The sequence below is a fragment of the Gigantopelta aegis genome, chromosome 7 (assembly GCF_016097555.1).
Source record: "Gigantopelta aegis isolate Gae_Host chromosome 7, Gae_host_genome, whole genome shotgun sequence".
Lineage (NCBI taxonomy): Eukaryota > Metazoa > Mollusca > Gastropoda > Neomphalida > Peltospiridae > Gigantopelta > Gigantopelta aegis.
In genome coordinates this window covers 8,691,199-8,835,377 of record NC_054705.1, presented here as the reverse complement: position 1 = coordinate 8,835,377, position 144,179 = coordinate 8,691,199, and the positions used below count along the sequence as shown (strand labels likewise).

The following is a 144,179-nucleotide window of genomic DNA, read 5'->3' as shown; positions in this document are numbered from 1 at the left end:
GTATTATTCGTGCGGTTATTGGGGGTCAAGTCGAGAATATCTACGCCCACTTTCTGACATTTACTTCGTGACGTCACTTCGTGGCGTAGTGCCAAAGCCCCTTGGGGAGGGTGAGCCTGGGTCATATGTTCGTAGATGTTTGTTAATCGTGTTAATAAATGTGAAATTATTTCCACTGAGGTGAAATAATACGCGTTAAATTACTGCAGGTGAACGAAATTCGTATTGAAAGAAATATCCGAACAGTCGACCGTCCTAACACATGTCAACACAAGCTGGGGCTTGGAAGGGATTTGAGGGAGAAGTTATTGTTGTAAAAGTGAGCAAGCGCTTGCTATGTTTTTTCGTTGTTTTGTTTTTAAAATGTTTTTGTTTTCAAGCAATAAGAAAATAATTGATTACAAATGCCATTACAATTTTAATTTTAATTTAAATTCATATACCACACATTCATATGTAAAATAATTTTTAAATGTTTAAACAGTGTTGATATTTTTTATATTCTAAATTTTGATTTCATATTTGGCCTATACAGCTTAAGCCATGAACACTCAAATTTTTAAGGGACTATCATGAGTTTGTAGTCATTCTAAAAGGTTTTCATAAAATAAAATATTTTTACATTATTAAAATGTACTTTTTTCTTGCTTAGAATATGAATATATCTCAATAACCAATGCATTTCTGGGCATGATAATATGTAATATTGATTTTTGTCTAAAGTAATTTTGTATGTACAAATTTATAATTTCTTCCAATAGCAAAATAAAATTTGTAATAATTCGGCTATAGGTTAGTCGTGATGCATTTATATGTATAGGGGGCAGAGTTTAGCTCAGTCGGTTGAGTGATAGCCTGAGGTTCTTGCGTCACAGGATCGAACCACCTCAGGGGATCTATTAAACTAGTTGGCGTTTTTTCTCGTTCCAAGCAGTGCACCACAACTGGTTAAAGGCTGTGGTATGTGCTATCCTGTCTGTGGAAAGGTGCATATAAAAGATTCCTTGCTACTAATGGAAAAATGTTGCGGGTTTCCTCTCTAGGACTATTATAGTCTGCTGGAAATGCACGTACTTGTAAGACAGCACGGGGTAAGGGGGGTGTAGGAAAATGTGTGAGAAATTAGGATCTCTCAGTTGTAAGAATTCTACACGTACAGGGTTTATGTCCTACAAGTGTATATATATATATATCTGTCTAGTGATTTCACTAGAAATTAGGATCTCTCAGTTGTAAGAATCCTACACGTACAGGGTTTATGTCCTACACGTGTATATATATATATATCTGTCTAGTGATTTCACTAGAAATTAGGATCTCTCAGTTGTAAGAATCCTACTCGTACAGGGTTTATGTCCAACACGTGTGTATATATATATATCTGTCTAGTGATTTCACTAGAAATTAGGATCTCTCAGTTGTAAGAATCCTACACGTACAGGGTTTATGTCCTACACGTGTATATATATATATATATCTGTCTAGTGATTTCACTAGAAATTAGGATCTCTCAGTTGTAAGAATCCTACACGTACAGGGTTTATGTCCTACACGTGTATATATATATATATATATATCTGTCTAGTGATTTCACTAGAAATTAGGATCTCTCAGTTGTAAGAATCCTACACGTACAGGGTTTATTTCCTACACGTGTATATATATATATATATCTGTCTAGTGATTTCACTAGAAATTAGGATCTCTCAGTTGTAAGAATCCTACACGTACAGGGTTTATTTCCTACACGTGTATATATATATATATCTGTCTAGTGATTTCACTAGAAATTAGGATCTCTCAGTTGTAAGAATCCTACACGTACAGGGTTTATGTCCTACACGTGTATATATATATATATCTGTCTAGTGATTTCACTAGAAATTAGGCAAGGCATGGTAGACCAAACACTTTTGGGGCATTTTCACCATTTTCGGGGTACTTGTTTTTCATTTCAAATACCAAAAAAATTAATTAAAATAAACATTAATGTAATTTATGTGCTTGCTTTAATAAATGAATGGCAAAAGATATAAAAGGCATATTTTATTAATTAATAATACCTTTTTGGGTGTTTTATAAAGGCAATTTAAGAATTAATTACAAAAAAAAGGCTTGTTTAATCTCAGGGCAGCATGGCACTGCACCATACCAAAACAAGCTAGGGAAAATGACCTGCGATTTGTTTTGTGTTTTACCTGGTGAATTTCTATTTCACCTGCTAGGTGTAAAAAAGTTAAAGTTTTGGGGGATTTTAACAACACCACTAGAACACATTAATTATTTAATCATTGGCTATAAAAAATGTCAGACATTTGGTAATTCTGACTCGTCATTAGAGGAAACTCGCTTTATTTTTTCCATTAGCAGCAAGAGATCTTTTATATGCACCATCCCAAAGACAGGATAGCACATACCACAGCCTTTGATACATCAGTAATGATGGATTTTGATCCAAACCGACTGTGCTTTACCACTTGGCTACGTCCTGCCCCTAACTTCTATTTTACCTGCTACGTCTAAAAATTAATTGTATTTGTTTCTCGCAGGCCGCAGTTTTTTTCGAGCCCTGAGTTCTATAGGTGTAGCACCTAATAAAGATTCTCACTTTGGTCATAGGATCGAAACCCCTTGTGGGACATATCCTCGGATTGATTTTTTTCCTGTTCCAACCAATGCCACCATGACTGGTATATCAAAGGCAGGGATCAAAATGGGAAGTAAAATATGACTTTCTGGGTTCTTGGGGTTTTTTAGGTAAAAAAAATAATTCTGCTAATAAAAAAATATTGTCATGAAGGGATGAGGGGAATGTTTGGGATAGTGTGTGGAAGATGTGACCTACAAGATGTATTGTAGAACATTATGGACTTAAAATACAACAGAAGCACAAGCTAAATAGCAGATGATATAACTGTATGTTCATACATCGGTTTCTTAAGGAACCAGATTTAGCTCAGTTGATAGAGCACTTGCCTAAGGAGCTTGCATCCTAGGATCAAACCACCTAAGTGGACCCATTTTCTGATTGAATTCCCCCCCCCCCCCCATCTCATCCCATTCAGTGCACCACAACTGATGAATCTGATCAGAGACGCTGGTAAGTGCTGTCCTGTCTGTGGGGAAGTGCACATAAACAATCCCTTGCTGCTAATGGATAAATGCAGCAGGTTTCCTCTAAGACTGAGTAACACAATTAACATGATTATGGGAAAGGAAGAAAGAAATGTTTTATTTAACGACGCACTCATCACATTTTACGGTTATATGGCGTCAGGCATATGGTTAAGGACCACACAGATTTTTCAGAGGAAACCCGCTGTCGTCACTACATGGGCTACTCTTTCCAATTAGCAGCAAGGGATCTTTTATTTGCGCTTCTCACAGGCAGGATAGCACAAACCATGGCCTTTGTTGAACCAGTCATGGATCACTGGTCGATGCAAGTGGTTTACACCTACCCATTGAGCCTTGTGGAGCACTCACTCAGGGTTTGGAGTCGGTATCTGGATTAAAAATTCCATGCCTCGACTGGGATCCGAACCCAATACCTACCAGCTTGTAGACCGATGGCCTAACCACAATGCCACCGAGGCCGGTAAATTATGGGAAAGCAGTCACAACGTGAATAAAACATCCTTACGACTGAGGAACAGGACGTAGCCCAGTGGTAAAGCGCTCGCTTGATGTGCGGTCGGTCTGGGATTGATCTCCGTTGGTGGGCCCATTGGGCTATTTCTTGCTCCAGCCAGTGCACCACGACTGGTATATCAAAGGCCATGGTATGTGTTGTCCTGTTTGTGGGATGTTACATATAAAAGATCCCATGCTGTTAATCGAAAAAGAGTAGCCAATGGAGTGGCGACAGTGGGTTTCCTCTCTCAGTATCTGTGTGGTCCGTAACCATATGTCTGACGCCATATAACCGTGAATAAAATGTGTTGAGTGCGTCGTTAAATAACATATTACCTTCCTTGCGACTGACTGCCTTATGCAGTGATGTTATGTTGATAATGTAACAGGTTTTATAGTTCACATTATTTACTGATACAAATTTTGGCTTAAGTTCCCACAAATATATCCAGGGCTAGCTCTGGATAAGTAAAAATATTCGTCAAATTATTTATTAAACTTTAGCAAGTGTGAAAACCTAGTTACATGTATTTCCTAACAATATAGCAATAAGTGCAAGAGCTTATTTCGCCAAATTAAAATAAAATTTGCCAACTGGTTTTAAAATCACAATTGGTGAATTTGACAAGTCCAGAGGTAGCCCTGATTTTTGACTGAAGGCGTTAGTCTGAGGTAAAAATTGAAACATTTGCGGGCATCAAAAAGACAGTAACACCCGCAAATCTAAAAACACCATATGGTTATGTCCATTGTAAACTGAATTGGGTTTTTTACGGAACAAACTGTATATTTGGTATTTCTTGAAAAAAATACTTGGCAACAATCTAACTGTAGACCCTTGAATCGTCAACTTCGCCTGCTTCAGTTGCTTGGTACTCGAGTAATTTCTTATTCTACCAATTCATACTCTGCCCGTAACTAATTAGGAATTAAAAAAAAAAATAATAATTCTTATTAAAACTTTGAAAATTCAATTCTAACCCAATAGGTTACATGTAAGCAGTATCACATAACCTACTAATAGGCTACGTGTAAGCAGTATCACATAACCTACTAATAGGCTACGTGTAAGCAGTATCACTTAACCTACTAATAGGCTACGTGTAAGCAGTATCACATAACCTACTAATAGGTTACATGTAAGCAGTATCACTTAACCTACTAATAGGCTACGTGTAAGCAGTATCACATAACCTACTAATAGGCTACGTGTAAGCAGTATCACATAACCTACTAATAGGCTACGTGTAAGCAGTATCACATAACCTACTAATAGGCTACGTGTAAGCAGTATCACTTAACCTACTAATAGGCTACGTGTAAGCAGTATCACATAACCTACTAATAGGCTACGTGTAAGCAGTATCACTTAACCTACTAATAGGCTACGTGTAAGCAGTATCACATAACCTACTAATAGGCTACGTGTAAGCAGTATCACATAACCTACTAATAGGTTACATGTAAGCAGTATCACATAACCTACTAATAGGCTACGTGTAAGCAGTATCACTTAACCTACTAATAGGCTACGTGTAAGCAGTATCACATAACCTACTAATAGGCTACGTGTAAGCAGTATCACATAACCTACTAATAGGCTACGTGTAAGCAGTATCACTTAACCTACTAATAGGTTACATGTAAGCAGTATCACATAACCTACTAATAGGCTACGTGTAAGCAGTATCACATAACCTACTAATAGGCTACGTGTAAGCAGTATCACATAACCTACTAATAGGCTACGTGTAAGCAGTATCACTTAACCTACTAATAGGTTACATGTAAGCAGTATCACATAACCTACTAATAGGCTACGTGTAAGCAGTATCACTTAACCTACTAATAGGCTACGTGTAAGCAGTATCACATAACCTACTAATAGGCTACGTGTAAGCAGTATCACATAACCTACTAATAGGTTACATGTAAGCAGTATCACATAACCTACTAATAGGCTACGTGTAAGCAGTATCACATAACCTACTAATAGGTTACATGTAAGCAGTATCACATAACCTACTAATAGGCTACGTGTAAGCAGTATCACATAACCTACTAATAGGTTACATGTAAGCAGTATCACATAACCTACTAATAGGCTACGTGTAAGCAGTATCACATAACCTACTAATAGGTTACATGTAAGCAGTATCACATAACCTACTAATAGGCTACGTGTAAGCAGTATCACATAACCTACTAATAGGTTACATGTAAGCAGTATCACATAACCTACTAATAGGCTACGTGTAAGCAGTATCACATAACCTACTAATACTAGTAATAGGCTACGTGTAAGCAGTATCACTTAACCTACTAATAGGCTACGTGTAAGCAGTATCACATAACCTACTAATAGGCTACGTGTAAGCAGTATCACATAACCTACTAATAGGCTACGTGTAAGCAGTATCACATAACCTACTAATAGGCTACGTGTAAGCAGTATCACATAACCTACTAATAGGCTACGTGTAAGCAGTATCACATAACCTACTAATAGGCTACGTGTAAGCAGTATCACATAACCTACTAATAGGCTACGTGTAAGCAGTATCACATAACCTACTAATAGGCTACGTGTAAGCAGTATCACTTAACCTACTAATAGGCTACGTGTAAGCAGTATCACATAACCTACTAATAGGCTACGTGTAAGCAGTATCACATAACCTACTAATAGGCTACGTGTAAGCAGTATCACATAACCTACTAATACTAGTAATAGGCTACGTGTAAGCAGTATCACTTAACCTACTAATAGGCTACGTGTAAGCAGTATCACATAACCTACTAATAGGCTACGTGTAAGCAGTATCACATAACCTACTAATAGGCTACGTGTAAGCAGTATCACATAACCTACTAATAGGCTACGTGTAAGCAGTATCACATAACCTACTAATAGGCTACGTGTAAGCAGTATCACATAACCTACTAATAGGCTACGTGTAAGCAGTATCACATAACCTACTAATAGGCTACGTGTAAGCAGTATCACATAACCTACTAATAGGCTACGTGTAAGCAATATCACATAACCTACTAATAGGCTACGTGTAAGCAATATCACATAACCTACTAATAGGTTATGCTAATGGCTACTTATTATGATGGCTGTATGATGTTTAACATATTTATATTGTACTGTATTCATTTTTCTCAAATTTTAAAAATATTTCCGTTTCAGATAAAAATACAGTGTAGTCGAAACCACAGTACCAAGATGTTTAACATTTTCACATTGTTCCATGCTGAATTCATATGTTTCTTTCTTTTCTTTCAGATAAAAATACAAAGCACTCGGATGTACAATGCCATGATATTCAGGGGCGTAGGCTAAGGGGGTGAACCCCCTGCTGAAGCAAATGGTCCGCTTTCAGAACTAAAACATACAGGTTTATACATATTGAGTTTCTGGCGGTGCAAAAACTAAATAGAAAAAGGTCCACTTGGTTCATATTCGAACCCCTCCACCCCCAGGTCCAGATCGCGCTACGCCCCTGATATTTAACATTTTCAGATTGTACTGATTTCATTTTTCTCTCTCTTCTTTTTCTTTCAGATAAAGATATGAAGGAACATTTGGTTCAGTATCATGTCACGATTCGCTACGCAAGTTTCATAGAATGCTGCATAATTTTAAAACATCAAACAGTAGCTGCTATTCAGTTTTCAAATGAAAAGAAATATCGCTAATTAAGAATTTGAAGAAAAAAAGTTGCTTGAATACAATGCACTCGAACCTACAAATACTTTGATGTTTAACATTTTCATACTGTACTGAATTAATTTTGTTTCTTTCTTTTTTTTCTTTCAGATAGAAATACAAATGTACATGTACAATGCATTCGAACTTACAATACCATGATATTTAACATTTTGAGATTGTTTTGAATTCATTTGTCTCTCTCTTCTTGTTTTCATATAAAAATACAATGCACTCGAACCTATTTTACCACAATATTTACATTTTCAGATTGTACTTAATTAAAAATACCCACAATGCACTTGAACCTACAATACCTGATATTTAACATCTTCAGATTGTACTTCTTTAATGTTTCTCTCTTTTTTTTTCTTTCAGATAAAAATACTCACAATGCACTCAAACCTTCACTTACATGTGCGTTACTATGACGTTTAACACGGCCCGAGCACGCACCGGACACCAACAACTCGAGCAGCATAAACTGTGACGATGAGGCCGGGACTGAAAGCGGATGACAAGCAGGCGGTTCAGATCATCACACGCTACATGTGTCGGTTCTGCGGGCGTCAGTTCGACAGCATGGGCGACATGCAGAACCACACGCAGATGCACTTCAGCGAGAAGCCCCCGCACAGCTGCTACGTGTGTGGGCGCACCTACCGCACACCGTCCAAACTCCAGCGCCATGTGCGTGTGCACAGCGGCGAGCGGCCGTACTCCTGCCAGATCTGTGGGAAGCGGTTCACACGCTCCGACCACGTCAAACAGCACATGAAGGTCCACCTGCCGCAGTGCCAGAAGAACGTGTGTCGTCTATGCGGGATGCGATTCATGCGCAGACAGACGCTGCAGGCCCACCTGCGTAGCCACGGCTACCACCAGGTTTTCTCGTGCAACCGGTGCGGCGAGGCCTTTGAGTCGGCCATGATGCTGCACCAGCACAAGACGACGCACGAACCGGACGCGGAGCCAGCCACGGCGGTCGACGGGGTGATCAAGCAGGAGCCTGAATCGCCGGATGATACGAAGCCCATCGTCGGGCTGGCGAAGTTTGGTTTGGGACCGCAACCGGATGTGAAGGAGACGATCGACGGGCATTACACGTCGCAGAGCAGTAGAAGCACGACGTCGAAGCTGAAGAAGATGCTGTCGGCGCGTGACACGGGGAAGTTTGCCGCCGCGATGACGCACGAACTGGACAACGATATCGAGGCCATGGCCAGGTCCAGTATGATGATGCAGCAGGAAAACGGCGACATCGATGACATACTGAAAACTGCAACAGCGATGACAGGAAACGGCGGCCTTGACCTCGCACAAGATGCCTTCAAAGAGACACGCGAGTATCTCGTAGCCGAAATGAAGAAAAGGGAGATAACTGACGAAACGGAAAACAGTCAAGTGCCGTCAATATCAATTTCTGATTGCTATTCCCTAGCCACCGAGGACAGTAAGAGTGGAGATGCTACTAACGAGGAGGATGTCAATGTCACTGGTTCGACTCTCACCGACGGAAACCGGATGATACTGGTTCCTCCCTCTGATATGATGGATAATAACGATTTTAATTCGGACCATTCTGGAGAAACAAACAAACGTAACGGCTCAAATGAGAAACATGGTACCCAGAATGGAATGGACGATCAGGATGAAAATAACGACGAAAGGAAAAGTAAGAGTCCGGGAGAAATGGACGCAGATGACGATGACAATGATGACGACATCATCGTGAAAATCCTACCAAAATCCAAGAACAACCGCAGCGCAACCACGTCGGGTAGCTCGACCTCAAAGCTTACCATCAGTTGTCTCCCCTCCGTGCCTCGCCTCATGAAGCCTCCCCGACTTTCATCATCGTCGGCGACGTCAACATCAAACCCACACATGTCAACCTTCTTACCAACCCTCACCAAAGCGACACCACCTTTAACATCGGCGCCAGCATTCGATCTTCTTAACCAGCGTTCTGTGCCGCAGGTTTCCACTTCGGCCTCGCCCCACCTCTCCTCCGCTTACCTCCCCTCTTCGATCAGTGCCCTCGACGCCCCGATCACCGGCCGTAGCTCGGCGTACCTGTTCGGAAAGAAGATGCTGCGATGCGACCACTGCTCCATCTGGTTCGAGGACCAGTCGATGAGCATGCTACACATGAGTCTGCACTCGGCTGACGAATCGGACCCGTTCACCTGCAAGAAGTGTCTGAAGCGCCTTGGTAACAGGCTTGAGTTCATGGCGCACATCGTCTGGCATCTCGACCCGCACATGGACGACAAGCTGCAAGTCAGCTATAATTATATATAGGTCGGTATGTGTGTGTGTCGTGTCAGGTTTTATAATTATATACATACATACATGTAGGTCGGTATGTGTGTGTCATGTCAGGTTTTAGAATTATATACATACATACATTAGGTCTGTATGTGTAATGTTAATGTTTTGGGGTTTTTTTTATTTATCTTGACTAACAACTGACCACTCATATCTCAAGAGTCGTGCAAGCGCGACTCATGTGATATGATTGCAAACTTCACTCGATGAGACATAAATCATATTTGACAAAAAGCATGAAATATCCTCTATATATGGCTGACTTGAGGTACACATCACTATGAAGCTGCAATCTCTTGTATATTTTTAATATTTAAACATTTTAGATTAGATAATTGATTTTTGTTTTCTTTGCATGAATGAATGAATGAATGAATGTTTAACGACACCCCAGCACGAAAAATACATCGGCTATTGGGTGTCAAACTATTGTAATGCAAATAAATAAAGTGATGATCAACATCAATATAAAAATTCAAGACATAAACAAAAACAGTGTAAAGAACTGTGCAAAAACACAAATATCACAGACTCTTACGAATACTGAATCTTACTCAAAACTTCAATTTTGTGCTGTATTGGCCATTCTCAAAGAGAATGTTACACCCCTGCACCACGGTGAGGTTACAGCACACGCAGGGGATTCTTTGCATGATGCATCTTTCTTAAATTGTCTGTTATTTGCAATGTATGCCACATTCAAGGCGGATTTCAGTTCTTCCCAAATTGCTATGTTAGATGTACATTTCTTACACACCCGTTGGTGAGAACATCATGCGTTATTTTTTATAACACATGGGTTGTTTACATACATATGTGTGTTGAACAATTTCAAGACATACGACTGACTGCTCCTAGGTGATGACCAGGTCACCAATGTCATACATCCAATAAAAAACAGCATGATTGAAATCGATTACACTGTGACGTATAGTTAACCTGACAATCATTTGTCTGTGATGTGTAAGTTAACTACAAGTACAATAGCTGTAAATAACTTTTAGTCGAAATGTTTTTTAAAATTTGCTTAAAACCTGTTTTTTTGAGGATATGTAAGAAATAGAATAATATATTTGTGTCTGTTAGATACCATTTATCTCACAACTCGTTTAAAAACATATCAAACTCGCTTTTTCTCGTTAGATACATTTTAAAACAATACATTGTGAGATAAATGATATCTAATGGCCACTCATGTATTATTCTTTATGTCTGTATAGAATACTGCATGAGTGCCAGTTCTAGAGCTACATGTATGGGAAATGTTTTGTCAACTTGCCTCCTCAATTTTCTTACCAAATCGTCTACAGCAGTTTGAAATAATACACAAATATCATGTAAAACGTCCATATTGTAACAAAGTAAGGTTTACTACTTAATAATCATTATTACACATTGTCATGATCTGGTCATGTTTTATAGACATACACAGTAGAAGAGAAACCAGTGCAGGGGATGAGACGACTGAAAGCTAAATCACTCCACATACACACATGCACGCATGCATGCACGCATGCATGCACCCATGCAAACACACATATACATGCAGGTGCGCACACATGCACACACACACACACACACATGCACGCACACACACATGCACGTGCACACGCATACACACACAGAGGTGTACACACACACACACACACACACACCTCATACACACACAAACACACACACACAGGTGCACACACCTCATACACACACAAACACATGCCCACACATACATACATGCATGTACACAAACACATGCATGCGCACACATACACGCATACACACGCACATGTACACCATTACAAATTAAAACAATTATTCTGATAGTGAGAGCCCACAAATAAAACAACAAAACAAACACAAGAACAAATCCCCAAGAAAAAAAACCCCAGTCATTCTAACAGTCTGTAACACTAGATATAAGCTTGATATTGAGATGTGTATGTTTGACCTTTATCTATTTTTCATTTCTGTTTATTTGTGCTTACTAATATAGTACATTTGTATATATTAAGGTAGAGCATACTATTCTAGATATACCTTTGTCTACCTGGCCGGTCTGTGTAGGACAGATGTTACAGGTTAGTGCTTAGTGAGAGACAAGACCACTATCAGGGGTGGGAATTCTCCTCGGATCAGCTGTTTCCTCTCATGAAACATTGCGTTTCCTTGCATTTTAATCGTCCTTTCCTCCAAAATGTGTCAGATGGCACCCTAATTTCTGGAACAACACTTGCAGCCCTTTTTTTCTTTTTTTTAATAAATAAATATATTTAGTATTCTTATTCTTATTATTATTATTCTTTTTCTTTTTTTTATATATAAATATATTTCCGGTACAATACTTACTGCTTTTTCTTTTTTCTTAAAAAAAAAAAATATATATATATATATATATACACACACATATATATTAAAGACAGCCTGGTATGTCTGGATTTATAGATATTATTATTATTTATAAATATATTTATTGCCAGTCAACACTGACTAATCTACCATTACTAGCTATTTGTATTTTGTTATGATCGTAAAAATATGTAATTGTATTGTTACGTAAATGTAACGTGGTATTGCAGATCACGCTTGTGTATGTAAGTCAGTTTGATGACAAAGGAAATATTGTTACCACCCTAGTTATAGGTACCCTGCCCCCTGGGGATTGAGCCCGTGTTAATTTTCTGGTAACCCTTTCGCCAAAGTTAAAGGTTTTTATTTGTTGTTTTGTATACCATAACCATCATGTAAATGTAAACTGTAAGAAAGGTTCTCTTGATAATATGATTTTTAAAAATTTATTTTTGTTTTTTAATTTGTTACCTTCCCCAGATGATGACCCATCCCCTTTCCACCCCCACCCACCCACCCCCCAAATTTCCATGGTACCGAATTCAAAATACTTTTGACTTTGATATTTCTAATGCATTGCGAAGTTTGAAGCTGTATGAAAAATGGTTTCTTACTTCAGTTGTTCCTTTACATTACACAAATTGTGTTATAGCTAGTTTCTGTTTTTAAGAAAATCAAAATGTATAATCATATGCATGAATTGTTTGTTTATATACTCTGTTGTTGTCATGTGTCATTCATTCTTTTAAAACCTATTTTAGTGGAAGATTGCAGGGCTATTTAAGGGCTGGTTCAATAATGATCACATGGGGTGGAGGTGGGGGTGGGGACGAAGACACTAAAACGTTTGAAATAATAATTATTATTATTTATTTTTTATTTTTTTAATTAAAGGAAATGCAAATAAGGACATATTTAATTTTTTTAATTAAAGGAAATGCAAATAAGGACATATTTAATTTTCTTAATTAAAGGAAATGCAAATAAGGACATATTTAATTTTTTTAATTAAAGGAAATGCAAATAAGGACATATTTAATTTTTTGTATGGGTTATGGTTTTGGGAAAATATTACCTCCCACTTTACACCACACACCCACCCCCACATCACCCCCCACCTCTACCACCACTTTCCATGTGATCTTTATTGTCACAGTTGTAAATAAATTGTTGCCTAATTTATTTTATTTTGCCCAGTATGTGATAAGCTACTGTTATATATAACTGATTATATATATATCTTGTTACCCTAGTGAGTGAGTGTTAGTCTTACCCTATTGCATGTTGTTCATTATATATATATATATATATTATATCACTGTTTTTTCTTTCTGAGTGGATAAAGGGGGAGGGGAAGGGAGAAGAGGGAGGGGATTAGGGAGATAGGAGGAGGAGCAGCTTGTACAGGGAAGATGATAGTAGTTTCCACTGGGGGCGGGTTGTAGCCCAGTGGTAAAGTGCTCGCTTGATGCACGGTCAGTTTGGGATCAATCCCTGTTGGTGGGCCCATTGGGCTGTTTCTCGCTCCAGCCAATGCACCACGACTGGTATATCAAAGGATGTGGTATGTGCCATCCTGTCTTTGGGATGGTGCATATAAAAGATCCCTTGCTACTAATGGAACAATGTAGTGGATTTCCTCTCTAAGACTACATGTCAAAATTACCAAATGTTTGACATCCAATAATTAATAGATCAATGTGCTCTAGTGGGATTTTTAAACAGTGGAGATAGAAAAGGAGAGAATGGAAAAAATGGTAAAAGGTGGTAAGGGAGTTGAGACTTGAACTAGCGAGGTGAATAATTTTAATGTGCACAAATAAAAAAACTGACAAGCAGAAACACAAAAGGCAGTGTACATTAAAGATTAAAAAAGAAAGAGGGCATTATCTCCCCTTATCCACTCTCCTTGTAATATAGTGCTAGTTTCTATCTTGGAACATCATGGCAGTCTGATTTTAAAGGTGAAAAGTTTCAACAATACACTTTTATACTTAAACAAAATTAGCTACAGGTTTTTAGTGCCAGATGTTTACAGTGTTACACGGGTCAATAAATAGAGGATTTTTTTTTTTTTTTTTTTTTTTTTTTTTTTTAACTTACAATTTTACCTTTATTCTTAAAAAACATACCACAAGTCTGTTGAGCTAATAGTGTAAATCATGTAACGACCAATAACTTCATTTGGACAAGTGTCGTTAACACACAATCCAATTTTATCTTGGATAATAAAAATGGTATTTAACAGAATGATATGACAGAATACTGAGAATACAGAACATATAATATAAAGTTCAATAAAATTTATTGCATATTACATCAGATATTTTAACTTACTTTTTTTTCAGCATGTTTCTAGGCGAGGTTGATATTTTACATATTAAAAGACACGAGTAGCGAATTCTATTTATTCTATAACATTTCTAAAATAACATTTTAATTCCATATTTAGTCAATAAAAGTTGTGAAGTCGCCTCGCCCAGTAATATGACGACACGCACTTTAAGTAAATCTCATCAAACTGTTACGCTCAGTATACAAGCTTTGTTGGCTGTAAGCAAATGACCCATTGACAGGAAAACATTAATTGAGTTAAAGAGACATAGCTTAGTTTTTAAACACTGAGACATATTTTTAACTATTATAGCCAGTTTTGATAACTGAAATCATACTTTACTTAGATTTTATGGTTCATGTTATCAGTTTCCGTACATTCAAAGTGTTTTTGGCCATCCTGGTGTTTTTAATATCACAAAATGTATTTCTCATATTTTTTTAAAATGCACGTCCGTCTGAGAAGTAACAGTTATGGAGTCAAGTTTTAGTCCGTTTTTAGAGGGTATTTCACCATTTTAAAATTAACAGACTCATGTTTCACTCCATTGTTACTTTATCCAAATGTTTTTCACGTTTTTAGATGAACTAAAATTTAGTGTTAATTTTCACGGGTTGAAACTAGGGTATGTCCCTTTAATAATGGTAAATATCAACTGGGTTTATCACATGGATATTATGGGTAAGTTATGGAATCAAATTTAATAACTACTCTCTTTTACTTTTACCACTCACAGATTTATTACTTGATTTCTATCAATCAATAAAAAATAAACGAATTTACTTTATATTAATTGAAGATATATCAGTAGAAAATTGTTTCAGACATTTTGACCTTGTGTGACAAATTGTAAAATCTGGCATTAAAACAATGATTAAACTGATCTATGTAATATACACTTTTTTATTTCTGGCATAGTTTTGGAGATTTCTGTAAAATTTAGATTTTCTATTACCTCATATTTATGAATGTAAAAATTGGCTAAAATCTTGCCACATTTTACTATAATTATGCTTGTTTGTTTTTCTTTCTTTTTTATATGTTGTTTGTTTTTTCGTTGGGTTTTTTTCCATCCCTCTATCTTGGACCATGGTTTGTAAAACTTAGTGCGCTAAATTTACGAAGTGTTTTTCTTAAACGCATGTATTTAAGCATTGTAAATGTACGTAGTTACACACGTGTAAGTCATAAACAGGCTTTGTAAATTTAGTCCAACAGCTGTCTTTTCATTAATATTTTAATATTAAGTCAAAATTTGACGTTTTAAAACTATTTTCTACAATTTGTTTAAAATCCGATTCTACTGTCTACTTCATTCATCCTTTTGTGTCCAGATGATCCAAACATTGTTAACAGTCATTTTTTATTTCAATTATTTCAATTTATTTTCATGGTTTCTCCAACTAAGGTTCAAGCATGCTGTCCTGGGTACATATCTCAATTGTCTGTCCAAGATGAGTGGTTAGTTGTTAGTGAGGGAGAAGTTAGCTATATGCCTCCCCATGGAGCCATTTATAACTTACTTTGGGTGGGAGCTGGTACTGGGATGGGAACCAAGTACCTACCAGCCTTAAGTTTGATGGTTTAGTCACTACACCGCCAAGGTTGGGGATCAGTCTTTCTTCTTGTTTAGATATACTGGTATGGTTATGCCAGTTGTATTTTGATTGACAGAAAGAAAGGTAATCTGGACATGTGGTTACATTGGCTTTATTCAGATCTCCTGACACAGAAGTAAGATATGATCTCATTTAGAATAATTGTTTTTTTTTTTGACAGTAACTAGGAGCAGGGATGAATTTTATTACACCAAAACAAACAAACCTTACTTTTTAAGACATATGGAGCCATTTATATTGATATGGCTATTGGTACTATTTATACTGGTATGGTTTTGCCAGTTGTGTTTTGATTGGCAGAAAGAGAGGTCATCTGGACATGTGGTTACATTGGCTTTATTCAGATCTGGTAACACTAACGGAGAGTTGTAAGTAATATCCACAGATTGTTGTTTTTCTTTGATAGTATGTAGGAGCAGGGATGACAAATTTCATAATTTTAGTACCACCTAAAAACCCTTACTTTGTAAGACTGCAAAGTTTTCTCTTTTCTTTCAAATGTTGATTTCATTTTTGTAGTAATGAAACAAACCATGTTGTTTGTTGTTGTTGGGATTTTTTTGCTTTGTTTTGTGTTTTTGTTTGTTTGTTTTTTTCATTAGTTGATTGGAATCAACTTACTATTTACTCATATAACAAGATATTTTAACTCATGAAAGTGGACATAATTATAATATGTACAGAACCTTTTTTTTGTTTGAAATAGTACACGTTTGCAACTGTTTGTTTTAGTCATCTTTGTTATGTTAATTGATTATGTGCATGTGTGTTGTAGTCAGTGTTATTACACCTCCATTGTGGGTATTTTTTTGCATGGTTTGCTTTGTGGTGTCTGTATCCACAATTTTCACAATTTCATGGGCATACGGTGAATACAACGCAGAATTAAATACATAGCTTTTGTCAGGTTCACTAACAAGTTGACAGTTCCTGCAGTGTCACATTATTTTAACATACAGAAGAGGTGGGACATAGCCCAGTGGTAAAGTTCTCACCTGATGCGTGGTCAGTCTAGGATCGATCCTTGTCAGTGGGCCCATAGGGCTATTTATCGTTGCAGCCAGTGTCCCAAAAACTGGTATGTCAAAGGTCATGGTATATCTCTACACAAGATTGATTCAAAAAGAACTTATGAAGCAATGACTCACCGTTTATTTTGAAGACTACGGTCACCTGCAGTATGTACTTTAATATATGCTCGTGTAAATAGTGACAATTGTGAATACTAGTACCCCTCCCTTATTAGTTGTTTAATGTTTGTTTTTTAATATTACTCAAGGGGCTTGTGGGGTTTTTTTTAATATTACACAAGGCACTTGTGTTATCCCGTGGGCTGCTACAAATGATTAGAAGAGCTCACCTATTCCGATACCTTCTACACACCCTAAAGAGCAAGAAACATGATGGCAATCTTGGAGGGGTTGTCAGTGGTGGCCATCTTGGATTTCAAAATGGCTGCCATTTACACAATTTTTCAACAATAACTGGACTCTGCCATCATGAATTTTGTTGTTTTGTCAGTGTGTGTAAAAAGGTATCAAGTAGGTAGTATGTTCTAATCATTTAGTTCCCTTTGGATGTTATATTACGATATAATGCATCTGACAATATTGTGTGATGGTCAACATGGTAAAAAGCTATTACAGCTAGTTACAAATTGTATTTAAAGTCAGCAAGCAATTATTAATCTGCAGCCTCTGTTTTAAGTGCTTTTTATCAGTAATTCCTGTGTGGCTTGACTTAAAAACAAAAGGAAAACTAATATGGAAATAACTAAAATGTTCTGTTGTTATGTGCTATTTGTAAAACATTTGCAAACATAAACAAAACAGCAATATTTGTCTATAGTGAAGGATGTCATCTGCTCATGGAGTTTGAACTATTATTTTTTTAAATTATTGTTAGTTTATCCTGGTAAACTCCAATTTGTTTATCTTCCATTAAAGGCTTTTGTATTGCTGGCACTATAATTTGCGATATTCTCCTAGGAGATATCGCTTATTTTTGTTACGGCACTGTGTGTGTTTCAGCACTAAACCTATCATTAGTGACGTCATGCCACTGTCGTTCTGCTAGTTAACAAGTCTGCTGCTGCCAAATACAGTGACATTCATCCCACATTACTGACATAGTTTACAATTGTCGCAAATGAAAAGAATGATAATGGATAATAAAAAGAATACCCCCCCCCCCCCCCCCCCCCCGTGTCTTGTGATATCATAATTTATTGGCACTCATGCTGATAAGTTATGATATCACAAGACACTCGAGGAGTATCCTCTGTTTATTCTTCTGTTAGTCTGTCGATACTAGTACGGTAGAGATCTGCTGGGGATTTTCAAAGTTATCATAGCACTACGGAATCGTAAAACCACCCTTATGATCACATTGGCATGTGCTATAGTGATGTCACAACATATGATGGTTTTACGATGTTGTAGCACTTATCTTAGCGCTACGGAATCGTAAAACCACCCTTATGGTCACAATGGCATGTGCTATAGTGATGTCATAACCTACAATGGTTTTACGATGTTGTAGCACTATGATAGTGTTGAGAAATATGGGCCGTGTTTTGTATAATATATGTAGGATAAAATTAACAAAAAAATACATTTTCAAACTCTGTGTGTAGACAATATATTTTTCTCTGTTGGCGAGTTTTACAGTTTCATTTATATCTTGACCTATGTTTTTGCAACCTGCACATAAAAATAGTTGACATGCAGTGTAAGTGTGTGAATATTTTTGGTTAAATGTTGTGCACAATTTGAAATTCTAATATAAAACAACTGTTTAACCCTAACTAACTACTGATAGATCAGAGCTGATCCAGAAATGTGAACACTTGTGGGGTAGTGAAAACAATTAGTTATTTATAATGCTAAATTATGTATTAGGAAGGTAGGGGTTAAGTATTGGGAGGAGAAAAACATCCCCTCTCCACATCCCCACTGGGTTCTGTCTAGAAATTTATGAGTGGTGAAAATAACATGCTGAAGTATAAAATTTATGATTTCATTACTTTCATGACGTAACATTACAATTGTTATCGATAGCACCCCCTGGACAGACCTTGCCACTCACTCCACTCCATTTGAGTTTTATTTCTGGCACTGCCCTTAGTTTAAGATAGCAGATTAATAAATGAAATACACAGGTGTCAAGGGGGGGGGGGAGGCAGGGAAACATTTCCCCCCCCCCCCCCCATCTAGTATTGTTTCCAGCGTCAGTTTAAAAGACAAATTAATATAATTGACACTTTTCGTTGCCGACATCTTCTGACACTTATGACATATGTGTAGTATATACCTAGTACAGTAACTGTTATCATATTATATTATACAAATGAGTTATTTATTTCAAGTGTTATATTTTTCTGCAAAATATTGTAGTCAAGGGTCCGATTGAAACTGAATCTTACTGACACTCCGACCTGCTCTCTGTTGTTTGATCTGACATAATCCATTGTCATTTAGTGTCCAGGTGCAAGGTGGAAAATAACCTGGGAGGGGTAGGGGGTTCAGTAACAAAACAAAACAAAACAACTAGGACACAATAATGTAGTATTCTTGCACTAGAGATCATGGGGGACAAGGGCTCTTTTTGTTGGGTGGCTGGGTGTGTTTGTTGGGGTTTTTTTGGAGGTGTGTGTGGGTGTGGGGGGGGGGGGTATGCAGTGATCAAAAAATATAATCTCCCCCCCCCCCTTTTCTCCAGTTAGATACAACTCTGCATTGATTTTTTTTTTTTTTTTTTTTAAATTGCTATCAAATTTATGCCAGTTATGTCTTGATTGTAAATTAACATCTGGGTGGAAAAGATAACATTGACTTTTGTCAGATCTCCTGACAGAGACCCACGTCGGAGCGGCCAGTAAGATCTGAATTCAGTTGGGACTGTGTAGTGGCCAACTCGTGTGTATGAGATTATAGTTTATTTCCCACTGTTGTTTTTACACTATTTAAACCTATTTAAGCCGTTTGATCCACTCTTCTAGTCATCACCTATTTATTCCCTCCCCTCGTGTGATATTCATCCCATGTGTACGTGTTTACATGTTCATCACAATAAAACTACATCATGTAAACAGGCAACAGTCTTTGGTCTTGTTTTTTTCTCCTTTTTGGGGGGGGGGGGGGGGGGAAGGACATAGCCCACTGGTAAAGCGCTCACTTGATGCGCAGTCGGTCTAGGATCGATCCCCGTCGGTGGACCCATTGGGCTATTTCTCGTTCCAGCCAGTGCACCACAACTGGTATATCAAAAGCTGTGGTATGTGCTATCCTGTCTGTGGGATGGTGCATATAAAAGATCCCTTTCTACTAATGGAGTGACCTAGAGAGCTATGCCAGCAGGAGCTTTGGCTTCGCACTCTAAATAGACCACAATACCATGCATCAACAGCTATTATGACTACATTTCTGGACAATAATGACATGATCAATGCTCACCCTGTGATGACTCACCAGGCAGGTGCATCGCCGGGCTCCTGTCTTCGAAGGGGACCATCCTCAGCCACTGGAAGACATTCCCCGACCATCTCGCAGAGCCAGGGAACGAGGAAGTAAAGCTACTGGCAAGACAAAAGCAACAAAAGAAAACACCCCTATCAACATAATGCACTGGAATGCTGAGGGAGTTTGAAACAAGAAGACAGAGCTTCAGCACTTTATGCATGAAAACCAGATCAACATCTGTTGCATCCAAGAATCCCATCTGAAAGAATCGATGAGCTTCACGGTCAGAGGTTACCAGACCTTCAGAAGTGATCGCAGTGGAAGAACCAAGGGTGGGGTAGTCACTTTCGTTAGAAACAACATCAGTGCCATTGAAACCAATAATATGGAGGAAACTGAATTCATAGGGGTCAAGGTCAAAACAAAAATGTCTGAGCTTCACATTGTAAATGGTAAAAATGTGGCGGGTTTCCTCTATGACTGTATCAAAAATGATCATGTTTGACATCCTATAGCCGATGATTAATAAATCAATGTGTTCTAGTGGTGTCATTAAACAAAACAAACTTTTTTCTTTCTTTTTTGTTCTTGTTTAGATTTTGTTTATAATTTTATGGGTTTTGGGGGTTTTTTCATCTCGCCACAAAGTGTCATACTGCATTAATTAAAAGTTATGAATATCGTATATATCCCAAATCACAAGTTGTGAAGAGTGTTTGTTTGGTAAAATAAGCCGTGAACACAACTTGTGAACTGGCGTAGGATTTTCTGTCTCCGTGTTCACAAAGACTCTACACTTGGTGAAGTTGTGTTCACAAGTTGGACCTTGTGAATTTACGATCACTAAATGAACGTAGCATACATTTTTTAACAGCTGCAGCATGCACGATGATGACAAGTGTGTAGTCAAGGGGAATAACTAGATCTAACCTGTGATCATTTAACACGGGAGAGTTTAGATGGGATGTGGTGGCCCGACACTGGGCTTTCCCCCAAAAATACAACCACCATGTAGACCGTCATCACCAAGTAGTCACGGCTATATACACGGCTCCCGTGTACATAACCACTTAAGTGACAAAGATGGCGGCTTCCATTGATGTTGTATTTATGGAATTCAAATTATGGAATTTAGCACGCTTACAGATGTTGATGACTAATATAAATATATATATGGTCGATATATTTAGTTTGTATGCAATATTTAGCACGGTGTGTGTTACACAAAGATCTTTGCGGATTGCAGCATTGGGTAAGTACCCAAAAAAATGCTGTCAGCAGTACAAATTAAGAGACATTGTTAGAACAATCAGAAACGGTTAAAGTGGTCTTGTGTAATATGTTATAGATAACTAAATTGATATTCATGCTGTATTAAGAGAGTCTGCATGTCCACCTGGCTTTTGTAAATGTCACCGATTCTTGTAATTTTCACATAAACTGAGTTTACAGAGTTTTAATGGTCACCTTTCCTCCCCAAGAACTTGTTACTTGACTACTTAAGAAAACCAAGACAACAAAAAGCAAAAACATGATGGACAATCTTATTTTATATATCCAGTTCAGCAGTACAGTATAGCATGTTCGATGATCAACAAGTAAATATTACATGCACATTTTGTAAAGCAAAATATTTTTACAGTATGTACATGGACAGACAAGGAGATCCACTATCTCCTTTTATGTTTATAATAAATGCAAAAATACATGCAATTTTAACAATGAATGAAAATAAAGGGACATACCCTAGTTTTTAAACACTGAGGCATATTTTGTACTATTAGAGCCGTTTTTTGACAACTGTAATCATACTTTACTTAGATTTTATTGTTTAGATTATCCATTTCTGTACATTTGAAGTCATACTGGTGTTTTTAATATCACAAAATGAATTTCTCATATTTTTAAAAACGCACGTGCATCCGAGAGGTAATAGTTATGTAGTAGAATTTTAGTCTATTTTTAGAGTGTATTTCACCATTTCAAAGTCACAGACTCATGTTTCACTGAATTGTAACTTTATCCAAATGTGTTACAGGTTTGTAGATTAACTAAACTTAGTGTTAATTTTCACGGGCTGAAAGTAGGATCTGTCCCTTTAAGGATATGAGCATTGATGGAGAAGAATTCCTAACTTCTCAATATATAAATTATTTTTCTTCTTTTTTAACACACATTCTTATACAACTTTACAATATTGTGCAGACTCAGGCATGTTCGATGTCTTTTATTAAACTGGTATTTGTGTCCAACTTGAACTGAATGTGTTATGAAAAAAGACCATGGTACCAGTCAAATTATTAATGAGCACTAATTCAGATTCTGAACACCAGACTCGCCTGAACACCTGTCACTTTAAATCAGACAATTAAAATTGGTTTATTACTCCAGCATGCAGGTAACAGAACAATATTCACTTTCAAACATCTAGAATTCCTAAATTCACTGAAAATATTTACATATGAAGAGTTCAGGTGCAACAACTAACAAACGCCATTTTATCCCAAAACCAACTTCTACTATCATTACTCAGTTTAAGTCATTAAAGTTCTGATTTTCATACTCGGTTTTTTTAAATTGTGTACTTTATTTACTTTACTTATTTCAGCTTAAGATCGCCCATTGTGGTCTTGATATGTTTTACATATGCATAACAAAAAACCCTCTCTTGCAGAAAATTACTACAATAGATTTATTGGTTTTTACATCTGAACTCTTCATATTCGTACAATATAATACAATCTTTCTGTACAAATTGTGCTCCTTATGCCAGGTTAAGTAATGTAACCCTGGTCATCTCCGAAGTGACTGCTATTCACGATAAACTACAACCTCAAAGATAACTATATTTTACTATTACAGCTCGACACAAAATGCCCCATAATCGTACTAAGCTGCCATTCTACCTGTGATTGGTGGTATGTGTAATGTGACTTGTCGTAAAGAGTTGGAAGTATCTTGGTGCACATTCAACACGTGTGTTATGTTTTACAATAATGCGAAGGATGAGCATACATGTAGTTTACCTTTTTATTTTCTAAAAATCATTTTTTTTTTTTTTTTTAAAGCTCTCCCTGCACCAACAAGCCTGTTGATTAAAAATAAAATTAAAATAATAATAATAATAATTCCACATAACCATCATGCATGATATTGTTTAAACAAACTGTATAATTTAACGTTAAATTGTCAAAAATTACACCAAAATGAAAAAATGAAAAGTTTTTAATTGCATGCAGAGCCCAAAATAACAAGGGATCAAGACATGGCAATAGTATCTTCTCCATAAAGACAGTTAAAATGGTACATGGGAGGGGGTTGATAGCAGCCCCCTTCTACATATGGTCCTGACATAAAAACCAAACAATAACCAAACAATGAAATAATACAAACTGAACAGCACTTGCTTAATAATAGGTTAAATTTGTCAAATACAGATACAAACTGAACAGCACTTGCTTAATAATAGGTTAAATTTGTCAAATACAGATACAAACTGAACAGCACTTGCTTAATAATAGGTTAAACTGGTCAAACAACAGATACAGTAAACAATATTAAATTTTTAATTTGTTCATTTATGCTATGACTAGAATGAGAATTAAAATATTGTAAAATTAACATAATATAAATAAAAATGTATATAATATGCTAGGTGTCAAACACAAAATATATGGCACAAATGATTTTGATTTATTAATTAACAAAATGATACTAAGCAACAAAAGAAGTGTGAATATATACAAAAACATTGTACATAATCCCCGTTCTTTTAAATGTCTGTTCTGTTAAATTTCATTGTTCTTTTGATATTTCACATTGTCATCTAAAACAATCTATTATCCACATAGTTCAAGATATTCAGGGAAATATAACCAGTATGACCCACGTGTGTCATAATGATTTCATGTGCACCATGAATTACGTCATTTGTGAAGCGACGTCATAACTTAATGCGGCTTCCCCAGTGTAAATGCTTATCAAAATGACGTCATTTCAGAAAATGACGTCATTACGTTTGAAACGTTTTGACATGGTACAAGCTTGCTATTCACAAAAATAATATTTTGGATAATGTGGATAATAAAGAAATTATTACACTCGTGTGTGAACCGTACTTATTTTACGAAACTCGTGTCAGGATTCATGTATTACCCGAGTGAGAGCGAATTTTGGAAGTAATTCTGTGCAATTTTTGGTAAACGATGTGCAGTTTAATAAATAAAATACTATACTCGTTCCAGTGTGAGACGGTTTATATTATAACTTGTGTGTTATTAATCGTACATCACTCCCTTTCACTCGTGATGTACGATTGAAAACGCAGGAACTCGTTCAGTATTCTCGTTGTATCCTATTGTTTTACACATCACATTTCTTTTGTTGCTTAGTATGTAACAAATTGAACATAATGGGCTTAATTTCTGAAGTCTGTTTTTACTTCTTCTTAAATACAGGTGTTTAATAAACGTGTGTTTAAGCACTTCAAATGTATGTCGTTACACACAAATAAGTCAAAAACAGGCTTCGTCATTTTCACCCAATATGCCAGTCAACAAAAAATACCAAAGTAAAACAACTTTGATTTCTCAGTTAATACCAAAACAACTTTTCACTAAAATACAACAAAAAATTAACATAATATGCAAGCAAGCAAATGCACAAAAAGGTATACATATTGCACAAAATATATATGTGTGCTAATACTAAGATAAACTAAAACTTGGCAAATAAACAGCAAATTAAGCTACAAATATTACATATTACACACAGCAGTTAGATCTGCAGATGGGTACAGTATGAAATGTATGGTGAAAAAAAAAATTATCGCCCTAAAATAGAAGAAAATTAAGTTAATCGGTGATTGTGGTATTACATAAGTTACATTTTGAGTTATCACAAATAACAAGATGGCCTGAAACACATTGGACTGATTAAAACATGATACGTTAAGCAAGGATAGTTGAAGATGTATTACACTCACTAGTTAACTCGCCTGTCTATAGAACTATGTAATAAAATACATTTGAAAAAAAAATCACTGCATTAAGAGTGTAATGGCTGCTTGTACTTCAATCTCAATCTAAATTTAAATTTATTCCAAATAGAAAATCTATTCACATATTTATACACATTCCAATGCAGGCTTTCTGCCAGAGGGTAAAATTAGTATGGCACCATACTCAAATGTTTGCAGATTTTTTTATTTTTTTTTTAAGTTAACCTTATAACAAAATTAATGACTCTTATTATTACTGTATGATTTTCTTAACCCTAACCCTAAACTTAACCCATTTTCTTTCTGGGGGAGGCCCCCCATACCCACTGTTGACTGTGGTTGCATTCAATTCCATAGTGCCATACCCAAAAATGTATTACTAGCAGAAACACTGCAATGAAATTGTTTACTATATCTACAAAGACATAGTCCTTGGTGCACCTGTGGAGAGGTGGTTCAATATGACGAAGAAGGGTACTTTTAAACTATTCCGCTGTAGGGTTAAGCTGGAGTTTGTAACTAACAGTAACATAACTTATGCAAAATGTCCACAACTGTTAATTATGGTATTCAAATTGATAAATCACAGATGAAAGTTGGTTATGAAAAAAAGAAAAAAGAAAGAAAGCAAATTATAATATTGGTGCTTGAGTACCGAGATTAGCCTACGGGTTAGGTCGGCACAGTGGTTTAAAAAGGCAGACCCTATTCAGAATGTATGCAAAGAAGTAACCATATTGTAAGTTTTCAAAAAGAGAATATAGATTTTTTTTTTCTTTTGACAAACAGCGGAAAAGCCGGCAATATTTATACGAACCATTAAATATAAAAAAATCCAGACAAAATTTGGAAACCGTTAATCTGTGATAAATATATCAAACACTATTACATGTATGTTATATATATTCATTTCATTTCAACTTATTTTCGTGCTTATATCCAAATAAGGTTCAAGCACGCTGTCGTGGACACACACATCTCAGCTATCTGGGCTGTCTGTCCAGGACAGTGGGTTAGTTGTTACTTGTAAGTGGGCAAGTTATTAGTTGTAAGTGGGCAAGTTGTTAGTTGTTAGTGGTTAGCATACTATTCTAGCCTATGGATTTTCAGGAGGGAGGATAACTCTTCATAGTACCGTTTAGGATATAAAATATGAAATGTATTATTAAAACAAATTAAATAAAAGTTACACAAGTACATGTGCAATTCAACTATTTCTGGCGGATTGTATGGAATTTTTAATCTTGTTGTATAGACAGGGATTTTAATCACCAACACTATATAGGGAATACAACTACTCTCGGAATGGCTGTACAGAATTTCAGTAGTTGAGCAGAAAATCTCTTTAGGATCAGTCGGGATTTACCGATAAGCAAAGGAATCATAAAAAGCCAGTAACAAGAGCACCCAGTTATATATTAATCTTTACAATTACTGATTTTTGAGACATTATGCTATGTAAAGAGGACAACCATGGACCTCATCGGCAAAGGTGTGGTAAAATTCAAACCCTGATCTTAGTGGATGGCATCCAGTAGTGGATCATGGAGGCAATCACGACTTCCTATAACGTCCTTTTAACTCCACTTTGTACAGATACGATTTTGATAATGGAATATGGTTTTGTCATACATTGTACCGGGTACTCAATTCTGACAAAAATCAGAGATTGTATCTTTTGGCTGAAATAGGTCAATTGGCTCGAATAGTACAACAGGCATATTTTGGCTGTAATAGGTCGATTGGCTCAAATCGGACAACAGTCATATTTTAGCTGTAATAGGTCAGTTGGCTCAAATCGGACAACAGTCATATTTTGGCTGTAATAGGTCGATTGGCTCAAATCGGCTGACAGTCATATTTTAGCTGTAATAGGTCAGTTGGCTCAAATCGGACAACAGTCATATTTTGGCTGTAATAGATCAATTGGCTCGAATCGGCTAACAGTCATATTTTGGCTGTAATATTAACTGGATGGGATCAGCAACAGACAAAAATCTACATCACGAAAATACCACAAGTAAAGTGAAAAAGGTTTTTTCAACACTAGTTTGCATAATATTATGCAGCATGTAAAATAGTTCAATCAAAAATGCAGGAGTTGTAGAACTCAGATTATTATATCCAACAATGCAATAGTTCACTTGATATGTCAGTAAAAATGAAAGAAAAAACAGTACATATAATACGACACAAAACATTTTGTTCGATATATTCATAAAGTCACAATATCTGTTTTTTAATTAATGTGTATTAAAAATAATTATTACAATAAAAAAGATTTGACATGAGTAAATTTACTTTTTTTTACAAATGCTTACAGTACATAAACCAACAAGTCAACTAGACATGGGTGGTCAGTTAGATGGTTTCCAGTCTGTTTCACTGACTGTATACATACAATACACAAACCAACAATAAAGTCAACTAGACATGGGTGGTCAGCTAGATGGTTTCCAGTCTGTTTCACTGACTGTATACATACAGTACACAAAGCAACAATAAAGTCCAGCAGACATGGGTGGTCAGCTAGATGGTTTCTAGTTTGTTTCACCGACTGTATACATACAGTACACAAACCAACAATAAAGTCAGCTAGACATGGGTGGGTGGGTTAGCTAAATGGTTTCCGGTCTGTTTCACCGACTGTATACATACAGTACACTAACAAACAATAAAGTCAACTAGATATGGGTGGTCAGCTAGATGGTTTCCAGTCTGTTTCAATGACTGTATACATACATGTTTGACATCCAATAGCCAAAGATTAATAAATCAATGTATTATAATGATGTCGTTAAACATAACAAACTTTAACTTTTTAATCAAACCAATAACTGATGGTTCTGTGAGTTGCTGGGCAATTACTACTATGTTAGTGTGTTTAGCTGTGAGTATATTTACAAACTTTCAGAAATCAACTATGCGTAGCTGGTTGATTTTATTGTTGTGGTGTGTTCTGTATTCTGCAATCTCAGATCACGATCTAGCAGACATATCTACCAACAATATAATAACATATACAATAATATTATGGTAAATGTATATAATAATGAACTGTACTTTGATATACAAGTATGTAATATATGTAACAAATAACAAAAATAGTGCCATAATTAGCAGTACAAAAGTCGTAAGCGGGCAGCCATCTCAGATTTTAAAATTAAAACGCTAATTCAGCAGAATATGCGACATAAATGAAAAAAGCTGATGATAATACAATCGACTTGTAAAATGTAAAAATAGCCATACAGGATGTATACAGTTTAATTATAAATATTAATATTAATTAACACCTTGAAAACAGAAACATGTGAATGTAATAAGATGCCCATGACTCGATGGAAGGAAGGAAGGAAATGGTTTATTTAATGTCGCACTTAACACATTTTATTTATGGTTATACGGCATCAGACATACAGTTAAGGACCACACAGACATTGAGAATGGAAACCTGCTGTCGCCACTTTATGGGCTACTCTTTTCGATTAGCAGCAAGGGATCTTTTATATGCACCATCCCACAGGCAGGACAGCACATACCATGGCCTGTGATACACCAGTTGTGGTGCACTGGCTGGAGTACAACTCGATGGACGATTAAAGCCATTTAATAGGCTGTTGGGATGTCCAGGCCAGTCCAAGTCCGAGTAATTGTATTTACTGGGCCTATATCCAAGTCCGAGTAATTGTATTTACTGCGCTAATGTCCAAGTCTGAGTAATTGTATTTACTAGGCCTATGTCCAAATCCGAGTAATTGTATTTACTGGGCCTACGTCCAAGTCTGAGTAATTGTATTTACTGGGCCTATGTCCAAGTCCGAGTAATTGTATTTACTGGGCCTACGTCCAAGTCTGAGTAATTGTATTTACTGGGATTATGTCCAATCAAGGTTCAGGCATGTCCATCCCACATCCAGTTTCAAGTAAGGTCAGTGGTTGGGCATCAGGCCAGTCCATGGTACTTAGTGGAGGGGGGGGGGGGGAGGGGGGCAGAGAGAGAATGCCATAGGTTCAGGTCAAATTAAGTATATAAATAATACTGCTTAAACAACAAGCCTGACACCAACCTTGAAAAACTTTCGAGGACTTTGAACAAATTTATACTGAGTGGTATGTGAGCATGAGGGGTCAGGGTAGGGGTGGATTTGTGTGTGTGAATGTGTGATTGTGTGTGTGCACGTCTGTGTTGGTGGACATATCTATGTGTGCGTGCATATATGTGTGTGTGTGTGCGCACATGCAAGTGTCTGTGTGTACATGTGCATGTTTATGTGCGTGTGTGTGCGCTTGTGTGTGCATGTTTGTGTGTGCGTGCATGTTTGTGTGTGCGTGTTTGTGTGTGTGTGCATGTTTGTGTGGATGTGTGCATGTTTGTGTGGATGTGTGTATGTGTATTTGTGTGAGTGTGCGAATGTGCATGTACACGTGTGTGTTTGTGTGCACACATGCATGTATGTTTGTGTACATGTATGTGTATTTTATGTACGTCTTTATGTATGTATGTATGTATGCCTTTATTTGTTATTTAGAATGGAGACGGGATGGGGCTTTATGCCAAAGTATTGAGACTATTCCAAGTTATTGGAAGACAGTATTCTAAATTATTGAAGATTAAGTCCCATGTTTAGAATAATTTTATATAAATTGCATAAACAACAAAAGGATTGGACTTAAATTCAACAAAGTTTGACATTTTATCGCCATGGTAAGAACATACAAATTGCATACAACTGTTTAAACTTTAATCAATGAATGAATAAATTAATGTTTAACAACACCACAGCACAAAAAAACACACACAAAAAAAACCCATCAGCTGTTGGGTGTAAACTTGATTAAAGTCTGGATTTTAAAAGTTTTGTTAACGAAGGCCGATATCTCAAACTAGTAGAGAATGGGATTTCACATTCAAGCAAAATAATATTCACAAATTACAAGGGTGTCTGTATTCTACATTATCGTGACATTGTATTTTACATCAAACATATTTTAAAATGAAATACTTCATTAAAAAAAAAGATAAAATAAAATAAAAATCCTGTGATGGAATGTCATCAGTCTTTTTTTTTTCGATTGTCTTTGTTTTTCAGAAATTAAAACCATGATTTTTCTATGTTAAACATCCATCTACGTTAACTTTTCCATCCAGAAGCCAGATGGCGCCTACTTCTGTTTTTTTATATAGATAGAATGAAATGTTTTAGTTGCCAATTAAAAAACAATTTTCCAAATCGGACACAATACAGAGGGCTGTTAAATTACATGGCAAAAAAACCACGTACTATAAACCTTTTTTTCTTTTTCTTCTTTAAGTCTTAATCAAATTGTAAAATAAAAAACAATCACAAACATAACAATGGGAGTGAGCTATGTACATAATGTAGATGATTATGATGTCATGCATCCCTGAACCAGATCATGAATCGAACTGTTACAATAACTCGCTTACCATTAACGTGATTATTCAGTATGCTGAAAAAACATTTATCAATGAGCGATTTTTCCACGTGCAAGTTTTTCGTCATGTTAAGCATTTAATTTTGGCTTAAAGTACTCTTGACAAACGTTAAATTTTGTATAGTAATCCGCTTGCGAAAACGCATATATGGAAAAGCACATTTTCACGCGTGGAAACGCAGACGATAAAACAAGCGCAGAATCACGTTAATGAAAAAACGAGTCTTATGAAGAGAATTTGTAATTGAAGTAATTTAACTTTCAAGCTGCTGGAACTAGAATCTATCAGTCAAGTATGACTGTCCCAAAATATCAGTGACAGCTATGTCAAAAAATATTACAAACGCAATTTGTAATTCATGATTATACCATTATATTAGCAACGTTATCAGTAAGTCATTTACGACTGCCAATATATGTTAGAAATAAAATGCTGGAAATAGAATATGCAATTCAATTATGACTGTGCCAAAACAATACTGAAAATACAATTTACAATTCAATTATGATTGTAGCAAAATTTCACTATTAAAATATGGTCAAAATGCTGGAAATAAAATCTGTAATTTAATTATGACCGTGCCAAAATACTGAAAATACAATTTACAACTAAATTATGACTGTAGCAAAACACTATTAAAATGGTCTATAAAAAACAGAAGAAGAAGAAACAGTTGATCCTGCAACTTAAATAGGTGTCAAAGTCCGTTTCAAATCTGCTGTCAATTCCGGGTGCCAGAAATCCACTATGAGGACCAGTCTAGTCTCATTCCCATCATGCCACACTTCATGCTCAAATGAATCATCAAAGATGATTACTTTTCCTTCTTTCCATTCCCTGAAAAACATAAAAGAAGGTTCATACACAATCCGGAATGCAAAATTCATGGACTTTTCACTGTAAAATAAAAAAATATGTGAGACCCTGTTTTACCAATTGAATATGGCGACTACAAAATCTGGAACATTTTTAAAATGTTTCAGATTTTGTAGTCACCATATTATACAATTGGTAAAACGTGGTCTCGCATATTTTCGTCAGTATTCGTAACAGAATATCCAACAATTTTCAATATTTCTAATAAAATGATGCAGACTTATAAAAATTGTCCATAATACCAGCTGACAAATTCTGAAATTACGAAAAAATAAACGTGAGGAAGGGTAATTTTAATATTTATCAGCGGAAATAATTTTCAATATGATTTTTACAAATTCAAGCACTTTTCGTGGGTTTTGACAAATTCTATAGCTTTTCATTATGACCAATCAAATTCAACCTTTTGAAATCTATATGAACCTTGTAAACTACAAAATCATAAACTTTAGACTAAAATGTTTTAATCACATTCAAACGTCGTTTCCTCATGTTACACTAAAAAGGGACCAAAATCAACAGCTTGAGACAATGGTAGATCAAAAGTAGAGTATTGGTTTGAACATTATTAAAAGGTGGCCAATTTAAATACAATTTTATTTACCAAATACAATTTTTTTTTAAGGTACTTTGAGGGGGTTACGAAAAAAAGAGAATTGAGAAATTTTAATACTGGTAGTCTGGTACTAACATTGCTTTGTACAACGGTCTAAAATGGCAGCTTTCCATTTAGATGGTATGCAAAACATATCGTAAGTTTTGTAAAGATAATATGGATTTTTTTTTTGGACAAACAGCAGAACACTCAGAAACACTGTTCGAGTGATTAAAAATTCCGGATAAAATTGGAAAACTTTTATCTCATAAAAACTTAGCAATAGGCTCATCTAGCAATGTAGCCGATTTTCTCTGATGTGTCAATATTACCAAATGTTTGACATCCAATAGCTGATGATTAATAAATCAATGTGCTCTGGTGGTGTCATTAAACAAAACACAATTTTTAACTCAGGTTAATTAATTTTAATTATAACAATCACCTTGTATCGTTGGTGACCCGTATCTTTGGTCCTGGAGGTATAACTAGACCGAGATGGGCTGGTATTGGACAGTATATTTATAACAATCACCTTGTATCGTCGGTGACCCGTATCTTTGGTCCCAGAGGTATAACTAGACCGAGATGGGCCCGTATTGGACAGTATAATTATAACAATCACCTTGTATCATTGGTGACCCGTATCTTTGGTCCTGGAGGTATAACTAGACCGAGATGGGCTGGTATTGGACAGTATATTTATAACAATCACCTTGTATCGTCGGTGACCCGTATCTTTGGTCCCAGAGGTATAACTAGACCGAGATGGGCCCGTATTGGACAGTATAATTATAACAATCACCTTGTATCGTTGGTGACCCGTATCTTTGGTCCTGGAGGTATAACTAGACCGAGATGGGCCCGTATTGGACAGTATAATTATAACAATCACCTTGTATCGTTGGTGACCCGTATCTTGGGTCCTGGAGGTATAACTAGACCGAGATGGGCCCGTATTGGACAGTATAATTATAACAATCACCTTGTATTGTTGGTGACCCGTATCTTTGGTCCCAGAGGTATAACTAGACCGAGATGGGCCCGGATTGGACAGTATAATTATAACAATCACCTTGTATCGTTGATAACCTGTATCTTTGGTCCTGGAGGTATAACTAGACCTAGATGGGCTCGTATTGGACAGTATAATTATAACAATCACCTTGTATCGTCGATGACCCGTATCTTTGGTCCCAGAGGTATAACTAGACCGAGATGGGCCCGTATTGGACAGTATAATTATAACAATCACCTTGTATCGTTGATGACCCATATCTTGGGTCCTGGAGGTATAACTAGACCGAGATGGGCCCGTATTGGACAGTATATTTATAACAATCACCTTGTATCGTTGGTGACCCGTATCTTTGGTCCTGGAGGTATAACTAGACCGAGATGGGCCCGTATTGGACAGTATAATTATAACAATCACCTTGTATCGTTGGTGACCCGTATCTTTGGTCCTGGAGGTATAACTAGACCAAGATGGGCTCGTATTCGACAGTTGGTCGGACCACAATGAGGCCAGACATGCACACCGGGTTTCATCACGGAGAATTTAGTCTGTAACCAAGAAAAGAAAACCCATACTATTAGGTATCAAAACGGACGTATAAAATGTAATGAAGTATCGCAAAAACAAACATTCCAATCTTTCAACAACGAAAAAAACAATCAAGGACTTCTGTGTCATAGTTCAAAGTCACCATGAGATCTTTATGGAGTAAAAACTGTTGTGGCTTTGATTGGTAGAAATAGGTAACACCACTCGTTTGTAATTAGTCATTTATTTATCAGGTTTAACTCTGGGCGAGCACAAAATTTCGCCAAATTATCTATTATACTTAAAAAATTGCAGAAACCTACAGATATTTTCCAATGAAATATCATTCATCGCATAAAATTATTTTGCCAACTTAAATTAATGTTTGCAATTTTTTTTTTTATTTGTCATTTAATAAATTTGTCAATAACAAAGCGAGTTATGTTTATGCTTATTATGTTTATGTAAGTTTATTTAATGTACAGTTGTTATGTGATGCAAACTGGGGGGGCAGGGACGGGACATAGTCTAGTGGTAAAGCCTCCACCTGATGTGCGGTCAGTCTAGAGATTTGAGTCTAGACTAAGTTTTATAAACACGTTCTCTGGTACAATAACAAAAGTGACAGTAACCTCCTGCAAATAAAAATGATTGTTAATTTTTTTTTTTTTTTAAACCCATATAATTTGATGTCTAATTTAATTAAACGTATGATACAGCAAATGTAAGATGCCACTCTTATGCGTTCTAAATGGCTAGGTACATTCACTGTTTGTATCAGTTTTATTAGAAAACAAAACATTAACATTGTCACCGAAAGGAATTTATTTGGTTTAAGGTAACCGTATACACACAGTAACCAAGATAGGTAACTCTATCTGACCTGGCCTCTGGTGCAGCTTTTAGCGTCTGGAATCTGGTCTATCAGCGCGCATGTCTTTGGTGCCTTCTCACATGCTTTGTGGTTCCTACGACCTGCAACACAACAATGTTGTAACATGTTAACACTTGTTCTCAATTTAAAAAACACAAAATATGCATACCACATTTTGTAACAGCACATATTGTAAGGACAAAGGAGCTGGCAAAAACAGCTGAAAAAGGTTGAGGTTTATTTTTTATCTTAAAGAAATTCATATGGGTATTTTATTAAATAATTTCAACTAAACCTTTGTAAAGCCAAAAATCCATTTTATATGGAGCCCTATACATTTTTAATGTTGGTGGGTTTTTTTTTGGTGAGTATAATGAGCACTGTTTCCACAATATACTGACCCTGTGAGTGTAGCGTAAACTGTTTCCACAATATACTGACCCTGTGAGTAGCATAAACTGTTTTCACAATATACTGACCCTGTGAGTATAGTAATAAGCACTGTTTCCACAATATACTGACCCTGTGAGTATAGTGAGCACTGTTTTCACAATATACTGACCCTGTGAGTATAGGTAAACTGTTTCCACAATATACTGACTCTGTGAATATAGTGAGCACTGTTTCCACAATATACTGACCCTGCTTATTTCGCATCTGGTTGGCAATGTCATTTGAATTGTCAGCGGCTAGCGTTTCTATCAGCACACCTGTCTTTGTGCGACCACTTCCATACTTTTTGGCGATCTCCGAATCGGGAAACAGCACAGAAGAGTGGGCCAGCATGATCGGCAACAGCGATTGGTAGATTGTGCTCAATCAAAAACTCTGTGAACAAGACTTCAGCTTGTATTGTTGTAGTGTCCTTTTGCTGTGTAAAATATCCAGATATTTGTTTATGAATTGTTTTATCGCTGGCCTCAACGATGTCCTGGTGTTTCTTCGTTTTGATGCGCCTTTGGCAATAATTTTTCCCGCCATGGGCAACAGAAAAATCAACACGACATAAAGTGCAAAATGCACTAGTATTACTAACAGAACTGGCCTTCAAAACAGGCCACTCATTGCTGTAGTCCTGTTTATACTTCTGTACTACTTGGCTTTTTCTGAGCTTTGCACAGTTCATATGGCTTTGATCGTTCGCGTTTTTTCGACATCTTTACAAAATGGCGTCGTTTTACAAGCTATGTCTATCCCGAAGTGCGTTGCACACGCAAAAAAACTTCTGTGCGCATTTGCGGCTAGCTGGGCGAATCCAATTTATGTGATTCGTAGGGGTGGTAGGTTATTTAAAAAAAACCCAGGAAAACACGGATTTGCCGTAATCTTTAAGATTACGGGCGTAATGGCGTAATAAGAGATGGAAAATCGTAATGATTCCGCATAAATCGTAAGGGTTGGCAGCCCTGTATACTGACCCTGTGAGTATAGTGAGCACTGTTTCCACAATATACTGACCCTGTGAGTATAGTGAGCACTGTTTCCACAATATACTGACCCTGTGAGTATAGTGAGCACTGTTTCCACAATATACTGACCCTGTGAGTAGTGAGCACTGTTTCCACAATATACTGACCCTGTGAGTATAGTTTAAACTGTTTCCACAATATACTGACCCTGCGAGTATAGCGTAAACTGATTCCACAATATACTGACCCTGCGAGTATAGTGTAAACTGATTCCACAATATACTGACCCTGTGAGTATAGCGTAAACTGTTTCCACAATATACTGACCCTGTGAGTATAGTGAGCACTGTTTCCACAATATACTGACTCTGCGAGTGTAGCGTAAACTGTTTCCACAATATACTGACCCTTTGAATATAGTAAGCACTGTTTCCACAATATACTGACCCTGTGAGTATAGTATAAACTGTTTCCACAATATACTGACCGCTGTGAGTGTAGCGTAAACTGTTTCCACAATATACTGACCCTGTGAGTATAGCATTAACTGTTTCCACAATATACTGACTGAGTATAGTGAGCATTGTTTCCACAATATACTGACCCTGTGAGTATAGTGAGCACTGTTTCCACAATATACTGACTGTGAGTATAGTGAGCACTGTTTCCACAATGTACTGACCATGTGAGTATAGTGAGTATAGTGAGCACTGTTTCCACTGACCCTGCGAGTATAGCATAAACTGTTTCCACAATACACTGACCCTGTGAGTATAGTGAGCACTGTTTCCACAAAATACTGACCTTGTGAGTACAGCGTAAACTGTTTCCATGTGCCCTTTTCACGCAGATTTTCATCTTCCGGTAGGAAAGCTCCTGTCGTAGCGTCGAGCTGTGCTAAACCCTCGTCTCGAATTATCTCCCAGTTGTCCTCCAGTAACTATAGCAACAACGAGAGGAAAGGAACATTTTCTTAATCCATTAAGAAAGGAAAGTGAAAAATATTGTTTAACTTTTATGATACTGCAAGCGAGATATCTCGCCAGATGCTACATGAATTGACACACTATAAATTGCATTCACTAATTAATATTTTCAGGGCTTCTAGAATTTTTATAAAATCCACTAGCCATGGGATCAGTGATTTTAGAAATTTACTAGCCACAATTAAAAATTCACTAGCCCTACTTTACTTTAAGTTAATATAATTTTACTAAATACTAGTAATAATCAAATGTTACTTAAAGAGAGAGATAGAGCTTAAAAACACTAACATTGGGGGGTTTGGGTGTGGACAGGATATTCATATTTACAAAATAGACTTCACTGCAACATTTGACCAAAAAAATTCACTAGCCGTCGGGCATGGCAATAGTAGTTATTTACTAGCCCAACACTGAATATCACTAGGCATGGGAGTGGGGCTACCATAATCTACAAGCCCTGATATTTTGCACCATTTTGCACATGACACGGGCCAGAAATAATTACAGAACCGGAAAGATAGAGACTATGGTTATTTTTTTTTTTTTTTCACTGTTTTTCTGAGCTGAAAAAGTGATATTTGGAGAGTATTTTCACTTAAGAACAATTGCAATCATCACTGCAGTCATTTAGAGGAATTGACAGCTGATTGTGACAGATAATTTTATTTTTTTATTTTTTATTTACTATTTTACAAAAGTCATAATACACAGTTTCAGATTAACAGCGTAGCAAGATGCAGCAAATACTACGGGTCCCACACTTTCAGGGCCCTGCGGATCAATTCATTTGATTTTTTTTATCCTGCAACCACTGTTTCTATTGACAGATTATGCTGACTGATTAAAGCAAAGTCATAAACGTATACTAGCAGATTACGACTTTTGACATCACTCATAAGACGTCACACACTTAGCTACATTACACAATTGCTCATTTGACATCTAGGTCATCGTACAATGTGGCAGAAATAACAGAAATAATAGCTTTTCCACTTAATTGTTATGGTCTGCAGGATAAAAATAATAACTAGTTACTCAAGAGTTGGATATCTGCTTTATCCTGTTCAGGCCGAATGAAAATCTTTTCATTCTTACCTTCAAAGGATAAAGCAGACCTCTGACGTCATTAACTAGTTATTATCTATACAAAGGCACATTATGCTTATTAGGTTTAATGACTGCAATTAAATGCTATTTCAATTTTGTCACTATGTAAGTCTATGATCAGGGATTTTCCGAGGATTTTTTTACCATAGTCAGTCCCATGTCTGATGGAGTTGGGATAATTAGTGCCAATAAATCATACTTGGGATATTTTTTCAGGCCAGTGAATGATGAGGTTAAATTAATTTATTACAAAAGACATGTTAATATATACTGGGATTTTTTAGGATAGAAATGGGGAATTTTCAGTGCCCCTTTCTTTTGAGAAGGGGCCTATCTTGCCTATCTTTGGACCCACAGAACCCCTGGATAAATCCCTGATGATAGTATGCTACGAAGAAATGACGTCCAAATCCCGTAACAGTAACTAAGATGTAGGCGAAAGTTTCCGTTACAATACCGTAACTAGGCAGGGGCATGTGTCACATTAGGTCTACTGGCTACAATTAGTGACCATTTTATATTTGTATCAATATGTAAGCCTATAGGAGTATTGGGCGGGGGCATGTGTCACATTAGGTCTATTGACTACAATTAGTGACTATTTTATTTTTGTCACAATGTAAGCCTATGGGAGTACTGGGTGGGGGCATGTGTCACAACAGTTCTATTGACTACCATTAGAGACTATTTTATTTGTCACTATGTAAGCCTATAGGAGTATTTGGTGGGGGCATGTGTCACAACAGTTCTACTGACTACAATTAGAGACTATTTTATATTTGTATCAAAAATGTACGCCTGTGGGAAGGAAGGAAATGTTTTATTTAACGACGCACTGAACACATTTTATTAACGGTTACATGGCGTCGGACATATGGTTAAGGACCACACAGATAATGAGCGAGGAAACCTGCTGTCGCCACGTCATGGGCTACTCTTTTCGATTAGCAGCAAGGGATCCTTTATATGCACCATCTCACAGAAAGGATAACACATACCACAGCCTTTGATATACCAGTCATGGTGCACTGGCTGGAGCAAGAAATAACCTAATGGGTCCACTGACAGGGATCAATCCCAGACCGACCTCGCATCGAGCGGGTGCTTTCCCACTGAGCTACATCCTGCCCCTACGCCTGTGGCAGTATTGGGTTGGGGCATGTGTTATGTGCTATCGTTCTGCTATGGGCCAGGTGGCTGCTTCATCAGGCACTGATAATAGAGACAATAGCTTATTTTCTGTGACTCAGTAATAAATACTCTTCAAGCCAAACAAAAATCTTCTAAGTTCTAACTGACCTTGTGACACTGACCTTTATATATTTATTATACCCTGTCTGGTCATTCGTCCACCATGGCCGGCCGGTCAAGTAGTTGACATTGTACAGTGACCGCTGGTACTCGGACAGGAAAATCTTCTTCGCTGCCCCATCTCGGTAATATCTGTACGCCTGTTGATGGAGAACAAGCATGTACAGGATGAAAGAAAGAGAGAAGGAAATGTTTTATTTAACGACACACTCAACACATTTTATTTACGGTTATATGGCATCAGACATATGGTTAAGGACCACACAGATATTGAGAGAGGAAACCCGCTGTTGCCATTTCATGGGCTACTCTTTTTTGATTAGCAGCAAGAGATCTTTTATATGCACCATCCCACAGACAGGATAGTACATACCACGGCCTTTGTTACACCAGTTGTGGAGCACTGGATGGACGAGAAATAGCCTAATGGGTCCACCGACGGGGATTAATCCCAGATCGACTGCGCATCAAGCGGACGCTTTACCACTGGGCTACATTCCGCCACTTGTACAGTATGTTACAATACAGTAATGTGGTCTAGAAATTCAGCGATAGAAATGAGCAGTTTTTCCACTAGTCCATCTTAGCTGAAGGTCTGTCAGACAGGAAAATTATGAACAGTACGCAGTTGAGATGAACATTTAAAAGTGTGGCAAGAACACTGTCAGGGTTTCTGCCAGAGGGTTAAAACGGGTATGGCACCAAATATTTTTGCAGATTTTTTTTTTTTTTTTGGTTAACCTTTTGACAAAATTAATTAATCTTATCATTACTGTATGATTTTCTTAACCCTAACCCTAACCTTAACCCATTTTCTTTCCAGCAGAAACACTGACTGTGTTTGCAAACATCATGTCAGGTCACAGGGCTTAGCGTGTACAAAGCAAGATGTCATAGCACACGCATGTCATGGACGCCGCACGTGTCAACTTACGCCAGCTCTTTCGTCTAGGACAGGAAAGTGTTGGGTAGGAGAAAGGACCGACCAGGGTCTAGGGTATTTGTAGCGCTGTTGAATTTTGAATATCCTGTAGAATTAAGTCCAAAAGGGCCACTTAGCCTCGAAACCCACAAAAATAAAATCGTACAAAAATGTTCGGTTGTACAAAAGTCAGTATTTGTATAACAAGGATTAGGATGGTGCATTGTTGTTTTTTAGAATGCTTAGCCTTACCACTAATGCAGTAGCATTATCAAATGAACATGCATTTTAGGGTTTTTAAACCAATCAAAATCAATTCCTATGGATTGAATCACAAATAGTTGATTTCTAATAAGCATGACGACAGAATGAAACAACTGTCGTCTTCATATGCCTCCAGTAACTTAAGTGGATCAGCTGGAGGAATTTACAATTAAAAACAAAACAAAATGACTGCTCTTTATCTACACAACTTAAAATAGTACATATTTTGTAGATTAAAATAATGAATTAAACACAAATATTTATCCCCAAACAGTGGCAGATCCAGGGGGCGAATAGGGTGGCTAGCCACCCCCTCCCTTCCTGAGCATTTTTTTTTTAATGTTCATTCCAAACATATACTGTTACTTTTTGTTCAGGAAGATGCAAATAAAGCCATTCTGTTAGCGAAAATAATATGCATCGCTCTGTTGTCAATCATGTGTACAACTGAACCGATATGGCTTGCATCGGTAAGGACAAAATTAAATCGTTTTCTACATATTTTGGTGTGAATCAGGAAAACGGCAAAAAATATATAAACGTTATGGAATTGTTAAGAATTAGATCCTCAGAAATCAGTGAAATAAGGCTCTAAAATGTCCAGAATGCCGAAACTTATGGGGACTTTGCCCCCGGAACCTTCACCATGGCTCAGCCCCCGCCGGTTCACTCCATCCCAATCCAGCCACCCTTCTTATTATTTTCTAGATCCACCACTGCGAATATTGAATGGAATGTTATTAGTACTTAAATGTTAACAATTCTAAATAGACTTATGAATACAAAATTATAATTTAAGGGAAGCCCTCTTCTATAAATAATGCTGCTTAATAATGCGACCCATGAATACGTACTTCTTCAGTGCGGTTCTTTCTCTGTAGAGCGTCGCCCAGGTGGAAGTAGAACCGGCCATCAGCAGTGCCGGGCTGGTTTGTCGCTATCCCATCAGCCAACAGCTGGATTCCAGTGTCAAGGTCATCTTTGATGGTCTTCACGATAAAGCCGAGGTGAACCATGGCAAAGCCATTTGACGGGTCGATTTTCAGAACCTGCAAGAACAGAATATGACATTACTTCTCCAGATAAAACACAAATTACAGGCGTAAATCCAGGGGTAAACTGAAGTGCCCTGAAAGTTCACTGTTTTTTATATTGGAAATGTAATATATTCACTGGGTGACTTTTGTCAACATTGTCAGATACATATATGTAATGCATATTGGTGCAATTTTAAACACTGTAGACGTACGGTATAACACTGTATAAACCACATTTTTTTGTGTACTTTAATTTTTGTTTTGTTTAATGACACCATTAAGAGTACAATGATTTATTAATCATCAGCTGCTGGATGTCCATTATATATAGTAATTTTGATGATTTCAGAGGAACCATACTACATTTTTCCATTAGTACAAGGGATCTTTTATATGCACTTGCCAAGAGACAGGACAGGACATACCCAGGCCTTTGATATAGCAGTTGTGGGGCACTGATTGGAACGGGAAAACCCTGAGTCCATTGAAGACTATCAGCCATAAACCTAGCCATCACATCTCTTGCGTGTGGTTTACCGCTAAGCTGCATCTGGCCGTGGGATTAAAAAACAATTATGAAAATAAAAATAAAAAATAAGTACAGACTCACATCCTCAAATATTGCCTGTGCCGGATCATTGCGTCCTATCATCAGATAGCTGACACCGAGGTCGTTCTTCAGCTGGATGTCGCCAGGAAACCTCTGGGTAAGTTTCAGCAGGGTCTTCGAAGCCTTGCCACCCCATCCTGAAATTTAAACACCACTTAAGGAATTTGTTGTGCTTATGTCAAAGCAAAAGTAGGAATAACACTTTTAAAATCATTATCAAAAATAGAAAGTATACAGTAAAATATATTTAAATAATATCATTGCTTTTTAAAATAATAATAATAACACCTGGCTATATTTAACTGTTCGTGAAACAGATTGGAAACCATCTAGTTGACCACTTACAGCGTTTCTGTCAGAGGGTAAAATGGGTATGGCGCCATACCCAAAACATTTTTACAGATTTTATTATTTTTTTGTTAACCTTTTGACAAAATTTATTTACTCTTATCTTAATTAACTGTATTTTTTTCTGTGGTTAATTCTATTCCCTAAACTTAACAAAATTTTCTTTCTGTGGCAGAATTCAATGACCTAGTGCCATACACAAAAATTGTTTTCTGGCAGAAACACTGACCTAGGTCTAGCCAACTTTATTGTTGATTTGTGTAGTGTATGTATACAGTCGGTGAAACAGACTGGAAACCATCTAGCTGACCACCCATGTCTAGTTGACTTTATTGTTAGTTTGTGTACTGTATGTATACAGTCCATGACAAAGACTGGAAACCAACTAACCAACCACCTATGTCTAGTTAACTTTATTGTTGGTTTGTGTACTGTACAAACCTCTGAACTGCTGTCTTTCTGAAAGTTTCCGTCCAGCCATTTTATAGAGCTCGTCCGGCACATCGCTGACATCGAGAAAGTCCGTCAAAATATTGATGCCTTTTTCGAGAATTTCATTGCTGCGGAACTGCTCGGCCAGTTCGTTCAAGGTCAAGGCTTTTCCATACAATGCCCGTGGACTTTTTGGATACTTCTTCAGAATGTCCTCAAACTTTTCTAAAGCAGTTTCATATTGTTTCTGCAACAAAGAAGGAAGGAAATGTTTTATTTAACAACGCACTCAACACATTTTATTTACGGTTATCTGGCGTCAGACATACAGTTAAGGACCACACAGATATTGAGAGAGGAAACCTGCTGTCGCCACTTCATGGGCTACTCTTTTCGACTAGCAGCATGGGATCTTATATATATGCACCATCCCACAAACAGGATAGACCACGCATCAAGTGAACACTTTACCACTAGTCTACGTCCCACCCCGTTTCTGCAACAAGTAAACATGCATTATATATTAAAAACAAGAGAACCGGTGAGATTGATTGAACACCATATGATATTCACGATATAAAATAATTATCTGATTTATTTGTATCACAGAGACAGAGTAATTGTATGTGACCTCACCACCATCCCAAGTTGTTCCTACATGTGAGGTGTGAAGGTCCTGTATGCATCTGTATGCAAGATATGGTCCGGACAAGGATTTACTGTTATGTGCAGTAGACCATGAAAGGTATGTCACAGTGACTTAGTAATAGTATGGACATACCACAGGGCTAGAAATGAAAAAAAAAATCTACATGCACCAGGTGCATGCTGAAAAAAAAGTTACATGCACCATTAAAATTCTGCATGCACCAAAAATAAGGCAACTTCGTTTTTTTTTTATACGAAGCTATTCAGATTTATTAGGCAATACCTATATTTATTTATTAACAGTACCGGAACGTTATACAACTGCGTTTATTACTGATTCTTGATCAAATTTTAAAATTTCACCCAACGTAAACGCCGTACAGAAATCTATAATAGGCCTATTACAAAAACATATGAATATTTGTGTTTTGTATTAAGCAAGTTATCAACTTTTTTAACTCGATAAGATCTGTTGGTATAATATAAATTAGCCTACGGAATTCGACGAGAAGTTGCGATTGAAATAATCACTGGCTGACTTCAAGTCAACTACGCGGGTAACGCACCTGCACGTTCGCAATCATCTGATCAAGTGCCCATTATCTGAGGTCGAAAATGTTCAAGACAGTTACGTTATTTGTATTGATCACAGATCTGGCGGAGTTCAATTTGTCAGTGACGACAACAATTGTGTTATGCGCGTGGATATCCCAGTCGGTCTCGACCACCTTCCCTAATACCGTTCACGGATATAGCCGAGATATTGCCGGCAATTTTCGCAAATATATTCCACGGAAATGACTGAAAGAGCGCCATTGTTGTAAGTAGGATTATGGGATACAAAATGAATGCGCCCATAAGATAAAAGTTATCGTTTTCATGTGGCGAACAGATTACGAAATAGACAACAGGATATAGTATACGCAATACACAGTACTTGAAAAATATTAGCATGCACTGCATGCACCCAGTTTTAAAAGTTACATGCACACGCAAAAATCAGTTTGCACCGGTGCATGTACTAACGCTGTATTTCGAGCCCTGTACCACCATCCCAAGTTGTTTCTACATGTCAGGTTTGAAGGTCCTGTATGCATCTGTATGCAAGATATGGTCCGGACAAGGATTTACTGTTATGTGCAGTAGACTATGAAAAGTAGGTCAAAGTGACCTAGTAATAGTACGTGACTCACCGCCATTCCATGTTGTTCCTACATGTGAGGTTTGATGGTCCTGTATGTATCTATATGCAAGATATGTTCCGGACAAGGATTTACTGTTATGTGCAGTAGACCGTGAAAAGTACGTCAAAGTGAAATAGTAATAGTACATGAGACACCGCCATCCCTGGCTGATCCTACATGTGAGGTTTGATGGTCCTGTATGCATCTGTATACAAGATATGGTCCGGACAAGGATTTACTATTATGTGCAGTAGACCATGAAAAGTAGGTCAAAGTGACCTAGTAATAGTATGTGACACACCGCCATCCCATGTTGTTTCTACATGTGTGGTTTGATGGTCCTGTATGCAAGATATGGTCTGGACAAGGATTTACTGTTATGTGCAGTAGACTATGAAAAGTAGGTCAAAGAGACCTAGTAATAGTACGCAACACACTACCATCCCAGGGCCCGTGCTTATAAAACTTAAATTCTAGACTTTAACGTAATGCTATTTGAATGGCATTGCCATGACGTTAAAGTCTGGACTTTATTAAAGTCTAGACTTTAAGGTTTATAAGCACGGGGCCTGATTGTTCCAACATGTAAGATTTGATAAGTCTGTATGTAAGATATAGTCTGGACAAGAAAAAGTTAACAGACAGATGTACGAACGGATGGACATACGGACAGACAACACCATACCATAATACGACCCATCATAGATGGACGTATGATAAATATTGAGTTTTTTGATAACAAGAATTCTGCAAAATTGAATGTCTAGGTTACTGTATACCTTTTCAGTACACTTTCAAGGCTCGACCTTAGCGGTAGCCCGATATGTTTTGGCTACCAATTTCTCACTCGGACTACCAGTTGTCTAACCCCGGTAGTCTGCCGGGCTACCAAATATTTTGACATGTCCAGTCATTCCACAGTCAACAAGACCTTTAATTCATCGGTGTCTGAAATTCCACCTTTCAAGTGCGCGCTCTCTGCTGCCAGGAGTCACTGCAACTGACAATTGCTCCCCTAGTCTGACCCACAGGTGGCCATTGCACAAATATGATTTAGTGAAATAGAGGAGTATATTTGCCAGTGGTAGGATTTTGTTTTAACATAGCAGTCTAATACAAATAATTTGATGTAATTCAGTGGCCAAATATACAGGATTCGTACGGGTCATGGAAATCTTGGAAAGTCATGGAATTTTCAAATGGGTCATGGGTTATCTATTCATAGTCATTTGTGACAATCGACAACACAGCCCATTGTTTTGACATCTACTTATAACTAACGCCTTGTATGATCAAGATTATTTGCTGCCAGCTGAAGTCTATCGCGGTTTATTTCCTTCTAGGCTACCTATGCTAATTATTGTTTACAAAATTAATATCTATTATTATGTTGAAGATTGACAAATGTTTTAAATGTTAAATATATTAATCTTTTATTACAAATTATTTTTGTATAAATCTCTCATTGTTTACTATTGTTTTGCGTGTAACCTCACTCAAAAACGACATCTGATCTTGTCATGTGATAACATGGTGATACACTGTCCAAGATAATTGGTTTACGGCATTTACAAGTTTATTGTCATCAATTAAAACCATTATTGTTTTGGAATAAATGCAAGTTTTGTTAAGATTCTTCAAAATAACACTTATTGAAGATAGTTACAGCCATTTTAAGTATTAAAATACGCAATATTGATCTTCAGAATCATACGATTAGCAAACAGTTCTACATGTGAAAACCGTATGAGGTGTTTCAATACTATTTTGTAAGCCTTCATTACGAGATTAAGCCTAAACAAATTTAATAATAATAATAAAACACTATTATGTGTTTCTGGAATCGTACCAAACAAGTTACTGTAGGTAGAATAGGTCGGGGGTTTTTGTGTGCCATGTGGTTGCTAGATTTGTTTTCCATATCATATTTACCCCTCCTTTGAGGCCATCCTTAAAATAGTTTGTTTTGTCCATTTCCGACCAGAAGTTTCAAATGTGGGTAGGTAGGTAGGGATTATTATAATTATTATTATTATTTATTTTTACTCCATATATATAATGCCACATATGAGACACTTCATTCTGTTACATATTAATGTTGTAATTTTGAATATTTCCCCCAGATTCTAAACTTTATTGTTCATTAAGTGCTATCATGTAGTTGTAATAAGTGTATATTTCACAGTACGCCTAAACTATGCTTTACAAAACCCACCCTAAAACATGTTTAAATAAAAATAAATGATTTTGTTATTTCCTCTCTCTTTTTTTTTTCTTTTTTTTAATAAAGTTATGGGGCTACCATTTTTTACTGAGGGCTACTGGATTTTATAATCTGGTACCACCGAAAAAACCTAAGGTCAAGGCCTGACTATGATGCATAGGTGCAACTATAAACCAAGTTTCACTGACCCAGCTAGGATGTAATCTGCAAGAAACTGATCTAAATATAAAACTTTAATGCAAAAGTTGATCCTGTTGTCACCGCCGTTGGGGGCAAATGATACCTACATGTATACCTCACAGTTCAACTTTATAAAGGTGAGTCAGCAAAACTGTACATACAGAATACTAGTCTTATAGGGTGTAAATCACCAAATCATATCCCATAGATGACAATAGTAACATATGTGGTTAAAATTCCTACCTGCAGTGTATCAATCGACAAATGCCACGGATATAAATACTACCACACCTCACCCTTAAAGTGAATCAGAAAAAATTGGGGGTCAAGCTGCTCATTTCTGAAATAACGTGTAGCATCTATGACTATCCTAGTTCCACACTAATTTTTACAGGTACCCCATACATGTTTCAAGCACAAGGCTACTTGACACAGTGGTACTAGATAAAATATAATTGCATATTTTTTTTACCCAGATGAAACTATTTTTTTTACCCAGATGAAACTATTTTTTTTACAACCGACACACTCACATTTATCACCAATCACAGGACTTGTGGTGTTTACTTCTCTATCAAAAGTTAGGTGCACCTTGAACTTTGACCCAGCCAGAATTTATCTGGTTTAGTACTACCTGTTTATGCTAAATATCATTTTTATGAAACGAGTGAACTTCACATGTTAGTATGTCAACAAACGAAAGTGACTTTGTAAAAATGTTATCTAGCGAAAACTAGTGTGGTATTTTATTTATTACCTACCTTCAAATAATGTCAAATCTGACACTTACTGCTAACATCATTCAATGATACATGCGAATGCACGCAGCTTAGACCAGGGAACATGACATCACTTACCGAAATAATGTCATTTAGCAACTAATACGGACTACCAGATGCATATGAAATTTGTACGACACAGGCATTCACTAGGTGGGTAATAAGACAAGACAGCACATACCACAGCATTTGATATCACAGTCAGGTGACAGTGGGCGTGATCAGGAAAAATGATCTGAAACTAGGTCCATCGAGGGGATTTGCTCCTATAACACACCAACCTGGCTAGATCCCACCTAGTGTTTCTGCCAGAAAGAAATTTTTGGGTATGCCACTATTGAATTGAATACAACCAGTCAATAGAGGGTACTGTGGACCTCCCCCAGAAAGAAAATGGGTTACATTTAGGTTTAGGGTTAAGAAATCACACAGTAATGATAAGAGTAATTAATTTTGTCAAAAAATAAAATCCACCAAAACATTTTGGTACGGCACCATACCCATTTTACCCTCTGGCAGAAACCCTGCCACCCTCTTTCCCAAGGAAAGGGACACAACCCCTGCAATTAAGAAAAGGTCCACGGCAAAAAAACATGCTGTGAGTGTGAACAAATGTTTTTAATATAGTCCACAGCAAAAAAAAGAATGAAAAACTCCACAGCAATTTCAACAGTATTGCCGATTGCCGTGGGCAATTACAGGGACTGAGGGACCACATACCCAATAATTATTTATGAGAACAACATAATTCAACCCCTGCAATCGCCCACGGCAATCGACAATAATTATTTATGATAACATAATTCAACCCCTGCAATCGCCCACGGCAATCGACAATAATTATTTATGATAACAACATAATTCAACCCCTGCAATCGCCCACGGCAATCGACAATAATTATTTATGATAACAACATAATTCAACCCCTGCAATCGCCCACGGTAAACGAAAATAATTATTTATGATAACAACATAATTCAACCCCTGCAATCGCCCACGGCAATCGACAATAATTATTTATGATAACAACATAATTCAACCCCTGCAATCGCCCACGGCAATCGACAATAATTATTTATGATAACAACATAATTCAACCCCTGCAATCGCCCACGGCAATCGACAATAATTATTTATGATAACAACATAATTCAACCCCTGCAATCGCCCACGGCAATCGAAAATAATTATTTATGATAACAACATAATTCAACCCCTGCAATCGCCCACGGCAATCGACAATAATAATTTATGATAACAACATAATTCAACCCCTGCAATCGCCCACGGCAATCGACAATAATTATTTATGATAACAACATAATTCAACCCCTGCAATCGCCAACGGCAATCGACAATAATTATTTATGATAACAACATAATTCAACCCCTGCAATCGCCCACGGCAATCGATAATGCTGTGCAGTTTTAAATTCTTCATGGCACTTTTTTGCCTTGGGACTATATTCAGCGTTTTTTTAATGGTATGTTTTATTTTGCCATGGACATTTTCTTAATTGCAGGGGTTGGAATTCTAAGGGCAGGGTTTAAGCTGTCATTCACCAAATCGCCAAATGCAAATTAATATTGAATTTGGCGAAAATATTTCATTATCAAATCATAAAAAAGCTAATTTGAAAATCCTGTTTCATTTTCTTCCGCTATTTGTTTTTGAGGAGTATTTGTTAATACATTAAAATGCATACAGGTCGGAAATAAGTTTACAAGTCGGAAATAACAACTTCAGAGTAAACGCTAACGCAGCATTAGTCTCGCTATTTGTTATTTGTACATCTACTTTGTGAATGCTTGTTTCGAGCCACTCCCGTCGGATTCCATAACCAGCTTTATTTTTGTCAATCAGAATAGCTCGCTCCTTTTCGCTTCCTCCATGTGGCCGATATCACGTGATTTCTTGCATGTGGAAAAAGCCGATACGTCTCAATGGACTGTTCATGGAATATCACTTACCGGGTATATCATAAAGGATCGTTAAAACTCTGATTAAACTGTTTAACTCTATCTTTATTTTTGCTGAATATTTAACCATGTACTGTCATTACAACTCCTAGTAATAGCAATAAATTGGGTGCAGTAAGCCTCAACAGACTATTGCGATTTAGTTGCATGTAATATTTTTTATCATTGCACATATACATGTATAATTAGTGGATTTTAAAACAGGGCAGAACTGATGGATACATTACAGTAGTAACTGGGTATGGACACCCATATTCATTCAGAAATTATGGGTTAGAAATAAATTACTTTAAAAAGAACCTTAATTTTGTCATAATTTTGGGGGGCTAATTGAAACATGAATTTGGCTACAGACTTTTGGGTCAAATTAGCCAAATTGCTAATAATGTTTTTTAAGTCCAGTTTAAACCGTGAAAATGTCGATTCAAATGAAATAATAGCTTTACATGTATGTCACTAAACTTTACCGTGATCTGCCATATAAAAAGAGAGGAAACAATTCACATGACTTGGGTTTTTTTAAAATTAGAATAATTACATTGTCAGTAAAATACTGGCTGGAACTAGAAATAGCCCAATGGGTCCACCGACAGGGATCGATCCAGGACCGACCGCGCATCAAGCGAACGCTTTACCACTGGGCTACATCCCACCACTCACCCACCCATTATCCCAAAGTGAAAACCAAATGGCAAGTGTATGACTGTTCGCTTATAAATCTGTACCTGTTCAAATATACTACATAAATCTGTACCTGTTCAAATGTACTATCTGCTTCATCCAACAACTTTCTGATCACATTGTCCGCACTGTTCGTGATGCTTGCTTTGGCGTACGTAGCTTTTGACTGTGTTTTGGAAGATTTCTTATCAGATTTATCAACACTAGTTTTCTTTTTCTGCTTTTCCTTTTCCTGCGAATCTGCAGTCTTGTCAGAATCAACTTGTTCAGGTTGTGAATCAGGTTGGCGGCCATCTTGTTTTTTTACAGATTCTCTTTTTTGTTCTTTATCATCTAGTTTGTTTTTAGTTTTTCGTTGTTCACCGGTTTTGTTATCAGGCACTTCTTTTGATTTTTGATGCTCTTGCCTTGATTTATCATCTGGTTTGGCCGTAGTTTCTGTTTTTTCAGGGTTTTTGCTGGTTTTAGTTTCAGGCATTTCTTTATCATCTGGTTTTAATTTATCATCTGGTTTGGCCTTAGTTTCTGGTTTTTTGCTGGTTTTAGTTTCAGGCATTTCTTTATTATCTGGTTTTAATTTATCATCTGGTTTGGCCGTAGTTTCTGGTTTCTCAGGTTTTTTGCTGGTTTTAGTTTCAGGCATTTCTTTATCATCTGGTTTTAATTTATCATCTGGTTTGGCCTTAGTTTCTGGTTTTTTGCTGGTTTTAGTTTCAGGCATTTCTTTATTATCTGGTTTTAATTTATCATCTGGTTTGGCCTTAGTTTCTGGTTTCTCAGGTTTTTTGCTGATTTTAGTTTCAGGCATTTCTTTATTATCTGGTTTTAATTTATCATCAGATTTGGCCTCAGTTTTTGGTTTTTGATTTGTTTTCGGATCACTTTCAGCTTTTAATTTTTTATCATCTTGTTTTGATTTCACATCCGATTTTTTAATTTCTGGCTTTTGGTCAGTTTTTGTAGGAGGCACATCTTTTGATTTTTTATCTTCTTGCTTTAAATTATCAGTAGGTTTAGTCTTAATTTCTGATTTTTTATCAGTTTTTGTAGGAGGCACATCTTTTGATTTTTTATCTTCTTGCTTCAATTCATCATTTGATTTAGTCTTAATATCAGGTTTTTTATCAGTTTTAGACTGAGGCACACCTTTTGATTTTTCATCCTCTTGTTTCAATTTATCATCTGGTTTAGTCTTAGGTTCTGGCGTTTCTGGTTTATGACTAGCTTTTGTATCATGTATTTCTTTAGATTTTTTATCTTCTCCGGCTAATTTATCATCTGGTTTGGCCTTACTCTGCTTTTGTTCCTGAGCAGTTTTCTTCTCTGATACAGAACCTTCCTGTTTATCTTTCTGCTCAGATTGTGTCTGCTCTTTCATAGGTTTCTTCTCTTTATGTTGTGGCTTTGTCTCTCTAGAATCTGTTTTCTCTGTATGCTTTGATTCAGTCTGTTCTGTAACAGATTTATCGCTTGGTTTTGTCTTAGATTCTGGTTTCTGTCCGGTTTTCTTCTCAGGTTCTTTTTCTTTCTGCTTTGGTTGAGTCTGTTCTGTGCTCGATTTTGGAATTTTTTCACTTCTGTCCACGTTTTCTTCCCTGTTTGATTTTCCTCCTTTATCTGCGGTCTGTGTTTTTGCACTAGAATCAGTTTCTGTGCTAGTTTTGGATGGAATGGCACTTTTTGTTGTCTCTATGAAACTATGAACGGCACTTAGAATATCTGGATGGAAATATTTCAACATCAGATCATCTGAAAAACAGAAAAGACATCTTAAAAATGCAGGGTGATGTTTAACCAGGGTGGTTAAAAGATATCTTAAAAATGCAGGGTGATGTTTTAATCAGGGTGGTCTTTTAACACGGATTATTTTAACCCAGGTTTAATCTGTGTTGCATTTACATGACATTACAATTTAACACAGGAATATAAAAGGTGGTTACAAGTTACTCGCTTGATGTGCGGTTGTTCCCAGTCAGTGGACTAAATAGGCTATTTTTCATTCCAGCCAGTGCACCATGTCTGATATAACAAAGGCCATGGTATGTGCTATCCTGTCTGTGGGATGGTGCATATAAAAGATACCTTGCTGGTAATGGAAAAATGTAGCGGGTTTCTTCTTTAAAATAACCAAATGTTTGACATCCAATAGCCGATGATTAACAAATCAATGTGCTATGTTTTTGTCATTAAACAAAAACAAACTTTTAATTATTTCTAAATAGAAAACAAAATCTTTTTTAAAAAGTATATTAATATGCAGTCTAGGTCAGTGTTTGCCATGAGTAAAATAGAAAACAAAATCTTTTTTAAAAAGTATATTAATATGCAGTCTAGGTCAGTGTTTGCCATGAGTAAAATAGAAAACAAAATCTTTTTTAAAAAGTATATTAATATGCAGTCTAGGTCAGTGTTTGCCATGAGTAAAATCAAGGCAAGCTGAAGATCACTCTCCTAAAATGATGTTAGGCAAGCAATTACACGAGGTTTCAATTAAAATTTAAAATGTTATTGCAAGGCTAGCAATTTGTCACTCGCCTAAAACATTCCAGGTGAGTGATGAGGTGAGCGAGAGTGATCATTCACCTTTCTTGGCAGATTTTTGTTTTGTTTATTGTTTAGATTTTTACTTTTCATGGGCTTTTGAACCTTTTATCGTACCTCAAATGGATACGTCACTAATTAATCGTTTGAAAACTTCAAGTTATAAATATGTTTTCATAATAATAATAATAATAAAATAAATAAATTAAGTGTAGGCCTACATCAGGGCTCGAACTTAATGGCGGCGATTGCCACCATTGAGATATAAATTGCTGTAGGTCGAGAGCATTACTAATGACACTTTTGTGCCATCAGTAAAACACATCAACAATGGCAAAATATATACACCAGGTGTACATAATTTGCCAATATTTAAAATTTTCACATTTGAAATATGTTTACATGCAACAAAATAACCTTTCAGTCATGTGTATTTTCTGCAAATGTCACTTTAAAAAAATAATTGCTCAAAATTGCCATCGGTGGGCTGTTTCACACATGGCAATTCTTTACAAAAATGCTGTGGGAGACAAATTCTTAAGTTCGATCCCAGCTACATCAACGGACTGTCACTGGTGATCCCAGGTAACAGTAATACATCACCTGAGTTTGTAAACAGACCACTTACCCACAGAGTACATTAACATTCCTGGTCAAAGGTCAACAACTCATGTAAGTAATTACTCACAGTACTGTATGCTAAAGCAAATGAATGCTGCACTACTTTAACAACATCCTAGTCTAATGTCAACAAGACATTGTGACACCATTGTTTTGGCTTCACAGCCAACCAGTAAGTGAGCGAGAGCGAGAGAGAGAGAGAGAGAGAGAGAGAGAGAGAGAGAGAGAGAGAGAGAGAGAGAGAGACATAGACAGAGAGAGAGAGAGAAAGAGGGACTGGGAGGGAGGCAGGGGAGACAGAGACAGACAGAGAACAGTGTTCGAGATTAACGGTATCCCAATATCCCGGGGATACCAGAATTTAATTTTGGATACCAGACTTCAATAACCCAGTACCCCACTGGGATACCTTATATTGTTTGGGGGTTTTTGTTTTTTAATCCTATGTTTTTATTTTTCGCTGAAACAATGTAAGTTGTCATTTACTGGTGAAGTTAAGTAACAGTGTCGCCCAAGTTTGTTACAATGTTATTTATGAATTTTATTTAAGTAGGATACTAAATTCTCAGGTGGAATACCAGATTTTGAAATGTTAGTATCCAACTGGGATACTGCCCAATTTTTTTTTATCTCAAACACTGGAGAAGGAGAGACTCACAGAGAGAGAGAGAGAGAGAGAGAGAGAGAGAGAGAGAGAGAGAGAGAGAGAGAGAGAGAGAGAGAGAGAGAGAGAAAGAGACACAGACAAACATGTCTGTCTGTGTGTGTGTGTCTGTGTCTGTCTGTGTCTCTGTCTGTCTGTGTCTGTCTCTCTCTCTCTCTGTCTCTGTCTCTCTCTCTCTCTCATATTCATATCTCTCTGTTTACTAACAAACTTGTTTCCTCTGTCTGTCTCTGTCTCTGTCTCTCTGTCTCTCTCTCTCTCTCTCTCTCTCTCTCTCATATTCATATCTCTCTGTTTACTAACAAACTTGTTTATTATCCACTGTGTTAAAGTTGTCACTAAGGATAAGCTGAGATTGCACTGATCACTGCATGTGCAATATCTGTGTCTGTAGTTCTGGCTTACCTACATCGTTGGGTTAACACATGATTCGTAGCTTTGAAAGGGTTAAAGATAAGCTGAGATTGCAGTGATCAACATATGCTCAATATCTGTGTGTGTAGTTCTGGCTTACCTACATCGTTGGGTTAACACATGATTCGTAGCTTTGAAAGGGTTAAAGATAAGCTGAGATTGCAGTGATCAACATATGCTCAATATCTGTGTGTGTAGTTCGGGCTTACCTGGCTTACCTGCATCGCTGGGTTAACATACAACAATCACTGTATTGATTTATCACAGCTAGCTGAAGCACGGACCTAAAAACAGAATTGATTTATAGGCCAACAATGCGGGCATTCCAGATTAGATTTAATGTCTGGAACAGACTAACAGTCCAGATCTATAAAAACACATGTACTTGAATACATTTCAGATTAGCTGGCAATTTTTACATATTAATACTGTATAGTGTAGATACCTGTCCAATATCAGTAATTATATACTCACGGAAAAGGGTACCTGTGTACAAAATAAAATTATCTCAAACAAACTGTAAAGTTTATAAATGGACAGCTATTGGTTAACATAGCCCAGTAGTAAAGTGCTCGCCTATGCGCAGTCGGTGTAGGATCAATCCCCGTCGTTGGGCCCATTGTGGTATTTCTTGTTCCAGCCAATGCACTACAACTGATATATCAAAGGTTGTGTTATTCTGTCTGTGGGATGGTGCATATAAAAGATCCCTTGCTACTAATGTAGCGGGTTTCCTCTTGAAGACTCTTATGTCAAAATTATCAGATGTTTAACATCCAATAGACAATGATAAATAAATCAATGTACTTTAGTGATGTCGTTAAACAAAACAAACTTAAATTTATGACTCATGTAAAAACATCATAATTTTATAAATCATCTCATGTTGTTTACGAATGACTAAAAAATAAATACCTTCCTTACCATTAAGCATGTACGTTATGCAATTATAAATAAAGTGTGTTTTGTTTAATGACACCACTAGAGCACATTGATTTGTTAATCATCGGCTATTGGATGTCAAACACGGTAATTTTGACACAGTCATAGAGGAAATCTGCTACATATTTTCCATTAGTAGCAAGGGATCTTTTATAAGCACCATCTCACAGACAAGACAGCACATATCACAACCTTTGATATACCAGTTGTGGAGCACCGGCTGGAACGAAAAATAGTCAAATGGGCCCACCGACGGGGATCGATCCTAAACTGACCGCGCATCAAGCGAGCCCTTTACCACTGAGCTACGTCCCACCCCTTGTGTAATTATATGCACAGGATCAGTTCTATGTGGGTGCATTACATTATGTCAGTGGGTTTTCTTTACACTGAATAAGTAGAAGAAGGATATTGGAATCTTATAATTGTATTATTATACTTTCAATTAATAAATAGAAGATACTCCTCTCATGTCTTGTGATATCATCATTTATCAGCACGAGTTGATAAAAGTATGAAATCCGAGTGCTAATAAATTATGATATCACAAGACATGAGTACTCCATTCTTTTTATCATCCATTATCATTCTTTTCATTTGCGACAACTGTAAACAATGTCAGTAATGTGGGTTAAATGTCACTATATTTGGCAGCGGTAGACTCGTTAACTAGCAGAACGACAGTGGTGTGATGTCACTAATGATAGGTTTAGCTTTGAAACATACACAGTGATGTAACAAAAGAAGCGATATCTCCTAAGAGAATATCGCAGGAAATATCACAAATTATAGTGCCAGCAATATATCCTACAAAAGCCTTTAATGGATGATAAACTGTTGTTATTTCACTATTTTGACATTTATTTGTCATGCAGTATTTTCCCTACAAATTTGGCATGGCATAGTAAACACGAACTGGGATATTTTCACCATATTCAAGGCACTGTGGGTTTTTTCATTAATCCAAAACATTTATAAAAATACAGTGAAACCTGTCAAAACCTGACCCTCTGTAAACCGGAATTCCCACAAAACCGGACATTTTTCACGGTCCTTTTTTTTAAATCATTAAAGAACTTAACCTCTCTAAACTGGATACCTCATAAAACCGGACATTTTACTTGGTGTCTAGGGTGTCCGGTTTAGAGGAGTTTCCCTGTAAAAGTAAATGTAATTAATGTGCTTGCTTTAATAAATCAATGGCAAAATATATAATAGGGATATTTTATAAATTAATTTTTTTTTTAGTATTTTATAAAGACAATTTTGGAATTAATTATTGAAAAAGGCTTGTTTACTCTCATGGTAGCATGGCACCGATCCAGGCAAAATGGCGCCAGACTTACTGAGGCATGCTAAAAAGCTGGGGAAAACACTTTCATATAAATAATTACAAATTAATTGATCCCTCAAAGGGGGCGGGACGTAGCCCACTTGTAAAACGTTGCTTGATGCACAGTATGTCCGGGATCGATCCCCGTCGGTGCACCATGACTGGTATATCAAAGGCTGTAGTATATGCTATCCTGTCTGGAAAAGTGCATATAAAAGATCCCTTTCTGCATTAGGAAAAATGTAGCGTGTTTTCTCTTGCCTGATACATTACAATTCCAGGGTTTAGGCTGCAGCCCCAAAAATATTCACAATTTGGCTAATTTGCTAAGAAAATCTGATGGCAAATTCAAGTTTCATTTAGCCAAACATAAAAAATGGCGGCATATCTGTAAACAAAGCGAATTAGTAATGAAATATATTTGCCAGATTCCAACTTTAATTCGCACTTGGTGATTTGGGGAGCTACAGCTTAAACCCTGGCAAAAAACCCCACTCTATCAAGAATTCTTACATTGAACTACATCCCACCCACCCTCTCCTTCTAAAGGACAATGAATGACCTCTCACCCTCTCCTTCTAAAGGACAATGAATGACCTCTCACCCTCTCCTTCTAAAGGACAATGAATGACCTCTCACCCTCTCTTCTAAAGGACAATGAATGACCTCTCAGCCTCTCCTTCTAAAGGACAATGAATGACCTCTCAGCCTCTCCTTCTAAAGGACAATGAATGACCTCTCACCCTCTCTTCTAAAGGACAATGAATGACCTCTCATCCTCTCCTTCTAAAGGACAATGAATGACCTCTCAGCCTCTCCTTCTAAAGGACAATGAATGACCTCTCACCCTCTCCTTCTAAAGGACAATGAATGACCTCTCACCCTCTCCTTCTAAAGGACAATGAATGACCTCTCACCCTCTCCTTCTAAAGGACAATGAATGACCTCTCACCCTCTCCTTCTAAAGGACAATGAATGACCTCTCACCCTCTCCTTCTAAAGGACAATGAATGACCTCTCACCGATTAGTTTTTGAGCTTCAGGACTTGTGTACAACACGGCACCTCCTGCCACCAAAGAACTTAACACGACAAACAGGATCCACTTTCCCGATGAGCTGCTACGAGATTTGGTCTTCTCCGACGGCTTCGTTCCCGATGTGTTGGTGCGACATTTAGACTTCTCTGACTGTTTTGATCCCGGTGAGCTCGAGTTCGGAGACTGTTTGCGGTGCTTCGTGCCATTCTTCTGCTGTTCATTTGACTGGCTCTGTTTGGGAGATTTTTCAGCTAAAACAGATAAATAAGAAAAGAATGTGTTTAGTGACCCCTTTTCTTGTCGTTTAATCAGTGGGCTATAAAGAAAAAAAGCAGGGCTAGTTATGGGTGAGCAAAACATTTCGCCAAATTATATTTAAAAAATTAAAAACCCAGAGTAATTTTCCAACAAAACACCAATTATTACATGGAATTTTTTCACAAAATGAAAATAAAATTTGCCAACTGATCCTAAAATCGCGGCGAATGTGGCGAGTGGCAGAGCTAGCCCTGAAAAGGGATGGCCAAATTTACAAAGCCTGTTTCAGACTTAAACGTGTGTAACTACATACATTTACAATGCTTAAACACCTGCAGGCTGGTAGGTACAGGGTTCGCAGCCCGGTACTGGCTCCAACCCAGAGCGAGTTTTTAAGGGCTCAATGGGTAGGTGTATGGCCACTACACCCTCTTCTCGCTCACTAACAAACTAACAATAACCCACTGTCCTGGACAGGCAGCCCAGATAGCTGAGGTGTGTGCCCATGTCAACGTGCTTGAACCTTAATTGGATATAAGCACGAAAATAAGTTGAAATCAATCCAATGAGGGGATTCAAACCAGCTACTGCCAGTAGGAGCATTTTATAACAACATTAGCAGGGGCCTAGTTTCCATATATCTATATGTACCACCTGAGATTACAAATATTTGGGGGGGGGGGGGGTAAAATATATGATATAAATGCGTGTATGCATTTTATTCCATTGCCGAAAAAGTCTGCATACCACCTGAAAATCCCAAGCTAGGCCCCTGACTAGTAAATACTGCCCCCTCAAGTGAAGCTATATCCTGGAGCTGGGGGCCATGGGCAGCTGAACTACTACAGGTCCTGACTGGGTTATATAGAGAATACTAAACCGTTTATATAACAACTGTGTTTTCAAATGTACATCACTAGTGAAAGCGAGTGATGTATGATTAAAAACACACGAGTTGTAATAGACATGTTAAGGATCTCTAACATGTGGTAATTGTGACACCACAAGAGCACAATGACGTATTAATCATCGGCCATTAGATTTATAACATTTTGTCATCAGGGCTTCTAGAATGTTTACAAAATCCACTAGCCATGGGATCAGTGATTTTAAAAATTTACTAGCCACGATTAAAAATCCACTAGCCATGGGATCAGTGATTTTAAAAATATACTAGCCACGATTAAAAATCCACTAGCCATGGGATCAGTGATTTTAAAAATATACTAGCCACGATTAAAAATCCACTAGCCATGGGATCAGTGATTTTAAAAATTTACTAGCCACGATTAAAAATCCACTAGCCATGGGATCAGTGATTTTAAAAATTTACTAGCCACGATTAAAAATCCACTAGCCCTACTTTACTTAATACAGTTTTACTAATAGTAGTAATCAAATATGTTACCTAAAGAGGAAGAGATTAAAAACACTAAGTGTGGGGTAGGATATTCACATTTACAAAACAGACTTAAATGCAGCATTTGACCCAAAAAATTTCACTAGCCGTCTGGTTTGGCAATAGTAGTTATTTACTAGCCCAACACTGAATATCACTAGCCATGGGAGTGGGGCTACCATAATGTAGAAGCCCTATCTGGCATGGCAATAGTAGTTATTTACTAGCCCAACACTGAATATCACTAGCCATGGGAGTGGGGCTACCATAATCTAGAAGCCCTATCTGGCATGGCAATAGTAGTTATTTACTAGCCCAACACTGAATACCACTAGCCATGGGAGTGGGGCTACCATAATCTAGAAGCCCTATCTGGCATGGCAATGGTAGTTATTTACTAGCCCAACACTGAATACCACTAGCCATGGGAGTGGGGCTACCATAATCTAGAAGCCCTATCCGGCATGGCAATAGTAGTTATTTACTAGCCCAACACTGAATACCACTAGCCATGGGAGTGGGGCTACCATAATCTAGAAGCCCTATCTGGCATGGCAATAGTAGTTATTTACTAGCCCAACACTGAATGTCACTAGCCATGGGAGTGGGGCTACCATAATCTAGAAGCCCTATCTGGCATGGCAATAGTAGTTATTTACTAGCCCAACACTGAATGTCACTAGCCATGGGAGTGGGGCTACCATAATTTAGAAGCCCTATCTGGCATGGCAATAGTAGTTATTTACTAGCCCAACACTGAATGTCACTAGCCATGGGAGTGGGGCTACCATAATCTAGAAGCCCTATCTGGCATGGCAATAGTAGTTATTTACTAGCCCAACACTGAATACCACTAGCCATGGGAGTGGGGCTACCATAATCTAGAAGCCCTATCTGGCATGGCAATAGTAGTTATTTACTAGCCCAACATTGAATGTCACTAGCCATGGGAGTGGGGCTACCATAATCTAGAAGCCCTATCTGGCATGGCAATAGTAGTTATTTACTAGCCCAACACTGAATGTCACTAGCCATGGGAGTGGGGCTACCATAATCTAGAAGCCCTATCTGGCATGGCAATAGTAGTTATTTACTAGCCCAACACTGAATGTCACTAGTCATGGGAGTGGGGCTACCATAATTTAGAAGCCCTATCTGGCATGGCAATAGTAGTTATTTACTAGCCCAACACTGAATGTCACTAGCCATGGGAGTGGGGCTACCATAATCTAGAAGCCCTATCTGGCATGGCAATAGTAGTTATTTACTAGCCCAACACTGAATACCACTAGCCATGGGAGTGGGGTTACCATAATCTAGAAGCCCTATCTGGCATGGCAATATTAGTTATTTACTAGCCCAACACTGAATACCACTAGCCATGGGAGTGGGGCTACCATAATCTAGAAGCTCAGTCTGGCATGGCAATAGTAGTTATTTACTAGCCCAACACTGAATACCACTAGCCATGGGAGTGGGGCCACCATAATTTTTCCATTAACAGGAAGGTTATTTTATATGCACCTTCCAACAGACAAGACAGCATATAAGGGATATAACATGGCCTTTGATATACCAGTCATTGGAATGAGGAAAAAAACTCAATCAGAGAATGGGTCCACCGAGGGGGTTCGATCCTTCAACCTCAGCACCTCATATTCACAAGTGCTCTACCAGCTGAGCTAGATTCTGCCCAACTGTTTGTTGTCACTAACAAATATAATAGTTTGTTACATGCAGTAGTACAATTATGGGATGAGATGTAGCCCAGTGGCAAAATGTTCGCTTGATGTGTGGTCGGTCTAGGATCAATCCCTGTCAGTGGGCCCATTAGGCTATTTCTAGTTCCAGCTAGTGCACCACGACTGGTACATCAAAGGACATGGTATGTGCTATCCTGTCTATGGGATGGTGTATATAAAAGATCCCTTGCTGCTAATCAAAAAGTGTAGCCCATGAAGTTGTGACAGCGGGTTTCCTTCCTCAATATCTGTGTGGTCTTTAACCATATGTCCGACGTCATATAACCGTAAATAAAACGTGTGGAGTTCGTCGTTAAATAAAACATTTCCTTCCTTTCTTCCTTAGTACAACTGTGCTTTATAAACAAGGTCAGATTTTAATAAAACAATTTGTCATCCTGTAACTTTATGTAAGCATAGGTTCAAATGGAATACTAGATACATGTACACATACAAGACTGACATAACGAGACACTGTGTGTGCCTCTGGCTATGAATATATCATGGAACACAGCACTGACGCCGTTACATGGCACTAACATTGTCACGTGTACATGTAGCTCAGTTCTGTTCAGGTGTTTTGTCCTCAAAAAAACAATGTTGGTTTAACAACCACCACATTGTTTAATTAGTCAAACCGGCCTCGGTGGTGTCGTGATTAAGCCATCGGACATAAGGCTGGTAGGTACAGGGTTCGTAGCCCGGTACCGGCTACCACCCAGAGCAAGTTTTAACGACTCAATGGGTAGGTGTGAGACCACTACATCCTCTTCTCTCTCACTAGCAACTAACAACTAACCAACTGTCCTGGACAGACAGTCCAGATAGCTGAGGTGTGTGCCCATGTCAGTGTGTTTGAACCTTAATTGGAAAAAAGCACGAAAATAAGTTAAAATGAAATGAAATAATTAGCCAAGATTGAGTTCTCAATAACACCCCAGTACATTGTTTAATCAGCAACTTTTAATGTTTTAATGACACACCCCAGCACACTCTTTAATCAGCCACTATTACGTTTTTAATTATGCCCCAGCACATTGTCTAATCAGCCTCTTTTGTTTTTAAAAACACCTCAGCACATTGTTTTTAATGACACCTGAGCAGACGGACAGACAGGACAGGCAGGATTTCTGCCAGAGGGTAAAACAGGTATGGCGCAATACTAGAATTTGTTTTTTTAAAGTTAATCTTTTGACGGTATAACATCCACCCACCCAACCCCTCCCCCTTTATTATTTTTAGCTAGGGTTAGGGGTTAGGATTAGGGTTACGGGAGGGGGGTACTGGGCAGATATTTTTCCAAATTTGGCAGAAACACTAACAGGGATCTAGCCCGAGTACTCTGACTGTAAGAGAGCTAGACGGACATTTGGACATAAATACGGTCTTATTAAAGTCAGAGACCAAGCTATGTAATTTTTGGGCAATTGCCGACAACCAAAAAGTAGTAAAAGATTTCCTCTCTAATACCACAACAATACTATGTTTGACGTCAAATACATTTACATCGACCATTTTTTAGTTACTTAATTAAAAAAAAAAAATCAGATATTAATCACTAATACACACACTACAGAAAGAAGCCTGACAACACCCACATTCAGCTAAGCTTCGGCAAACTCCGGACAGCAGAATTCTAAGTTCGCCCACCTATACTGTGATGTTGCGTCACATGATCGCCCACTCAGCCATTCTGTCTTCCAGGGGCCGTCTCAAAACGACAAGTGCTCGACAATCACAAAAAAAAATTGTTTTGTGTAACGACACCACTAGAGCACGTTGATTCATTAATGATTAATCACCGGCTATTGTATGTCAAATATTTGGTAGTTTTATCATTGTGTTAGAGAGGAAGCCCAGTACATTTTATCATTAGTAGCAAGTGATCTTTTATAGGCTTATGCACCATCCCACAGACAGGATAGCACATACCACGGCCTTTGATATACCAGTCATGGTGCACTGGGTGAATCGAGAAATAGTGCAATGGACCCACCAACGGGGATCGATCCCAGACCGACAACGCATCAAGTAAGTGCTTTACCACTGGGCTGTGGACAATCACCAAAGGTGAAAAAAGTATTTCATCTACGAGTCGTTATGCCTGCTTGGCATGAGTACCACTCTGGCATATCAAAGGCCATGGTATGTGCTATCCTGTCTGTGGGGTGGTGCATAGGCCTAAAAAAGATCACTTGCTACTAATGATAAAATGTGGCAGGTTTCCTCTCTAACACTAATAAAATTACCAAATATCTGACTAGCTCTCTTACAGTCAGAGGGTATCAGGTCGTTTCGTAACCATACCATTTCGTACCATACCGGTTCATACCTAGAAGCATACCAGTCGTACCCAACGGCATACTAGTTCATAACCAGATCGTCTGCTTAAAATAGCACAGCAAATGGTAGTGCAGGGTGCACATTACTTTCTACGTCCGTTCAGACTAAGCAAAAAGCAGATTGGACGTGTTGCAACAGATACTAAATATGTGTTAAAGCAAATGGATAAATTAAAACAAAAAGTTGTATTCTTCTATCAAAAATGTATTATATCGGACAATGTAGGCATTATTAGACCTAAAAAAAAGTCCACATTCCAAAAACATGGGATATTTTTGTTATACGTGTGCACACGCACACGTAAGTACATGTGCGTGTATGAATGTTTTAGTTTTGAGCATACATACGTACGAAGAGAGGATCGGTCTTGCGAAATATTCCGATCGATATCTTGGAACGGTTATGCATAACAATAAACACCATCGCTGCACTGTGGAATCGACATCAAATTACAAGACAAAAGAATTGCTCTTTGGCTACGAAAAGGTATGCTTTTTGGTTACGAAAAGGTATGCTTTTTGGTTACGAAACGGCATGCTTCAGTGATGCATAGCACATAATTGCTCATTTAATGCTTATAAAAGATACTGAGTGATTATTACAACTAATTTTTTGCTAAATGTTACAATATAACATTATAATTGCATATTTATTTATTTTTTATTAATGTTAGGTGTAATGTACGACATTATTTAATTGGTTACAAACTGGTATGCTAGTAGTTATGAAACGGTATGGTACGAACGGGTTTGGGTACAAAACGTCTAGAAACCCAGTCAGAGTACTTGGGCTAACAGGGATCATGAACCTTATAGTCCCCTCCAGTTGGACAGGTAGGGGAGTAAAAAAAAATGGACAACCTACCATACTTACTTTTTATCCAATACTTTCACTTTCACATTTTTTTATTTTTTTTTAAATTTGTTTTGCCCTATAAGGCTGATAAAAATTCTTCCATTTAATTGTTTGTTTGTTTTTGTTGTTGTTTTATCATTCAGGGTAGGTTCCTATTTTAAGCCCATGCCATGGGCTTCATTTTGCGTGGACTTAAATACTGAAAATCCCACAATTGTTTTGCAACACTACGTGTTCCCGGTCACACACAAAAAGATCCAGAAAACCCGTCGGCGGAACAAGAAACAAAAGTCAAAACAAAAACGTGCACTCCAAATAAATAATCGTGCACTTGCTGAATAACTTACCATGAGAACTGCCTGGATTATTTTTCTTCTTTGAACCCATGTTATTATGCGCGTTTATTATGTTTTTCTCTGCTAGTTTCGCAGATGATTTTAAAGCTCGACAACTTGCCACCTAAACAAACCACGAAACGTCAACGTGGGTCGTTGAACGGAAGTCAGTACGTTGCGCCCTCTCTTTTCTTCGCCCATTGACGAAAAGATGCGAACATTTCCGATTGAATCCGAATCTTTACTTTTAGTCACTTACGTTGCTAGTTTTATTTCAACTTATTTCCGTGCTTACATCCAATTAAGGTTCAAGCACGTTGTCCTGGGCACACACCTCAGCTATCTGGGCGGTCTGTCCAGGGCAGTGGGTTAGTTGTTAGTTGGTTAGTGGTTAGTGAGAGATAAGAACCTTATAGTCCCCTCCAGTTGGACAGGTAGGGGAGTAAAAAAAAATGGACAACCTACCATACTTACTTTTTATCCAATACTTTCACTTTCACATTTTTTTATTTTTTTATTTTTTTTTAAATTTGTTTTGCCCTATAAGGCTGATAAAAATTCTTCCATTTAATTGTTTGTTTGTTTTTGTTGTTGTTTTATCATTCAGGGTAGGTTCCTATTTTAAGCCCATGCCATGGGCTTCATTTTGCGTGGACTTAAATACTGAAAATCCCACAGGTCACTACTAGTGACCTTAAACCTACCCATTGAGCTCTTTAAGAGTTCGCTCTGGGTTGGAGCCTGTACCGAGCTGCGAACCCTGTACCTACCAGCCTGTATTCCGATGGCTTAACCACTGTGCCACCGGGGCCGTTTCTTGTAATTCTAAGTTAAAAGAGATCATTCATATTATTTTTTCTTCCCGCAGTGTAACACAAAGACAATATGTATGGGGAGTCGTTTGTCTCTTTTTGATTTTTCCGCAAGGCTCAATGGGTAGGTGTAAACCACTTGCACCGACCAGTGATCCATAACTGGTTCAACAAAGGCCATGGTTTGTGCTATCCTGCCTGTGGGAAGCGCAAATAAAAGATCCCTTGCTGCTAATCGGAAGAGTAGCCCATATAGTGGCGACAGCGGGTTTCCTCTCAAAATCTGTGTGGTTCTTAACCATATGTCTGACGCCATATAACCGTAAATAAAATGTGTTGAGTGCGTCGTTAAATAAAACATTTCTTTCTTTCTTTCTTTTTGATTTAAGCTTCAGCATAATATTGAATGTTAAAATTTTGATAGTTTTTTTCACAAGAGATCTTTCATAGGCGTATACGGGTTCCCCTTAGGGCCTAAATGCATATATTTCGGTTTTGTCGTTCAGGTTATATTCATACCACGGCCTCTGATACTCGTGCAGCAAAGGTTGGGACGGGAAAAAACCTAATCTGACAATGTGCCACCGAAGAAGTTCGATCCTACGTGTGTCTACGGCATAAGACCTTCTTCAGGCAAGCGCTCAGTAAAATATGTTTGTTTTGTTTAACGACACTACTAGAGCACATTGATTTATTAATCATCGATTTTTGAGTGTCAAACATTTGGTAATTTGGACATATATAGACTAAGAGAGAAAACCCGCTTAAAATTTTCATTATTAGAAAGGGATCTTTTATATGCACCATCCCACAGACGGAATGTGTGTGTGTGTGTGTGTGTGTGTGTGTGTGTGTGTGTGTGTATATATATATATATATATATATATATATATATATATATATATATATATATATATATATCACGGCCTTTAGCCTAATATACCAGTCGTTGTGCACTGGCTAGAACGAGAAATAGCCCAACGGGCTCACCGACGGGAATCGATCCTAGACCGACCACGCATCAAGCGAACGCTTTAGCCTACCACTGGGCTACGTCCCGCCGTCCCTAGTTAAATATAAATCATGCACATAAATGTACTACAAATATGAACCTAATACACTGTGTATAGTATAAATTTAAATATATACTGTATATCCTTGAAGAACAAAATTGAGAAAATATTACAAATATAGGCTAAGCCAAACAGAATAATATTTATGCTTTCGATTACCTGATTGTCCCCAGAATAACCGTGCGGCCCTAACAATTTTAAAGAAAATCGATCACATTTAAAAAAAAAAAAAAAAATGCCTACCAACCGAGTCTAAATTTATATCACTAGCAAGCGATTATTTTTTTCTGATTTATTTACTTATTATTTTTTTATTATTATTATTATATTTTTTTTCTGATTTTTTTTTGGGGGGGGGGGATTGTTTGCGCCATAATTAATTGAGAATTATATATAATTATAAAGTTTAAAAAACCCACAAAAAACTTGCTCTCATTCTACAGATATATCTTAATATAAAATATTATAGTCTTTAAAGAAACCTTTATACAATGCCTACCTACCCTAAATAATTTGGCTTACATAATCGGAACCACACAGATTATTGTGTGTGGCCCTAGGCCTATATAATATAACACATAATGGGGGGGGGGGGGGGGGGGGGGGCGGTTCGGACTGTAAATTAATTAACCGAAGTCGCAAGTTGGTGATGTAGGTTCTTGTATTTTAAACATGAAACATGATTAATAAGTTTACAACATGCTCATACGGATAAAATATATATATTTGTCTAAAGTCTTAGGTAAACGATAGAGTTGACGCTGCGACTGAGAACCCCTAGGGTCTCCCCTAGGTCTCACCTCGTCAGTCTATCTTTGAGTCTCTATCTGTCCTTGGGTCTAAGTTATAGGATCTGGCTCAAATGATTACGTCTTAATGTTCCTTGGGGATCCCATTATTTTGTCACATGTTAAATTGTAATCGCTAACTGCTGATATAATAATTAATATAATATATATATATATATAAGAAAATCGTTACAAATCTGAAATTTTACTTTCTGAATTGATACATATCTGAAACTTGTGAAACACAAGATTTATAAATACAAAACTAAATTTGGGGGCATTTACATATATCTAGAAATTGTAGAACCTGCAGGATATATATATCTCAAACGTTAAACATGCAGATTAAGATAGAAAAATAAAACAAATGTTATTGCAGATGTGTAGGCACTATGCATGTATTCCATATTATGTGCAAACAGCACAAACCATCAGAACAAAAGTTTGTTTTGTTTAACGACACAACTAGAGCACATTGATTTATTATTCATCGGCTCTTGGATGTCAAACATTTGGTAAGTTTGACCACGTCTAAGAGAGGAAACCCGCTACATAGTAGCAAAGGATCTTTTATATGCACCATCGCACAGACAGGGTAGCACATACCACGGCCTTTGATATACCAGTCGTGGGGCACTGGCTGGAACGACAAATAGCCCAATGGGCTCGATCCTAGACCAAACGCTTTACTACTGGGCTACGTCCCGCCCCGCCATCAGACCAAAAACATATGACATAAAACTTGTATTAATTTAAACATATAAACAACTAACATGTACAAAAACATATGACATAAAACTTGTATTAATTTAAACATATAAACAACTAACATGTACAAAAACATATGACATAAAACTTGTATTAATTTAAACATATAAACAACTAACATGTACAAAAACATATGACATAAAACTTGTATTAATTTAAACATGAAACAGAAACAGAAACAGTTAGCCCCTCCATTGTCTACTTGCTTCTGTCGTGCACGTGATGTTCAGTCTTTTTAAAAGGGATCTTTTATATGCACCATCTCACGGACAGAATAGCACATACCACGGCCTTTAATACACCAGTTGTGGTGCACTGACTGGAACGAGAAATAGCTCAATGGGCCCACTGACAGGGAATCAGGCGAGCACTTTACCACTGGCCGGACTTGTTCGGATCCCAGTCGAGGCCTGGGATTTTTAATCCAGATACCGACTCCAAACCCTGAGTGAGTGCTCCGCAAGGCTCAATGGGTAGGTGTAAACCACTTGCACCGACCAGTGATCCATAACTGTTTCAACAAAGGCCATGGTTTATGCTATCCTGCCTGTGGGAAGCGCAAATAAAAGATCCCTTGCTGCCAATCGGAAGAGTAGCCCATGTAGTGGCGACAGCGGGTTTCCTCTCAAAATCTGTGTGGTCCTTAACCATATGTCTGACGCCATATAACCGTAAATAAAATGTGTTGAGTGCGTCGTTAAATAAAACACTTCTTTCTTTCTTTCGTCTCACCCCCAGAAACTAAATCATATAACAATGATATCAAAGGTTATCCTGTCTGTTGGATGATGCATATAAAATATATTTTGGTACCATTGGAACAATGTAGCGGGTTTCCTCTCTAAGACTATATGTCAAAATTACCAAATGTTTGACATCCAATAGCTAGCCGATTGTGATTAAATAATGATTAATAAATCAATGTGATCTAGTGGTGTTGTTGAACAAAACAAACTAACTCTTTCTATTTTGCTTCAACGTGTTCAATGAATGGACGAGGATTTTAAAATATATGATTATTTATTTTTCATTTTCTTAAATGGTTTAAATGTCAATATTTGGGTTTTTGGTACACCTGACAACACGACAACAAACCACAGTCCGCCCTGACCCCATCACTACATCAATGTGCCCCGCCCCGTAAAATGTCAAATTCCTTGTTGCAAAGTTGTCATAGGCCAAGGCTTATAAGATGACGGATACAGTACATTGTAGTTTTCTATTATTTCCCTCCATACAGATGTGATCTAAATCAATATAAAATCACTTTTATTTTCACCGGTATATTTTTGGGAGGTCGTGGTATTTGAATTTGTTTTTTTCTTCAGTGTTGACATAATTCGTAGTTCGTGAAATGGCTTCCCTTGTATTCATACGCTTATCGCAGAAAACATTCATCGGATGTTTTTTGTTGTTTCACAAAATAGCAAACGTTAAATATATATGTATTCGATTAAACATAGAAATAAATATTGTAGCGTATAATTTGTAACAAATAGTTAATAAAATATATCATTAATGACGTGCAACTTGAGTTAGCAAGGACCTATTTTGTCGCACGCCTTGACATTTTGTAAATCGCCATGGAGGAAAAAAGAATCGGAAAATATGTAGGCTAGCGAAGAGTTTTAGAATATTTTAGAAAAATTATAAGAAATGCCGGCGGATACAGCTGATGTAACTTAACCAACAAAATGGTGGACACTTCAGATAAGTGTTTCACGAGATCTTTACACACCGCCTTGGTGGTGTTGTTTTTAATTCAACTGGTAAGTTCGGGTACCGTAGCGTAATCTACTGTTTGTATGTCAGACTCAGTGGTGCACTACCATGATGACATTTTGGTAGTGAGTCATGCGTATTGCACCCTGATTTTGGAGACAGTTTGATAAATAGAGACATATGTATTCAGTATTTCTTAAGATAGCATTGGATATGAGTTCTAAATGTTTATTTCATGTATTATGTAATTTGTGTTTTTATAATTTCATTAAACTTAAAGTAGCAACATCCTTTCATTCTTGTCTAGCCCGCAGTTTAAGAAGTTAAAAGCGTTAGCTAAACAGGCCACAGAAAATTATGAGAATTATATTTTTATTTGCATGTCACATGCAGTCAGAGCCACATAGTTTGTTTTGTTTAACGACACCTCTAGAGCACATTGATTATTAATCATCGGCTATTGGATGTCAAACATTTGGTAATTCTGACTCATAGTCAATAGAGAAAACCCGCAACATTTTCTTAATGCAGAAAGGGATTTTTTATATGCATTTTTCCACAGACAGAAAAGCACATACCACGGCCTTTGTCCAGTTGTGGTGCACTGGTTGGAACAAGAAAAAACCCAATCAGTTGAACAGATCCACTGAGGTGGTTCGATCCTGCGACGCAAGCACCTCAAGCGAGCGCTCAACTGACTGTGAGCTAAATCCTGCCCCGAGCCACATAGTTAACAGCTACAATAAATTACTCACGTTTAGTTAAGACAAAAATTGTGAATAAAAAAACATTACAATGATACAGATTTCCAAGTCAAATGCAACCAATATCCCATTTGGGCGACTTAAATATTAAAAAAATAAAGGTGTTATTTGAACAAATAATAATATGTTGGCAATCTTCTTTGGAGCTATAACATGATCCACTATTAATATTTGTATTCCATGTCAAAATTTTGCTTGTGGTTCTCTTACCATAATTTACCAACATCCATTATTATTTTTTGGCAAGTTTCAAGCCCTAGATTCCACATACTAGAAGCACTAAGAATGTAATCAGTGATAGAAATAAGCAGAATTTTTCTCTAGTTCACCACACAAATGCATCTACTATTCAAAAAATCTACTTTCACTTGTCCACATAAATGGTCGTAGCCCAGTGGTAAACTGCACACCTGGTGCACAGTCGGGTCTTGGATCAATCCCTGTCGGTAGGCCCATTGGGCTATTTATCGTTCCAGCTAATGCACCACAATTGGTAATAATGGTATATTAAAGGATATGCTATCCTGTCGGATGGTGCATATAAAATATCCCTTACTTCTAATGAAAAAATGTAGCAAATTTCTTCTCTATGATTGTGTCAAAATGACCATATGTTTGACATCCAATAGCTGCTGATTAATAAATCAGTGTGCTCTAGTGGTGTTGTTAATTTTTTTTATTTGAGTACAAGGATGATGTTTTTGGTTGCTCAAAATGAAACTGCATTGAACATTTTGACTTGTGCACTGGACAACCATTAAGGTACATTTTGTTTGTCCGGGCAGATTTTTACTTGTGTGGACACAGACAAACTGTTTATTTCACTGGTATTCATGTCATCTATAAATATTGACTCTGCTAAGATTTCCAAGGGCAATAAACATTCTAGTTTTTGGCAGCTGTCATTTCAATTTTTTTTTATTGGAATATTCTTCAAGAAGTGGAAAGATGTCCAGGTTAGGTGACTTGAGCCAATTTTCCACAGAAAAAAAAGAAAAGCGTGCCATTTTGCCAGCTATCTAAGGCCTTTATTTAATTATATTTCTGGAAGTCATGTTAGTAAAACATTGAAGGCATCATGTATTTTTAATCAAATCCATTTACTGTATTATAACCATTCATTTGCTCAAACAAATTTTGCGAGACATCAGAAATATTATATTGATCATTTCATGTTCAAAAATGTTTATTGTTAACTATAACATTGCCTTTTGAAGGCTTAATTTTAAAATTTGTATTATTATAACATATGCATTAATCTGCCTCAGTTACCGGTAGTGAAAATGTGATGTTTTTTAACAAAAATGTTTTCTTTTTTTGTTTTCTTTTTTCCATCAGGTCAGTACAGTTGAGAGACAGGTGTTTGACTTCCTGGGTTTTATGTGGGCGCCGATCATCGGCAACTTCTTCCAACTCGTCTGTATTATCATCGGCTTGTTCGGTGCATGTCAGTACCGACCACGCTTTATTATTGTTGTAAGTATTTTCAGACTGAAATGTTATTGTCTTATTCAAGATTGGTACAATACAACAGTTACTTGGCAGGTGAAATAAAAATTCACTTGCTAAAATTACCCCCCAAAAATCACAGGTAATTTTTTAAGAGATAGATATATGTGAGATCATCTTTTATTACCTATATGGTTAAACATGTCTTGGTTCATATCAAAGTGTTATGTCCCACTAGAACCCCAAGTGAGATGTAACACTTCGACATCACACAATGACGCCATCGATTGACGCACTACAACCTTACAGGAACATCAAGCAAACGAGTTGAGTGATATAAATTAAAATCCATTATGGGTAATAAATAGGATATTAAAGTCGCTACCATTTCGTATCATGTTTATGTCCCTCGTGAAATAATTTTCATTATCTCGCCTTCATGTAAAATTCTTTAATCTCATTGGTTGTTTGCCGTTGGACAAATCCCTTATCCCCCTGTGGGCGGAGTCAAATTCTCTTATACCCTGTCTATAATTTCTAACAGTTTCCAGCCGCCCCAGTTAATGCTAAAGCAATAATTAGATTATAAATAACATTGATAATCAATCAAGTATACATAATTAATTTTATTTTTACTATAAAATACACTATTTCAATACTTTTAAAAGCTGCAATGTTGAACTCGGCCACCTAATTACGGTCATGGTGTTATTGTATTAATGCGCAATTAGCAACAGTTGCGTTTTTTTTTTTTTTTTTTAAATTTTGTTAATATCTGTTTCAGACAATTTCGTATTACAAACATTTGAAGTTAAAAACTTGTTTATCGATGGAACTATTTTTCGTCACTGGCAAGTGGTTTCGTTCGCGTCCGCGTGGTACGGCTCCGTTAATAAATTGTTAACAATTATTGTCTGGCGTTATTTTGATTATTTGGCTATATGGTTTAACATGTCGGCAAGATAAATTCGTTGTAGAAGCATCTCTCGGGGTATTTGGCTTTTTATGTACCATCTCTGTGTTCTTTTACCCCCTCACCTTCGGCTCGGGGTAAAAGAACACACAGAGGGTACATAAAAAGCCAAATACCCCGAGAGATGCTTCTACAACTTATATTGTCACTCGCTAAAGCTCATGACAACTGAAAATGATTTTATGAGGGACATAAACATGATACGAAATGGAAGTTCATTTAATATCCTATACATTTTCAATTTTCTGAGGCTCTTCTGATTTTGTTATATTTTAATTTTAATTTTATAATGCTCTTAAAATACATCTCAGACATGCTAATTTCCCACACACTGTCCCATACCCTCCACTCGCTAGCTCTGCCACTTGCAGGGGACAATATTTCGAAATCTGAGGTAACCGGAAGTCGGTTCACGTGGTTTTTACCTAGATAACCAATTGTTCGGTTACGTGAATTATATTTGCGTAACCCATGGGTTATCTGATCGGTTACCTCAAAATTACGTTGAAATTATATTTTAAATACATAGTTTTTAGTTGAAACAAAGTTAAAACAAATCCAAAAGAAAACATTTAAAAAAAAAGAAAAGAAAATGTCTTTAATGGTTGCTAAAGTTAACAATATTATAAAAGAACTGAGTATTAGCCCCAGTACTGAAACAAAATACAGGGGCGTAGCCAGAAATTTTCTTAGAATTAAGCACGCCAAAGGCGTGCCCGAGTGGGGAGATTCGGGGGGCCTCCCTCTGTGAAAATTTTAAAACTCAGGACGCCTGTAGATACATTTTTAAAAATCTTTTTAGGAATCAATTTTAAGAGGATATTTTATAGAACAATTACAGACAGCCTCGACTTATTCCCGGATTTTGTTTTTGCATTACGTACTGTGCGTAATGAGCGCTATGCCTTTGAAATAAATAAATACTCATTTGTAGGGATTCCTTTTTGCGATTTGCGGTGGCTATGCTACTTTCACTTCATCGATTGTACTTATATACTACAGTGACGTTCCAAATGTGGGGTTTTTAAAGCTCATTATGCAATGTTAGTATTGTTCAATTTTTGTGACACTTTTAGATTCCTGTTTACGTTAAAACTGTTTTTAACATATGTAAAATTATAGCCAATCCAATATTATGTCTACAAGTGGTCCGAGCACATTTCTTTAAAAAAAATTTAAAACTGTAGACTGGTCACAAGTTACAACTGTTGCAATATAACGATGTTTACTGGTTTGCTGCGCATCAAGTATCTAAAAAATCAGTCTAAAACATTTGTCGGAATACCAGTAGTATGTCTGCATGAATAAACTTCCTGTAATTGTGAAGATTGCAAGTTTTAATTTCTGAACGTTTACAGATCATGACGTAACCGATTTGCGGTTCGCATAAATTTAATTTTGCGTAACTGACACGCGAACAGAACGGCGGTTCGCGTGAAATATTGTGCCATGCACTTGCCAAATTTGCCAATTGCGAATTTTAAACATCTGGCAAATTTTATTTTAATTTGGCGAAATAATTTCATGTATTGATTGATATTTTGTTGAAAATAATGGTGGGTTTCTGTAAACTTTCCATTACATAAATAATTGGTTAGAATTATATGAACATATGGATTTTAATAAGAAGGACCAAGCACATATTGTCATGTTTATCAAAGTAGATCCTATAAATTGCTAATTTTGCAACAAAAAAATTAATTGTCTTTAATGTCTTTTTGTACACATGAACACCAACATACGCCTCAAAATAGTTGCATCAATTCCATCATCTAAACTGGAGGAACAATTACAATTCAAATTTCCAACACAATCAATTGTGGATTTGTACAGTTGATCATCACATCCATGTATCAGTGGAGCCAAACTGATTTATTTTCCAACACAATCAATTGTGGATTTTTACAGTTGATCATCACATCCATGTATCAGTGGAGCCAAACTGATTTATTTTCATTTATAATCGGTCATTGGGACATCACTAGCTTGGGTATTACAGAGCTCAAACTGTTGTCGTTATTGCTGTATGTCAGGAGCATCACCAACAGCAGTTTTGTGCTAACAAAGGCGGGACATAGGCTAGCCCAGTGGTAAAGCGCTCGCTTGTTGCACGGTCAGTGGGGGATCGATCCCTGTCAATGGGCCCATTGAGCTATTTCTCGTTCCAGCCAGTGCGCCACAACTGGTATATCAAAGGCTGTGGTATGTGCTATCCTGTCTGTGGGAAAGTGCATATAAAAGATCCCTTGCTGCATTAGGAAAGTTGTAGCGGGTTTCCTCTGACTATATGAGTCGGAATTGCCAAATGTTTGACATCCAATAGCCGATGATTAATTAATATAAGAACAGCAAAAAGTATACACTTTGTGTACATTATCTGTCAGTATGTAACAATTGTACGTTTGAAATATATCTACACACAGCAAAATAACCTTTCAGTCATCTTTATTTGCTACAAAAGAAACTTAACAAAAAATTGCTATAGGCAAGTTCAAAATTGTCGTTGGTGGGCCGTTTCATCACTAACATCATTTTTGTTTTTTAATTGCCAGAGGCGACAAACCGTTCCATCACCAACATCATTATTATTATTTTTTAATTGCCGGAGGCGACAAATTATTAAGTTCAAACCCTATATTACCACAGCACATTGCACTGGTGAAAAAGTTAAACTGTTGGAGAAAGAGCTGATATGTTTTAGTAATGCTTCATTAAGAACATAACGGTTTGCTAACTGACTTTACTGTTCCCTCATGTACATGTGCATATTGGCATGTTCCTCTAACACGTAAGTTAATAATTGGCTGTGAAATATCTGATAGTGGGCTAATTCAATGGAGCTCTGTGGGTACATTTTGTGTGTGCATAGCTGTCACGGTTCAGTGCCGTTTTATACTTCCTGCACCAAATGCACTTTTGACCTGGCAGTCGCGGCATGGTGATTACCTGTATTTCACCCTTTTAAGTGTGGTTATTGATACAGCCTTATCGGCTCATGTATAAATATCCTACAGCATGTTTTGAAAACCAAGTAGTAAAAAAACAAAAAACTCCAGCTAAGATGCTCAATGTGATTATATGTATGAACACTTACTGTATGAACAGACCTCTTAATATTATACAGGCTCGAGATGGAAAGTAAAATGTGGGCTTCTGCTACTTTTTAAAAACAGCATGTCAAAAGAATGTCAGGAATGTCCCAGTAAACAGTAGTCACTAAGCAATTTTCAATTGACCAGAAATATGGCTAATCAGGATTTTGAAAACAGAATGTTCTCTGCTAAAAAAAACCTATGGCCTGCTGGAAATAATATAGCACTGGATGAGTGGAGGGTGTGGTATAGTGTGTGAAAAATTAAGACCTCTGAGATGTATTTTGGACTAAATTAGAGCATTATGAAATTAAAGTATATAACACAATCACAAGCTCAATAGTAAGGGAAGACCCAGGCTCACATAGCGAAGAATTTTGGTTTAGCCCAGTTTTCAGATTTATGTAGAATATATTTCCTTGAGAATGTTTTTTAAAAAGTGGCTAATGTTTACAAAGTGTTTTTACCCATTTGAATACTAAATGTTGTAACTAGTTTGTATAAAAAATATTAAAGGCTAATTAGACAGTGGGTAGGGTAAGCCATGGACGACAGGTTTTGTCCGCTCTCAAATTGTCCTAAGCAGCTTTTCTATCGGTAACTAATTTGAGGGTATGTACTGTACTAAAGTACTAATAAACAAGACAGATCTACTTGGCGGTTATGGAGTTCACTTTTTTTTTTAAACTGGACACTGCCTTTCATGTACTTTGATAAATTTTAAACAGCTGTTTTCTTACTATAATCTTTATAAAACTTTAGAAATTTATCCATTAATTTCCAAGAGTTAGGGTACATAATTTTATCCTTTGTACATTCTCAGCCCTCTGTTAACTTTTCCATCTAGGAGCCAGATGACGCATACTTGTATATTTATATATATATATATACTATGAAATCTTTTAGTCGCCAAATGACATATGCAACCAAATCGGTTGCAATGCAGAGGGTTTCCTCTAGAAGAAACCCTGCTACGGCAATATCCCCTCAACTTGGCACCAGCAGGGTACCGTTTTAACACTGTGCTCATTTTCACTTGTAATGCTCAAGTTAAAATGTTTATTTCACAAGCACAATGTGTGAAAACTGCGTCCCATTGACTTACAGAGAACATTTTTACCCAGACAAGTGTTTGAATTTCAGACTTGTTATTTCACAGTTGAGGTTTGTGGTGTGATTTGGAGGGCTTCAAAGATACAATACATACGACTTCAAATATTTTACATACAAATTTCTTATAACAGTATACAGCCAGGAACTTGGCAGGAAACATTTTGTTCAGTATCGCTAATCAAGATTTTGAAAACAAAATGTTCCCTGCTTCCATCAATATAGAATTTGGGTTTGTGTATTTTCAGTTGTTATTTTTTCATGGAGGCCCATTTAATTTTAAGTAACTGTTTTTGTGAAAATAATAAGTGAAATGTTATTAACAGTAGAATCTCATTGGGTCGAACTCGGAAGGGTTGAATACACTGCAACGCTTAAACCAAAAAAGAAATCCTGAATTACTTCAATGATTTTAACCAAATGGTTAGGTCGAACTACCTGATGGAATTCGAGCCAGTTTAAAATATGTCCTTTTATAGTGTGTACATTGTGCAGAGAACATATCCATGTTGATATGTATTTTTTTAAATGTTTTATTATTTATTTATTTTTGTTCTATCTTACAGTACACTGTATGGACATTGCTGTGGCTGGGATGGAATTTATTTGTTATATGTATTTACTTAGAAGTTGGCGTGCTACGTCGGGTAAGTACATTTTGTAAAACCAATGTGCTATACATGAATGTCTGATAAATGTGTGTATTTAACATCAGTTTTGCTTTACTGTAAATGAACTCCTCAAAAATTATAATACTTTACAGGGATAACACTGGGACAAATTTTGGTTTAGCCAATTTTCAGATAACTAGAGCATTTTCTGGAAAATTATTAAAATGTGATTAATTTTTTAAAGTTTTAAACAGCCAAAGACTAAATGTTGTAGCCTCTTTGTTTAGCCGTTGGCTAACATGGAAATAAACCGGGTGAGCCCTGACTTTATTTTTATTTTACACATAAAATACCCAGTGTAGGTACCTGTGATCCATTTAATTTTGCATAACATGTTAAGACAAGTAATTGGTATCTTGTGTTTAATGCCTGAATGACGAATAGATTCCATATAAAACTAGATTGGTGCAAGTGATTCACTAACACAATCTTCATGCTTGCAATTTTGTTGCAGAACAAAGAGTTGTATATTTTAACCTGTATGTGTTCAAATAAAATTTTAACTTCTACTAGAGTTTCTTTCAGGATAAAGAGTTACCTATATATTTTAACATCTCTTCTTTCAGGATAAAGAGTTATATATATTTTAACATCTCTTCTTTCAGGATAAAGAGTTACCTATATATTTTAACATCTCTTCTTTCAGGATAAAGAGATACCTATATATTTTAACATCTCTTCTTTTAGGATAAAGAGTTATATATATTTTAACATCTCTTCTTTCAGGATAAAGAGTTATATATATTTTAACATCTCTTCTTTCAGGATAAAGAGTTGTATAAATATATATATTTTTTAACTTAATTCTTTCAGGATAAAGAGTTATATATTTTAACAATCGGCACCAAGACAAAGAGTTGGTGGCTGGAACACGGTGTTGGTTGCCAGGTAACCAACTCGACGTGGCTGGACGACATCAGCCCGGAGTCGAGCCGGCCGATCCCCCCAGAGCAGTTCGTCGAGGGGTGTATTCTGCAGTACTACTACGTGGAGGTCATCCACGCTTCAGTACAGTGTCTCTTTTCTGTGAGTCGAACTTTCACTAGTGTTTTCATATGCTTGTATCTTACAGAAGTACATATCAGTCGTATATATCACATGCTTGTATCTTATAGAAGTACATATCTGTCGTGTATGTCACATTCTTGTATGTTACAGAAGTACATATCAATTGTATATGTCACATGCTTGTATATTACAGAAGTACATATCAATCGTGTATGTCACATGCCTGTATCTTACAGAAGTACATATCAGTTGTATATGTCACATGCTTGTATGTTACAGAAGTGCACATCAGTCGTATATGTCAAATGCTTGTATCTTACAGAAGTGTGTATCAGTCATATATGTCACATGCTTGTATCTTACAGAAGTGCATATCAGTCATATATGTCACATGCTTGTATCTTACAGAAGTGCATATCAGTCGTATATGTCACATGCTTGTATCTTACAGAAGTGCATATCAGTCGTATATTTCACATTCTTCTTTATTACAGAAGTGTGTATCAATCTTATATGTCACATACTTGTATCTTACAGAAGTGCATATCAGTTGTATATGTCATAATAAAAAAACCTAAAAAAACTAAAATGTATATGTCATATGCTTGTTTATTACAGAATAGCATATCAGTTATATGTCACATGCTTGTGTCTTACGGAAGTGTATATCAGTCGTATTAGTCACATGCTTGTATCTTTTAGAAGTGCGTATCAGTCATAAACGTCACATACTTGTTTATTGCAGAAGTGCATATCAGTTGTATATGTCACGTGCTTGTTTATTACAGAATAGCATATCAGTTGTATATGTCACATGCTTGTATTTTACAGAAGTGCATATTACTCATATAAGTGTCACATGCTTGTGTCTTGTGGTATGATTTATGTTAAACTTGCTCATATGTTTATACTCTCGTTGTTTCAGCTCCTTGGTTTTGTCGTGTCTTGTGTGACGATCTATGCTTACACAGAAGAAGATGAGTCGTGTAAGTACATAGCGTCTACTATCACGTATAACCGCCCCAAAGAGAGTGTTGTCCTCCGCTACCGACCCGTCCAGGTTCGAGACAGCTGGTGCCTCCCGACGTATGTGTCGTATAACGACAGCCTCGAGTGGTCGGCTAACACAAACCCCACACAGCGCCTCGTCCCATCTTCCACAGCATGACCGCACTGACACCTATCTCGTTAACTCAGGTGCGTTCTTCTTTCTTACTCCTCCCATCCACTGCTTTTTAAGTCTGGTAGAAGCGGTCTGTTTTATTTTACAGGAGGGTCAAAGTCTGTATTTTCTTATTCCGAGCTTCAATAGAAACAACCTGTCTCATTTTTATATGGGCGTTAATCTATATTTTATTCCTGGGATTTATTTCTACCTTAAGATACATTCCCATCCACCGCTTTTTTAGGTCTGTGGTAGAAGCGGCCTGTTTTATTTTATAGGAGGGTTGTAGTCTCTCTTTTTCTTTTTTCTTTTTTATTCCCAAGCTTCGATCGATTCTACAAACGAGCTGGTCTCATTTTTATATTAATCTTTTTATTGTATTCTTGGGTTTTATTTCTACAATAGACACATTCCCATCCAGTGCTTTTTAGGTTTATGGTAGAAACAGCCCATTTTATTTACACAGTAGGGTTAAAGTCCCGAGCTTTGATTCTACAATAGAACCTGTCTATATTTATGTGGGCGTTAATATTTTAATTTTATTCTCAAGCTTGAATTCTACAGTAGAAGCAGCTTGTGTTAATATTTTCTGGTGTGTTAATCGTTATACTTTATGTACCATCATCGGTTCTACAGTAGAAGCACAATGTCTTATACTTCCTTGTTACATTTTGTTTGACTTGAGTCAAAAAGTACTTGGCCTAAATATTACTTATTTAAAAATTGCCAAATTGATGGAAATAATATTTTGGTATAGCTTAAACTCTGAAAAACAAATTAAAAGCTTTTTTACATTAAAAAAAAAATAATAATAATAAAAACCTTTTAAGAGGTAAGCTTTAAAAAAAAAAAAATGAAATTTTGACACTGCATGGTAGGGACACTAATAACTAAGATGAGTAAAATAGCTACATTACTACCTATCCGCACCAACAGCCTCCCACCCCCTCGCCTCCCTCCCGGCAGTGGTGAGCTAGGTGTTATTATTTTCAGGTGCTTATTTTTTACATTTTTGCTGCTATAAGAGTGAATGTCATTGGTGGTGGTATCTGGGTAACTTTTGTTTTCCATTATTCATTGAAGCTGCCATTGCCGGTGTACATGTTTATGAATATTTACGCATCGAGAGTAGATAATCTTGTTTACATTTCTTGTGATATATACCTTCCTTTGGTTTATGCCTTCTCCCCTGGCTGGACCATTTCCAGACAGACAGTTCACCAACAGTTGGGGCAAGGGTTAGAAGAATGTTTGTGTAAAGTTGAAGTACCGCCATTCACTTCCTATGTCGTATAAATGTGCACTGATATTATGAAATACTTAGTTTGTATGGTGTATTATTATTAAGAAATGACAAGACATAGGTTGTTAAACAGGGCTACAAGTACATGTAGCTCTGAGATTTGCCAAATTCGTCATTTGCACATTTATAAAACACATGGCAAATTTTAATTTGGTGAAATAATTTAGTGTAATAATTGATATTGTGTTAGAAAATGACTGGCTTTATGCAATGTTAGAAGTATAATAGATAATTGTGTGAAACTTTCTGCTCTCCCAGAACTAGCCATGTTGTTCATGTATTGATGTAGTTGATAACATTTGATCTGTTGTTGAGAACTGAGATTGGAGCTTTAAGTAATGAAGTGTAAATAGAACTGAGATCGGAGATTGCAGCTTTAAGTAATGAAGTTAAATAGAAACGAGATTGCAGCTTTAAGTAATGAAGTGTAAATAGAACTGAGATTGCAGCTTTAAGTAACAAAGGTTAAAAAGATCTGAGATTGCAGCTTTAAGTAATGAAGTTTAAAAAGAATTGAGATTGCAGCTTTAAGTAACGAAGGTTAAATAAAACTGAGAATGCAGCTTTAAGTAACGGAGGTTAAATAAAACTGAGAATGCAGCTTTAAGTGATGAAGTTTAAATAGAACTGAGATTGCAGCTTTAAGTAACAAAGGTTAAACAGATCTGAGATTGCAGCTATAAGTAATGAAGCGTAAATAGAACTAAGATTGCAGCTTTAAGTAATTAAGGTTAAATAGAAGTGAGATGCAGCTTTAAGTTATGAAGTGTAAATAGAACTGAGATTGCAGCTTTAAATAACAAAGGTTAAAAAGATCTGAGATTGCAGCTTTAAGTAATGAAGTTTAAATAGAACTGAGATTGCAGCTTTAAGTAACGAAGGTTAAATAAAACTGAGAATGCAGCTTTAAGTAACGGAGGTTAAATAAAACTGAGATTGCAGCTTAAGTAATGAAGTTTAAATAGAACTGAGATTGCAGCTTTAAGTAACAAAGGTTAAACAGATCTGAGGTTGCGGCTATAAGTAATGAAGCGTAAATAGAACTGAGATTGCAGGTTTAAGTAATGAAGGTTAAATAGAACTGAGATTGCAGCTTTAAGTAATGAAGTGTAAATAGAACTGAGATTGCAGCTTTAAGTAATGAAGTGTAAATAGAACTGAGATTGCAGCTTTAAGTAATGAAGTGTAAATGGTATTTTGAACTGGTGGTTTTATATGTTAGGTGTAAATGTTTGAATACTTTAAATTAATACCAAATCTTAAAAATGAATGGCATACGGTGCAGGGCTCACACTGGAAATCATTTTGATTCAGATAATTTTCACATATGATCTAGTATTTCCTTGAAAATCATTCAACAGTGAGTAATTCAAATAAATGTTTATTAACCAAAGACAAATGTTGTTTTAGCCACTTTGTATGAAAATTAGCAACTGGCTAATTTGGCAATGGACAGGGTGAGCCCTGAATCTGTGAAGCTATCTGGGGGTGGGGGTTCTGAAGCTGTTCAAGGTTGCTTTTGGTTAAAATTCAGTGCTTGAAATATTTAGATGTTTGTGCTAGCGTCAAATGACTTATATGATGTGGCATAAAAACTGAAAGGTTTACTCTATACCATTTGATATTTCAAATATCTTGGTATGTGCTGACCTTTCTGTAGAAAGTGCATATAAAAAGCCTCTTGCTGTTAGTTGGTAAGAGTAATCTGTGTTTGTAGAAGAGTTTTTCTCTCTCTCTCTCTCTCTCTCTCTCTCTCTGTCTCTGTCTCTGTCTCTGTCTCTGTCTCTCTCTCTCTCTCTCTCCAAACCACAAGTTGCAGTAACCTTACATTAGACACTAAACACTAGCAGCTGTAATGTGATGGGGTGTCTTTAAACTGATTTTATTTCACTAACATAAGTTGACACTCGCTCACACAACAAATTGTACCCATATGTCTTCAGTTTTTCATGATTCTGCTGTTAACATTATACACCTAAATTAAACATACTAATGGCCATAGTTAAAAATGTGTTAGGCTCTTCAGTATCCCTTTATTGTTTTAACTAAGTGTAAAATGTGTTGCATTAGTTTCATACTTGTATTATGTTGAAATCTGTGATACTGCACTGTTTTTGTTTGAGTTTTTGTGGGTTTATTTTTCTCTTCTTTTTTTTTTCTTTTTCTTTTCTTTCTTCAATTTGTGTGTGCTCTTAGACACTTCAGTTGCAAACACACTGTCCTGGACACACACCTCAGTTATCTTGGGCCTTATTCACAAAGGTCTCTTAGGCTCTGCTAGACAACAAAGCATCCTCTTTGCAAGTCTTCTAGCATTGCACTGCAAGATCACAAAGTTCCGAGAATTTAGTGAATTAGGCCCCAGGGCTGTGTGTTTAGAACAGGGATTATAATGGTTAGTGCGAGAGAAATTAGTGACCTTTGTACCTCCCACCTGAGCTGTTAAAATTCACTTGTGGATTAGTCCGTATTGAGATTTGAACTCTGCACCCTACCACCTTTACGGTCACTGGCAATTCTGAGTAATAACATATTAGGAAACACTGGTCTATAAATAGACTCAAGCAAATTTCCCAATGTGGGCCTCTGGGAATTAAGAATTGGCAAAATCAATTTGTGTTTAGCAAAAAAAATAATTGGGGTACCCATTTGGTTTCTGCATAACCTGTTATCACTATGGGGGTGAGGGTTCATAGCCCAGTGGTAAAGCTGTCGGTCTAGGATCGATCCCTGTTGGTGGACCCATTGGGCTATTTCTCATTTCAACCTGTACACCAAGACTGGTATATCAAAGGCCGTGGTATTTGCTGTTCTGTCAGTGGGATGGTGCATATAAAAGATCCCTTGCTACTACAATGAAACCCTTCAAAACTGGACCCTCAAAAACCGGAATTCCCTCAAAACTGGACATTTTACACGGTCCCGTGATTTGTGTATCTTTTAACACTAAAATTTACCCCTCTAAACCAGAAACCCCTCTTAACTGCACCGGACGAAATTATCCCATCCCATTGTGTTCCTTTAATGCAAATTTTACCTCAGAAAACTGGACGGTCATACAGACATCAATCATTACTGTATTACTTATACTTTTAATACCCACTCAGCCGATAACGTGACTGCGTACACAGAGCTAATTACATGTGCGCATGCTCCAGTGTCACTGTTTTGATGTTTAAATAACAGGAGGAAACACATGTACTCCCTTTATTCTGAGCTCGATTGTTACAAAGTTAGATTAACTTACGAATTTAATTGAGCTCCTTTTCATAGCCTACATGTACATCTCTCGATTACCGAAATGAACGGCAAAGCAACTAGGAATTTAATTCATTTTTCCAATTGTTTGAACCCTTTTTGTTTTCTGTTTTTTTTTTTTCATCTTTGCAAAGTTTATTTAACAAAATAAAGAGTAACCAAGAGTAAAATTGTTTGGCTTGGTTGGGTGGAAAAATTGTCAGCAGTGTTTCATTTTAGAATCTACTTGGGACATGTTGAATTATCGCTTTATGATAAACTTAAAATAATAAACTTCTGTAAACCAAATACCTCTCAAAACTGGACTTTTTTCTTGGTCCCATGGCTGTCCGGGTTTGAGGGGTTTCACTGTACAAAATTACCAAATGTTTGACATCCAGTAGCTGATGATGGGGCAAGACTTAGCCCAGTGGTAAAGCGCTTGCTTGATGCAAGGTCGTTTTGGGATCAATCCCCACCAGTGGGACCATTGGGCTATTTCTCGCTCCAGCCAGTGCACCACGACTGGTACATCAAAGGCCATGGTATGTACTATCCTGTCTATGGGATGGTGCATATAAAAGATCCCTTGCTGCCAATCGAAAAGAGTAGCTCGTGAAGTGGCGACAGCGGGTTTCCTCTCTCAATATCTGTGTGGTCCTTAACCATATATGTCTGATGCCATATAACCATAAATAAAATGTGTTGAGTGTGTTGTTAAATAAACCATTTCCTTTCCTTCCTTCCAGTAGCTGATTAATATCAATGTGCTCGAGTGGTATCGTTAAACAAAACAAACTTTCTAGTGGTGTTGTTAAACCTGAATGATGTGCTAAATACAATGCATTAAAAAAAATTGGGTTACGAAAAACAATACCTTTGGGTGGGTGGGTGGGTGGGGGGGACCTAGCGTTCACCAACAAAACTATTGCGCAAGCAATATTCAGAGGCCAGTACAGTTGTATTACTACCTTTTTTTAACTTCCCCGGATTTGTTTCTCTTTTCAGTCAGAATTATCTCCCTTGTTTAACTTTTGCCCCAATTTGTTTCTCTTTGCAGTCATCATTATCCACGGGTTTGACACGAACCCGGCCGATAGGGCCGTACTGCGAGCATCGTATATGCACCTCGAGCCTATCTATGACCAAGAAACGTCTAAATTTTGAAACATAAAAAGGTTTTATTTGTGGTGCCTTTTAAATCTCACATTTTCAGTTCCATTCCGCATGTTGAAAACTAACTTTCAGTTTGTCACATTTCAGTTTGTGTAGAGCATTTCTTGATTGGTGTTGCAGATAATGTTTTCCTTTCTTGCTATTTATTATTATGTTGTTGGTTTTCAAAATTAATTTTTGTTTTTGTTTTGTTAATGACAATCACCTGTTGCTGTTTTTTGACCTTACGTTTATTCTGCTGTAGGTACTGTTAGATGGGTATGGTTTGTTTAGCTTTAGATACTATTGTTTTCAGAGAGCTCAGTGGTTGTGAGATATGGTGATTACCTTGGAAACATTTGTATTTGGAAGAAACGTACAGTATACGAAGCATTTGTCAGTTGTGGTAATTCACAGCTGAAGAAATAGCCATAATTTGTTTTTAATATTCAAAATTAATTTTTATAATTCTAGATTAGTAAAAATTAATTTGAGTTAATACTGACTATTTATAATAAACAAACATGTCAAATTGTTAAAAATTAGCAAAAATGTAATATTAGTTAACATGCAGAAATGTACAAATTGGGGGAGATAGCGGGAAGTCTCATCATAGTCAGAGTAATATCAGATAGTTTACATTAAGTTAAAGATGGAGGAAAAAGTCCTTTGTATCTGGATTTTGTAAAATGCTAAAGATTAGTGGAAAATCAGAAAGTACATTATAATATCATATTTTCACATTGTTCATGTATTGCATATGTTGAATTAACTTGTGTCACCAGCTTCTTTCTAATTTGTTTATAATGACCTACCTGTATACATTAGGTATACAAAGACTGGCTAGAATATCGGAAAACGCGACTAGCTCTGGGTGAGCAGAACATTTTACTAAATTATCTTTTAAACTTCAAAAACTACCCCAAAAGCTACCTTGAAAACAAACTTTTCTAAGGATGAAAATGGAGAGTTCAATTTATTAAAAACTGCTATTCATCCTGAGGTAGCTTTAATAAATAAAGGGATGTTTGGAAAATTTTACAATGGTGCTTAGCCAGATTTACCCAAGATCAGTTGTTAATCTCCAATCCAGTATATTGTTAACATGCTCATATACCACTAGAGTTTCGAGCATGTCTGTCCTGGGTCCCGTCTCTGGATAGCCAGTGGCCCGACCTGGGACAGAGTTGTTAATCTGTCTTTTTCGCTTGACACTTGAACTCTAAGCTAAAAAAAAAAAAAAAAAAAAAAAAAAAAAAAAAAAAAAAAAAAATCCATGATGTCCAATTAATGACATATAATAAATACTTTACTATTTCTGGCTGATGTAGCCCTGAGTAAATGTAAAGGTTCGGACATGTATTGTTTCTTTTTCACTTATCTTTTTGGAATGTTCACTCTTTCCACTTCACATTTTTTTGTATTTTCAGCTTCTTTCAGAAATTACTTAATGCCTGTGTCGTGCTGGCTGAACAAAATTAACAGCATACTGCGTTAACAATAATCTGTAACGAATGTTGACTGCAAGCTTATGGAGAATCATACAGTTTTTCCCGCCAGCATTCTGGCAGCTTTTTAAAAAACCCAAATCTTGTTATTTTTTATTAATAACCACACCATGATATGCATATTGCTCTTCTTACTTTTTTCTTATTCTTTTCCACCTTTTTAAAAACGTTTTTTACAGTATAATATATGGTAAATGAACAAATGTTACCAACCTGCTAAAAACAAAAAAGTTACAAGATGTACTGAAAGTAGCCTTGTTGGGCTTCATTCAAACATTCATTCCAGTGGCAGATCCCGAAAATCATTTTTTTTTGGGGGGGGGGGGGGGGGCACTGACCACAATGTTTCCCAAAGGGATTCCTTAGATTCTCTGTGTGGGTGGGGGTGGGCCCCTCGGGTCTCCCTTAGATCTGCCACTTCATTCATTCATTCATTCATTCATATTTCATTTAGCAGATGAATAACAATGTATGTATGTGTATATGTATATATATATATATATATATATATATATATATATATATGGCAGGCAGTGTTTATTAATCTGTGCTAGATATGTTAATAAAAAAAAAAAAAAAAGGGGTTTTCAGCATTTGTCATTCAAGGGCTAGGATCAATCCCCGTCTGTGAACCCATTGGGCTATTTCTCGTTCCAGCCAGTGCTCCACAACTGGTGTAACAAAGGCCGTGGTATATACTATCCTGTCTGTGGGATGGTGCATATAAAAGATTCCTTGCTGCTAATTGAAAAGAGTATTCCATGAAGTGGCGACAGAAGGTTTCCTCTCTCAATATCTGTGTGGTCCTTAACCCATCTGTCTGATGCCATATAACTGTAAATAAAATGTGTTGAGTGCATAGTTAAATAAAACAATTCCTTCCTTGTCATTCAAGGGAGACTATTACTGTAATTTGTAGGAAGTTACTGTAGTTGTGAAAGTCATTCACATTTGGTGGAGAATGGAGTATGGGAATCTATACTGTCCAAATTAACTAGAATTTTAACTAAATTGTTAACAACTATGATAAACTTTAATTACCTTTACATTTCCCCCAACTTTTGCCCAAACACAAGTTGTGAATTTTTTTTTATTACAGTGACAGAGATTCTACATATGAGACCGTAATGATGTCACCAGTATTGACTTTGTTGAGATCGCTTAAGGCAAAATACATGCAGTTTTCTGCCATCTGCAATTTTACTTTTTTTATGGAATACTCTTCAAGAGGGGTCAAAACCTCCGAAGTATGTGAAATAATTAATATGAAATCAGTGTGCTCTAGTGTTGTCTTTAAAGAAAACAAACTTTAATTTTTTTTAATATGACGTCATCACGTTTGCTTTTATATAATAACATGTTATGACATTGTTGGTTTAAGTCATAGCCTATCCTTCCACCTCTCTTGGAGAGTATTCCATAAAAAGGCAAAATGGCAGCCGGCCCTATGCGTTCTCAGCGATGTCGATATAGGTCACATAGTTGTCATTTAGTATGTGGAATCTGTGTCATTGTAATGGTTTTTTCATGATTTCTGTCTGGACTTAATGTGGGTAAAATGTATCGAAAAATAAAGGTAGGAGAGCAATTTATCCTAGTTGTTAACAATTTTCGGTGAACATTTTTATCCTTATGCAGGCCATCCATGCATGTAAAACTTTTTATGTTAATCTAATCCCAGTTTGTTTGCTTATTTTGCAGATAATGTTCAATTGGCAAGTTACGCACATTTATCCTTAAACTAAAATATGCACACTAGTTACCACTTAAAGCTCACATGCAAGTACTTATGAGGCCATTCAACAATTCTGTAATTCTGTCGTAATGCTCTAGAGCGAGCAAGAGTATCATGGGATGTGTTAAAAAACGTTATGGGAGACACAGGTGTTTGTTAAAAGTTGATTGTTTACAAAACAGTTATCTGATTGTTATATATGAAGATGTAAAATGCAATTAATAATTGCTATATTTGTTCTAGAACAAATTATCTTTTATCAATATATCCCTATATTACCAAACCAACTAAAGATAAATACAACAGAAAATTCAATAATACATGTATTGGTCAAAATACATCACAATGACGAGTGCCACGTAATTATAGAGAAGTAGTACAGTGTTAATGTTACAAAATGTTATGGGGCAGGGAACATTTTGTTATCAAACTCTTTGATTAGCAATATTGCTGGCTAATTGAAAATTGATTAGCAATTGCTGGTTCGTGTTTTAAACTTCCATAGCACAGTGTTTCTACCAGAAAGAAATTTGTGGCTATGTCGCTATAGAATTGAAAGAAATGTTTTATTTAACGAAAAAAATGTTTTATTTAATGACGCACCACTCAACACATTTTATTTACGGTTATATGGCGTCAGACATGGTTAAGGACCACACAGATTTTGAGAGGAAACCCGCTGTCGCCACTACATGGGCTACTCTTTCCGATTAGCAGCAAGGGATCTTTTATTTGCGCTTCCCACAGGCAGGATAGCACAAACCATGGCCTTTGTTGAACCAGTTATGGAACACTGGTCGGTGCAAGTGGTTTACACCTACCCATTGAGCCTTGCGGTACACTCACTCGGGGTTTGGAGTCGGTATCTGGATTAAAAATCCCATGCATCGACTGGGATCCGAACCCAGTACCTACCAGCCTGTAGACCGATGGCCTAACCATGACGCCACCGAGGCCGGTACTATGGAATTGAATGCAACCAGTCAACAGGGGGTATAGAGGGTCTCCCTCAAAAAGAAAATGGGTTAGGTTTAGAGTTAGGGTTAAGAGAATCACACAGTAATGATAAGAGTAAATAAATTTGTCAAAAGGTTAACTAAAAAAAAAAAATCTGCACAGAAATTTGGGTATGGTGCCATACCCTTTTTACCCTCTGGTAGAAACCCTGATAGCATTCTCTGAAACTTGCTTAGCGAATCACAATGCGATACTGAGCAAAATCTTCTCTGTTGGGGGTTATAAGAATGCCAAATTATGCATCACATAATTGTTGAACAGCCTCTTACATGGGCCAGCCCTTTTTAATTGAATTATTTTAGTTTGCTGTAAACCGTTAAATGGCTGTTAACAGTTACCAACATTTTACTGAGGTTTCAAACTGTAGGGCAGGTATTGGGGAGGGAGATCATGCTAGCATAATCTTTTAAAGTGAATGGATGGCCCTTAATTTCTAAAACATTACGAGTTGATTTGAGCTATATATTTGTTTTTGATTTGTGAACTGTAAGTAGGTTTTAGTTAATGGTATACTGTCATGTCATTCCTTTACATAGAGATAATATACCTACATACAATAACATGTATGTTGTAGGTACACAAAAGCAGTTTACAGTGATGAAAAATAACTGCTAGTCTATCTTATCAAACCCTAATTTTTGGTCACAGCTTGCATTTCAGTATCCACAATTGCTCTTTGTGGTTTTTACATCTTTAAAATGTGGATTTAATAGTTTTGTACCAGTATTTGAGATATTGCCACTGATGTAGTTTTGCAACCATCATGAATATTTCAGAATACTCAGTGGTGCCAAGTTTGCACACCTCAGACCCTCAATCAGCATTTACTAAAGATGTACAAACCACAAAAAAACAACAGTTGTAGGTATTAAACTGCAAAGCTTGGTGCCCTGCAGGTTGCTACCTAGCTATTCAGGATTTTTCTGGAATTATGGATTTTAGTTTACGGAATCATACTAAATTCCCGGGCTGGATGGTTTAACTGTATTATGTAATTTGAGACATGTAGTAGTTAGTGTTGTATTAAACCAGAGCTTATTCCTCAATTTTTTATTTATTTTTTTATAAATATTTTGTTCGTAGCCACTTCGCTTGCCATTATATATTTTCTGTTAATTTTTGTTTTCATATTTTGTTCACAGCCACTTCCGCTAACGACGAGCTTGAATTCGTAAAGATGCGCTACCGTTCTCCTGCTCACGCTGCATTCCATGAGCACCACAACCAGCACCAGACGTTCGACAACGTGAACATGGCCGACTACTCATCCCTGGAGCGTCCACCAAGCTATGACACCACCATGAGGGACAGCCACGACGACACCACGGCGGCCAACATGTACTACGCCGCCGACAGACAGAGCATACGCAGCAAGGCGAGTACTCGGTCAAAGAAATCCACACACAGACACTCAGCCACAGCGACTGCCGACTCGAACTATGAACGGAGGCAGGAGTTGCCGTGGGTTCAAATCACGCCGTCGTCTAATATCGACCACAGCTACCAGCGGAATTTTCCCTAGGGGCTCTTCCTGAGATCATCGTTTAGGAGAAAACATTTATTATATTCAGTTGGCAACTTTTTTAAATCTCATATTGTTGGTGGATGATAAAAACAACCAAATGTCTTTTTTTCTTTCTGTTTTTTTCTGGGGTTTTTTAATGGAGCAATTCACGTGGATCTCGTTTGTTGTTGTGTTTTCGATGTTAGACATTTTGTTCTTCTGGCGGAGAAACATTTGTTTTTTGTTTTCTTTTGTTTGATTAAAGTGCCTCTGGATTTACCAGGAAGAGTCCCCGAAAATTCTTAATTCTCCTATTGAAAAAAACCCCCTCATAAATCATCTGTTTACTATTAAGACACATCTTTGCGGATAGACAACATTACGGAGTTGCATCTTTGTGGATTATCAACGTGTGAAATTTGTGGATTCTAAAATGTTTCAAACAATGGATAAAATTGTGACTTTAGAGATTTTTCTGCTTTTGAGCACAGACTGACATGTTCAAGAGAATTTAGTGGCGTCTAAAAATAGAATCTTTAACATGGATGAAATGTTGAATGCAGTGCTTTTCTGCTTTTAAAAAATCCAAGTGGTAATAGAGTGCACATTTTTTGCTTATTTTATTTATAGATAATTTAGTTAATTTTAGTAACAGTTGATGTTGTTTTATGTACTTCCTGTATGGTTTTCTACTAACCATATTATGCTGTTATATGGCACGGGTTATTTATTATATGTTTGTGAACTTACATTTCCAAGCAATTAATTGTACAGACTACATACGTTAACTTTGTCATCCTTTAAGAAAATTTGGTTTGCAGTATTCTGACGTATCATTCTAGTAGTAAGGTTATACAGTTGGGGTCGGTTCAACAATTATGTGATGTAAAATCGGTCATATTTTTTACCCATTTCCCCCATGTAATGTTTTGTAACGCTAAAACCAAAATGGCAATGACTGGCTACATTTTACTTTATAAATAAAAATGAGACAATTGTTTTGAAAACCTGTAACTCGTGGCAAACACCACCTCCCTCCTCCCCAAGTTAACATTTTGTAATGCTCCCTCTTCCCTTAGAATATTATGTAATTATTGAACGATCGCTTGGCTTATTTGTTAAACATTTCATATTAATGTTATTTTAAATATAAAATTGGAAAATACGTTATGATTACATAAAAAGGTGAGGGGGTGTGAATTTAAGTTGTGGAATTAACAAATGGCTTTGAAACAAGAAAGTAGTTTGCTCTAAGTTGTAACCAGAATGACGGAGAATAGAGTTTGTCAGTTAAAATTCTTCTAAACATTTCTAATTTTAAAAAAGTGCCTACCTTCTGACTGGTTGGTAAAATGGTGCATCAAAATGAAAGCAAAGGAAGTTTGTTAAATATTGGCTGTCTGCATGTGATACATAGATATCAAAATTCGTAATGGCAATCAGAAATGCTGTCGCAAAGTGATCTGAATTTCGAAGGCTGATAACACAATTGGCCGAATTTACGAAGCCGATATTTCATAAATGATAATGTGAAACAAAGACCGACTTTGTAAATTTGGCCCAATATTGAATATTATTTCTTATTTCTTATTAGTGTGTGATCATTTCTGGATTGCCTATTACGCGATGTTGTCATTAGTTACTTTGCTTCATAAGGTTGTGCATCGCTTATTTCATTCCGTCTATGTCTACATCATCTTTTGTAGCTGAAATGTTTGTTAATTTTCATATGTCTTGTTTATCTCAGTATCATGTGTTACTGTATGTGTATGTGTGCAGGGTTCATGGCAAAATATAACCAACAAACGCTCACTTTGCCAAGAAACAATAGCATTTCTGGGTCAGTGTGAACCAAAATATTTAAGAGCCAAATTTACGAAGCCTGTTTTTTTGTTTAACCCATGGTGTTTTTAATGAATTGTAAATATGTGTACTTACCTGTATGTGTGTGTAAGACAAAAACAGGCTTTGTAAATTTAGCCCAATGTCTTTCTTTCTAATTAGATTAATAAATCAAAGTTAAGGAATGAGCAAATGTGATTACAAATCTAGGACTTAGATTGATCTGTTCTAGGTTAGTCAATTTTGGTGTCATTTCATCCCATTTTATATGAAACTTGGCTTCACGGAATGCACAAGCATGATCATACAGTGCAATTAGATGTATTTATTTTGTACGCACGTGGCTTTTTGTGATGTCTTGAGTGCCAGCTGTACAATAATTTAAAAATGGAAATTGTATTTTTCATATTTTACTGAAATTATTTTGAAGTCTACTTGCATTGCAAGATTTTCAACTTGGGTTGGTTGTAGCGATATTGGGTACGAGAGGTTTGAATTCGATGAAAGAAGAATGTTTTAATTTTCGTATTCCTAGATTCTTAGTACTTCACACGTACATGTATATTAACTATAACTTCTCCAAATTACATGGCATTGATAAAACTGTTGTTGTTTTAGTGGGTGGGTTGGGGTTTGGCGGTTGGTGTTTCTTTTGGGAAGGGGGTGTTTGTGTTGGGAGGGTGGGGGATAGGTGTTTTGGGGTGGGGGGTTTTTGGGGTTTTTTTTTTTTTGGGGGGGGGGGGTCTGTTATGACTGAAAGGAGTTAGGCGTGTGAATTCGTGTGGCTTGGTGATGCTGGGTCGTCGAAAGGTTATATTTGTACGATTATTTATGTACAATCACAGATGTATTGTGTAAATAAATATATTCCACATCTGACGAAATCTTCATCTTTTGATGTCAGCTGGTTCCTGTTACTTAAGGGACAAGATCTAGTTCAGACGGTAGTTCAGCTACACACACAAACACACACCCCTTCCCCAAAAACAAAACAAAAAAACATTCCCGCCCCCACCCTCGAATAGCTAACGCAAATCCTCAAATTCGGGCAAAATGAGCTGACCTGAAATCATGTATTTCTATCTCTACCCACAATATTAGTTGTAATATACCAATAATTCTATATCGAAATTATTGATAGTAAATCTTTTAAGGCAGAGATGAGTTTTACTTGTAGAATGCAGGAAATTGCATTTCAGGACAACTAGTTTTCAAAATTTTACGGGGAACGAGGAGCATACCCCCCGAACTCGTACCGCCCGGAGGCCAATCTTGTATAAATTTTGCGCAATCACTGCCTACCAAAACGGTAGTCAAAAATTTCCGCTCTAATACAACAACAATCCTATGTTTGACGTTAAACGCCTTTACATCGATCATTTTTATTTTGGAGCTCACTGATAAAACAAATTTCACATATTAATCACTAATATACACACACAACAGGAAGAAACTCGACAGTACCCCCTTTCAATAATATTCGGTTAAATACGTATTTTCTGACTGTTCCTGTAGGTGATTGGTCAACGGCCTCGGTGGTGTGGTTAAGCCAATCGGACAAAAAGCTAGTGGATATATGGTTCGCAGCCTGGTACCGGTGTAATGTGGTATTTTTACCCCCGTAGAATACTGACCCTCTGTTACTTTTATGTGTAGAATACTGACTCCTATGACGTAGAAAAATGACATGACCGGGGCTCAAAGGTGCTGGAGCAAAACCCCAAATTCGGGAAGAAATTATAGAGATGTTCAGGCAAAATGTGCTAACCTGAGGCCTATTTACCATGTATTTCCATCATTCTTCCCTCAAAATTAGTTGTAATTCATGTAGGCCAGTACTCTGACTGTAGAGGACTAGACGGATACTTGGACAGATATTCAACACGCACACAAACACACACATACTCAATTTCTCTCTCTCTCTCTCTCTCTCTCTCTCTCTCTCTCTCTCTCTCTCTCTCTCTCTCTCTCTCTCTCTCTCTCTCTCTCTCTCTCTCTCTCTCTCACATACACATACTCTGTCACACACACACACACACACACACACACACACACACACACACACACAAACAGACGGACACACACACTTCATTATATTTTTTAGAAGCCCTAATATGTACTGAACTTGACACTAACTGGTCACCGTGAAAACACAGATCCACTACTCATTTGTCACCAGTGTTTGATGGACATTACCCTAAAAATACAAAAACAAATTCGTTGACGGGCCATAATCAGTACCCTCTCATTTTTGTGTACCAAAATACCAACACACGTTCGTCAGTGGTATGTATTACAGTGAAACACCACTATTGTGACCATCGGCTGATCTTAATAGTGGGGTGGTCCTTATACCGAATTAAGAATATTCAGAATGATGATTGTTGGTAAATATTGATTGTGCATTTTACGTCCCACCCTCCTTCCCGAAGGTCGTCAGCAATATCTCAACCAATATGATAAAATAAATAGGTGATGACGGTGTATTGGCATTTGCATTGAATTCCAAGAATAATACAGCGTCAAGCCTCTTCATTGTTACACAAACGATATTAACTGTCTGGATAAATAACACCCACTACCCAAAGGTAATAAAAACGCGTGACCTTTGGGGTCACATTCCCACGAAAGAAAGAAATGTTTTATTTAACGACGCACTCAACACATTTTATTTACGGTTATATGGCGTCAGACATATGGTTAAGGACCACACATATTTTGAGAGGAAACCCGCTGTCGCCACATAGGCTACTCTTTTACGACAGGCAGAAAGGGATCTTTTATTTGCGCTTCCCACAGGCAGGATAGCACAAACCATGGCCTTTGTTGAACCAGTTATGGATCACTGGTCGGTGCAAGTGGTTTACACCTACCCATTGAGCCCTGCGGAGCACTCACTCAGAGTTTGGAGTCGGTATCTGGATTAAAAACCCCATGCCTCGACTGGGATCCGAACCCAGTACCTACCAGCCTGTAGACCGATGGCCTACCACGATGCCACGAGGCCGGTCACATTCCCACGAATTCACAAACTAACCATAATGTGTTAATTTGTAGACCAATTGTTTGCTGGTACGAAAATACCTTTGTGTTTTCAGCTACATACGTCTATTGTTTGAAAAACACATTAATTTTAACACCATGGCGTGGACAACTAGACAATAGTAGTAGTAGGGGGGCCTGTATGGGGCCACGATTGACCTACTTTCCCGTGATCACGTGACCTTGGTAGGAGACAATGGCCTTTGTGTAGGAAACAATGGCCTTTGTATAGGTGGGGTGCAGGTGTCTGACCTTGGTAGGAAACAATGGCCTTTGTGTAGGAAACAATGGCCTTTGTATAGGTGGGGTGCAGGTGTATGGCCTCGGTAGGAAACAATGGCCTTTGTGTAGAAGACAATGGCACAATGGCCTTTGTATAGGAAACAATAACACAATGGCTTTTGTGTAGGAAACAATGGCATTTGTATAGGGAGGTGCAGGTGTCTGACCTGGGTAGGAAAACAATGGCCTTTGTGTAGGAAACAATGGTCTGGGTGCAGGTGTGCGATCATGGTGTATTCAATTCAATGTATTGCATATTACCAAACAAACTGGTGTCAGCAAACAAATAAAAGCAAAAGAAAAACATACAGCACCATTAACAACAACAATTAATAATAACACTATGTACAGGCCAGGTGTAAGTGACGTTGGATTTGGCTTCATTGTATAACGTCTATTGTGTTGTTTTTTTGTATTCACAGTGGACATACACGTGGATGTTTTTTCACAGTGTTTTATTCTAGGCACCCAAAATAATAGCCGTTAAAATATGTCTCGTGGGGAAGGACTGTAACTGTTTGCTGACTGTTTGGTCTAAAGTGAGGCTTTCATGTCGCCAGACAAAATGCGTGTGTGATGATTTTCATTCATTTGTATTTCTTTAGCACATTGTCGACGTTTTCTTTGTTGCCGTCATTCAGCCATTCATTCATTCGCTTTATAATAGAGGAGTACTTTATGAGACCTCTTCATCAGCCCTCATACAAAGGCATTTTATTACACCTCTCCGAGTGTTTATGAAACCAGGTGAACTGCAAAAGACATACCGACGCGTGCCCGTCTTAAGTAGCAGAATAAATTTGTTATGGTATGCCCACTGACCGTCAAAGTTTGTCTGTGTTTAGCGACATCACTAGAGGACATTGGTTTATGAATCATCGGTTATTGGATGAAAAACATAATTTTGACAGTTTTAGAGAGGAAACCCGCTACATTTTTTCCACGAGTAGCAAGTGATCTTTTATATACACAATCTCATACCCCTTATGGGGCCAGTATTTCATAATTAAACACAAACGTTGTGTGCATGCGTGCGTGCGTGCGTGCGTGCGTGCGTGCGTGTGTGTGAAACACTACAGCCCATTCCTATGAAGAAAGAACGCGTGACTGCAACTCAACGCTCCAACATAACCTATGCTCTTTTAACTACATTTTAAACACGAGTATTTCCCAAGAGTACAAGCCTTTATAGACAACCAGTGTATTATGTCTGGTATATCAAAGGCAGTGGTATGTGCTGTCCTGTACACACAACTCTTGATACTATAAAGTAGCGGCAGAAATATTAAATCAAATCTAGTTATAGAGTAGAATACACAAAAAACAAACGCAATGGTTGAGAGAGAGAGGGAGAGAGAGAGGGAGAGAGAGAGAAAGGGAGGGAGAGGGAGGGAGAGAAAGGGAGGGGGAGGGAGGGAGAGAGAGAGGGGAGAGGGAGGGGGAGAAAGGGAGGGAGGGGGAGGGAGAGAGAGAGAGAGAGAGAGAGAGAGAGAGAGAGAGAGAGAGAGAGAGAGAGAGAGGGAGAGCGAGATGTCACACGTGATTAATCCATTAGTGTAAGTCGGCGACACGCGCGCCGCCATGGGTTTAACAAGTAGTACGTGTTAACCAAAGGGAAATAGCTGCATTTTTAAACAGAAAATTTCTCTAGAGTACTAGCCTTCGTACAGGGCTTTTTAATTACCAAATGAGTAAATACAGTGATCGATCTAGGATCGATCCCCGTCGATGGCCAAATAGGCTATAGCCAACCAGTGCATTATGTCTGGTATATCAAAGGCCGTGGTATGTGCTGTCCTGTACATACAACTCTTGCTACTATAAAGTAGCGGGGTAGACATATCCAATCACAAATCTAGTCATAGAGTAAAAAACACAAAAAAACGCAATGGTTTGGTTTTAATTTTTTTTATTTCTAAAGTAAAATCACTATAGACAACTACACATGCAATGGACACACATTGGGTTACATCGAGAGGCCTTAAGGGCGACATGTGAATAATATGAGTGTTCATTTCTCTTCATCTTCGTCGTCCTCCTCATCGTCGGTATCGTCGTCGTCTTGTTCGTCCAAATATTCGCCAATCCATGAACGATACTGATTTAATTTAGAACGAATCTGAGTTCTGAGATCTCTGTCTGGATTCACAAACTGAAGAATTTTCCTGGTGTTGGGGCCTTTGTCAAAGTAATGCATATAGGTCAGAAAGCGAGAGTACGTGTCTTTAAATAATTTCCATTGCAATGTCTTCATGTTTCTTTCGATGGCATCTTGGGACATGTTTTTTTCTTCGTAGCGTTTCCTCTTGCTTTGGAGATAATCACGATTGATGTCGAATTCACGTTCCACCATGAGACGAATGCCTTCGTTTTCCAGATCGGACGACGGCTCTTCATTTCCCTCCTCGCACGTTTTCACGTGTCGCTGCAAGTCACTCCCGTCTTTAAAGACCAGACCACACGTATCGCAAGACTGCATCCTCTTGACCTTTTTCAGATAGGGCTCTACCTCATCTTCTTCTTCTTCGTCGTCACTTTCGTAGGCGGGTATGCCTGGTAGTTTTCTCTTGAATGCGTTTCTTTGCATGATTTGCACGTAGAGCTCTTTTTTCGACGGTGGTTGAAACTCTTCTGAGACATTCGTCGTTACGCTCGTGCTTTTATACCATTCGGACGGCCCCGTCTCTAAACCATTAGGTTGAAGGCGCCAATGTTCGGGCGTGGTGGTCGGTTTCAAGTCCACCAAGAGATGTCCGTAGGGCCTGTGGGTAGCTTCCTCAAACCGTTGCATGAAATGACCAGTATTTTCCGGATACATCTGCCGTGCCAAGGTTAGGACTTGCTGCTTGTCGATGGGGTTGTTGAACAGTGCCAGGTAATGACAGTTTCTTCTCTGTGTCGGGTCTTTGCTGTTATAGAGGTTCTGGTCGATGGCAATCACCGAGAGGTTTCTGTGATGACTTCCTTCTGTGAACAGGTCGGTGATACGAGAATCTTTTCCAGCTGTAGACATCAGGTCGTCCAACACGATGAGATTTCTGACTCTGGGATCCAAATAATGATCCTTTTCCAAATTCTCGGGTATGCCTTAAACAAATTTCACTCGAGCAACCATTTTGATCGTATCATAGAGAGGTTGCCATCGTTTGTAGAGCCAGATGATGCGCTGAGGAGGCGGCTGGATTTTACCATCCCTTAGCAGTTTGTACAACAAAAATGTCTTTCCACACGACGTGGGTCCCGACACGATCATGGTGAAGGGATGTAGCAATCTTAGGGGATGCTGCTGCTGTGGTGGTGGTGGTGGTGGTGGTGGTGGCGGCTGTTGTGGTGGTGGTGGTGGTGGTGGCTGATGTGGTGGTGGTGGTGGCTGCTGTGGTGGTGGTGGTGGTGGTGGCTGCTGTGGTGGTGGTGGTGGCTGCTGTGGTGGTGGTGGTGGTGGTTGTGGTGACTGCTGTGGTGGTGGTGGTGGTGGTGGTGGCTGCTGTGGTGGTGGTGGTGGTGGTGGTGGCTGCTGTGGTGGTGGTGGTGGTGGTGGTGGTGGTAGACCTTTAGCATGTTTTTGTTGAAAATGTCTTAACATGGCGTCTCTCCGAGAGAATGTGAAACCACATTCTGAACATGTGCTCTGCATGACGATTCTAAATGAAATGACCATATCTGACCCACATAGTTCCTTTTATAGTTTATTTAGAAATGCTTCTGCAGTTTCGGGGCTTTCCAGCCCGTACCACTTTATTGTTGTTGTTGTTGTTGTTGTTGTTTCCGTTTCAGATCGGCTTTGGCTTGCTCTACCACCTGTTGTATTGGGGACACCATGACGACTTTGGGTGTCGGAGGCTTGTTCTGTTCCTCTTTTTCTTTTTTCCATGTAGGGTCATACAGTTCTAGACATCGATCTACACTGTACATCATCTGACTTTTTCCACCACGTTGCACTGGAAAATGAGGTTCAAGTTTACCTTCTGCCTGCAGTTTATAGAAACGGGTCCACTTATCCACGTCGGGTACATATAACTTGTACTGGTCTGACATGTTGCTCCTCTGAAGGTTCTACCTCAAATGACGAGTTTTCCAAAACTATTTTACTTATATACCTTATGACGCATAAAGATATGGTACAGGAATGTTTGAATGTGTGTGATACGTATGACCAGTGCCCCTCCTCCCAGGCACAAATCTCATCGTGCGAGCTCCCAAAAAACATCGTTACCAACATATTACCCTTTACCAGTGTCACTACCATAGGGACTCGTCCAGAGACACACTCATGGGCTCAGGACATAACTAAAAAAAGCTGTGTTGCAGTCACGCGTTCTTTCTCCATAGCAATGGGCTGGGAGTGTTTCACACACACACACACACACACACACTAGTTACCACCTTCGCGTTTGACCTAATTCAGTCAACACCAGCACACACACACACACACACACAAAAGTTTGTATTTAATTATGAAATACTGGCCCCATAAGGGGTATGAGATTGTATATATAAAATATCCCTTGCTACTCATGGAAAAAATGTAGCGGGTTTCCTCTCTAAAACTGTCAAAATTATGTTTTTCATCCAATAACCGATGATTCATAAACCAATGTCCTCTAGTGATGTCGCTAAACACAGACAAACTTTGACGGTCAGTGGGCATACCATAACAAATTTATTCTGCTACTTAAGACGGGCACGCGTCGGTATGTCTTTTGCAGTTCACCTGGTTTCATAAACACTCGGAGAGGTGTAATAAAATGCCTTTGTATGAGGGCTGATGAAGAGGTCTCATAAAGTACTCCTCTATTATAAAGCGAATGAATGAATGGCTGAATGACGGCAACAAAGAAAACGTCGACAATGTGCTAAAGAAATACAAATGAATGAAAATCATCACACACGCATTTTGTCTGGCGACATGAAAGCCTCACTTTAGACCAAACAGTCAGCAAACAGTTACAGTCCTTCCCCACGAGACATATTTTAACGGCTATTATTTTGGGTGCCTAGAATAAAACACTGTGAAAAAAACATCCACGTGTATGTCCACTGTGAATACAAAAAAACAACACAATAGACGTTATACAATGAAGCCAAATCCAACGTCACTTACACCTGGCCTGTACATAGTGTTATTATTAATTGTTGTTGTTAATGGTGCTGTATGTTTTTCTTTTGCTTTTATTTGTTTGCTGACACCAGTTTGTTTGGTAATATGCAATACATTGAATTGAATACACCATGATCGCACACCTGCACCCAGACCATTGTTTCCTACACAAAGGCCATTGTTTTCCTACCCAGGTCAGACACCTGCACCTCCCTATACAAATGCCATTGTTTCCTACACAAAAGCCATTGTGTCATTGTTTCCTATACAAAGGCCATTGTGCCATTGTCTTCTACACAAAGGCCATTGTTTCCTACCGAGGCCATACACCTGCACCCCACCTATACAAAGGCCATTGTTTCCTACACAAAGGCCATTGTTTCCTACCAAGGTCAGACACCTGCACCCCACCTATACAAAGGCCATTGTTTCCTACACAAAGGCCATTGTCTCCTACCAAGGTCACGTGATCACGGGAAAGTAGGTCAATCGTGGCCCCATACAGGCCCCCCTACTACTAATAGTTTACTACATTATTTATTGTCTGTCGCTTGTGTTACATAACAGATCAATTCTGCGCTCGCATTTTGGGGGTAAAAATAAAAATGCACTGAAAACGACCATTGGGTCTGATTTTACCGGTCGTATTCCGTAATAGCCGGGTGGTCTTAATACTGGGGTATTTTTTATTATAAAAGGAAATATTCCGGTCTTTAAAATATTGGTCTTTAGAATGGGGTGGTCTTAGAACCGGGGTGGTCGTTTTCTTTTTCACAAGAACATGTCGAATGTCTGTCACCTGCTAGCTAGTTTTATAGGACATCTTGGGCAGACACCGGCCCAAGATGTCCCAATTCTAAACTTTATTTGCAATACACACACGCACACACGCGCACATAAATACACACACACACACACACACGCCATCCCCCCCCCCCCCTCTCTCTCTCTCTCTCTCTCTCTCTCTCTCTCTCTATATATATATATATATATATAATACACACACACTCTTCAAAAAAAGTAGGGGAACCTAAAATATTAATGTTAACGGGACATTCCTGAGTTTGCTGCAATTTTGAAGATGTTATCAGAGATTTTTTAACGACTGTAATTACATATCAAACATATTTTTCTACATAAAATATTAGTGGCTGTATATTAAACGTGCTTCTGATCGTTCTAATATTTGTACTAGGTTAAATTTCATTTTATTTCCTAAAATATAGTTTTTTCGTACGTACAAAGTTATTTGAAGACAAAATATAGTTTGGGCTTCTTAGAAATATTAAAACGACCAGAAACACATTGAATATACAGACACTGATATTCTAAACAAGAAAGTACATTTAAACGCGCTCTCTCACAGATGATTGACCTAATTATTGACCCAACAAGGTATTATATGACAATATATACATTTGATTTGTACCTAAAAGTACTTTATTGAACCATCTACATAACCACCATATCACACTTATTATTGATATTTTATAAAAAAAAATTAAATTGAATTATGGGTACGGTCCATAATTCTGAGAAAAATAACGGCTATTTGGAGAGCAGAGGTGTGACGTATTATTTTGAGACACGTGACGGGCATTCCCCGAATAACCGTAGTGCCAAAACGATTTACCAAGCTCGTGTAACGAGAACGCTTGACCGTCCTCTGCGACGTAGGGTAAATAGAAGAAGAAAAAAACACACAATGAAAATAAGTTATTAAAAAATAATAAAAACATGTACTGAATGATAATAAGCTTATACATTAATTTATTTTAGTAACAGAAGCATGTTAAACGTCGACAATCTCGACTAGTTAGGCCTTTGCATCTATAGGTAAATGTATCGTTAGTCGTACGCGAAAAACTGTAAACATCTGGATCACAAACACCGTCATTTTCCACCTTGTCAAATTCATTATTATACAAAATATGCCATAACAGCTGTCTTGGGATAGGAATTGTTACATTTTGAAAGAATACTCTGAACTAGACGGTGTTTATATACGATGTGACTATATATACGAAGGCCGTGTCACAAACCTCCACTAACGAGGGCTGGCTATATTCACAGCAAAAATGTATATAGGCGGTAAATAAGTACATGTATTTGATTGATCCATATTACCGAACCATCTGGAACAGGAGGAATACATACTAAGTACTGTACGAACAGTGCATTTTCTGAACAGGGAAGGGGGTGGGGGAGTAGGCCCCCTATATGAATTTAGCGGACCCTTTTGTGTACGTTTTCCATAGATATATGAATAGCGTCATATTGTCCCTACAGTATTAACAAAAAATTAATTATAATAAATAAATAAATAAATAAATAGTAATAATAATAATAATAATGAATAAATAAAAATAACAATTACAAATTATCAGCGGCTGAGGTAGATTAACTGAAAGAGAAACTAACTACGAACAGTACACAAACTAACAACAGGGCTTAAACTTAATAATTTTTCACTGATTGCAATTTTGAGGCTGCTTACGTAAATTTTGTAAAAAAATTAATTTTACCGTAAATAAATATGACTAAAAGGTTATTTTGCTGTATTTAGTCACATTTCAAATGCTCAAAATTGCAAGGGGCAATAAAACTCAAAATACATTTTTTATAGGCTACTAGTAAAGCTGAGACCACTCCCGGGTCCCCCTCTAAATTTATGTAATGTTTGTGTAACAGCCGCCCCTACCCTTATTATTCCTATTACTATTACTACTACTACTACTACTACTACTACTACTACTACTACTACTACTACTACTACTACTACTACTACTACTACTACTACTACTATTATTATTAGCCTACTACTACCTTTTGGGGTGGAGGGGCGGTGTTTTATCTGGAGGAGTTTTGGCTATAAAAATGCAAGATTAACGTGTGTGCACACACACAAACGGCAGGCTGAACTTGTCCCTGCACGTAGAACCGGATTCAACTGGGTTAAGTAATAATTAACAAACCTTTGGACGACAAAACATGCAACAATACATTGTTTTTGTACGCTATACATTAAAACCGAAATACCACTTTGCGAACCAGTCAAAATAATTTGCACACGCGCCTAATAATAATAATAATAATAAATGGCGAGTTCATGTTCCGATTGTTTATTATTTTATTTCAGCGTATTCGCGGTTATTTTCGTCATGAAATAATATAATTTTTATTATTTGCCAAGTCTCTATACACGGCGATCGTTTATATTAAAAATACAAAAATACATTATACGATTGTCGTATATATAGCCTCATCACTACGAGTCTGTTTTCCCGTATTTTTCATGTCTCATCACAAGAAGAGTTCCAAATTAAAAAAAATAAGCGTATCATGGAATTCCCTCGATCGTAGTTCAATTAAAATATGTTGGATCATACAATAACTAGGTTTGGTATTCCAAATGAATGTAAGTTTCATTTATAATGCATATTTAGAGAAACAAGGCCCACTAAATCCGTGATTGAGCTCCTTTAATATGTAAGTTTAATCGTAGAAATATTTTATTAGTCGGAAACATCTTACAATGGAGCAAACTCAGGAATGTCCCTTTAATATAAACTCTGCTCTCTCTCTCTCTCTCTCTCTCTCTCTCTCTCTCTCTCTCTCTCTCTCTCTCTCTCTCTCTCTCTCTCTCTCTCGCACACACACACACACACACACACACACACACTGGTTGGGTTCCAAGAAATCAATATATTTTTTTAATACATATATAAAGGATGACCGAAATGTACTTTATGCGAGGGCTCGGTCACAAATATCCGGCATTGTACGTAGTCGTGTAAAGGTGACATACTACATGTATTTTGAATGTACCTGTAATCAATGAGAGAACACGACACATCCGGGAATGGTGAAAAGGAGTGGCTACCGAGAGACTAGCCGTCAAGATGTTAGTGTAAACTTGCGCTGCCATTGGTCAGTTTAGTAAAAGAATGCGAACTGGTTTAACTTGGGTCAGGTCAGGCGTTGTATACACCTTTTGTCCCAACAGGTAAGTACTGTTACGTATGGTATTTCATATCTGATTGAGTACGAACAGGTTAAAGGGATTGTTTGTTTGCCTCCATTTAGTCCGAGTACTCTAACCGTAAGAGTGCTAGACGGACATTACATCGGACTACAGGCTGGTCGGTACAGGGTTCGCAGCCCAGTACCGGCTCCCACCCCGAGCGAGTTTCAACGACTCGACGGATAGGTGTAAGACCACTACACCACTATACTCTCTTCTCTCTCACTAACCACTAACCCACTGTCTTGGACAGACAGCCCAGATAGCTGAGGTGTGTGTGTGTGTGTGTGTGTGTGTGTGTGTGTGTGTGTGTGTGTGTGTGTGTGTGTCAAGGACAGCGTGCTTGAACCTTAAATGGATATAAGCACAAAAATAAGTTGAAATGAAAATTAATGTCCGCCTCCATTTAGTGCGAGTACTCTGACCATAAGAGAGCTAGACGGACATTACTCATTAATGAGAGCGGCATGTCCAAATGTCCGTCTTACGGTCAGAGTAGCCTACTCGGACTAAATTTGTTTTGTTTAACTACACCAGTAGAGCACAGTGATGTATTAATCATCGGCTATTGGATGTCAAACATTTGGTAATTGTTGACATATAGTCTTAGAGAGGTAATCCGCTACTTTTTTTTTCGATTAGTAGAAAGGGATCTTTTATATGCACCACCCCACGGACAGGATAGGACATACCACGACCTTTGCCATACCAAGGTCCAGTCGTAGTGCATTGGCTGAAATATGTGCATTGCATATGTAATACTAACGATTCCCGTAGGTGCTCCCAATGAGATATTTCTCGTTCCATCAAGATGAGCGGTAAATGATAAATATAGCGAAGAAACGTAAAAGTGTTTTGGAAATAAAACAAAAAAGCATTATTTGTGTGTGCAATTTAGAAAACAATCGGCTCAAAAATAAATAACTTGTAGTACATACTACAGTACGAAAACGACGTTCCCTGGTGGTAGGCTAATGACTATATTATGTAACCTACTACTAGCCTAGCCCGAGTACTCTGACTGTAGGCGGCTGGACGGACATTTGGACAGATTTTCAGCCCTGTAACCAGGATTGTAGCCAGGGCTGAAAATCTGTCCAAATGTCCGTCCAGCCGCCTACAGTCAGAGTACTCGGGCTACTACTAGGCTAGACTGCCCGCTCAAGATCAGTCAGTATTGTAAATTCCCTCACTGGTGTAGCCCGAATTGTATATTGGGGTGGGTGGGGGTGAGGGGCAACCAACACTATGTAATGTATGTATGTATTGATGTATGAATATCTATATACTATATGTATTACGATGTTGACTGTTACATACATAGATATTAACGCACTGGCGCATGGGATAATTAAATCCTTTCTGGCCTCACAAATTGTCCCATGCTGTTGCTGGGACTCGAACCTATGGCACCGAATCGCCCGCAACTTGCAGACTTGCTACGATACCTTTTGAGCGATTGATGCATTCATAAATAAGGATGCTCTTTAACTCAACTATATGCATGGGGCCTACAAGCTACGCGGTCGATCCCACTTACGTGCATGAAACAGTGGGCAGACCTGGCACTGGCTAGTATGTATTGATGTATGGATGTCGAGGTTGACTGTGTATGTATGTATGTATGTATGTATGTATTGATGTATGAATATCTATATATTGTATGTATGTCGAGGCTGACTGTTGCATACATAGATATTAACGCACTAGCACAGGGGATAATTAAATCCTTTCTGGCCTCACAAATTGTCCCATGCCGTTGCTGGGACTCGAACCTGTGGCACCGAATCGCCCGCAAATTGCGAGACTAATCACAATGCGCTCTGAGCTATCGAGGCATCCATAAAAAGGATGCTCTTTAACTCAACCACATGCATGGGGCCTACAATCTACGCGGTCGATCCCGCTTACGTGCACGAAACAGTGGGCAGACCTGGCGTGTATGTATGTATGTATGTATGTATTGATGTATGAATATCTATATATTGTATGTATGTCGAGGCTGACTGTTACATACATAGATATTAACACACTGGCGCGGGGGATAATTAAATCCTTTCTGGCCTCACAAATTGTCCCATGCCGTTGCTGGGACTGGAACCTATGGCACCGAATCGCCCGCAACTTGTAGTCTTGCCACGATACCTTTTGAGCTCTTGAAGCACCCATGTATGTATGTATACATCATTTACATGTACATGATTTCATAAAATTAAATACAGTGAAAACCACTGGATTCCCTTCAGCTCTCTGGGGACATTTTATTTGCATGAGTTCATCAAACACTTTTGTTTTTGCATTTCATATCGACTGTTTATGTTTTTATGAATTATAATGTTATGATTCATGTACAAAGAAGAATGTAGTATACGAAATTATATCCGCGTGGGGGCGTTGCGGTTTATGTCTACATAAAACGTAGTTTCCGAGAAGCGCGCGGTCACGACTTCCGGGTTTGTTAGTCCAACTAGCTATGACTCGTTGTATTTTATACCATGTCCGGGTAGTGTGCATATAACTAGAACAAACGCGGAATACGTCACAATCTTTGTATTCGCTGTACAGGTAGGTTGGCGTTTTTCAATACTTGACTCTTTGCTCGCTTTGTTAAATAAGATTTTTTTTTTTTAAATTGATATATCATACTAATGGTTTTACAATATTAAGATTTAGGCTAACAGGAGAAATAAGTATATATTCAAATTACCGAGATATAATTATTTGTTGAAGTTGTACAAGTAAACACGCATGTTTTAATACTAAACTTTACCGTTTTATTAATTGAAAGAAATCAATAATATATATATATATATATATATATATATATATATATATTATATATATTACACGCACTGCATACGATTATATTGGGTCAGGATTAAATGACGTTCAAGTGCATATTACATCTTAAAATAATATCTATTCATCATGAAATGTGTAGTGGACATTGTTTTGAATAATAGTAATAATCAACAAACAAACAAAAATACTCCAGGGCTGTCAAATTTACCCCCACCCTATCAATGTACAAATAGTGATTGTTTGCAAAGGACTTTATGGTTTACATGTGACGATAGGGTTAACATTTATTTTAATGGTGTTATTTTTACGTGTATTATTAATATGGATTTATTGACCACCACACATCGTTTTCATTTGGCCACATAAAAAAATAAAGTTGGTTAGCGTCCCCGCCCGCCCCTACGAAACACACCCGACCCGAAACCTTTTTTTTTTTTTTTAAATCATAAAAAACGATCTTATCACATTCAAATTTGGCGCCGTTCTGCAAGACGTATTACATAAACGTCCTCAGTGTTTTTGTGTTTGACGTCATCATTTCAAGAGTAGTATGTCGGGGAACTTATATTATGTTGATTGTGATATAAAAATCGGCTTGAAATGCCTATTGTGATGGCAGTAATAGTCTGTGAGGGCTCTATCAAGACTGTAAAGGACTGGTTTGCGTGCAATATCGAGGTGGATGTTACAATCTCGGACTTCAATGCGAACTTCTTAGACGGCAAGTATGATGGGCATAGGGAGCCATTGCCTGACGATACACGCGGTACTTTTGTCAAAGTATTCGCCGGCCCCAGTAAAACTGACATGACGGGTATTAAAGCAATTATTTACTAAACTGAATGCACTGTAAACATCACTCAAACCCTGTTTCATAGTGATTTGGGCAATGTTTGTAAATCTGTGAGAAGAGTGAAGAAATAAAATAATTTTGAGGAGAAAGCAGTCTTTATTTCATCAATAAAACTCAATGGAAAGTATTAAAAAAAAAAAAAAAAAAAAAAAACTCCCTCCCTCCCCAAACTTTAAAAAAAAAAGGACAAATTGTTTGGAGTTTTTTGTTTGTTTTAATATTTGTCAATCAGAAGTTGTCTGGATGTTCCGCTTCAGAATACATGCCGCATCAAAAAGATTAGAATATTACAATATTTACAAGTAAACTAAAACTAAAACTAAAAATCTCACTATATATTGAATTATGTTTATATTTTATATATATATATATATATATATATATATATATATATATACACACATTATGTTATATCTCTGTCAATAATAACAAGAAAACATCGTACTTTTTACACTACGCGAGATCGTTACTTATCCATGCCAAAACCCATACCGCGAGGATATGTACGAAGAAAATACAAAATAACTGTAACAAATATTAGCACACGACCACAAAAACATTGGATTTGCAGACGCTGGTATTCTAAACAAGAACATATATTTAATGTGTTTACTTGTCAAAAAACATCTTGCAGTGGCTACAAACTGATAACAGCCTTTTTAAATAATGTACCAACAGTTTGCACAGCCGCGTTGAAAAGGGGGATCCGTCAGAGCGCACACAAGTGTATGTGAGATCCAGCGCTACAGTGGGCATGGAGCTCATTTAACGTGTCCACATCCAAAATTATGTTCAGGCACGCCTATAGATGACCCGATCTCTGACTTCGCTACAGTGATGTTTTGTTAGACAGGCATTGTTGTTAGGAAAGCAGTGATATTTTGATTAGCATTATTTTCCGTTTCCGGTACTAAGTGGTTCCGGTTCGCCACAGTATTGGTGTTTTGTTGACGGTCAGTGTTGTGTGACGATTTGCCTAGTGTTGTGGGCACAGAGTAAAATATCCGACCGTTACTCCCCTATTGTTAGGGTGAGGTTGTCTCTTTATACATTTATCAGGGGCGGGAAATAGCCCAGTGGTAAAGCGCTCGCTTAATACGAAGTTGGTCGGGGATCGATCTCCGTCAGTGGCCTCCATCATGGCCTATGGGCCATTTCTTGTTCCAGCCAGTGCACCACAGCTGGTATATCAGAGGCCGTGATATGTGCTATCCTGTCTGTTGGATGGTGCATATAAAAGATCCCTTGTTACTAATGGAAACATGTAGCGGGTTTCCTCTCAAAGACTATATGTCAAACGTTACCACAATGCTTGACATCTAATAGCCGATGATTAATAAATCAATGTGCTCTAGTGATGTCATTAAACAAAACAAACTTTAAACTTTATACATGTATCAATATAATGGAGGTGGGGGAGGAGCAAGAGACAGACATTTTTTTGCCTGCTCCCTAGGAAATTGTTAGCATTATTATAGCAACAGTCCTTGTGATGTTTTACTCAATTGTATTTCTTATACTAATTATGTTGTTTCTTTCTTCTTTTCCAGAACAAATCTCCATCACAATGCCATCATTCGCAAAACTCACTGATCCCGTCAGCATTCCATCGAAGCATCCAAAAGGACCTGTTCCAGCGGTTCAGTTCGGTAAACCAGGGGTGGACTCTAAAGTTGGCATCATTGTCCTTCAGGAATGGTGGGGAATAAACGATCAGATTTTGGAGGAGGCACAGACGATAGCGAAGATGGGCAACTTCATCACGATTGTTCCCGATCTTTACCGCGGCGAGAAAGCGGTCGACAATGAACACGCAGGACACCTGATGGACGGCCTTGATTGGCCCGGAGCAATCGAAGACATCCGTGGCTGCACCAAATACCTCAAAGAGAAAGGCTGCACGAAAGTGGGCGTCACCGGCTTCTGCATGGGTGGGGCACTGGCCATGGCGTCGGCGGCAATGATCACAGAGGTCGATGCCTCGGTGCCTTTTTACGGGATTCCCGGAGACGGTTTGTGTGACATTTCGAAAATACAGGTTCCATTACAGTGCCACTTTGGGTGCAAGGACGCGATGAATGGGTTCACGGGGCCCGAGGACCAGGTCAAGATGAAGGAGAAGCTGGACAAGGGAAAAGTTCGATACGAGTTTCACTCCTACGAAGCTGGACACGCGTTCACGCACAAAGGCGGGCCGAACTTCAACCAGGAGGCCACAGACCAGTCTCTACGGCGCATGTGCGAATTCTTCAAAAAACATCTTTAACAATTGACGGGTTATTGTTTTTGAGGATGCAATTCCTGAACTGTTGTCATCGTAGGTTGGCTACAAATAAACATTTGATTTGCGGACGAAAATACAGGAAACAATCCGATTTGTGTCATTTACTTACTTACTTTATAAGTAGCCTATTTGACATGCCTATATCCAATTAAGGTTCAAGTACGCTGTCCTGGGCACACAGTCCAGCAACCTCTCCAAGATTTGTGTTTTCAACAACTGTTAGTTTCGCTTCTGAATGTTTCAAATGTTTGTTTTTTTGGAACTTTCTACTACATTGTCAACCACAAAAATATAAATGGAAAAATATATTTTTGATATTTCACCAATATTTGTCATTGATGAATTCTAAAAATGGCTAAGAACTATGTGGTAATTTATTTTACTGGTATTATCAGGCATTTGACTTGGCTGTAAGTTGTAACGTAGATGTAATACGACCAGTTGTGGACTGTTTTACCTGTATCAAGGTAGCTTTCTTCAATAACTTCACGTTATAGGGAAATAATAAAAGATTTTGTTAATAATTTTGAAAGTGTACCGACGTGCAGCCTACTTCAATATTTTTCATAATAAATAAATATACACGTATGTACTTTTATTTAGTGTATACTTTATTATGCAGTGTACACTGGAGGCTGAAAACCAGTGCTAATAACATTTGATAAACCTCTTAAATGTCATGTCATATTATTGAGAGTTACTTAGAACTAAGGTGTTGTTATGGTTTATTTATTTCATACCCATTTCATCTTACTACAGTAATAAAGATCATTCTTACAGTGCATTAAAAATATTTGTTTTGAATATATACCAGTATCTATGTAATATAAAATCAGGGCTTCTAGAATATGGTAGCCCCACTCCCATGGCTAGTGATATTCCAGGGATCTTACTGACCCTCAAAAAGTGTCTTTCGAAGTATGGAACTTGGACAGGACTTATTTTTTTAGTTTTAATTTAAAATCCTATTGTGGGACTCCCCAAATTTCACAAGAAAGCTCAAATGACCCCCAATGGAGAAAGGCCAGTGAGAACCCTGATATTCAGTGTTGGGCTAGTAAATAACTACAATTGCCATGCCCGATGGCTAGTGAATTTTTTGTTTTGGGTCAAATGTTGCACTTAAGTCTTATTTTGTAAATATGAATATCCTGCCCACACCCAGCCCCCCAATGTTAGTGTTATTAAGCTCTATGTTCCTCTTTAGGTAACATATTTGACTATAAATACAATTTTACTAAATTGTATTAACTTTTAATTAAAGCAGGGCTAGTAAATTTTTAAAATTGCTGATCCCATGGCTAGTGGATTTTATGAACATTCTAGAAGCCCTGTATAAAATATTGCATGGGTAGTCATTCGAATGACGAAGCGGCTTATATCAGTTCGAATAGCACACATGTTAACATTACCTCCACTGGAAAATTATTTGATGCGAGGAAACGTTTAGCAGGACACCACACCTAGACTAGGAAGCACAATGGCAATGACGAAGTACGTCTTCGGAAGAGACCGGAAAAAAACTTGTGCCAGGATTTTTAAAGCTACAGTCCTCGTTTGAAAAAAAAAAAAAAAAAAAATTATATATAGGGAGGGGAAGGAATGACACAGATGGTGCGAAAAACAAAGTGTGATGGTGCGAAAATTGCATATAAAATATCCCTTGCTTCTTTTTTGAAGGGGTGGCAGCACACACATATATGTACACGTATACACTATGTAAAGATACCCATACACACATACCAGTTTACACGCATACAGTGTTATATAACAACACACACGTATAGTTACACGTTCCATCCCTTTACACCTGTCATTCCAAATGCAAATCCAAGGAATCCAGACCCGTCTCCACATTTTGATCATTTTTCTTTTGCCTTTTGCAAGAATCATAGACGTACGAAACGCCACCCACCCACCCCCACCGCCACCCCCCTCACCCCGTCCTGGCGAAAATCCTCAAATTCGGACAAAAATAATAGAGATGAGCTGGCCTGAACACTTTTCACCATGTATTTGCATCATTCTACTCACAATATTAGTTGTAATCCATGTAAAAATGGGTGGCGATTCGTTTAGAACCCTATACAGCTATTTGGCAATGATGCTAAAAAAACATATGAATAAACCAAGGAGTCCAACCTAAACCGTATGACACATGCTTGAACTTCGTATACCACTACCAAAATGGCGGATAAAGCTCGCTTCGCTACACGACGGTGAGTACATTTTGTCTTACAGCTACATGGTGGATGCCTTTCTGATTACAATTAATACTGCGATACGGCTCTAGAATGAATATTCTATTCATTTGTTTACTTAATTCCCGATTTTGTTAAACCACAAAAAAACTATCGAAGAAAAACCTCGTTGTTTTGACGGCCAAAACAAACCTGATCAAAGTTTTTGGTGTTATTTTAAGGAAACGAGTTATATTTATACACTTAAAAGGTGTTTTGATGAAAGTTTGTATACCCTGGAAGCTAAATTAAGCAAAGTACGTTTTGGAACGTCATTATATAATTATCCATCCAAGAATTTTCTTATAGTTTAGGCATATTTTCGTCTGCTACCCCGGGTTTAGGACACCTAATCGTATGTTCCAAATTTTGTTTTTCAGAACAGTTTGTGAAGACTGCGGCAACTATACTCTGAAAGGTCTGCCGTCCGCAGACATGTGGTTGTCCATCACGGCAGACCAGGCGGGCACCAGTGCACTGACTGTGGACGAGTGTTGTTAACTAGGAGTCATCTCCAAGGTCACCGCGTTTTCAGATTCATTGGAATGAATAATCCAGTTTTTATATATTGTTTAATAAATCGACATTATAATGCAATGTAGTATTAGTTTGTTGTTAGTCCCCCACTGGACACCTAAAACAACAATCCTAGTATATGGATGCATGCCGTGTATCTCGAATAGGTTACTGTGACCTTGACTGACCCTTGACCTACATCTGGGGGTTTAGACAAAATTTAATGACTATCACGTAAGTTGTATTGGGTACATGAAAGCTCCACAACGAGTGACTGTTGATTATTGTATTTATTTCACTCTCGTTGGTTAAGACATGGGTTTTAGTCTTAGGTGACGTTTTGAAATTAACTAACGTGAGTGACATAAGTAAGATGGTCAACCTTCCCGAATTGAGAAACTTATTTCATAAATGAGGGGATTTGCATTACATTTCTGTTGCCATTCTACCCAATATTGTTTTTAATTTTTTCAAACTGAACAGAGAAAAATTAGGAATTACAATTGTGACGTCACATTAAAAATACTGCATCACAATTCGTTTTTATCCAATCTAAAGCCTCGGAGATGTTTGTCATCTGGAGTGTGATAACCTAAATGTTTATCACTGCTGCCATTGGTATCACATAGTGTCAGTGATGTTACACAGCAGTTTCAGGATAAATAGACTATTCAGGCTGCCTTTGACTATAAATGTACATGTAATCAAATCATAAACCAATTATATAGGTCTCGAACAATACTTGGGTGGGGGGTTTTTTAGGGTTTTTTTTAGAAATAAGAACGCATTTGAATAGTTGAAACTTAGTTTGTGTACATTTTAACTGCATGTAACATCTGAACACATGAGCATTTGTCCTTGATTCCATGTCATAATGAAGAGAGTATCTTTCCTTCATCCACCTTGTAGTTGGTACGTGCAGGTTGAACTCCTTGAGGTGGTCCAGGATATATACCGGCGAGAAAACCCTCTCATGGATCTGATAAACTGACCTCCAAAAAAACCCGTTCCTGTCCAAAACAAGTCCTTGTTGGCGTTAGAATACCTCATGCAGGATGAATTACCGTGACAGTGCCATTTTAGCGTATCTTTAAATAATACATAGGAAATGGGTTTTTTTGTGGAACAAAAGCCATTTTGAACACTGCTTCTGGAGAGTGACATTGTTTCTGTTATATCATCAGTATACATGTCTGCGTCAAGGGACGGTTCATCTAACACTTGAAATGTATGATTATCATCACTGTCATTTACACACTGAGATGCGAATGACAACGTCTTCCTAAATCGCTTTTCTCCTTTCTTCTGTGATGATCTCTGCTGTGGTGGTGTTGGAAATTCCTTGTTGGATGTAGGATTTACATCTATAGATGTTGATATGGAAGATGCTTTCTTAAATGGATTGAAGAAACATTTATTTTTGCAATTTGTAAAGTCTGAGGTACGACGATTACATAGCCTTTTGCCAGAACTGGATTTTCTAGGTGTCAAGACGGGGAAACAACTTTCCTCTTTCGTTATTGGTAAGGACTTAACTTAACTGGCCTCTTTTTGTATCTAGTCTCCATTACTGGGGGGAAAAAAAAAACCCACCTTAATTTTAAAAATATAATCACGATATTTTAGGGGTACAAATTCAAATATAATTTTTTGAAGTAAACGAAATCTTGGCTTAAACCAGGGGGAGCAGACGAAGATGTGCCTAAACTATAAGAAATGTCTTGGATGAACAATTATAAAATGACTTTCCAAAACATATTTGCATAATTTAGCTCCCAGGGTGTACAAACTTTCATCATGACACTTTCAAGGTATATAAATATAACTTGTTTCAGTAAAATAACACCAAATATTTTGATCATGTTTGTTTTGACCGCCAAAACAACGAGATTTTTCTTCAATAACTTTTTTTGGTTGAACAAAATCGAGAATTACGTAAATAGATGGATAGAGTATTCATTCTAGAGCCGTATCGCAATATTGTTTTAATCAGAAAGGCATTTAGCATGCAGCTGTAAGACAAAATGTACTCACCGTCGTGTATCGAAGCGAGCTTTATCCGCCATTTTGGTAGTGGTGTACGAAGTTCAAGCACGTGTTATACGGTTTAGGTTGGACCCCTTGTAAACGTTGTAATCCAGATTCGGGCACATCTGTTTAATCGGGCAAAAACCGACCTGTTCCCCTACAAAACTCGGAGCCCATACGGCGCCTATGGCAACAATTTCATAATTTATCTTTTTAATCAATGTCATTACGTTGCCTGTGTGTTGAACGGCCCCTTTCTCAACAAATACCACCCTTTCAAAATTCCTGGATCCATCTGCACCATGCAGCCGTTATAACTGCTACTGGAGTCACGTGGCGGTGAATTAAAAAAAACACAAAAAAAACAACAACAACTAAGAAACAAACAAACAAACAAACAAATCACAACAAATATGAAGGAAACATCAAGGAAAATATTGTTATTTCTATTAATATAAAATATATTTATTCTAAATCTCAAGGTCGATAGGCCTATTTCTTTTTCTAAATTAATCTTTATAACTCATGACAAATCGACTACATGTGTAGCCTTTATTCTAGGAAATGAATACCCTTTTGAAAATCGTGTACGTTTTACCGGAGTACACCGCTATTCTTAGCGACAGGTGTGTACCTGTACAATTGGACAACACACGATATTGGAATATAATTCTAAAATATTACTGGGTTTGTTTAATCTCTACGTCACGTTATGCCTGTGACCAAGGCAAGTGTCAACACAAAATATACGAAACATTTACACGAACGTACATCGATGATTTCTCGCAGGAGTGTTATTAACTAAACATGAAATACTAAGGTAGGATAATATATATATTTTTTTTTTTTCTTGGTGTTAAATTATTATTGTTATTTAAACATTTACGTCATATTGTTTCTGAAAGTCCTAACTAGTATTTGTAGTAGCTTAAAGGGACACGCCCTATTAACGGCTAGTGTTTAAGCATTACGGCGTTGTTTTTCGCTATTAAACCCATTTTTTTCACAAATAAAATTGCACTTTACTTACATTTTATTATTTAGAATACACATTTCCATTCACCTGAAGTGTTTTTTGGTAATCCTGGTAATCCTGATGTTTGTAAAACCACGAAATGCATTTTTGATATTTCTTAAAAAGGCGCGTGCACTCGAGAAAAAAACGTTGAGCAGACGAGGTCTAATCTATTTTAGAGGGGACCTTCCCGTTTCAACATCACAGATGTTGGTATACCACGTGACCGTTATCATTTTGGTTCGGTTTGTTTTCTCGTGCACGGTTCGCGCAATCAACATCCGATTTGTTGTCGTTTGCTTGTCGTTCATTTGTGAGGTTTTTCTTCATAGTTCGTGCACATTTTCATTAACAATAAAGTTCAGACAAGTAAGTATCTCAATACAAAACATTACAAACCCTTAAAACCAATAAGTCTTACGATATCTGGAGAGGACAGAACAGTTGGAACATGCCCAGGAGAGGTGAAACGAACGCACCCCAAGTCTGTGTGCACTCTGTGCTTCGAGCGACATCTACCGGCGACATCAGAATACTAACTTTCAAAATTATTTCAAGTAATTGAGTCACGGGGATTCCCATGGTATTTATCGACATAAAACCTTCTTTTTTTACTCCATTTTATAAAAACGTGATCTAAGTGTGTTACAGGTTTGTAAATTAACCAGAATTATAATTACTTTTCGCCGGCTGAAACTAGGGTGTGCGACTTTAAAACTTGAAATTATTTTCCACCTATATTTTGGGTTTTTTATGTACGAAATTTAAATTTAAATAAACAAACATAGCTTATATCGTGGATTATCTTTATGTTGTTGTTATCTTTTATCTAAAATAACGTTAACACTGTAGTAAATAATATATACTAATTACAAAAGGAAACGCGAATACAATCTGGGGCGATGAAAACGCAGACCTGTAAAATAAATATTGTCATGGGAAAAATAAAATAAATCTGGGGAAATTCTAGACACGGCAAGCGTCTCGTCTGCCTCATGTTGGCTACGCCATTGACAATTAAATGTACAGCCGTATCATTAATTAATTATTTGATTAACACATACTGAGATTCAGGAGCAATCTGGTCGATATAACATTTATAATTTGATTTTTTTTTCTCACAGAATAGAGAGTTGGTAATGAATGAATAAAGGAATCAATTAATATTTAACGACACCCCAGCACGAAAAATACATCGGCTATTGGGTGTCAAACTATGGTAAATTTAAAACATGAAGTGATGATCAACATCAATATAAAAATTCAAGAGTCAAATAAAAACACAGTGTAAAGAACTATACAAAAATACAAATATCACAGATAGCCGTAATATTAAAATTTATAATAAAAATCAGTATCACGTAAAAATTGTAATAAAAGTTCTTGATGGAATCGAAATGATTCCATCACATTACGTTGGCCATATATATATATATATTTTCTTGTTTCTTTGAGATGCTTACACTCCACCAAAATGTACCGCCAGATTACACTGACAGTGCTCACACTGAGGTGGAGGATCTTTCTTCAAGATAAATGAATGGGTCAAGTAGGTATGACTGATGTGAGCACGACACAAGACTATTTCATCCTTCCTACACTGCCTATAGGAAGACTGCCTCTCTCCCAAGACTGGCTTGATAACACGAAGCTTGTTCGCAACCGCACTGTCCCAATCATGTTGCCAAGTTGAACAGATAAATTGGTTGATACTATGTTTAAAATCAGTATAGCGCACAACTACCCTGGCATGAGGCAAATCCAAAGCAGACTTGGCAGCTGAATCTGCCTTTTCATTAAGCCTGATGCCAGGGTTGGAAATTAAGTAAACCTAATCCACCGGTAAAGATGTATCCTAACTGGACGGGAGCGATGCGAGCGATTATTTTAGAAATCATTGATTTCAATTGCAGTATCCTAACCGGACGCGTGCGACGCGACATATTTATCTATTGCGCCATACGTGTGCGGTCAGGATACAGCTTTAAAACCTTGGTTGGCTGGGAAGCAGGCCGATTTTCCCCCGAATTAATCAAAAGTGCCCGATTCTGGATTACACCGTTTATTCATATTAGCATTACTGCCAGACAGCTATATATGGTTGCAAACGAATCGCCACATGTTTTTACATGGATAACACCTAATAATGATGGAAATACACGATGAAAAGTGTTCAGGCCAGCTCATTTTTCCCCAATGTTTCTATTGTGTTTGCCCGAAATTGAGGATTTTCTCCCCCCCCCCCCCCCCCCCACCTACCCCGTCTCGTACGCTTATGGTATATTCTTACACACTCGTTGATGAGAACACCATATGTTATTTATGGTTACACATGGTTGTTAACACATGTACGTGTGTTAACAATTTGAAGACATACGACTGCCTACTCCTAGGTGATAACCAGGTCACCAATGCCATACGTCCAATAAAAAACCAGCGCGATGGAAATCGATTAGACTGTCTGTGACACGTAAGTTAGCTACCAGTGCAACGGCTTTAAATAATTTTTAGTGGAAAAAGGTGTTAAAATTTACTTAAAACCTTGTTTTTGAGGATATGTAAGAAATAGAATACTACTAAACTCGTATCCGTTTGATACCATTTATCTCACAACTCGTTATTTAAAAACGTATCAAACTTGCTTTCGCTCGTTGTTAAAACAACTCGTGAGATAAAATTGTATCTAACGGCCACTCATGTATACTCAACAACAAAAGTTTAGCTAATGTTAAAAGAAATGGCATAACATTTATAAATTACCTATTTATATTAATTAGTATTCACATCTGAAATGTTTACCATTTACAAACAACATAAACTCATCAACCTTTGCCTTAACACAACAGGAGGACCTGGTTTTCTTTTAAGTTTATTCAACCATGGCAAATTTAGACGTCATAAAAGATGTTTGCTAAACTTTAGTTGTTGAGTATATTATTCTCTATTTATGATAAGATCACATGGTATCGTGATAAAGAAGTTTGGGTTTTGGTTTGTTTAACAACACTCGTGAATCGTGATAAAGAGTACCTATACTGTGATACGTTTTCTTATAAACTCATTCTTACCTAACAGCAGCTGAGTACATGTTTAGCACGAAAACATGTTCTTAAACAAACACACCTTACTTTATTTACCTGGAGTTGTGAAGCGTTGTTCTAGACAGTGGCGAGCGAACTTGTTAGGGGGTGCCGGGAAATGATCCCCCATAAAAAACAAAAACAGAAAGAAAAAAATTTGCTTAGCGAAGACGGATTTCGACACCTCACCCCACCCTCCTCTAATCACACGCCTGATTTACTATTCTCTTTCTTTTTAGTGTTAGAGTAAAATTTCATAGATAACACGCGACTTCCAAAGTTTACTGCGAGTACCATTCACCAACGACCCCCTTTGACTATTAGCATTAGCAACGTCATGTCCCAAACATTACTTATTTTATCTCCGCTGGTAAGTCAACACGATATTAAAGTTTACGTCAACACCTGTTATAGTATACATTACGTATTGAGTGTGTTAACACGGTAGTGCTGCAACGATAAACCGGTATACCGGTATACCGCGATAATTGATCAGCTCGATACGAACCGCGGTACAGTTTTGCGTATCGCGATTTTTATACGCTATTTTTTTTCCTTGTATTTTATTTGACTTGAAATAGGCAAATAAACAAACAAAAACCACATCATTTTATTAATTGGTGGTGACAGGAAGTGTAACTATCACGTTAAGCGTAGTCGGCTTACTTGTTGGCATACGAAGTGATAGGTCGGTTATACTTGGTTCTGACTTCTAAACAAAACGTGTTTAATGTCCATTGAAAATAACCAGTTAACGATAATTACAAATAAATGTTTTGTTACTTACACATTATCATTCATTGTTCATTTACGTTGGAATACGGCTACGGCTATCATCTTCAAAGAAATAAACCAACAAGTGAGAATCACACTTCGCTGTTTTTCACTGAACTCGGAATACTTCAGCCGATCGTTAAAAATACCTCGGCTAATAACCTCGGCTCTGGTTTGGTCGATCTGCCGAAACATAGCGACTCAATACGTACATTTCCGTGTTAAGCGAGCAGCAACGGAAAAGCCCGATAGTAAGGATTTCCGAATGTGACAATTTATAAATAGTTTGACACCGTCACACCGGTGTTCTAGTAGACAAGTATTGTGTTAAAAAATAAAAATATGGCCTAAAACATTTAGCCTGACAGCTGAAACTAATAAAAATCATTAAAAAGTTATGCCTTCTGTTTTTATTAAAAAAAAAACCCAACCCATAAATATTAAATTTAAATAATATCAACTATATTGCAATACATATTGCAATACGGTTTCTTATATCGCAATATATCGCAATACGGTTTTGACCGTATCGTTGCACCCCTATAACACGGTATCATGGGCGTCAGGTGCGGAGTGGGGGAGAGGAGGGGTAGTGCACCACCCCCAACGCTAAAGAGTATGCACTGCACCCACCCACCGCTTGAAAGGCGAATTAATATAATTACTAAACAGTTGTTGGCATCTTCGTTGCCTATAGTTATGTTTACATGTAAAGAGTTTGTGTTGTTTAACACCACCACTAGAGCACATTGATTAATTAACATCGACTATTGGATTTCAAACATTTGGTAATTCTGACACATAGTCATCAGAGAAAACCCGCTACATTTTTCCATCAGCAGCAAGGGATCTTTTATATGTACTTTCTGACAGACAGGAAAGCATATACCACGGCCTTTGACAAGTTGTGGTGCATTGGTTGGAACGAGAAAAATGTTTACATGTAAAGACTATTACGTGTCTAATTGCGACACTTGAATAAAGCCTTTTTCAGTAGAACAGTCGTCTGTGTTTTGGGTCGTAGGAAAAAGAAGCCCTTCAGTGCAACCATTCTCTGATCGGGGTTTTCCCATCCCATCCAGTGTCTCACGACTATTGGCACTGGTTGGTAGAGCGTTGGACTCCCATTCAAAGAGTCTGTTGTTCGAATCCCCTAAGTGGAGACTGATTTTTCTGTTACAGTCAAAGCTTGTGATGTCCTGTCCGTTGGGAATTGCATATAAAAGAATCCTTGTTGCTAATGGAAAAAACCCAACCCAACCCACATATAGACTATATATCAGATTTACCAAATGCCTGACATCCAATAGCCGATGTTTAATAAATCAACGTGCTCTAGTGGTGTCGTCAAATAACACAAACTTTCTTTTAGTGTCTAGACAATGAGAGAAGAAACTCGCTGCTGTTACTTTGGTGATATTGCTGATTATCGGTCACGAGTCTACTTTTAGTAGCCTATCCATTCTTGTCTCACTTACTTTTCGTGATTGTGTCCAATTAAGGTTCAAGCACGCGATCCTGGGCACACCTCAGTTACGTGGGTTGTCTGTCTAGGACATTGGATTGGTGGGTAATTAATTAGTGGTTAGTTAGAGAGAATATGGTGTAGTGGTCATACACCTACCCACTGAGTCGTTAAACTCGCTCTAGCTGGGAGTCGGTACCAGGCTGCGAACCCAGTACCTGCCAGCCTTAATTCCGATGGCTTAACTACTACACCACCAAGGCCGGTGCCATTAGGTCAGGTCAGGTCAGAGGTTTTAACGTGTACATTCGGAGCAAGCTGTTGTAGCACACGCCTGTCATGGACGCAGGTGTCGATTTTCACCAGCTCCTCTGTCCAAGACAGGGCCTATCCATTAGGTCAGGTCAGGTCAGGTCAGGTCAGGTCAGAGTGTTTAACGTGCATTCAGAACAAGCTGTTGTAGCACACGCCTGTCCTGGGCACAGGTGCCGGCCTCAGCCGGCTCCTCTGTCCTGGACAGGCGGGCCTATCCATTAACACCAAAGGGTCTTTTATAGAGTCAAATTTGTTAATCCACTTAATGTGGTTAACCTACAAACATGTAATACCTTAATTTGGATATAGAGTGAAACAAGTCTGTGACGCTGAAACGGGGGACATACCCTTAAAAATACACTACAGCTAGTCTTCATAACCTTTACTTCTCAGAGTAAAATGTAAACATTTTTTTTTATTATATTAGAAACACCAGGATGACCAAAAACATTTAGGATACACAGAAATGGATACGCTAGATAATGTCTGATTTCCATACTGGAAAAAATCCGTTGTAGTGTTTATCACTTTAATAAATCAATGTGTTCTAGTGCGGTTGTTAAACAAAATAAACGTTTGGTTGTCCACAACTGTCAAACAGTGTTTATTTCATACTTCAGGGACAACACATGAGAGTCTAGATCTACATCAATGACTCAGTTATCTCCCACGTGGACCAAGAAACGAATCCCTCAGGAAGAACTGGACGCCTATTTGAACGGAAACCCCACCAGTACGTCAGGACCCCAGCACTTCCTTTACAAACCCAACCACGATGACAGTCTCGGAAAAAATCAAACTACGTCTTCCCGCTCTGTAGTGCAGAACGCGCGCAACCGGAAGTTGCGGAAGTTAGCCGTGGCGGCAAGAAATAATTTTTCAAAATCAATGGACGTCAATTCCAAAATCTCCATCTCTGAACGGCTACCCATGGGACCAGACATTCGATTCCGTGAATATAAATCTTACACGCCTTATAAACCAAACCCTGCATTTTCTGTGGATCCATTTAAAAAGTATATCTCTTCTGACAGCAAAAGAAATGCAAATGGATACCTAAGTGGGGAATATCGCGAGTACGGGTCTGACAGAAAACGTCCCGTGGTCGTAAAACAGAAGACCGTCTCAAAACCACAAAAGACCGTCTCAAAACCACAAAAGACAAAATCAAAGCCGAATAAGCAGGTTCCAGAAAAGATTATCCCAAAACCAGAAAAGCCAAAATCAAAGGCTGTTAAGCAGGTTCCAGAAAAGAATGTCACAATATCGGATGAAATAAAACCGAAGGAAAATTATCACAATCTGGAAAAGATGATTAAACCCGAAAAGAAAACTGTGCAGATTAAAACAGTCGATGATGAATTCGTTGTTAAACAATATTTTAATGCACCGAGAGCGGCAACAGTGACGGCGGCGGCACAGGCATGGAGGCGGATGTACGAGGTAAAAGACCATTAAAACTAAAGGTAGTTGTTCTTCTGTGGTCACAATTTGTAAGAAGATGTTTGGAAATCGTCTGTAGGCGGGGCGAGACGTAGTCCAGTGGTACAGCGCTTGCTCGATGCGCGGTTGGTGTGGGATCGATCCCCGTCAGTGGGCCCATTGGACTATTTCTCGTTCCAGCCAGTGCACCGCGACTGGTATATCAAATACCGTGGTATGTACTACCTTGTCTGTGGGATGGTGCATATAAAAGATCCCTTGCTGCTAATCGAAAAGAGTAGCCCATGAAGTGGCGACAGCGGGTTTCCTCTCTCAATATCTGTGTGGTCCTTAACCATATTTCTGACGCCATTTAACCGTAAATACAATGTATTGAGTGCGTCGTTAAATAAAACATTTCTTTCTTTCTTTCGTCTGTAGGCTATATATGAATTAATAATCTTGCATGCAGTGTGAATAAATGCATTAAAAAATACTACAGGGCCCGTGCTTTAAAAAAAGACCCCAACAACTTAAGACCCAAAACACACCGGATCTGGATCTGGGTATAGCGAGTATGGTACCAGTCTAATATTTACAACACCACGTCAACTGTGACAAAACACACCGCGTCTGTGCCTGCGTGAACTACAGATCTGGCAACAAACGACATAGAACATCAGAGGCGGATCCAGAAAATCCAGTTGGGGGGTGGAATGCCAAGGGAACTTTGGGGAGGTTTGGAGGGGGATCGTAAAAAAAATGAAAATTAATATATAATAAAATTATAACTATTGCAAAATTTAGGGAGGGGGCGGGCCCCCGCCCCCCCCCCCCCCCCCCCCCCCCCCCCCCCCGATCCGCCTCTGAACATGCGCTTTTTTCACAATGTCAGACTGGCATCTACACAATAGGAAAGGTATTTATTAATCATTGTCGATTTCTCATACTTATTTTTGGTGTTTATAGAAGTAAATTTATATAAAGATATGAACTCGACAATACATATCGACAACACGTTCCAGCTACAGACCCAGATGTCAAAACACACAATACACGGCGTATTTGCCACACTCGCCAGGACCAGACACGGCGTCGGTGTGTTTTGGGCCTAAAGAGTCTAGACTCAATCCCAAATGACGTCAAACGCTAAAAGGTTTATAAAACCCCCAATTCAGATCATAAAGTTTCATGTGAAAGAGTGATGTTTCAACGTTTTGATTGTTCAGATGGCATGTCATCTGCACATGCCATAACATTCGTTTTACTTAAATATTTATTAACAGACAGAACATTAACTGGTTGATCACATAGTCATAGTCACTAAAGATTTGTTGAAACAAGTCTGAGACGACCGTGACATTTTTTAATGAAGGGGTGGGACGTAGCCCAGTGGTAAAGCACTCGCTCGATGCACAGTTGGTCTGGGATTGATCCCCGTTGGTGGGCCCATTGCGCTATTTCTCGTTCCAGCCAGTGCACCACGACTGGTATATCAAAGGCCGTGGTATGTACTACCCTGTCTATGGGATGGTGCATATAAAAGATCCCTTGCTGCTAATCGAAGAGTAGCCCATGAAGTGGCGACAGCAGGTTTCCTGTCAATATCTGTGTGGTCCTTAACCATATAACCGTAAATAAAATTTGTCGAGTGCGTCGTTAAATAAAACATTTCCTTCCTTCCATAACCATATGTCTGAAGCCATATAACCGTAAATAAAATGTGTTGAGTGTGTCGTTAAATAAAACATTTCCTTCCTTCCATAACCATATGTCTGAAGCCATATAACCGTAAATAAAATGTGTTGAGTGTGTCGTTAAATAATTTTTTTTTTTTTTTTTTTAATGACGCCATGTTTCTTTTCTTTGCAGCAACATCCGGTTGGGGCACGTGAGAGTATCCGACGTTCGATGAGGTGGAACGGAGCAATAGACTTCTGACATTCTAGCACCCTTAGTTATAGTCGGAATGTCCTGTGGAATAGGCCTACAGGGCTAATTTTTTTCAAGACATAGCCTAAAATATATCACAGGAGTCTTAATTTTCCACACTGTCCCAAGCCCTTCCCTCACCCCGTATTGTTTTATTTGTAGAATGACGTCAGTGTTTCTGTCAGAAAGAAATTTTTGGGTATGGCGCTACGGAATTGAATGGAACCACATTTAACGGGGTATGGATGGCCTCCCCAAGAAAGAAAATGGGTTAAGGTTAGGGTTAAAAAAATCATACAGCAATGACGAGAGTAATTAATTTTGTCAAAGGTTAACTTTAAAAAGAAAATCTGCCAAAACAATTGCCCGTTTTACCCTCTGGCAGAAACCCTGGACGTATTTTCATCTTGGCATCACATATTTCTTTCGGCCTGCTACTTCTAAAAAATAACGGCTGACCATATTTTGCTTGCCATTTCGAGCCCTGGCCTATATTTATAATTTATGCAATACTTGATGATGAATTTGAACAGAATGACCCTCGAGACAAGAACATACTAGCTGACTATACAGCATATTATGTTCGCTATATTTTTGTTGTTAATTCGTTTGTCTAATGTCACCTATTGTGATAACTGTAAAATGTTTCAAAGTTGTTATTCACTTGTGATCAACAAGGTCTGTAATGTGTTGGTGAACCCATTCTTTGATTGGCAATCGGTCCGTAGGTAAGCGACAGTCTCATATAAAAACATGTAGTCGGTGCTATGATAATAAAAGAGGAGCAGGACGCAGCCCAGTGGTAAAGCGCTTGCTCGATGCGGTTTGGGAACGATCCCCGTCGGTGGGCCCATTGGGCTATTTCTCGTTCCAGCCAGTGCGTGACTGGTATATCAAAGGCCGTGGTATGTACTAACCTGTTTGTGGGATGGTGCATATAAAAGATCCCTTGCTGCTAATCGAAAAGAGTAGCCCATGAAGTTGTGACAGGGGGTTTCCTCCCTCAATATCTGTGTGGTCGTTAATCATATGTCCGACGCCATATAACCGTAAATACAATGTGTTGAGTGTGTTGTTAAATAAAACATTTCTTTCTTTCCTTTTATGATAATAAATTGATTGCGAACATCTACAAGCGCTGGTCCTCCTGAATGCACTACATAGGTAATAATGTCGTTTACCAAACAATTGTGACAAAGAAGGAAATGTTTTATTTAACGATGCACTCAACACATTTTATTTACAGTTATATGGCATCAGACATATGGTTAAGGACCACACAGATATTGAGAGAGAAAACCTGCTATTGCCACTTCATGGGCTACTCTTTTTTGATTAGCAGCAAGGGATCTTTTATATCCATGATCCCACAGACAGGCTAGTACATACCACAGCCTTTGTTACACCAGTTGTGGAGCACTGGCTGAAACGAGAAATAGCCCAATGGGCCCACTGACGGGGATTGAGCCCAAACAGACAGTGCACCAGACATATACTTTACCACTGGGCTACATCCTGCCCCATATAGGTAATGATGTCGTTTACCAAACAATTGTGACAAAGAAGGAAATGTTTTATTTAACGACGCACTCAGCACATTTTATTTATGGTTATATGGCGTCAGACATATGGTTAAGGACCACAGAGATATTGAGAGAGGAAACCCGCTGTCACCAAGATAGTATAGTACATACCATGGCCTTTGTTACACCAGTTGTGGAGACCGACCGTGAATCAAGCGAATGCGTTACCACTGGGCTATGTCCCATCCACTTCGTGACAAAGAAATGATGATCATCATGATCATTTAAATAAGAACTTATTTTGTGAATTTTTGTTATTAATCAAAATGTTAACAAGGATGTGATTTTACAGCTGTTTATTCAATTTCAGGTTCTTTTTTCTTTTATTTTCTTAATTTGTTTTGTAAAATATTGTTGATAATTAACCAAAAAGAAAAAAAAAAGTGTTTTGTTTAATGACACCACTGGAGCACATTGATTATGATAATGAACAATATTAAACTGAATTTTAAATATTTATTAGATTTATATGTATACAAAATGAATGTCCATGTCAAACAAGACCACAGTTCCCAGAGCACATCCTGCAATTCTGCCCCCGCTACGATGAAGCCAGGATAAAGCACTGGCCGAATGGAGCAACACTGGCTGTCAAGCTTTGGGGTTCCACAACCACAACCTGACTCCAAATCTAAAGCATGATCAACTATAGCTTCAACGCGGAAGAAGTATACAAAATAAACAATGCGACTACTAAAAATTATGATTAAAAAATCAATAGCACATTTTACTTTCAGTGCCTGGCACTGGTACAGTCTGGGCTAGGCATATTCCTGATCCAATCGCATGGTTTTGTCTTTCTGCCACATCATTGCTTCAAAGTCTCAACGATAATCTATATTTAATTGTTCACAACTATTTTTTTTAAATGTTTTTTACCATTCATCCACAACTGTACAATGCATGTGGCCTCTACTATTTTTACAAGGCGACATGGATTTTTCCACATTGACAATGAGTCGAAAGTCGGGCTGAACAAAGCAATGTTTTTGGTAACTTCACCTGATTAGGTGATGCCTGATAACAATGATACTATTGTAAACATCATTTATGCTGGATATCTGACAAGTTCTCTCTGGGACCATGAACATTCAAAGGTTTTATTCAGGGTTTTTTCTGGTTATCTCCCTTTAGTTACGCCACTGGATGAGATTTTTTAATAAATATGTACACGAAACATTTTCATGTTTTTCTCATTGTAATCATGGTGTTAATCTCCCAGATTATTGTTCTGATTTGATCAATGATATCTTTTAGTTCTTGGTTTTTCAGTCGCACTTGCTGAAATAGATAAAGATATAAATATTTAGATGTGTTGAATTGAACATCAAGAACACAATAAACTACTTTCACCATGAGATAAAATTATAGAAATTTGTCACCATCTTTGTTTTACAATACAGTACATGACAGAACAACAATGTCAACTAGCAATACATAGTTGGGTTTTTATAAATACCACGGATGAACTGACATCAACAGCCCTCAAAATACTTGACAGCAATCAGCAGTGACTCCAAAAAAGCTGTTTTAATTTTTTTTTATCTGCAATAGCATTTTTATTATTGAACGTTTACTTAAGACATTGAGGAAATCTCCTGCAGTCACAGAGGCCACAACAATACAGCACATACCATGGTTGTTGATGTGACAGGACTCCAAACATCATGGCTTTAGAGAGAGAGAGAACGAGAGAGAGAGAGAGAGAGAGAGAGAGAGAGAGAGAATGACACATTCAACACATTTTAAGTTTGGTTATATCACATCAAACATGCTTTAGGACCACATAGAATTAGAGAGGAAACCTGCAACCAGACAGGATAGTACACACTAAATGGGTTACTTGTTTTGAGAGATCTTTTATATGTAGATAGGATAGTACATACCATGGACTTTATTACACCAGTTGTAGGCCACTGGCTGGAATGAGAAACAATCCAATGGGCCAACTGACAGGGATCAATCCTAGACCAATACAATGGCTTTTGATACACAAGTCATGAGACACTGGTTGGAATGGAAAAAACAATAGGTCCAATCAGGACAATCATATAAGGCACTGGTTGATATGGGGCATAGCCAAGATTTGAGAGTAAAATGACAAAACATTACCTCAACTACCTCTCTGTGTTCATCAGCCACTGAGGCTATTACAGGACAGCACATACCATGACTTGATGCGACAATCGTGTGACACTGGTTGAAATAGGGGAGTCAGGGCTAGCTCTGGCAGTCACCAAATTCACCAATTGCGAATTTTAAACTCGATTGGTGAATTTTATTTTAATTTGGCGAAATAATTTCATGATTGGTATTTTTTGGAAAATAATGGTGGGTTTCTGTAATTTTTGAAGTTAAATAGATAAATTGGCGAAGTTTTCTGCACATCCAGAGCTAGCCCTGAAGTAATTGAGAGTAAAATGACAAAACATTACCTCAACTACCTCTCTGTGTTCATCCACCACATAAGTTAGTACATGACAGCACATACCATTACTTGATGTGATAATCACAAGACACTGGTTGAGATGGGGGAAGCCCAGATTTGAGAGTAAAATGACAAAACATTACCTCAACCACCTCTCTGTGTTCATCCACCACAACTCGGTAAACTTCAGAATTCGTCGCCTCATTCTCAATCTGCGACCCAACGTATGGGATTAACTGCTGCAATAAATAAATAAATAATTTACACATGTATGTGAAGTCAGATCTCCTTACGATGACATTACAACATCTGATAAATCTTTAAACTGCACTTTTACACTGAAATTTATAATAAACAAGCATCTTGAGAGTACTGCTAAAGCAATACATGTCCCCTACCGTGCCCAACAATTTTTCATATTTTCTAAATTCAAGGGCCATAACTGTGAAAAGTGGGTAAATCACCATGAAACTTCAACCTGATTTGTAAAGTTATAGACAAATGATAAAGCTATATGAAAAATGTCTTCTTCATATTTTTAGTCATTGCAAAAATCTGGAAAACAAATGTTCACATCTCCTAAGTTCAAGGGCCATAACTCTGTTAAAAAAAGAAGAGTAAATCGCCATGAAAGTCACTTGATCTGTAACAGTACATGATAAACCTAAAAACTAAATTTCAGCTCAATATCTAAAGGTCTTCTGAAAAAATAAGTCTGAGAAACAAATGGTCAAATCTCCCAAGTTCAAGGGCCATAACTCTGTCAACAATGGGAGAGACGGACAGACGGAAGGACGGAGATGAAACCTAGTCTCCTCCGGTTGGACCGATAGGGGACTAATATGTTTGTTTTGTTTAACAAGTTATAACAACACCACTAGAGCACATTGATTTATTAATCATCGGCTATTGGATGTCAAACAGTAGCAGTACAACTTTCCCACACTGCGGCCTTCGATATACCAGTTGTGGGGGTTCGATCCTATGACCCAAGCATGAGAGAGAGAGAGATTATTTAATGACACACTGAACACATTTTGGTTATTGGTTATATGGTGTTGGACATAATTATCGTTTAGGACCACAGAGATAATTAGAGAGGAAACCTGCAACCACCACTCACTGGGTTACTCTTTTTGAGGGATCTTTTATATACATCATCCCATAAACAAGATAGTACACACCATTGCCTTTATTACACCAGTAGTGGAGCACTGGCTGGAATGAGAAACAGCCCAATGGGCCCACTGATGGAGATCAATCCCATATCAATATCATGGCCTTAAAGGAGAGGACAATTAAGGCATTTGGCCTGGTATGCATATTCAACGATATATAATGCACATTATTGCTTAATAGCAACACGTATAATCATATAGTTAATTAATAAAACGGTTAAATGTGACGGCTATTATATATAACGGGCGCATCCATTTTGTACCATCTCAGTGAGTACGCCCTCTGGCGAGCTGGTGGTTACATAATACTTAACGTGTCATGTCAGGAATGAGCCTTAGAATTAGAGAAACACAATCTACCTGGTTTTTGCGGGATGATAAATAGTCATACATTGCAATGTTCTGTAATAATACACATCCCAGTAAGCCAGCAATAAGTATATCCAGCACTATATATATTATTTTTCAATACAAAATAAAATACCATTGTCAAAGTGGCTACACAACAAGTCGAAACAATTAACAATGTTTTGCCCATGCATTAACCTACGTACTGAAATGATACACGGAGTGTTTTCTTAGTTAATTGGTCTATGCTGTTAGTTGCTTCTACCTGTGATTCCTGATTGGCAGGTGTGTATTTGATTGGTAACCAGACGAGCCAATTAATTGACGCTGTCTAGACACAAAAATACATACCGGTATTGTGGAATATTACCTGTCGCCCCTAAAATTGTAATAGACATGGTTTATTACTGTAAATAGTTCTTTAAAACTATTGTTTAAGTAGATTTTTCCATCTAAAACCACAGAACTGACCAATTACGTAGTCCCAAAGAAAAGAAAATTATCACTTGGGTATCGTGGGTTGTCGTTTTTGTTCCAACGTAGCATATCAATAGGCGTAATAGTGTACATTTTTCCTTTGGATTATTAAACAGAGAAAAATACTATAAACCCATTTTGTTCCGTTAATGCAACTTGAAATATCTTTAGTTAAATAGTTTATTATATTATTACGTCATTTATGCTGTTTTACAAGTCAGGTTGATCAAAGAAAAACGCCTTGTCGAAAATTACTGCTTTTGTTTACACTGTACATATAGGAGATGGTCAGGAGCTGACGTCCCAAGCTATCCCACCGGACGTCACAAAAACGAAACAAAATGGCTGCCCCTAGTTAGCAGGAATAATCATGTTTTTTTATTGTGTCAGTATGTGTTGGTGGTCTGGGTATGCATCTTTCCAACACATGAGTTGACCCTACCTTTAAATACACAAGTCATGAGACTGGTTGGAATGGGAAAAACCAATAAGTCCAATGAAAATAATCGACACTATAACCCATCACACCTCAGGCGAATGCTCTACGACTGAAAAAAGTTTGTTTTGTTTAACAACACCAATAGAGATCAGATTTATTAATCATCGGCTATTGGATGTCAAACAATTGGTAATTTTTACATATAGTCTTAGAGAGGAAACACGCAACATTTTTCCATCAGTAGCAAGTGATATTTTATATGCACCATCCCACAGACAGAATACCACGGCCTTTGATATACCAGTCGGGATGCACTGGCTGGAACGAGAAATAGCCTAATGGGCCCACATACAGGGATCGATCCTAGACCGATTGCGCATCAAAGCGAGGGTTTTACCACTGGGCTACGTCCCGCCACTGCTTTACGACTGAGCCCAACCCGTGTAACTCATCCATTACCTCCTCCAAGGGTTCCTCAATCTGTGTAGATGATTCGTCCACTTTGTCCGAGATGGCGCGCAGTTTTCGGAACAACACCAGCATAAGTTTCAGCTGTTCCTCCAGGTGGAGCCTGCGCTCCTGAAATAACTGTGGCGTCGCGTTCAGTCCATTGGGAAGCTGAAAACATTAAAAATATACTCACTAGATCATTTGTTTATTATACATACTAAAATAACTGTCGTGTCGCGTTCAGCCCATTGGGAAGCTGAAAACATTAAAAATATACTCACTAGATCATTTGTTTATTATACATACTAAAATAACTGTCGTGTCGCGTTCAGCCCATTGGGAAACTGAAAACATTAAAACATACTTAATAGATTATCATTTGTTTATCATACATACTAAAATAACTGTGGTGTCGCGTTCAGCCCATTGGGAAACTGAAAACATTAAAACATACTTAATAGATTATCATTTGTTTATCATACATACTAAAATAACTGTGGTGTCGCGTTCAGCCCATTGGGAAACTAAAAACATTAAAACATACTTAATAGATTATCATTTGTTTATCATACATACTAAAATAACTGTGGAGTCGTGTTCAGTCCATTGGGTAGCTGAAAACATTAAAAATATACTCACTAGATCATTTGTTTATCATACATACTAAAATAACTGTGGTGTCGCGTTCAGCCCATTGGGAAACTGAAAACATTAAAACATACTTAATAGATTATCATTTGTTTATCATACATACTAAAATAACTGTGGTGTCGCGTTCAGCCCATTGGGAAACTGAAAACATTAAAACATACTTAATAGATTATCATTTGTTTATCATACATACTAAAATAACTGTGGTGTCGCGTTCAGCCCATTGGGAAACTAAAAACATTAAAACATACTTAATAGATTATCATTTGTTTATCATACATACTAAAATAACTGTGGAGTCGTGTTCAGTCCATTGGGTAGCTGAAAACATTAAAAATATACTCACTAGATCATTTGTTTATCATACATACTAAAATAACTGTGGTGTCGCGTTCAGCCCATTGGGAAACTGAAAACATTAAAACATACTTAATAGATTATCATTTGTTTATCATACATACTAAAATAACTGTGGTGTCGCGTTCAGCCCATTTGGAAGCTGAAAACATTAAAAATATACTCACTAGATCATTTGTTTATCATACATACTAAAATAACTGTGGTGTCGCGTTCAGCCCATTGGGAAACTGAAAACATTAAAACATACTTAATAGATTATCATTTGTTTATCATACATACTAAAATAACTGTGGTGTCGCGTTCAGCCCATTGGGAAGCTGAAAACATTAAAAATATACTCACTAGATCATTTGTTTATCATACATACTAAAATAACTGTCGTGTCACGTTCAGCCCATTGGGAAACTGAAAACATTAAAACATACTTAATAGATTATCATTTGTTTATCATACATACTAAAATAACTGTGGTGTCGCGTTCAGCCCATTGGGAAACTGAAAACATTAAAACATACTCAATAGATTATCATTTGTTTATCATACATACTAAAATAACTGTGGTGTCGCCTTCAGTCCATTTGGAAGCCGAAAATCTACCAGGGAAATTAATTATCACGAAAACTAAACTATACCAAAAATAAATTTTTACAAAAAAAAAAAAAAATTAAGTAACAGTTAAAAGAAACTTATCACTTTTAAAATAAGTTTATCTGAATAAAGATACTGCAATAAGTTTGAAAGTAATGAGAAAACATTCGCCAAAACACACCCTGTGTTTCCAAAAAGTCACTGTTTCCGGATTTAGTGAATTCCGTGCAGTCATGAAAAATGTGAAAAACAGCATAATTTGAATGTTAAAAATGCTTGTGCATGATTGTTGCATAAATACCGGTGTGGGACAAAGCAAGGAAGCAGTATCAAAAAGAACATCAGAACATCAGAGAGATACCGAGACTTACCCAAGCAGAACGCAACAGAGCTATCGGTATGGCCGATATGGGGGCCTCTCAACGGCAGATTGCAAGAACCTTCAACTGCAGTCAAGCCGCCATCAGCAACTTGTTGAGCCGTTATCAGCAGACAGGCCAAGCACAAGATCGTGCAAGATCGGGAAGACCAAGGGTCACAACGCCAGCTGAAGACCAATACATCCGGACAATCCACCTGCGGAACCAATTCATGACGGCGATTTCAATGGCAGTGACGGAACTGGGACACCCCATCAGCAAACGACTCTGCAGGGCTGGTATCAGAGCTGTCCGCCCCTCCCGTGGAATGGCTTTGACGCAGACTACAATGGGCATGAACTGTACGTCGGTGGCAGCGGCGTGATTGGGAAAGGGTGCTGTTCACGGATGAAAGTCGCTTCAACATGTTCCGAAATGATGGCCGAGTTCGTGTTTATCAACGTAGGGAAGAGCGACTGGCGCTGAACTGCGTCCAACATGTGCACCCTTTTGGTGGAGGCGGTGTCATGGTATGGGTCAACTGACAACAAGGCTTCTCATCATCCGTGTAAATCTGACTGGTCAAAGATACAGGGATGAAGTGTTGCGACCTGTTGTAGTGCCATTCTTGTGTCAACAGCCTAGGGGTACCATTTTGCAGCATGACAATGCACAACCTCATACAGTCAGACTTGTTCAGGATTATCTCATAGAGCATCTCTGGGATCATCTTGATCGACAGTTGAGACAACGTGTACCTCCCCCAGCAAATCGACAGCAGCTTTAACAGGTTTTGTTGGATGTTTGGCGCAGAATTCCTGCTGACGTCATCCGGCGACATCCATGAGGAGACGTGTTTTGGCGTGTATTGATGCAAGGGGTGGTCACACACACTACTGAGGACATGTCTTGTCCCATGATTTGACTTTAGAAGCACCTTTTGAAGGGACTCTGATTGTATAATTTTTAAATTATTAATACAGTCAAACTTCGATAACTCGATCTTGATGGGGACAATGAAATAGTTCGAGTTTCAAGGAGTTTTCGAAATGAATATATAAGAGTTCAAATTTGAAACTGCATTGCAGCTGGTTGATTTCGCTTAATATTGTAAGAAGCGTGTGCTTCACTGCCTACCTCTGAACTCTATGCATCCCCAGTTAAAAGGTAAATTAATATATCAGTCACCTCAACCCCCACACCACCCCATCTCATCCCACCCCAGCTGTTGGCATCGAAGATGCCTGTCTGTCATACATTCATTTTGCGTATATTGTAAAAGTAAGTAAATAAAACAAAAAGGATCACCCAGATGAATTTGAAATATATGCTTTGGCATATAGGCTACATGTATTTATTAAGAGAAAAAAAACGAAAAAAGAAGGCATTTACATACATATATAAATAACAAAAAGTAACATTGACATATTTTACAGATGTCAAAACATGGCGGAATGTAACTAACAAATAAAACACTGAATGCGGAATCACACTATAAGTACATTTGTTTTACACAGAATTATTTACACTTCACACCTCTACTTTCTTTCTCCAATCTGGCCACCCACCCTTCATTTCTGGGCCCTACACAAGATTGCTTGCATGACAAGAGAGCAGAACATTTTAAAACTGATCTAGCAAAACCCACATTACCGGGTCCTTCCCCAAATTGCTCTATCTCTGATGTATCCATTTTTAACATAACTAAATGACTAAACATTAACTAATACATAAATAGAAAAGCTAAAGTTTGACACGATTCACGCCTTTGAGAGCAAAAACAAATAGCACTAACAATTATTACAAATGCTCTTTGAAGTTAACCAGTTAATTAAGTATTACGTAGCGAGGCTCTCCACCACAGACGAACACTGACTATCAAACATAGGATCATTTCGTTCCGCTTAGTCAGCGATCTATTATTATGTAATTATCACCCTAATCCTCGACAGCCAAGACCACCCAAGACAGGCGTGCTTCGCTTGTTTGACATAATTGACAATACATTCATCTTTAAAATACTATCAGCAACAACAGTTTCATCAATCCAGACACGTCAAATTCTAGAGGTGCATACTCTATTAAATCTTTATGGTGGGACCAAAGAATTAGGTCAAGTTTTCGAAGTCTGAGTTTTCGACGGTCATTATTATTGGTTTGTACAGCAACTCGGTTGGGACCGTCGCTTCAGATCGAGAGATCAAAGTTTTCGAGAGATCGACGGTGGAGTGATCGAAGTTTGACTGTATGTGTAATTTTTTTTTAAATGTTCCATCCAAATAAAAGTACTTTTACACTTGGATCATTCTACTCATATGATCCACACAGTCCATCAGTGAAACCGACTAGAAATCCTGTAGTTAGGCACCTATGCTTAGTTCATTCATAATACATATACATGTGGCTTAATTGTTTGTTTTGTTTAACCAAACCACTAGAGCACACTGATTTATTAATCACTGGCTATTGGATGCTCCAGCCAGTGCACCACAACTGGTACATCAAAGGCCACGGTATGTGCTATCCTGTCTATGGGATGGTGCATATAAAAGATCCCTTGATGCTAATCGGAAAGAGTAGCCCAGGAAGTGGCGACAGCGGGTTTCTCTCTCAATATCTGTGTGGTCCTTAACCATATGTCCGACACCATATTTAACTGTAAATAAAATGTGTTGAGTGTGTCGTTAAATAAACCATTTCCTTCCTTCCTTCCTTCCATTCCACTGAATCCACTCTCAGGTTAATATTCATGCGTTTTTCATTTCTTAAACTGTCAGTATGTGTTGGTGGTCCGGGTAGGCATCTTTCCAACACATACTGCTCATATTTAACTTCACTGTCCCTTTAAGTTCAGACTCTGGATTAAACAGTACACACCTGATATTTAACTTCAACGCCCCTTTGAGTTCCAACTCTGGATTAAACAGTACGCACCTGATATTTAACTTCACTGCCCCTTTAAGTTCCAACTCTGGATTAAACAGTAAACATCTGATATTTAACTTCAATACCCCTTTAAGTTTGAACTCTGGATTAAACGGTACACACCTGATATTTAACTTCACCACCCTTTTAAGTTCCAACTCTGGATTAAACAGTATACATATGATATTTAACTTCACTGCCCCTTTAAGTTTGAACTCTGGATTAAACAGTACGCACCTATTATTTAACTTCACTACCCCTTTAAGTTCCAACTCTGGATTAAACAGTACACACCTGATATATTTAACTTCACCACACCTTTAAGTTCAAACTCTATGGATTAAACAGTACACATCTGATATTTAACTTCACTGCCCCTTTAAGTTTGAACTCTGGATTAAACAGTACGCACCTGATATTTAACTTCACTGCCCCTTTAAGTTCCAACTCTGGATTAAACAGTACACACCTGATATATTTAACTTCACCGCACCTTTAAGTTCAAACTCTGGATTAAACAGTACGCACCTGAATTCCCTTAGCCAGGACCTTGAACACATCCTGGGCTTTCTGCACAATATCGTGAACACAGTCCTGACCGAGCCGGCAGACTGTTATGGCATTCACTTCTTTGGTTGGCGACATCATCGGTGCCTGTGACATGGTCGGATGAATCGGCGGTGGCGGCTGCTGTCCGGACTGGAGGGACTGGTAACTCGCAGGTGCCGATGCCTGAGACTGGAGGGGGTAGTGACCAGGAGCAGCCATTTTGATCTGGTTTTACAATGTAACTATAGAGATCTGTAAGATACAACAAGTCAGTTGATAACGAAAGGAAGGAATTGAAGGAAATGTTTTATTTAATGACGCACTCAACACATTTTTTTTATTTACAGTTATATGGTGTCGGACATATGGTTAAGGACCACACAGATATTGAGAGAGGAAACCTGCTGTCACTACTTCATGGGCTACTCTTTTCGATTAGCAGCAAGGGATCTTTTATATGCACTATCCCACAGACAGGATAACATATACCACGGCCTTTGATATACCAGTCATGGTGCACTGGCTGGAGCGAGAAATAACCCAATGGGCCCACCGACGGGGATTGATCTCAGACCGACCGCGCATCAAGCCAACGCTTTACCACTTGGTTTGATAATGAAAGATGAACGATGAACGGTCGGTCGAAAGGTAAATGGCCGAGCTAATATAGGTTTTGATATTAGTGAATCGAGAGTAGCTCGTTAATTTTAGACCTTTACGATGCTGTGGTGTCTCCCTAGATTGCCCATAGGGCCCTTATAAAGGGCCTGACCGCTTCTGGTCGAGGCATCACCAAGTACCAAGTTATTACCAGCAGCAAGTATTGGGGGTTTGGGTGGGTAGTACCCAGAATTTGTTAATATACACAGGTGTAGCCTGTAGGAAGATACCAAAAAGTGGGGTGGATGGGCACACACACGTATAAAATTAATATATAAACCATTAATGCTGCTACAAAGTACCCCCTTCCCCGCTTCCTACGTCAGTGATGTAGATAGGCCTATCAACTGCTGAGCATGGGTAATAATTAAATAAACGGAATATTCAAGAATAACCACAGACATTAAACAGTTCACATTTATTTCAGTGTTTCAGTTAATTGGGAATAAATTAATTTGGGTGATTTTAGCATGGGTCTGTTCAATAGGCTAATAAACATTAAAACTATAAGTCCGTCCCATAGGGAACGCCTTAGCCCGAGTACTCTGACTGTAAGAAAGCTAGACGGACATTTGAACATAAACACGCTCTCATTATTTATGTCCAAATGTCCGTCTAGCTCTCTTACAGTCAGAGTACTCGGGCTAGGAACTCCTTTTTTATTACTATGAAATTTACTACAAGTTATTCATTTCTAAGCAGATTGATTTGTAAATTGCACACAAAATTAGTATTGTTTTGTTATTTCCAATACAAGTTGGACAAATCTGTGAAGTTTTTGTGCAGTCATCTACTGACTGGATAAATCTGTGAACTTTTTGTGCAAACATCTATTGACCAACTTGAACAAATTTGTGTAGTCATCCTCTGACAAAACTGGACAAAGCTGTGAAGTTTCTGTGCAGTTATCTACTGACTTTTATTGGTGAAAGGAATAGTTTGAACCTTTTTTGTTTTCCTGTCTTTTGAAAATGGCATGTGAAACTTAAAACTGACATTGACAGTGAGATTGTTTTTATTTCTCTCTGGCTGCAAAGAGTAAACTAAGATTTTTCAGACAGCTTGCCTTCATGTCTTTCATCTTGAGACTGAGTTTTTCTCTGGCAAACATATTTAAGGTAGGGTAACCTTTCTTTGAACTAAAAAAAAAAAAAAAAAATCCTACCTACCTACCCTACTTTTTTTGGCCATGTTACCTGAAACAAACTTCTTCTTTTTTTTGGCCTAATAGTTTGTTTGGTTTGATGATGCTATTCGAATGTCAAACATTTGGTAATTGTGACAAGTAGTCTTCAGAGAAAACTTAGTTTGAACCTGGTCACTACCCCCTCCAGTCTCAGGCATCGGTCATTATTTGTCATGTCAACTATGCCAGACTAAAACTGCAACAAAACATAACTCATTTATCAAAATGTTTTTCAATTTAGATATAATCTGTTAAAGGAGGGGACAATTAAGGCATTTGGCCTGGTATGCATATTCAACGATATATAATGCACATTATTGCTTAATATCAACAAGTATAATCGTATAGTTAATTAATAAAATGATTAAATGTGACGGCTATTATATATAACGGGCACAGCCATTTTGTACCATTCGAGCTGGTAGTTACATTATGCCTAACGTGTCACGTCAGTAATTAGTCTTAATTAGAATGTTTGTTTACACTGTGCATAGAGGAGATGGACGGAGCTGACGTCACTTTGCCCCAAGCTATACCACCGGACATCACAAAAACTAAACAAAATGGCTGGCCCCAGTTAGCAGGAATAATCATGTTTTTTTTATTAACTCTAAAATTACGCGTTTTTCATTTGTTAAAGTGTCAGTATGTGTTGGTGGTCCGGGTATGCATCTTTCCAACACATAAGGCTCTTGTTTGAGTTGACCCTACCTTTAATGAACCAGGAAGTGTTGTTTTATCATTTGTTGATAAATGGTTTGGGCGAGTTTGCGAGCTTTAAATAAAAACAAATGTGATGTGCCAGGATTTTATATGGGGGGGGGGGGGGGGGGGGGACCATATTAAGGAAGGGCAACCCACACTATGTGTGTATGATTTTATAAAATTGAATAGTGTAAAAATAAAAATAAAATAAATCGATTGGGGGGATGGTACCCGTGCCCGTCTTGCTGCGCCACTGGTCAGTACTGTTACCAAGTTGGTGATATGGACGGTAACCAGTCAATTCGTACCATAGTCATTTCGTACCCAATTTTACCATTTCGTACCCAAGTTCGTACCCTGGTCATTTCGTACCATAGTTATTTGGTCATTTTGTACCATAGTCATTTCGTACCAAAGTCCTTTCGTACCTCAATCATTGTGCAGCTTAGTTCACTGATAGATAGTAAAATGTCGAATTACTTATTTAAAAAATAAACATCAGGATAATGCAGCTATATATTGAAGCCCCACCCTTAAGAAAGAAAGTAACAAACAAACAACAAGAAAAGGATGATATATTACTTTTATCTTCAAACGTTTCCGATCATCATTATATTAATTACCAACAAGCACTTTGTGTTAGAATAACATATCAAGATCTTCTAAGACAAGCAGATCTCAGGGCTAAGGACGTAAGCCTATATAAGATAGGGGTGGGAGTGGGTGGTTGTCTTATATCATATGAAATGATCATCAGTGGCAATATACATATGCTCATTTAAACCTTTGCTCACTTTACAAGGTATGTTTACATGTCAACATTTATTCGTCAACAATAACAATAAGAAGTGGCATTCCATGACAAAAATAAGATACAGAGTATGAAACCACTATTGTACGAAATGACGAAACATTATGGTATGAGATGGTAAAAAGTGGGTATGATATGGCTATGGTACGAAATGACTGTGGTACGAAATGACCAAAGCACTATGGTACGAAACGACTATGGTACGAAATTACTATGGTACGAAATGACCATAAACTATGGTACGAAATGGATGGTACAGATGACTAGTAACCATATGGACATATCATGCGTGGTACTATCTTCAAATTTAAAAACAAATATTAATAACTATAATTTTGTTTTTGTCTGTTGAATTAGTTTTTGCCATGCATCTTTTGTCACATCTTTTGAGATTCTCCCTTTACAAATTACATTTAATGATGGGAGATACAAAAACTAGCCTACGTCATTCTGGGAGGAAAAAAATTCAATAATACGTTTAGTTAAAACAATTAATGAACTTACAGATAGGTATCGATATCAGTCTTCATATTATTGTTTTAGTTACTTCAGTGTTTTGTATTTGCCACTACATAATACTGAAGTTAGACAATCTCGATTTCTAACACGCGGACTTATTGTTAAGAGCCACGATGAAACAGCACATACGTTTCATTATTAGAGTCGTTTGTGATCACTGAAATCAAACCTTACATATATTATTCATTTCCGTACAATCTAAGTTTTTCTGGTCATACTGGCGTTTCTAATACCACAAAATGCATTTTTATATTTTTAATATGAGATGTAACAGTTATGGAAGGAAATGTTTTATAAACGACGCACTGAACACATTTTATTTACGGTTAGCCTATCTGGCTTCGGACAAATGGGCTACTCTTTTCGATCTCTTATATACACCATCCCACAGACAGGATAGTACACCAGTTGTAGAGTACTGGCTGGAACGAGAAATGGGTCCACCGACGGGAATCGAACCTAGATCGATCGCGCACAAGCGATCGAGCGATGTACCACTGAGCTACGTCCCGCCCCCTAACAGTTATGGAAAGAAAGAAAGAAATGTTATATTTAACGACGCACTCATCACAGTAATTTACGGTTATGACGTCGGACATATGGTTAAGTACCACACAGATATTGAGAGAGGAAACCCGCTGTCGTCACTTCGTAGGCTACTCTTTTCGATTAGCAGCAAGGGATTTTTTATATGCAACATCCCACAGTCAGGGTACTAGT

The 144,179-nt window shown here is 37.6% G+C and overlaps 6 protein-coding genes across 10 annotated transcripts; 4 read left to right on the top strand and 2 right to left on the bottom strand.

The window, feature by feature from the left end:
* The first annotated feature begins 7,732 nt into the window (after positions 1-7,732).
* Positions 7,733-9,823, top strand: LOC121377681. Its single transcript, XM_041505759.1, has one exon. The coding sequence runs from the start codon at positions 7,841-7,843 to the stop codon at positions 9,650-9,652; it is 1,812 nt and encodes a 603-aa protein (XP_041361693.1). The 5' UTR covers positions 7,733-7,840; the 3' UTR covers positions 9,653-9,823.
* A 20,023-nt stretch (positions 9,824-29,846) lies between these two features.
* LOC121377700 (aspartyl/asparaginyl beta-hydroxylase-like) lies at positions 29,847-65,520 on the bottom strand. The gene is made up of 11 exons (XM_041505779.1): positions 65,388-65,520; positions 58,428-58,694; positions 50,964-52,639; positions 43,223-43,460; positions 42,434-42,570; positions 41,641-41,835; positions 39,603-39,740; positions 37,001-37,136; positions 34,797-34,888; positions 33,803-33,933; positions 29,847-31,733 (listed from the first exon to the last, which is right to left on the bottom strand). The coding sequence occupies exons 1-11, from the start codon at positions 65,425-65,427 to the stop codon at positions 31,583-31,585; spliced, it is 3,201 nt and encodes a 1,066-aa protein (XP_041361713.1). The 5' UTR covers positions 65,428-65,520; the 3' UTR covers positions 29,847-31,582.
* Positions 65,521-70,410: 4,890 nt separating this feature from the next.
* Positions 70,411-94,950, top strand: LOC121378135 (sodium/potassium-transporting ATPase subunit beta-1-interacting protein 3-like). Its single transcript, XM_041506238.1, has 6 exons — positions 70,411-70,585; positions 72,641-72,778; positions 78,493-78,573; positions 79,411-79,623; positions 80,531-80,591; positions 91,868-94,950. Exons 1-6 carry the CDS (start codon positions 70,511-70,513, stop codon positions 92,245-92,247), a joined length of 948 nt encoding a protein of 315 aa, XP_041362172.1. The 5' UTR covers positions 70,411-70,510; the 3' UTR covers positions 92,248-94,950.
* A 13,995-nt stretch (positions 94,951-108,945) lies between these two features.
* LOC121376913 (protein usf-like) lies at positions 108,946-113,238 on the top strand. Of its 3 annotated transcripts, none has more exons than XM_041504708.1 (2): positions 108,946-109,082; positions 111,723-113,238. In XM_041504708.1, exon 2 carries the CDS (start codon positions 111,740-111,742, stop codon positions 112,436-112,438), a length of 699 nt encoding a protein of 232 aa, XP_041360642.1. In that variant the 5' UTR covers positions 108,946-109,082; positions 111,723-111,739; the 3' UTR covers positions 112,439-113,238. The 3 variants fall into 3 exon arrangements, with proteins under 3 accessions (XP_041360642.1, XP_041360640.1, XP_041360641.1); XM_041504706.1 differs by lacking the exon at positions 108,946-109,082 and adding an exon at positions 109,917-110,040; XM_041504707.1 differs by lacking the exon at positions 108,946-109,082 and adding an exon at positions 111,073-111,202.
* Positions 113,239-117,939: 4,701 nt separating this feature from the next.
* LOC121377438 lies at positions 117,940-128,144 on the top strand. Of its 2 annotated transcripts, none has more exons than XM_041505421.1 (3): positions 117,940-118,060; positions 124,510-125,332; positions 127,184-128,144. In XM_041505421.1, exons 2-3 carry the CDS (start codon positions 124,541-124,543, stop codon positions 127,250-127,252), a joined length of 861 nt encoding a protein of 286 aa, XP_041361355.1. In that variant the 5' UTR covers positions 117,940-118,060; positions 124,510-124,540; the 3' UTR covers positions 127,253-128,144. The 2 variants fall into 2 exon arrangements, with proteins under 2 accessions (XP_041361355.1, XP_041361356.1); XM_041505422.1 differs by having other exon boundaries at positions 124,510-125,355.
* Positions 128,145-129,268: 1,124 nt separating this feature from the next.
* On the bottom strand, positions 129,269-143,559 carry LOC121377480 (mediator of RNA polymerase II transcription subunit 30-like). 2 transcript variants are annotated; one of them, XM_041505490.1, is made up of 5 exons: positions 143,445-143,559; positions 139,558-139,830; positions 134,156-134,314; positions 131,398-131,493; positions 129,269-130,107 (listed from the first exon to the last, which is right to left on the bottom strand). In XM_041505490.1, the coding sequence occupies exons 2-5, from the start codon at positions 139,795-139,797 to the stop codon at positions 130,009-130,011; spliced, it is 594 nt and encodes a 197-aa protein (XP_041361424.1). In that variant the 5' UTR covers positions 139,798-139,830; positions 143,445-143,559; the 3' UTR covers positions 129,269-130,008. The 2 variants fall into 2 exon arrangements, with proteins under 2 accessions (XP_041361424.1, XP_041361426.1); XM_041505492.1 differs by having other exon boundaries at positions 131,398-131,490.
* Positions 143,560-144,179: the final 620 nt, after the last annotated feature.

What these genes read in the sequence shown, in the direction of transcription:
- LOC121376913 (XM_041504706.1), top strand. Translation starts at nt 109,920, where the DNA reads ATGCCTATTGTGATGGCAGTAATAGTCTGTGAGGGCTCTATCAAGACT. An exon ending in CAATGCGAACTTCTTAGACG is followed by an intron (nt 110,041 to 111,722) that starts GCAAGTATGATG and finishes CTTCTTTTCCAG; the next exon opens with AACAAATCTCCATCACAATG.
- LOC121377681 (XM_041505759.1), top strand. Translation starts at nt 7,841, where the DNA reads ATGAGGCCGGGACTGAAAGCGGATGACAAGCAGGCGGTTCAGATCATC.
- LOC121377700 (XM_041505779.1), bottom strand. Translation starts at nt 65,427, where the DNA reads ATGGGTTCAAAGAAGAAAAATAATCCAGGCAGTTCTCATG. An exon ending in TGAAGCTCAAAAACTAATCG is followed by an intron (nt 52,640 to 58,427) that starts GTGAGAGGTCAT and finishes TCTGTTTTTCAG; the next exon opens with ATGATCTGATGTTGAAATAT. An exon ending in GGTATAATAAATATATAAAG is followed by an intron (nt 37,137 to 39,602) that starts GTCAGTGTCACA and finishes TTGTTGCTATAG; the next exon opens with TTACTGGAGGACAACTGGGA.
- LOC121377480 (XM_041505490.1), bottom strand. Translation starts at nt 139,797, where the DNA reads ATGGCTGCTCCTGGTCACTACCCCCTCCAGTCTCAGGCATCGGCACCT. An exon ending in TCCTGGCTAAGGGAATTCAG is followed by an intron (nt 134,315 to 139,557) that starts GTGCGTACTGTT and finishes TAATGTTTTCAG; the next exon opens with CTTCCCAATGGACTGAACGC. An exon ending in AACACAGAGAGGTGGTTGAG is followed by an intron (nt 130,108 to 131,397) that starts GTAATGTTTTGT and finishes TATCTATTTCAG; the next exon opens with CAAGTGCGACTGAAAAACCA.
- LOC121378135 (XM_041506238.1), top strand. Translation starts at nt 70,511, where the DNA reads ATGGTGGACACTTCAGATAAGTGTTTCACGAGATCTTTACACACCGCC. An exon ending in TGTTGTTTTTAATTCAACTG is followed by an intron (nt 70,586 to 72,640) that starts GTAAGTTCGGGT and finishes TTTTTCCATCAG; the next exon opens with GTCAGTACAGTTGAGAGACA. An exon ending in AAGTTGGCGTGCTACGTCGG is followed by an intron (nt 78,574 to 79,410) that starts GTAAGTACATTT and finishes TAATTCTTTCAG; the next exon opens with GATAAAGAGTTATATATTTT.
- LOC121377438 (XM_041505421.1), top strand. Translation starts at nt 124,541, where the DNA reads ATGACTCAGTTATCTCCCACGTGGACCAAGAAACGAATCCCTCAGGAA. An exon ending in CATGGAGGCGGATGTACGAG is followed by an intron (nt 125,333 to 127,183) that starts GTAAAAGACCAT and finishes TTTTCTTTGCAG; the next exon opens with CAACATCCGGTTGGGGCACG.